Source organism: Kryptolebias marmoratus, linkage group LG1, assembly GCF_001649575.2.
Source record: "Kryptolebias marmoratus isolate JLee-2015 linkage group LG1, ASM164957v2, whole genome shotgun sequence".
Classification (NCBI taxonomy): Eukaryota; Metazoa; Chordata; class Actinopteri; order Cyprinodontiformes; family Rivulidae; genus Kryptolebias; species Kryptolebias marmoratus.
The window spans coordinates 29,465,405-29,570,695 of record NC_051430.1 but is presented as its reverse complement, the minus strand read 5'-3'; the positions used below and the strand labels follow the sequence as shown (position 1 = coordinate 29,570,695).

Here is a 105,291-nt window from a genome sequence, read left to right as displayed (position 1 = left end):
ATCCATCCGTCCATCCATCCATCCATCCATCCAACTGTCCACCCATCCAACTGTCCACCCATCCATCCATCCATCCATCCATCCATCCATCCATCAACCCACTTATCCATCCGTCCGTCCGTCTGTCCATCTTCTACCTCTTACCCATGGTCGGGTCGTGGAGGCTGCAGGACCAGGAGGGAAACCCAGACCTCCTCCAGCTCCTCCTGGAGGATCCTGAGGCCTTCCCAGACCAGAGAGGATCCAGAATCCCTCCAAAGAGTTCTGGTTCTGCCCCGAGGTCTCTTCCCAGTAGGACATGCCTGAAAAACCTTTCAAGGGAGGTGTCCTGATCAGATGAACCACCTCAATGATGAGGAGCAGCGGCTCGACTCCGGCATGAAAAAAAAAGAATAAATAACAGAGATAAACATGGCGGTGGAGCACCACAAAGACACACCGCTGGGGGGGGCTCTGGGGGCCCGATGGGGGTCAATGTTTATCCTGGGGTGGAACAACAAACTCTAAATTTCAGGAGTTTTGTTAAGTTGCTGAAAAATACAGAAGTTAGGGAATCATCTTTGATTTCCATACGTCTACTTTAGTTTTTTTATTTTTTACACTAAGAGCAGCTCAGTCACTACTAGCTCTCCTAAATTTATATTTATAAGAATATATTCTGTATAAAACCTGAGACCCTGCATCTTACTGAGGACACTGGCTTTTCTGTTTGTTCAACTAGTTGTTTTATTTTCTTTATTTTTTGGTTTCAGTGATTTTTTCCCTTTTTTTAACTTGAAGCACCTGAAGCATCAAAAACCTAAATCCTTCGTCTTCGGCAGGATTACTCTCGTTTCTCTGCTTCTCTGTGGTTTTCATGTCGATGAGTGTATTTTATTTTAAACTAAGCCTGTGCAGGAATCTGAAACGATACCTGATGTGATTAAAGTTGCTCCTCCTCGCAGTCAGGATGTGTTTGGGATAAAGATCCAGTTTTGATTCCTGTTTTACCTGTAAACACATTCTGAAAATAACAGATGGTTAACACATGCACTTTGTTTCCCTCTCCCACCTGCTGCCACACATGCTTTTATTCTTAAAAAAGCCTTTTTTTTCACACCAGCCTGTATTTGCACCTGAATCTGGGCTGTGCTCAGCGACGCTCCTGCTAGGTATGAAATAATGATGGCACAATGTGTGTGTTGGAGCTCCACGGGGGGAATCTGTTGCAGAGCGAGCTCACCTGTCCGGCCAGGGGGGCGGCGGGTCGTCTGGAGCCCGTTAATGATGAGCCTCCGACATGAAGGCCGGATCCACGCAGGCAGTCCGGTCTCCGGCTGATGGACGACTCTCTGAGCCAATGGCGTGGTTCTGCTCGGGCCCGAGTCGACCCAGCGGGGGTGGGGGGGTGGTAGGCCTGGGTCGAGTCACCTTGCCAGCAGCAGTTTGAGTTTTGCTTTAATGAAGCCAGAAAGGAACATTGGCTGGAGGTGTTTGTCTGCAATCATGTCACATTTCCAGAGAGGCCTGAGCCGAGGAGGCAGCGGATCGCCTCTGACTTCTCCAGCAGATGTTTGGAAATGGTGCTAATGTGGAGGATCATGTCTGTGGGTGCACACGCTGAGAGGAGGCCTGATGCTAATGAGAGCTGAGCGAACGCGGCTAAAAACAGCCTTTTGACTTGCAACGCAAACAGAAATATGTTTCACAGGCCACGTTGCAGTAATTACATTATCGCCCCGTCAGACACTGAGTGACTTTAGAGAAACTGCTTCAGCTCGTAGAAATCTGAAGCTACAAGGCGTTTAACTCAACGAAATATGAAATAATCTGCGGTTGAAGATCAGGAAACAAGCTGAAAACAGTCAATTTAGTCAGGATAATAAGAATGATTTAAGTAAAATAAGAATCAACAAATCACTGCTTTCAGCTTGTCTTGTTGTGTCGAGCCTTTAGCTATTTTTAGGTTTTAGCTTCTATTTGTGACTTTTAGCTTCTGGTTAGCCTTTTACCACTTTCAGCTTAACTTTTAGATGACCATTTAGCTCCTGTTTTCCTCCTTTAGCTTCAGTGTTTTGCTTCTTTTAACTTTAACGGCTCAGTTTCAGCTTCTTCAGCGCTCAGAGTTTCACAGAAACTAAGATTTGAATCATTTAGTTGATGAAAGTTAAGAAGGCTTCACCTTCTGTTTGTTTTTATTCTGTCAAGCAGCTGAAACACTCCGCTGCTCTTCGAGGAGCATCAACGTGGATCTGGGGTCAGCAGCTGCAGCTCGCTCTTCCTGTCCGTGCTTCTGTCCGGTCCCTGATCTCCTCAGACAGCAGGACGAAGGGCAGATCTGAGTCGCTGTTTACAACCTCAGCTGCTGTGCTCGCCGGGCCCAATAAACACAGCCCTCCCACATGCCTGGTGCCACTTCTCTCCATGCCTGGCATCGTTTAACATTACGATATTTTGCCGGTGTTTGCCCACGGATGATGAGGCTCTCATTGCTATGCATGTGCCAGATGAATCATAAACCTATACCATATGCCGCCGCAATTTGCTGATGGGCCCAAGCTGTTTTGGTGGATATAAAATCTGTGGATTATGGAGGCTTGATCCTCTGTGAACGAGGGGAGACACGGACAGGGAGATGGAGACGATGGAGGGGGGAAAGGTGGAGGGTGATGCTCCCACTTCCTGCTCTTTGATTGGTCGGCAGGTCGGCTGCGGAGGGAAAGGTAGGAGGCAGGGCTGCTGGCTGATGCCTCCCAAACTGTCTGATCTACCCGAGGCTGGGAGGTATTAGCTCAACCTGGTGCTCTTTGAAAACAAACATTTTCATGTGCTCACAGACCACAACATGTTTGTCACCTCGTCCCCAGAGTCAGCCGGTGGGAAGAGACAAAGGGACGAAATCCTGCAGGGAATTCTGCTTGTTGTCGNCCCCCCCCCCCCCCCCCTCGGAGACACAGAACCCAATCAGCTTTGATTTTAGGTTGTTTATTGACAAAAGGTGAGCAGGAAGATGAATCTGATCGTTAACTAAAAGCAGGAATTAAAAGCTTAGGGTTGAATTAATGTGAGGAAATGTTTTTGTTTTCACACCTGGAGTGATGAGAAGCAGGCGCGTTCAGAAAAACCTTCATCATTTGTCTCTGTGGAACTTTAAAGCATCCTAAATATCTCTTTCTTCCGAGGGGTTGAACAATAAATCTGCAGCAGGCTTTTAATGTGGCGGAATCTCAAATCAAAACATCAATTCATGCATTTAAACAGGTGTTTTTTTTTAAATCTGTATTTAATTTCAAGATAAAACCGTCCTCTTGAGGGAAGTTCTCTCAGAGTTTCATCTCCTGAAGAAGCAGAATGTGTGACAGCTTTGTTCTTCAGACAACAGAGCTGCTAAAATCTCAGGAACAAGAGAAACATTACAATCATCACTTGATGTTCCACTGATGCTGTTTCTGAGTTTATTCTGAGATGATTTGTTTCCTTTGTGCATCTAAACGGTTAAACTTTCTCTGATGAACTGATGATTGCGTGTCCTGGGAGAATTACATGTTTGCCACATCGTACCTCCTCTCCACGCCTCAGCGGCTGACGTCTCAGGGACTGACTGAGGATTCGGAGCAGCTGGGTACCGAACGGTTCCCACTTTGCTCCCTCGCTGTTACGACAAAACCTTTCCGTCACACAGCGATAGAATCAATAAATTATCTACATTATTGTGCACAAAATGGCTCAGTCACAGAGAGTAAATTACAGAAACTGACCTCAGTGCAGCTGAAAGAACAACCAGCTCAAACATCTTAAATTATTTCATTTCTTAGCAGCTTAATGTTTTATTTGAATAGAAGTACATTTTAATGTTTCTTCAGATTTATTCTGAGGTTACAGCTCTGGAAGCCCAGGCCTAACCACACTAATAATAATAATAATAATCCTAGCATTCCTTGAAGGGATGCAGATCGCTTGTCTTCCATGCAGAAGTTTTAGTTTTGGATCATCTTGATTGGGTTGTAGCCATTTTGTCAAATTCTGAAAATATTGTTAATGCAAGTTTTTTTCAACATCTGTAAAACCGACAGACTTTTCCTGTTTGCTAAGTTCGATTAGCCGTGGCAGCAGCTGTCCTGAATTGGGTTGACTTCAGAATTTGTTCAGTTTTTTTTAATCCATCCTGTGATTCTTTAGATATTTTGCTAACAGACAAACACACAGACCCTGGTAAAAACATTCTTGCCCTCCTTTTTCCTTCCGGTTGTTGTCTAACAAACTGTTTGGGTACGAAGTGATCAAAGCTGCAAAGTTGAAACAGATCAGTGTTTTATTTGATTTTAACAACAAGAAAGTTTGAAAGTCTTGTTGCAGAACGCTCCTCAGTCAGGTTTTCACTCCGTTCTGAACATTTATTTAAGGTACTCAAAATAACATTAATCATTCGGGAATGGGAACAGTTTGCAGATTAATTCAGCTTTTCTGCAAATCTTTGGAAAATGTACTTTCATAATTGTATAGTTGTGTTTTCATTCCCTCCAGGATTTTGCAGGCATTTTTTGTGATTGTTGCGGCTAAAATGCCTGATTTCGAGGAGCATTTTCTGAAAAGTTGCAATTTTTTTTACTAAAATCAATAAACAACCATAACTTTTAATATATAAACCAAAAATACTTCCTAGTTTTGTAAGATAATTACCAACAAACATTGACATTCTCAAAAGGTGCTTTATTTGAGAACTTTGAGAGCTTCTAAACTGACATTCATGACCATTTCTGGATTGTCCCTCGTCTGCAGCTCTCCTCACATGTTTTGCAGACACAAAGTGTTTGTCGATGCGTTTATGTTCCATGATTACAATGCAGGACGTGCAAAACATTAGCGCACATTTTGGCTTCGGTCGCTGCTCCTGCACGCTCCCTGCATTCTGATGTTAACAGGAAGTGACGTCATGTGTCTTCTTCGTGAGTTATTTGGGGTTATTTTGTATTCCACACTACACAAACCCACAAAGAAGAGACTAGACCGCAGAAACGGTGGTGAAGCACTTTAGAAACAATAAATATTGGGTTAAAGTTGAGGGAAAATTGCGATTTTGTGGGGTTTGCTTGATTTTGCGTTAATAGTTGTGATCGCAACATCGCAAAATCCTGGAGGGTCCTTTTGTTTTTAGGGAGTTCCACGTTTGAACAGTTTATTGATGCAGATTACACATTTAAACCCATTTAAACCCAGATGAGGTCAGCGGACAACAAAAGGCCTGCTGGGTGTTTATCCTAATGAGAAATGTCAAACATCAAAACAGTAAACAAATAAAGGAGCTTATTGCATTTTCAGGTTTTGATTAATTTCAGTATTTATCCTCCAGAAGAGGACGGAGGAGCTTATGGATTATTTGAAACAGCAGCGTCCAACTTTCTGTTTGACCCGACCGCACTTTGAAAGGTCACCTGAACTCAAACCTGAGATCCTTTTAAAGGTTTAATATTTCATCTCTTAAGTAATTGCACAATAGAGCGAGGACTGAGGGACTCCGTTGAGCATCATAACTCAAACTAACAGCATGTGGGAACGATTACCTCGTACTTTTTAATTGAGTGGGTTCAGAGAAGCTCTAACTTGCGAGTTTTACGAGTCGGGGGGTCCTTTAACGGCCCGGCCACCATAATTTGATAACCATTTTCATTTGGTAGAATGCTGGCGATCAATCTGATGGATGAATTCATCAATCCTTCTAACTCTGCAGAGTCTGAGTGCAGGTCATGAATCGTCTCTTTATGAAACACATTCAGAGTAAAACTTGATGAGTGAGCCATTGCAGCAGGGAAATACGGCCGCACTTCATATTAATTAATACGAGGCGTCACTGCGAGCGTTACACGGTTTGTGGCCATAAATTTTCTCATTTGCATGAAAATGGGGTCTGAAATTTAAATAGTAAAAATAAAGTGCGGCTCGTTGTGGCAGAGTTTGGAATCAGGGAGTGAAATCAATTATTCATGAGGCTGGCAGGAAAAGTTCTGCCTCCAAGTTTGTTTTCCACTTTGAATTTTAACAAGTTCAGAGGGAAAAATGCAACATTTCTGCCTCCTTCAGGCTCCGTAAAACCAACAGGACAATTCTCAGCTCAGCATCAGCAGCAATGCAAAGTTTTAACTGTGTTTAAATAAAGCAGAGTGAACGCTGGCAGCTGAAAAAAGGAGCTAAAAGTAAGCTAAAAGCTAGAGAAGAAGCCGAGTCAGCATTCGCACAGTTAAACTTCTGATCCCAGTTTGAAACATCCTGAATTCTTTCCTCTAACTCTGCTCAGCTGCCTTCGTTTCGCTTCAATGAATGAATGAATGAATGAATGAATGATTAAGATGATCCCTCCGGTTCGTATAAAAACACAGCAACAAATCAGGGCTGAAGACTTTCAGCAGAACAGGCTCAGAAACGGGGAAATGAGGGATTTCTGAAGTTTGTATTTTTGTTTTGTTTTATTTAGGTTAAAAACAGAAATCCTAATTTTCTCATCATGAGATGATTTTAGTTCCCTTCAGGTCTTTAATGTGTTTTGGTTCAAGTTTAATACGTAGTTATTATATTTGCCTTCTGATTAGTAAAAATATATTTTTTAACTCTTCTCTGAACCTTTAACAAAAAGGGACAAATCATCACTTTGTTTCACATTAAATCCTGACTTCTAACCTGTTTCTTCTCAGGGAAGATTGTTGCTTTTAATTTGAACCTCCATCATTCGATGGCGTTCTCACGTCGCGCTCGTTTCTCAGATCTCTGAGAGACGAGGCTGAAAATCAGCCGAAGTGTTAATGAAGCAGAGTTTAACACGAAGCAGCTCCATTTGTCTTCCTCCTGTTGGGGCGGACGCCTCAGACGGCCTCGACCGCCTCGTTCTCCTGAACGGATCAAACAGAGTGATCCTAAGAGAAGGTGAGAGGGGCCCCCGGGGGCCAGCCTGTCTCTGTGAAGACATCCTCAGCTCCGGATTCCCCTGACATCCTCTCACCTGAGGAAGCCCCCGGGCGCAGGTTGACCTCATCCCTGAAACACCTCCCAGGTGCCTGATATGAAGCCTTCACCTGTCATGATCCGACACCAGCAGCATCGACGTGTCTCATCGACTCAGGGAGGAGACGTAACGACCTGACTGACAGCAGACTTTTTAAAACACAGCTCGTTGGAATCTGGGTTCATGTAGAAACGTCAAAAGCATCTCATTCAGTTTAAAACTTGGTTCAAATAATTAAAAAAAGGACCCTAAGGATCTAACCCGTTAGATGTCCTCTCAAACCGGACATGTACCTCGTCAGATGTCCTCTCAAACCGGACATGTACCTCGTCAGATGTCCTCTCCGACCCCTCCTCCATCGCCTCATGTGGTCAAGATGGCGCTCATTAATTCTACCCGTCACTGCGAGGCTCTTTAACGCGGCGCATCGTTAATAAGAGCAGCAGAGTGACGTGTGAAGGTCTCACTTTGGGACTAATTGAAAAGGCATCAATCATCTGGACCTGGACTCGGCGCAGCACCTGCTGCTGCGCCGAGTCCAGGTCCGACACGACTAAGTCTGGATTAATGAACCCCGCAGACCGTTAAAGGAGGGCTTCAGCTCCATATTCTCCTGATACTTCAGCGCTTCAGTCTAAAAGATCAACTCAATCCTTTTTCTTTCCTCTGATCGTTGAACATCTCCTCCTTTCTAACGCTGAGTCAGCGCCCACTGTTCCTCTCCTACTTCTGCAGACTTTGTGTCCCTTCAGCCGTACGTTCAGCTCACAATCAAGATGGCCGCTTTGACTTTATTGTCTGATTCTGAGGGCAACAAGAGTCACATTTAAAAAACTTACAAAGTTTTTAAAAATATGTTAAAACATTTTTATAAAGAGACAACAACGAACATTTCCCCCATAGAAAGACATGGAGGTTTGTTACCTTTAGTTTTTAGCTGGCTCTTTGAAAGTACCTAACATTTTGCTGTTTTTAGCAAGCCTTTTGTTGTCTATAGATTTTAACTAGCCTCTTGCTACATTTAGCATTTGGCTACTTTTAGCTCCTAGCTAGAACAGACGGTATGAGCTGAAGCCGGGATGCTAACCTGAGCAGCCGTCTGAAAACAGAACAAGAAGAAGCCGAGGAATCTTCTTTTCCTTCCTGTCCTCGTCACGTTCCTGTTTTCCCGCGTCCCTCCGGCTCCGGCCGGGTCGCCTCGGAGCAGCGTTCCTCTTCGGCAGATGTTGGGAATCACAGATGAGCTCGACTTACTCCTTGCATATGCTGCCCAATCAGAGAGGGCTCGCCCTGGTTTATTCATCACGGTGAATAATGTAAAGTCCCCGTTTTTAGCGAGCGGCTTCTGGTTTCTGGGTGTTCGGTTCGCGACAAACTGATGTTGGCGTCACGAGGAATATCCGTCATGTTAACTATGGATGTTTGCACAGATGGAGGCGTGACTCGAACTGAAAGAAATGACTTGAAACTTCTTCAAACGGGGACGAAATCAAAACTTTTTAAGGGCAAGCTTGAAATGAATTCATATCAAATTCAGCTTAAAATAATTTCACCCTAATTCTTCCTGGTTTAGGAAATCCAGGATGTTAGAAGTGATAGCAACAGGAAGTATCTGTCAAAAAAAGCCTGAACTCTGTAACTGAAGTGAGGCTGTTGTGGTAACTGCTGGTGGTTTCCTCTAAACCAGGGGTGTCAAATGCCCCTTTTACATGGGCTCTAATTCAGAAGTCCAGCTCTACTCCGCTCTACTCAAGTCAGATATCCAACATCATTTCTTGGCTGCAAGTTTATCAACAAGAGATTGATGTTCTCTGTTGCCCTTTGAAGAACAAAAATCCAAGATTGCTGAGAAATTAAAAATTCACAGGAAGATTTCTCTAAATAAGCTCAGTTTTTTAAGCAAAATGAGAAGCAATAAAGACTGGATCTGTCCCCAAACTGAAGGGCTAGATCTAATAAAATTTAAATGTTATCTTGGGGGACCAGATAAAATGTTACCAAGGGCCAGATCTGGCCCATGGGCCTTGAATTTGACACGTGTGCTCTAAACTAAATATCCTTCCTGCAATAATGACACAGGAAGTCCTGCAGAGTCTTCTATTTGTTCATAGTTGTTCACTAAGTGTGTGTTTGGGGGATAACTCTCAGATTTTAGATAAATATATGTAAAAAATGTCTTTTTTTTTGTGTTTTCTAAGGTCATTTATTTGTGACGGCCATCTTTAAATAAAAACTAATCAGTTGTTCTGAGAGCTTCGTTTGAATCCATCCTCTGTTTTATGAGATATTTTGCTGACAGACAGACACAGGTGATTACATGCTTCCCTTGCAGCCAGCAGGTGATACTGATCTGTACTCTTTAATATCCATTTAACTCAAAACAAACCATCACACTCTTCAGCTTTTCTTGTTAAAATTTCTTACTTTAGTGTTGTTTTATAAACATTTATAGCTGAACTTTGCTCCTGTTCCTTTGTTCTGTTTGGTTAGTATCACTTCCTGTTTTATTTTGAAGATCCTGCGCTTCCTGTTGAGTTGTGTTTCCTGCTGTTCTCTCACACCTGGTTTGTGTTGTGCTGATTACAGCTAACCTTATCACCCAGCGTTGGTTCCTTCTTTGTTTATTTTCAGGTTTTTTACTCCCTCTGGCTGCTGAATTCGTGTTTTCCGTCTGTTTAGTGAATCTTTTTTTTGTAAGTTTAAAGAACTCAGTTTGTTTCACTTTTACAGAACCTTTTAAGGAAGACATTCAGGAGGATAAATCTCGTGGCGTTTAGTGATTTCCCCTTCGTCTCTTCTCTGAGCTCTGTGGAATAAGACAGCAGCACTGAATGAGTTAATTATCTGCCTCCGTCCGGTGAAGAAGGTTGTGATGGTGAATTAGAAAACTAAAACGAGCGCTGTGATTGTGATGGCAGCTCTTTGTGAGAATCATTTCATCTGCTTACATTACTTCAGGAGACATGATTAATGAAGCGCAGCGTCCTTCACGTTTTTCTCCTGCTTTACTGATCCCCTGACATTTACTTTGGTTTGGGCTAATGTATTAATTCCAAAGATAATTATTCAATATACTTTTGTCACTGTTGATGTAGCTCAGTGTCACTGCTCGGGCTCAGCGCTGAGAGCTTCTATATGATTTCCACAGATGGGGAAATGAGCTCCTGAAAGAAAGCCATATGTGTGAAGCAGCATGAAGACAAAAGAAGCTGAGAAATCCCTGAATCTCTGGGCGTCGGAGGGAGGTCAAAGGTCAGTGAAGGCTGCAAAAAATAAGGCCTAAAGTCAAAATATTCAATCTAATTTAACATGCAGATATGGTCTCAACTCAGTCGTTTTAAGACTCATTCAAGACGAGGAACAAAACAAGACAAACACACAGGCAAAAACATTACTGCTTCACCGGCGGGCAATAATAAAAATAATAATACGTAAGTCAAAGATTTCAGACAGGATTTCCTGGTTGCGTGTCGGCCCCCAGCAGCCCGACGAGGGGCCACATGTCACTCACCCAGCCGGACCCACAGCCCACTGAGCCACATGACAACAACAACAGTAGAGTTGTGTGTCTGCGGCCATCTTGCAGATGTCTTTGTTGTGTCCTCTCTCTGCAGGCTGAGCTGGCCTCTGTGTTTGTGTGATAGATACCAGGAGACGTGGGGGGGGCAGCGGGGGGGCTGTGATATTACAGCAGCTGTTTCCTTTATGCAGCTGCACCGCTGCAGACAGGACACTTCACATCATGCTCATCGAGTGTGTGTGTGTGTGTGTGTCCAGTGGGATCTTGTGTCCAACATCCCAGTGAGACGCAGCAGAGAGGTGAGGGCTATCCTCCATCCATCACTGTGGATCGGATCAGCGCAGGAGAAACGGATCTCCTGCAGAGGACCAAGTTCAACTCGCATTCTTATAATTAAAGGGCTAACATTCCTGTGAGGAATGCATATCACCCGCCTCCTTTAATGCCAGAGTTTTAAACTGAAGTCAGGTTATTCTTATAAATGGTGTGCATTAAAATATAAATAATCTCAGCTGCTACCACCCCAGATCTTAGCTCAATACCTGCAACATTTACTGAGTTGTAGGCAAGTCTTTGTTGGCACAAAGTTGTAGACGTCCATCCAATGAGTTTTCATTTTAGTTCAAGAGATATTTTGCTAACAGCACAGACAGGCAAAAACGTCATCTCCCCTCCTTCGCCGGCCGATGATTTCAGCTTTCAGCTGTGTGAAGTGGAACCTTTTTGCATTTTAGAATCAAAAGCTGGGAACAATTTAACAGTTTTTACAGATTATTTTCCCCAGCAGCTCATAAAACACTGTTTGGATTAAAGTTTTGTTGTATTTTACTGTTGGGCAGATATTTGACAGTGACTGGATGCTGGATTTTAACATCAGTTATATTTGAAAATTAAAGTGATTTTCTTTGCGTGCGAACCGGTGATAAATCTGGTCGATAAAATGTTGTCAAACAGCCGCAACAAGCAGCAGAAGTATTTAATTCATGGCTCTCGGTCGAGTGTTTTAATTTCGTATTACGGCCTAAATGAATCGCCTGCGTGGAAGTGAAAAACAAGCAAAGTAAATGAGTGAAATCCTAAATCACTCGTGTCGGTGACGGCGCCGAGGAAAAGCATTCCAATCAAATGTCCACGAAGAGTTCTCCATCTATCATTTTCTCATTTATTTTTCATTTGAAGCTCAAAGCACTTCGGCACGCCCATGAAAAATGTAGATTTCACCCTTGTCCAATTGGGGGAAAAAGATCCAATGAGGCAGAAAGACACCGACGTGGAGGAGAGAAGGGGAAAATGCACACAGTGTGTCCTTTGAGCCGGTGTCACCCTGCTGGGTTGAGTTTGACATTCAGACCATGCGACAAGGCTCGACCCAGGGTGGGAGGGCCCCCCCCCTGCAATATTAACTCTCATTTGGAGAGCAGCTGTGGCTATGAGCATGAAACATTGAAGGAAACAGCTGCCATGGATCCAGTGCCATCGCACCACCTCTCTCTGTCTGTGAAAGCCTCCTCCCTACTGTTCCTCTGAGCCCAAACTGTCTGCTTTTCCTCCCCAAGTTTCCCTTCTGACTCCAGCCTTTGTGTGTCCGTCTGCGGGAGGATTCGGCCGAGATGTCACCGACATGCGGACGAGCGAGGAAAACTGATTTCAAGGCTGCTTTTGTCCCGAAGACTCAGCCGTTCGTTTATTTAAACCAACAAACTGCAGACAGGAGGATATTTGTGTTTTTACATTAAGAGAACAGACTTTTATTTTATCAAATGTCCTGAAAAGACAACTCAGCAGTAGTTTTATCTCACCAACAGATTTGGACGTGTTCGTAGCTGAATATACAATGTGTTTTTTTAAATAACAGTTTTCTCATGAAGGAAGCTCTTTGAACAAGTTTATTAAATGTTTTGTAAGAAGTAGAGCTCTTTCACCAAAAGACAATCAGATGTTAACGGCAAATTATATAAAAATAAAGCTAGTGTTTGGAAAAGTCTGCCTTGCATGTCAAAGTTTTGAAGATCTTATAAGAGCTGTTGGTGCTTTCAGCCTAATATCCGTTAAACAAACTGTGATGTGCTTATTTTTGTGTTTTAACCCTCCTGAAGCCCTGAAGACGGGAAGAGAAGCCATTTGACCTGAAGGTTAATAAAATCCGTCCGTTGGTTCACAAGTTATTTTGCAAAGAAATGCACCATGACAGCAGGTGATATTTATCATTTTCGTTGAAATTATCCTTGTTTTAAATCTGCTTCAGCAAACTTGCTCTGTTTTTGTCTTTTCTGTGTTGTTTTTAGCTGCAGCTTTTAGCCAGCGTTGTCACTCATTTACATTTTGCAAACATTAGTTTTATTTTTTTAATATGAAATTTTTGCTGTGATAAATCTAACGGCTTTGTCTCGATCTGTGACTGAGGCTCAGATACGTGAAAGGAAAGTCGAATAGACTGGTTAATCTTTGGAGGAATGTTTGACATTAAATCTGTCTTGTGTTCTGTGTGTTTGAAGGCTTTAATGTGTTTCTTGTTTACTTATTTTGGTGTTTTATGTTGGATGGATGTTCTGTGTCCTAATCGGGTTACTGGTTAAGTCTTACCTCCAGCTTGTGATCAGTGGTGGTTATTTTTGTTTGTGGTGCCTAAAGCTGCAAAGGTTGACCTGCAGCTTTATAATCATGTTTTATTTCTGGTGTTTCTGGTTTACCTTGCATCATGTTGTCAGTGTTTTGGTCACATTAGCTCTTTCTGTTTCAGTGTTTGGTCACGGCAGCGATCTCAGCTCCTGCTTTGTCGTCTTTTTGACATTTGAAGATGTTATTTGTTTCGATACTCCAGCAGCACTCTGGTTTCTTTGCTTCAGTGGTGAGTTTTCTAATAATCTTTGTAATCTCTGCCCTTTTATATCCTTACTATCCGCCTACATCAGTGGTGTCCAGTCCTGGTCCTGGAGGGCCTCTATCCTGCAGGTTTTAGTTGTTTCTCTGCTCTTCAGCAGGTCTTCAGGTTCTGCAGCAGCCTGTTAATCACTCAGTCATTCAAATCAGGTGAGTCAAAGAAGAGAAGCATCTAAGACCTGCAGGACGGTGGCCCTCCAGGACCAGGATTGTTCTGCATTTGGGTCCTACTTTTGGGAGAGGGGCAGAACCCTGCACAGAAAACCTCATGTTCATTTCTTTTTTTGACCCAACAGTCTGGTGCATCCAGTCCTGATATTTTACCCTGCACCATTTAAAGCTAGCATCCCTCCACCTGCTGCCTCCATGTTTCTTCCATGAATCACTCTGAACGCCGCGGCATCCTGCCGTATGTTCTTACAGCAAAACCTCTCCTTGTAACGGAGCTCCTTAGAGATGTATGTTAATTCACTTCAGCTCTGGGAGAGATGGACAGGGGTCAGAGCAATAAAGGTCGCCTCTGATTTTAAGTGACAGGCTGAAAGTAAGAGCACGGGCGTCTGAACCTGACTCTCCGCCGGGACCTGGACCCCCTGGTGCTCTCCTGGTTGCTCTACAAGCTCCTGTCATCCCTGCAGAGTGTCAGTGACTGAATGAAAAGCAAACGGTTGTGAATAATTGATCAGTCAGGTTGCTGTGGCTGCGGATCAGAACCGTGTGAACCTTTTAACAGAAGTGGGGAAAAAACAGAGGCTCGGGAAATACAAAATATTACACAAAGTAGAAAGAAACCAAATAAACCCTGGTGATGGAGCTTACGTTGCCATCATCAGTGTAAATGAGGCCCTGACTCTTCGCCAGAAATGTGCACAATTAAGCAGTTATTAATTATTCAAGAGTGGAAATAATGGATCAGCGAGGTTGAAGTGGCTGTGAATCGTAATGGCATGGGCAGTGCCACTTTCACTGGGGGCAATTAGCAACAGGAGTAATTACACTCGCAGCCAATTTGTAAAACCAGCGTCTCTTAATGCTGCGTGTGTCTGCAGGAAGTCGTTCTCCGGAGTCATTGGACTGAATTTAACACGGATTAGTGGTGCTTCCACTGAGCCTGTGTGCTGAAATCCACCAGGATTCACTTCAACACCTCCTGCAAAAATTAAAAAAGTGGAGTTTGATGTAAATTAAAGGCCTAGCATTCCTTGAAGGTATGTTTTAGACAAACTGATCTCTCGTTGAGAAATGACAGTTAGCTGTAGATGTTTTAGTTAAACCTTTTAAAACAACATAACATAGTGACTTTCAGCTACTTTCTCTTCAAATTTCAGCTCAGTTTCTGTAAAATTAACTGAGTTATATCTGTTTGTGTGTGTTGGGGCTGCTTGTTGAATAGGTTTGACTCTAAAAGGTATTTATTTGTTTTGAACAAACTGAAGTTTGCTGAGAGTTTTTCACTTGGCGTCCCAAACGAGACGTCCAAATAGGAGGTAGGATGTTTGTCCTACGTGGCTTCAGACAGCAACATTGTGCAATTTAGGAAATCTTGGATGAATTTGTTTTAGGAGTTTTGACATTTTTGAGTTTAAGTTGTTCGCTCTCATACGTCGTTCTGTTCTGTTGCAGGTAAATCAAGCCACCGGTTTAAATTAGAACCCCGTCAGAGGACAAACTTTTTGATTTTTGTAAAATTTAAACGTAGGATTGTACTAACCAGGCGCATCGTTTCTCTCCACTGCTTTGACCCGTCATTTATAAATCCGGACTGACCGGTCAGCTCCTCCAAATGTGTCAGAAATGACCAATCAGTTCCTCATTTCCATTTTGTTAGACTGAAAATATCAAATAATGGACTGAATCAAAGAAGGGAAAACATCTCATGCCGTCTCTGCTGAGAAGAAAACTTTAGACCTTATTTAAAAATCAGAAGATGATAAGAAAACTACCTTTTCCCACAGATCCTCACGACTAATACAAAGCCTATTTATCCTTTAAAAAACTTAATGACTTTAAAATGTGAAAATCCTGGTTAAACAGGATATAAAACACAGAAAGACATGCATGATACTTTATTAAAACGGCAGGAAACTGTTTTTATTTGTGCACAAATAAAAGGAAAATCCTGACAATTCTAAGGCTAGTAGCCCATGGCGGCCATCTTGAACTGAGTTGATGGCTCTATATAATATTCATTATGTTTCTTGATTCACAGAATTGGCAACAAAAGAAAAGCTCCTCTGTCCATCAGGAGCAGAGGGGCTTTCTGAGTAAAACCTCGGTGATTCTCGTGTTTGTTCGTGTTGTCGCCGCTCTGCCCGATCTTTCTCTTCAGCCCTCCGTCTCTGCTCTCTCATGATTCATTTCCAATGTGCCCTTTGCAATTAAACCCTGGGGTTCCTCACTTAAAGACAGACAGGCCGAGGGAGGTGGGTGTCAGCCGAGACCATCAGTCATGCATGGACGCTGCAGCGCGGCTCTGTGGCTGTGATAAAAACCAAAGAGCTGCCCTGCAAACAACTGCTGGCTGCCACACACACATCCAGTCAATTATCAGCCGAAAGGCACGGCGCTCGCTCTTCACTACAGTTTTCCTCTTGATTTCTTCTCTTTAACGTTACTTCCTCCCCCTTCTCTGTTTTCACTGTTCTTCCTCCTCCCCGTCTCCTTTGCTTCCTCTTCTCTCTCTCCATCCCTCGTCGCCGTTTTAGCACATTAATTGACTCATTATTCGGTTTCGGGGCGGGGGAAGGGCCTGTTGATTAACGAAGGCAGATGCCCAGGCTCTGCAGAGGAGCTGTTTGTCCCCTACGTTTACACGAGTTATCACAGCAGAAAGAGTCTGCAACATATAAAGACACTAAAGTTATTGTTAAGCTCCATTCCTCTGACTTAAGTTTTGTTGCAACAGTTTTTAAAACTTCTTTACTCAAAGCAGAAATTGGGATGAAGGCCAGCTCCTCTAAGGCCACAAAAAAGGTGGATTGCTGCGTCTGGGTTTGTCTCAAGAGGAGGAGTTGAAGTATTTGGGATTGTTGCTCCTGAGAGATGCAGTAATGAGGATGTTGCTCCGGTCTGAGCCAAGCAGAAAGGAGCTGGTCAATCGAGAGGAAGAGCCTGAAGTAGAGCTGCTGATTCTCCATCAAAACAAGTCGGCTGAGGTGGTTCAGGCATCATTCACGCCTCCGAAACGCCTCCTCCTGGAGGTTTTCCAGACACATCGGACTGATAGGAGACTTCAGGGCAGATCCAGAACCCAGCTCCTCCTGGGAGATCCCCAGAAGAGTGTCACTCGACGGGAGGAATCTGGGTTTTCTTCCTCCATAACTCAACAATGAATGGATAAAGAATTTTCAGGATCCTGAGCTGATATTGCTGCACTTGTTCATCAAAAACTGTATCTTTTTTAACCTAAAATGGGCTTTAATCATATTTTCTTATGCCAGAATCCCCACACTTGATTCTACTGTTCTTTTAACAATTACTTGGAAAGCAAATATTCATAGTTTTACACATTCAATTTGTTTACATTTGTGTCAACAGATGGTGCCAGTTCTAGGTTTGGCACAAATTTCAGATTAAGATTAGTCAAAAAATAATAATTCTTAATAAATATACCATTATCATGAAAATCCTGCTTTTATAAAACTAAATAACAAGGAAGAGACAATGCCTGCTCCAATACCAAAACATGTTTTATTTATTGTATGTTTTTGCCACTTTTACTAATTTTGTAGCTGCTGAACTTAAAGTTTCTGGTTCCTTTTTGGTTTCACTTGAATTTAAAGGGACAACACACATCTATCACCACATTATTGTACACAAAAGTGAGATATTTTCATCCTTTAGTCCATGGCAGGTAAACGCAAAATAAAAGTATAAATCGAAATCATTAAAAGCCAAGTTAAAGCAACATTGTTCTCTAACTCTGTTGAAAGATGGAAAAACTCCTCACATTTAAAGGTATTCATTGCAAACCATGAAATCAGACAGAACAACCTAAATGGTGCAGTTTGAAACAGTTTACTTCAGTAGTTCTCCAGATTTATTGGTAAGCAATTCTAAAGCGTGGGTACGCACTTAATGTAAACAAAGCACTTTTATTTGCGTGTTTTACTCAACAGATCTAAGCTTTAAATGTGTACCAATACCTCATCAGTTGGCAGCTGGTCGCAAATGTAGCTCGTAACTCAAATAAATTCAACAAATGAATCTGAGCTATTTTCTAAAAGCGCCACTAGGGGGCGGAAGGAGGTTGTTAAGTTTCCGGTGCGATGGCCGTGAAGAAGAACAAGGAGGGAAAAGAGGGAGAAATGATAAACCTGGTGCGCAGTTCCACTTTCTAACAAACACCGTCACAAAAGGTTTATTCATCTTTATTTTCTTATTTTGGTTTTATATTTTGTGGAAAACCTTGAAGAATCGCTTTTTGGACGAATGAGTTTTTATTTAGGCTGTGAATCTCCGGTGAGTTTGTAGCATGTTAAGGTAGCGATTAGCCCCGTGCTAATATGCTAATGCTAATATCGGATTACTGTTCTTTTACATAATTATTTTTGCTTTTGTGAATGTTTAAAACCAATCGGAGGTAATTGTTGAATGTTTGAAGATGATTCATTTTGGTTTATGAAGTTAGTACGTTAATATGCTCTGATGTTTAAACAGCATATTATGTTCACTGTTATTTGGTTTGTGACAAAAATAAAATAAAGTTTGAGCAAACTGGGTAAATTTAAAAATACCTTTTAGTTTGACACCAAGATCATCCTAATAGGACAAAAACTACAGGAGTTATGGACTTTAAAACTTTCAAAACAAGCACTTTTTTACATGTTAAAACAATACAAAACTGCTTTTACAGTTTTAAATTTCATATTCCAAAAGCATTCATAATGTATTAGTCTGTGGTCCAATTTATAATAAGGTATCAATGGAAAGCTCATAAAAGGTAGGAAAAGGCAGGGCTTTCATTTGATTATAAAATGTTTATTTAGACAAAAAAAATCTAATTAAATAGATAAGAAGTAATCAGCACTTAGATGTTGTCCAATGAATTTCTGGCATTATGCTGATTGAGTCCTATGTTTGCTCGCCCAGAAAACTATCTGCTAGTCTATAAAATCCCTTGTAGGTTACAGTGAATATAGACGAGATCATAAAGAACAACTTAATAAATGAAGAAATGAACTTTTTACTTCCCCTATACAAAAATGGCAGTGGGTTTTGGTGGAATTTATTGCTGAAAAATGTTGTTGATAAAGTTTGTTTGCTTCTAGACCGTGTAGAAAATTGATTCAAAATGGCGTATGCAGCTAGATTAGTGCTCTACATCACAATACGCAACTTTCGGGAGATTGGATGGAAATATCCACCGTCCACGATTTGCGAGAACACAGAAACTAGGTCAATCTGACTCTCACGTACCTGATTGTTGTTACAGACAGTTGTTGTAGCAGGATATCTTAAGGCAATGTGTCCAAATGATCAGAAAGAGTAAATTTATTAGAATGTGTGTGTAATGACCTGTTCAGCTGTTAAATAACAGAAGATTCAGTGTTATTAGTTGAATCAGTTCATTTACACATTGTGAAAAAAATGTGGTCTCTTTGTGATAAGAATGTTGTTCAATATTAAGAGATTTTCCCTGCAATGTGCAAGTTGTTTTTTAATTTTTTTTTATTGTAGTTGAGGCTGAGAGAGGAAATCCCATTGGTGGGGCAGAGTCTAGATCCATGTCCTCCATGAAACTACACCTGGAGCTGCAACAGTCATTATTCTAATAGGTAAGTTGAGGGATTGTAGCTTAATACGCTACGCGGGTATCAACCATATCACACACCCCCATATAACATTTGAACTTAAGTGCACTTAAAAGAAACTCTGAATTGACTTATGAAAGTAGACTTCATGTAGAATTGTTCTACTGTTTTGTTTGGGTTTAAATGTTGGGCATACATTAATAAATTAACATGCTGCAGATTTGCTGATAATTGCTGCTGAGACAAAACCTAGACCGAAGAGGCCCAAATGATTTATGTTTGCTGTAATCACACAGTAAGGTAAATAAGCAGTGTTGCAGGCGTACAGATGTTTAGGTTAAGGGCACATTAATCATCAATATTAGAAAACGTTTTGCGCAGATTTTGTTTCTGCTTCATTTAGACTGGTCTTCATGATGCTACATTGAGTACCTTTAATGCCTCCATGAACATAACGTACTCCAGACTCTGAATTTCAGCTCACAAAACAAAACTAGCACTCCTTAAAGGAATGCATATCACCTGCCGCCTTGCATTATAAAGTTCAAAACAAAGATCTTTTGTCATCTCTTAACGCTGTGTTTGGGATGACTCAGCTGCTACCATGCCAAATTCTACCCCAGTATATGTAAAATTGACTGTTACAGTCATTGTTTGTTTGCTAAGGTCGATTGGCTGTGGAGGCCATCTTGAATTAGTGTCACTCTGAAATATTACAGGTTTTATATGAGGTATAACTTAAAGAAAAATAAAAGAAGAGATTATTTCCCCCATCCCTCTAACCTCCACCCGTCATGCCTGGCATGATGCTGACATCAGATTTTAGGCCTCATCTTTAATCCCATTGTTTGGTGATGACAGCTCAACATTTAGCCTCCCTGACACGTCCAGTTAGCTACAAGCCCAAAGTTTACCTGACACAGGGTGGCCTAGTTATTGTTTCCCATCCCTCTCCGGCTTCTACCCCCCCACCCCCACCCATCAAATCCACCACCATCACCACCACTCAGTTTCTTCAGCCCGTCCTCCTCTTTCTACGTTCTGTCCTATTTGTGGGAATTAGGAGGGAATCAATCATTTGTCGGGGCCTACATGCTGTTACAGCCAGCCTCACTTCTCGGCCAGGGCGGCTCTTTTCTAACTCCAGGCGGGCAGGACGGGTGTTTGGGGAGGAGGGGGTTATCATGTGGAGAGGCCAGGAATTCAAAGTGACGCAGGTTGAAGCTCTGGTGGCCGTTAAGTTTCTCTGACAAACTGACTGCAACACCCTCGGGCACTCGGCCCCTCTCTCCTTTTACTCTCTATCTGTCTGACTTCTCTGACGTCCTCTCCACCTCCGACACACTCTTCTGTTGTTCAGAGCGAGGAGGGAAGCCGCCGCCGTCCCTGTAGGAGACTCCGGACTCACTCAGAAGTTACCTGGATCTGCTCCTGCTCTGGGCTTGGACATGTTTGAACACATGCTTTTGATAAATTATGTTTGGAAAGTAACTGGAGAAATAGCAGTTTATATAAAAATGCTGAAAATTGCTGAAGAAGCTGATGCTAAAAAAGCAAAATGCTAGCTAAAAGCTAGAAGACAAAAAGTAGCATTAAAAATAGACAAAATAGAGCAAGTCTGCTGAAGCTGATTTCTAAGAGAATGTTTTAAAGGAACGGAAGAGGTCTGTGTAGATCTATGAGGAAAATATTTATTTAAAAAGTATATAAATTACAAAAACTTGAAGTCAAACCATCCATCTGCTGAATGATAGATGAATGTCTAAAACAGCACAAAGAAGATAAAATGCAAATAAATGTACAGGAAAACCAACAAAGGGTAACATTAGTGTCACAACTCCAGTTATGTAGGTTTTAGCTCATTATAGCTTTATGTTCTACTAGTTTAATACTTTTAATAATTCATTCTTTAGCAAATTTCAGCAGTTATTCTGCACTCAGCGTTACTGCATTTTTGCAGAAGATGCTATTTTTCTAGTTATTTCAAACTTTTTCTACGAGAAGCCAGATGTTCCTGCAGTTTTTGAACAGGATCTTAATCAGTGGTTCTTTAAGGTTTTCTTTACACTCTTGTCTAGTTTTGTCCCATAACAGTGTGAGCTTTAAAACCCGATGAAGTAGAGGCCAAATGAAGCGTCAGACCAAAAATAAAGGAAACACCACTGGTTTTAGAGCTTGTGCAGCACGTTTCATCAAAGGATGGAGCACAGACAGCGGATATGATGTACTGCGAAGCTGTATAAACATGAAGTCGCTCAAAGATAAAAAGGACATAATGTGGTCACGTTATGGAGATGAAATATCACACAGCACAAATAAAGTCATGAATTGAAGGAAAAATGTTGCACCAGAGGGAGTTGAAAGTCCCTGTTAATCTGTGTTTATAATGACGTAGCGCTCAGCTGTTTAAATAGTTGATTAAAGCCCGTGCAGCTTGCACATCGACCCCTGACACCCACAACATCTGCTTTGTTTGTGTGGGCTGAAAACCAGTCGCTCTCACACTGTGCAATATGTGTCTATATAGCAAGGTGACATTAGCTCTAAGAACTGTGAGCTGCACACTGGAGGCACCGGAGAGGTCCAACAGGAGTTTTTCTGCTGTTTTAAACGCTGCCTGCTGCAGCACGCAGTTTGTCTGAGTTCATGCATTCTGAATTTAATCAAGAATGGTTTTTATATTAAATCCAACTCTTTTAAACACTAACTGAGTGGAATATTTTCTGTTTTTTATTATTTTTGGTCACTTGAACTTGCAGTGTAACATTTTATTATTGAAGCTGTTAGATATATATGGTATTGTCTCATTTTACTGGGGCTGTGAGCAGTCAGTATCTTACCTGCAACAGAAATCAGAGGTATCTCAATTTGGAGAACTCCATGGGGATCAGGTCACGTTCAAGAGTAGTTTCATGCAATTAAAAAAGCAAAAATTAAAATGATATTTTTTGCACCTTTATAGCTTTGATATTAGAAAATTGTATCACTTAAAACTGTTTTCTCCACGGAACAGCCATGATGTCCACATGATTGTATAAATTTTAACTACATTATCTCCCCTCTGATTAGCTGAGACTTGATATTCCAAGGCTAGATGCATAAAACATCTACAAAATGGGGAAAAAAACTTAGTTATTCCAAAATAAAAATGACTTTTTTTCTTCTGTGGAGATGAGATGTATGGATTTAGCTGATCAGCTACAAACTCTGTTCCTTAAAGGCCGATCTCTTGCATATTTTAGATGTTCCTGCTTTAAAACACCTGCTTTAAATGAATGACTTGTGGACGTGCTTCTGGAAAACCTGATAATTTGGTGATTAGGTAAACCATGTGAATCAGGTGTGTTGGAGCAGAAAAACCTAAAACCCCTGAGCTACAGGATGTATTGTGTGTTTTGTGAGTAGCTGGTAATTCACCCCTGAGAATTTCTGCCTGATTCTCTGAACTGAGATTTTTGCCTATCTCAGGTAAGATACTGACTTCTCATAAACACTCCTAAATCATGAACTTTTTGTTTTCACCCGGGACCAATTTTTCAATAATGAGGACGATCATTAAGACTTTAGTTCAGTGGTTCTCAAACCTTTTCTGATGTGTACCTCAGAGAAGACTTGGCTCTCTCTAAATTTTTGCGTTTAAGTTAATAACCTTGGTTAGAAATGTTTTTTTACTGAACAGGAGCAGAGTATTTGGTGATCATTCAGCACCTTGTTGATGAGTTAATCCATGCAGCAAATCTGTATTAGTTTATAGCTTTGTATGAAAGTGAAGCACTCAGCATATGTTAGTTTTGTACGCTAACCAGCTAGCATTAGAATGCTCTGTTTGTTTTCGAGCCTAATCTTCCCGAGTGCCCTCCCCTGTTGCTTCATCGCCATATGCAGATGGTGACCCACTCTAATAATAGTCACCTAAATAGGACATGACTTTGTGACGTGCACATATGTTAGCTCCTGCTCTGTCTTCGTGTTTGGCCCGTTGGTTTCGTGTCTCACTTCGAGTGTTGCACGGCTCGGCTGCTCCAGGATCTTTTCCCCTTGTCGTCTGCTCTGATGGATGGTGCGTTCATGCGGAGCAGCCGCGGTGCTGATGCAGGGCAGGAAATGAAACGTTCTCTATCAGCCGGGCTTGTCANGGGGGGGGGGCAGAAGGAGAGATCAGCATGGCAAACTAGCCACGAGCCTGGTCAGAAAAATCTCTTGGGAATGCATTTGCACACATATGTGCATGCATGCGTTCATGTGCATGTAAACACAGCAACACATGCACACTTGTGCTGCTGCCTGATGTCGCGCCCGCTGACATCAGAGGCTCTCTGAGCGTCCGCCATGTGAACGCTAATGTAATGGCATCCCTAACCTCCCAGTTCTGAGCAAACAGATTAGTTACATTAAAACAGTTTCCTCTGAAAGCTGGAGCAGTGCTTCTAAACACGTTAATACAGTTTTTTTTTTAATTTATTGTATGTTTTTTACTTCTGCATACTTTGATATTTTAGCCGTTCATATATCAAAACGTTCAGCTCATTAAGCAGATGGCTGCTGTGACTTTTATTTCTAACCTTTATGCTTTTCAAAATAACTTTAATTACAATACATTTTCTTCACAGAAATACATTTATATCTCCCTAACTTCAGACATATTCTCTTTGGTATCTGCTTCAGCAGACTGGCTCTATTTTTGTTTTCTGATGCTACTTCTAGCTCGTATTTTATTCCTTTATTTTCTGCTTCTTTTAGCTTTAAAACCCCAGCTTCAGCTTCTTGAGCAAATTTCAGCAGTTATTCAGCTTTCAGGATTAACGTTGTATTCAGCAGAAAAAAAAAAACATTTTTTAGTTACCAGCTGTGATCAGAAATTAAAAAAAACATTCTTTTACTTGCGTTTTTGGAAATATTAATGCAGTCTGTAGTTTTTTTTTAAACATAGATTAATAAAACGTGATAATATCAGCGAAACCATGCTATTAGCTCATTTGTCTATTTAGAAAAGAATAAATTAACAGTAAAAGGTTTAAAAAAGATAAAATAACTTTTTAATTCACTTCAGTACACTGACTTTTTTTTAATCCTTCCAACAGAAGTGTAAAAACATGACATGAATGAATTGTTTTCTGCAAAAAGGAAAAATAAAAATGTAACATTTGTATTTCAGAGCTTATAAACAGAACTCGTGTTTATAATAGAACTGGGAGGATGTTTTCCTCAGTCATTAAAGGACCTTTTCTCCATTCTGCTGATGAGACCGGACCATGATGGTGTACAGTGATGATGTACTCCTGGTTCTGCCCAGAAGAGGGCTCCCTCAACCTCTGATGGCCTGGCGGGGGTTATAGAGCGGAGTGTATGAGGAAGTTATTTAGGTCTAAGAGGGGTTATCTGCTGGAAGATTTGAGTAGATAATCAAATGTACCCAACACTGAAAGACAGGAGACATTTTAGGGGAAGAAACTAAAGATTGAATGTTGGTATGAGCTCTGTTTCAGTTTCTTCTGAGCACACAACATAACAGCTTCTCAGTAACTCACTATAAAACTGTGTCCCAGGTGTGATGTGTGCAGACATGCAGGGAAGAGCTTTTCTGGATAGATTTAGTTGGGCAAAATTGATGTTTCTGCGTGCTGCCATATTGTAGGAGTTTACACCTCAGCAGCAACAAAAACGCTCTGCAAAATACATAAAAATCAACGAACTAAAGCAGTTATTTGTATTAAAATGGGCAGTCACTGGAGACAATCATGGAGGTCAGTGGTTTCCACAGTCGGAGCAGTCTTTGTGCTTTAACTGCTCCACTGTGGGCGACACCGATCCGACACACCTCACATCCCTGTCTGTTGGAATAATGTGGGGGTGGTGTGACAGAACATGTTTCCCCTGCTGATGTCTTGTTCCCCCGCCGGTGCCATCCGACAGTGAGAGTTTCTGCTCCGAGGAGAGCACGGCTTTATAATTGTAACCACATCCAATTAAGTTTCCAATTCAGGACCCCATTAATCAGGCCAGTGATCAGAGAGGCAGAGGCTCCGGAGCATTTCCTGCAGGGACCTGAGAGTCGCAACCTAAAGATCATTTCTGAGGAGAATTTCTGAGTTTTCTGATGCTTTGGTTTTAGAAATTCAACCATATTAAAAGCTTTTATATGGGCTAAATGTACAGATGTGAATACATTTGTTGGTATCCTTTTATTAAAGAAAAAAACCCCCACAAAGGTCACTGAAATGACCCAAGTATTAAAACCAAAATTACTAAAATTCAACTAATGAAAATCAATCACTGCTTCTGAACTTTGGCTCGACAGAATTATTGTAATAAAAACAAACAGATGAAATTAACTTTGACAAAAAGGATGTTACCCCTAGAAAAGATTAAAAATTTGTCCACAGAGACATGTTAAAGTGTGTCCTGTAATCAGCATCACAGGTGTCCTCAGTCCTGGAATCAGTCAGTCTGTCTGTTTAAAGGGTGGCAGGTAGTCACAGGGCTGTTTGGTATCATGGTGTGTACCACACTGAACATGGAGGACAGGAATCTGAGGACAGAGTTGTCTCAGGAGCTCAGAAAGACAATGATTGAGCAGCAGGTTGAAGGTAAAGACTAGAAGACCGTCTCCAAGCAGCTGGATGTCCCTGAGACTACAGAAGATCCACAGGACTGAGGACAACCTCCCTGGATGTGTCCATAAGAGGACAACTGAAGACAAACTGAAGAGACGGATCATACAAATGGTAACCAAAGAGCCCAGAACAACTTCCAGAGAGATTAAAGGTCAAGGGTCATCAGTGTCAGATCGCACCATCGGTCTGTTTGATCCAAAGTGGACTCATTGGAAGATGACTGAGGAGGACACCAAATCATAAAAAGCTAGACTAGAATTGACCAAAATTCATATTGAGAAGACACAAAACTTCTGCGAGAATGTCCTTTGGACAGATGAGACAAAACTGGAGCTTTTTGCCAACAAGTCCCATCAGCTCTGTGTCCACAGACCCAAACATGAACCAAAGACCAGAACCCTGAACCTACAGGGGGACATGAAGGAGGCTCGGTTCTGTTCTGGGTCTGAATCTGTTCAGGGTCCAATGAAACCTCAAGACTAGCAAGACCTTCTGGAGCCAGATGTGCTGCTCAGAGTCAGAAAGCTCGGTCTCAGTCTCAGCTCATGGGTCCAACAGGATAATGATCCAAAACACCAAGAACGGGTCAGAACCAAACATTGGACCGTTCTGAAGAGGCCTTCTGAGTCCTGATCTAAATCCTGCTGAACATCTGTGGAAGGAGCTGAAACATCTGGAGAAGGAACCCATCAGACCTGATACAGCTGGAGGAGTGGACCAAGACACCTGAGGACACCTGTGGACAGGTGCAGATGTCTCTGAGGGACAGAAATCACTTGGTTGACTCAAAAAGATGAGCAACAAAATGTTAAGGTACAGTCCTTTTTATCAAGACCAGTTTCATGAGCTTTTCTTTAACCAAAAATCTAATGCAGTGACTGATTTTCATTAGTTGATTTTTAGTCCATTTCAGGTTATTTCAGTGACCTTTGTGGAGTTTTCTCTCTCAAATAAGGTACAAACATGTTTGACAGTGTCTAAGTCTGAGCAAACCTAAAACTTAAAAAACAACAACTAACTGCAGTAATCAAGTAGCCAAATTGTCTTGGTTTTCCTCAGAATCCATCCATCCATCCTACAGTTAATGTGAAATGTCAATTTCTTGAGCTATACATCTCATTACCTCATGATGATTTTTGACCTTTGCTTAATTGCTTTTTTTTCCCTGTGTGTTTGTATATATCTGCCCTGGATGCAAAATAAGATCAGTAATTAAAGGAGAAGTTCAGCATTTTTTTCTTGTTTTGTTTTAAATGCTGCTGTTGGGATTTATGGGAGAAATGCATAAACCACTGACCGAACTGAAGCAGCTCAGGCCAAGATTCAGACTTTTTGGCTTTAACGTCTTCCTGCATTTCATGAGTTGATATCTTAAAGTTCTGAGGTGACGTGTCAGGTGGGTTTTATTTGTATTCCTCGCTGCCATAATCATGTAATTGTCTGTTATCAAAATATCTCATAAAGCACTGGTCGTTGTGTTGCGTCATGTCCGCCGGCGTGTGCTCATTACTTGAATTGTGCTTCCATATGTAATTCCCAGTATTGGGGTGCGACGACTGAAATGTATTGGGATTAATCCTAATCCATCTAATGGATGTGGCAGATCTAATCCACACACAGTTACGGTACAGTTAAGCCTGTCAAACAATAACAGAAATTAAAGTCGTGGTGCTGATCTACCTTTTGGTTGTAATCCACGAGTCAAAGTGAAGCGTTTTGTTGTTGGACGGAGTGAATTAAATAACACGAGGAGAGGGAGGGAGGGAGGCGCCATGCATCACTTCTCTGAGACAGATTTTCACTGTCTGCTGTTAAAGGTAGCCCTCTTTTATCAATGATTTCTGGTTGGTTATAAATATGTTGCCTATTGATACTATGAGACACAAATATAAGTTTGTCTTTTGTTTTATTATTTAATTTTTCAACTGCTTAGGGTCGCTTAACCTGCAGCTCCTGATTGTCAGACAAAGGTCAGACAATCAGATGTGCCTAAAACTAAATGAAACCTGAATGGAAAATTTTAAATTTCTATCTGAAGACGGTTTCTTAAAAGTTTAAATTTCATAATATAAGTCTTTGGTTAAAAGGTTGAAAGGGGGAGAAATTATATTCAGTTACATCTCAGTAAATTAAAATATCAAAAAGTCAATTCATTTCACTAATTCAATACAAAAAGTCAAACTCAGAGATTCATTCCACACAGTGATTTATTCATATCAACTTTTTATTTTTTTTAATTTAGTTGATTACGGCTTACAGCTGATGAAAAGCCGAATATAGAAAATATACAAAAGTCCAATTAAATAAAGAACTTTTGTTCCAGAAACTTTGGCCTACTGAAAAGTGTCCATGTAAATAAAAAAAAAAGATAGTTTAGAAACCTTCTTCCAAACTACTAAAGAAGGGAAAGAAAATGAACTGATCACAGATTTTCTACAACAATAATAATGCCTCATGTTTCTCCTGGAACAATATTCATAATTTCTTATTTAATTAATCTGTTTGACTAATAATTCTCAGAACACAAACAGAACTAAGTTTGTTCTGAGTAGAAATTGAAATGTTGTGAATACTGGACCCACCATGGATGTTCGGCTCCATCCATGTTTGTTTTGTCATTAAAGCCCACCTCAGGGTTGCACCATGCACGTGTGCATTTATGTGTTGGTGGGAGGTGAACACTCCAGAAAGTTTGGGCTTAGTAACGCCGCAGCAGTTCGGGTGAAATGTGGCGGCAGCACGGTCAGAGGGCAAACCGGGCTGACTCATAAGTCCAGCGAAACATGCTTAAGCCTCCTGTTTGAACAATGGCTCAGGCCCCCTGTAAAGGCATCTGACAAGCTTTAGAGCAGATTAACGTGTAAAATATAGGTTATCCTCTGATTTAGGTGACAAATGCACTTTGTAGAAATGCGAACGATCGTACAGATTTGCATAACGGTCATTGTTCCGGGGAAATATCATCATCTAATGTTTGTTTTCCTGGTGAACAATGTGCAAATATGTTCCATAAATTTGGGGCAGGTTGTGTGCAAGAATCACAAAATGAATCCTTCAATAATAAATTTACTTTGATCAGACCTATTCCTCATGACTATTAAACTACTAAAACCAAAATTGAAGGAAAGATAAAATTAGATAAAATGCCTCATCTTAAAGGAACAGATTGGACTAAAGAAGACCCAGTGAATAAATTTATGTAAAATAAAGCAACGTATCATAAAATGCATCTAAACCTTTAATGGATCCATAACTCAGCTACTGTAAATATAATTTAAACTAAGCGCTCTATGGTTTTTAGTACTGTTGCTTTAAATTCCCACATTTGCATTTGTGATAGGGGTAATTAGGATCTATTTATTATTCACACAATCCCTCATAAAAGCCTAATGAGCATTTGTTTTGCCGACAGTAAAAATGCAGGAGAAAACAATTTATATTTGTTAGCTCTCACAGGTCATTATGCTGTAGCCATTCATCAGGGGCGTAGCATCCCCCTGCTTGATCTTACTCAGACTCACTCATTTATTCCTCAGGATGGACGGGTCTGCCTTACAATCCGTCCTTCCACCCAACGTCCATCTGTAATCCTGGGATCCCAACAGTTTATCTGTTCAACACTCGCTAAAACGGGTTGTTAGAGTGAGTTTGACTTGAACCATCTACCTTATCGTTTGCATCAGCTATTTTTCCTTCAACAAGTAAGAGACATTACAGAAAATTCAGCATAAAAATATTCAAATTCATCTCGTAAATATTAAATTTTCCCTTGAATAGCCAGCTCGCAGTATTCATATTTCTCATGTAGGGCTAATTGATATTTAGCACAAGTGTCAGCATACCAAACGTTTCAAAAGCATCTTAACGAGCGCTAATCTCAGCTGCTGCTTTATGTTTTAGAATTGTTCCTGTTTCGTGTTTTTACTGAAAATTGACCGTCCACCCCGTTGAAGTAAAAGTTGCTTTACTTGGCCAAAGTCCTGCAGCACGGAAAATAAGTCACTTATTCTGTCAGTAAAGCGGAGCTCACCCACAACCATAGTTTCCACTTAATAACCCTTTCAAAATAAACTGCAATGGCAGAAAGATGCTGGGGCACTCAGTTGTTTTCTTTTTGGGGGGGAAGGGATGGGCAGTAAGCTTTATGTCAAAAAAAACAACAACAACCAAGCACCCCAACTGTGATTGCGCCAAATGACGGCCATGATAGTCATGACAGTCTTCAAAATCATCCATTTTAACGACTTCAGACATTAGAAAATCACCGCCTGTCCCTACTCCTTGCCCCATCTCTCCTGGTAATACATCACTGGGCCTCGATGGTTGGTGACTACACACAACATTCATGGAGGAGTCTCTAAATAACCTTGATTTTCCTAAAACTGACTGGTTAAAACAGGGCCTCACGTCTGGCTAGTTGCTTCACTTCTGCTAAAAATGAACTTATTTCCTCACAGTTTGTAGTCGCATCTCTGTTGGATGCTACCTTCAGGTCGAGTCCAGTCACTCTGCAGAGGAAGCTCTTTTCGTCTTGTGTTTTTCAGACATTACTCCCACCTCATGACCACAGATCAGGGTTGGAATGTTGATCAGTTTGTAAACGGACAGCTTTTCATTTTCAGCTCAGCTGCCTCTTCGCCCTGACGGCGCTGCATCACAGCAGCTGCTGTCCGTCTCCGTTCCACAAGACCCAGAGATACTTGAACTCCTTCCAAACAGTTCCCAATAAGAATAGTTTATCTCTGGACTTTTTAAATCAAAATGTGCTTAGAGAAAGAAAGTAGTTTTTGTGAAACTTCAGTGATTGATCAAAGGTTGAGGAAAGTTTGATTAGACTTCTCAGAATTCGGTTGATCTTCAGTTCTTGGTTGAAGGCATCAGTTGTGAATCATTTCCTGTTTGACACGCGACCTCCCACCTCTGTTCTGAGTCGTTCTCAATATGTTAAGCGCCTTGCACCTGTGCAGGATGATGAAGGGAAATCTCAAAGCGTTGATGCAGAGTCGGGACACGAACAGCTCAAAGGTGAGAGGCTTGTTGAACTCTCGTGTCTTGACTCTCCCAGGGCCTGCTGGCCTTCACCTGTTCCCCGTCCTCTTCTTCTCCACCGAGTTTCTCTGCCTGCCCCTCAACAGACGTCTTATCAAACGTGACTGATTGCTGTGATCTGGACTCTAGGCAGCCATTAAGCAAATTACCTGAATCATTGTGAGGATTATACTCATTAACACATGATTAGCATCAAATTAAAATAATGAGTGTTTAACTTGTGATGTCTTCCAGTTGTTGGAACAGCTTGATAAGCCACGCCAGGCTGACATGGGGGCGACGAAGCGGCTTGTCAGAAATCCCGAAGAGGTGCAGGATGGACATCCTCTGGAATATTGAGAGTCGAGGGGTCTGAGGTGAGTCGCATAAAAAATGTGACATTTTCTGGAGCTCTGATGGAATAAGAGGGGTCAAGGTTTAGATGCAGATCCCAAGTTTTATTTATAATTGAAGAATCACATAAATGTGGGGGCAGCTGCCATGGCATGATGTGGATTTCTTGAATTTATCCTGCTGTCTATCCTTTTTTAATCACACTGGTCCAAAATTTGTAGCAGAAAACAGAAGTCAGCACCTAACTTAAATCATTTTATAGTCTCCATTTTACAGTACTAAAGATTAGAGGTGTTCGATGTCCGTTTTTAACCTTATTTATCTGAACTAACTGGTTGGGTTTTTTTTGGGAACTAACTGTTTTAATAAAATCCCAAACTTTGCAGGTTTTGCGTAACATTTGTCAAACAATAATTAATCAGGGCTCGCAGATGTTGCTTTTCTTCAACCTGTTGACATTTCCCTAAAATCCTTTTGCATCAGGCAGCAGCGGATTGTCCAAGCACACAGTAAAACGTTGCATTATTATCTTTGTTTCTCAAAAGTATTGATGAGTGAACAGTCTGAAGCAGCCAGGGAGCGTTAGTGCACCTTCTGCTTCCATGTCTTACACAAAATTTATTTTAATGTCACAAATGCATGTTTGGGAATCACTAAGTGTAGTTAAAAACCTTTAACGCTAACCTGCTGCTTGGAGATTATGGGTCCTGAATGACATTATGTTTTTATTAGAGTGGTGGGGGGTGTATGGATGTCAAGCCATTGCTCTAAAGTACAATTTAATATCGTCGAGTACAATTCCTTTTTGTACTAATGAAAACAATAGCAGCACTAAACACTCCGGCCCACATGTAATTTAATCTTTGAGGGATTATCTTCTGCTGCTAATGTCAGCTTGTTGGAAGCCCCATGAATATTAAATACGTTTCCTGTGCAGATGCTCTGGCAGTACCAGCAGGGTAATGGCAACAGATTTTTTTCTGAGTTTCTTCATATGGGTGGAATTACTTTGTAAAACATTCGTAGGGAAGTGTTCGCCTTTGCCGAGTTCTCCATTAAGCCTGAATGTCATTACACCAGTGGGAGGGGTTCGAGGATAACATTTGTGTTAATGGCCTTGTGTTCCTTTGGCTTTGGATGAATTAAAGGGCTTAGCAAATCCATCTTAACTGTGACTGTACAACAAAGAGGTGAGGGGAGGAAAACATCTTTGTGCAGACCGTAATAATGGAGAATCACCTCTCAGAAGGTCTGATTCACTGCAGGATGAATGGAGGAAACTCAGACATTTGTTTACAACCCCATTTCCTAAAAATATGCAATGATTTGAAAATCTCATAAACCCATATTTTGTAACAATGGAACATGGTAAACATATCAAATGCTTCAACTAAGAAGTTGCACCATTTTTAGGAAAAACAATTAAGGTAATTTTTAATTTGGTGGCATCAACACGTCTCTTTAAAGTAGTTCCAGATATTTCCCTCTGTGCAGCATCTCCTCTTCTTCTACCATCAGTCTGTAAACATCTGGACCTGAGGAGAGCAGCTGCTGGAGGTTTTGGAGGGAATGTTGTCCCATTCTGTCTGTAGAGGATTATAGCTGTTCAACAGTCCTGGGTTGTCTTTGCTGAATTTTTTGCCAGATGGGAGCAGATGTTCTGAAACCTGTATTTGCATTGATGGAGCCTTTCCAGATGTGTAAATCTGCCCAAGCCAGAGGCACTAATGCACCCCATACCATCAGAGAGGCAGGCTTTGATAACAGGCTGGATGGTTTGGACCCGTCTGACCTCAGAACAGTTCTCCTCTTTGGTTTAGAGAAGATGGCAGAGTTTCTGGATGGTGTTCACATCTGGCTGCTTCTTTGCCTGATAGAGCTTTAACACTTTTCCACCATGATGGATCTCATGCAGTATTTCAAGATCTTGAGAGAGGTTTTGTGAAGGACTGTCAGCTACTACCACACCGATCTTTAGTTCAGTATCTGTGAAACTGACTCATGATTACAATGATTACTTTCTGAGCGTCTGATTAAAATCTGTCCAGTAGTTCTAACAGACAAATACACATGCACACAGACGGGCAAAAACATTATATGCCAACATTTGATCACTTATCTTTTGATTTCTTTGGACAATTATGAAAATATTGTCGCCATTACAATGTTTAAATGCTGTTTGCAAACGTTATTTAGTAATAATACCATAAAATTTAGATTTGTTCTTATATAAAGTAAGGTGTTTAACCTCTAGGAGTTTTCTCTTTGCATAATCCAAGGATGATTATAAACTATTGTGTAGTGATGATCTCCAGTCATCCACAGGCAGCATCCCTGCTAGTCGTCGCTGAGTTTTATCAGCCAGCTGGAGTTATAAAGTGCATTTGTTATTGGCTGAAGTCACTTATAAAGCAGGGAAACTTAACAGCCTCATCCAAAACACACTGGCGTTTGGTTTGAGGCTGACAGTTATCTCCCCACATTGTTGCTAGTTAATGTCAGTCTGAGCCCATCTGTGATCTGGGGAGCTCGCTGGGAGTGCTGCAGCTTTCCACTGCAAGGGAAAGAAAAGTCATCCTAAGGACATGGCAGCGCTGCTTAATTGCAGTTGATTAATAAAATATTAGCGCATGCAGCAGTTGGCAACATCATTATTGTGTTTCTCAAACAGATTAATCGCGCTGAACAATATGAGTCTGCCACCGGTGATAGCAGGACTTTGGATACAAAAGGAGTCATCAGGACCGAGGCTGGCTCGCATCAGTCATTTTAAATAGCTCACTCAGTGATAACTTTCTGTCTGAGGTAAAGAGACAACAGATGCTCAAAACGGGAAAGAAATAATGTCGTTTTCCTGTTTAAATTCAAAATAAAAGCCTAGCGTTCATTGAAAGAATGTGTGTCACCCACCACCTTTTAAACTAAGATCATCTAATGTTAAGAAATGACAGAGTAGCAGCTGTTTTGCTCAAACCTTGAGACAAATATTATGGGCTGTCTCCTGAATTATTTATCATGATCTAACAGCAGTTAAAGTATGTGTTGTGGATGACTCTCAGCTATCACCGTGCCAAATCTTAGCTCAATATCTGTAATATTCAGCAGGGTATATCCATTTATGTGTTCGCTGAGGTTGATTGGCTGTGGTGGCCATCTTGTATTGGGTCAACTCCAAAAGCTGACCAGTTGTAGATGTGTACTGAAGGATTCATTTCCAGGAGTTTCATTCAAATCCATCCAGTGGTTCAAGTGATGTTTTGCTAACAGACAAGCGGGGTTGACTCAAACAGTTCATGCCAAGCTTTTAAGCGAAGATGTTGCGCTCAGAGTACATGTTTGGGACAATGCTCAGCTACTACCACACCAAATTTTAGCTCAACGTCTGTAAAACTGACTGAGATGTAGCCGTCTTTGTGCTTTCTAAAGCCAGTTAGCTGTGGCAGCCATCTTGGATTGGGTTGAGTCCAAAGTTTAATCAGTTGTAGGTGTCTGTCCGATTATTACTTTGAGAGTGTCATTAAAATCCAGCTAGTGCTTCATGAGATATTTTGCTAACAGACAAACCGGCTTGATTCCATCTCTTATTGGCCTAAGTTTAAAAAACAGATCAGTTGGTGTTTAGAATATATGTTGGGGATAAGTATCAGCTGCTACCACATCACATTTTAACCATCTGTCACTAGCTATAGCTAGTTTTTGTGGTTTTTTTAGGTTTGCTTAGCTGTGGCGGCCATCTTAAAGCAGGCTGACTCCTGAGGTGTTTGTCTGGTGATAACTTTCTGAAAGATTCGTTTAAATCTTCAGTGGTTCGTTGGAACAAACAATCACACAGACAGACAGGCAAAGACATTATCACTCCTCCTTCGCCTTCGGGCGGTAATCCGTTCTGCTGCTGTGAGAGGAAGAAAATGGTGTGGGCCTAATTTCGTACGTTGACAGTGAATGCGCCGCTCAGGTTTGTAGTTTGGAGCCTCAGACTCTATTAATGAAGAGAAGCTGAGGGAGAAGAGGGGTCTCTTCCTCTCGACAGCAAATAGCCAAGGGCAATAGCCGATAACTAATGTGTGGAATATTGCAATTAGCATGGCAAAGTACTTACAGGGATCAAATTAAAAAATTCATTAACGCGCACACTTAATTAAGAAACACTTTTGGGTTTACATGATAAATTATGACACCTATTAAATCTTCCACTGCAGGCTGTAATGGCCTCCTTTGCTCCTGGGTACAGACACCGTTTCCTCTCAGGTTCAAGGAACTCTCCAAGGACCTAAAGTATTTATTAAAGACTTTTATTAGGAATAATGTTTCCCTGGGAGGGATACAGACGCAGTCGTTTCAGCGAGAGTCTTTCCTCGTTTTGCTGCCGCTGCACTTCAGCATCCTGTCCGAACATGTCACCCTTAATTAAAACAAGATTGGAAAGAGCCTTGACATGAATGTATTGTAAAGGGGTTTAAAATAATGAATTAAGAAGCGTGATATGAAAATGACAACAGTCTCGTCATGGATGAGGTTATGATCTGAGCCCTAAAGCATTTTGTTCTGGATGTTTTCTGATGGCCTTCTGATTTATCGCCGCCGTTTTTGATCCAGACGTTTGCGGTTAGAGAAATGCAGCTTGTTCACAACTTTGATGTTTTTGTTTAAACTTATTATATTTATTGCCCATAGGCAGAGTGATGATGATCTGTACCTCTCACGAACAAGTGAACAAATTCAATGAAACTTTCAGAAAGCAGCAGCTGGATGAATATCTTCAACTGGTAAGCCTCTGGAGTCAACCTGATTCAAGATGGCTGCCACAGCAAAACCGTCTGAGCAAACCAAGGCAGTTGGTTTTACAGATACTGAGTGGAAATTTAGTGTGGTAGTCGCTGACAGTCTGAGTGCTGTGTGTTTCCTCTGGTTCTGATTTAATTTAGTCCTTAAAAACAACCTTATGTTCTCCACAATAAAGTAAATAAACACTTAAAACTCCATATCTGGTTGGAAACGCTCCATTCTCTATCAGTCTCTGTGCACATTAACCATCATTAACATTGTTTCCTTATTTCTTTGACCAGTCTTCAGTGACTTCCTTTAAATCCAATAAAAAAACAGAACCATTTGAGACTTGAAAGCTCATACTGTGTATTTTTCTCCTCCTACAAAAGTGCGTCATTTAGGACTGTGTTAAGATTTATACATGATGGAAAAGTTGCTGAAAGTTCACATTTTAGGCTTTAAATACTGAATATAGTCTTGACATAACGAGGAAGCCTTTTTAAACCATTTTATTTATAAAACATGTCTGTTACTGAGAACGTGTGCCGTTGCTGGTTAGGGTTCAGCCTTCTTTTCCTCCTCTTTGCATATTTGCATTGCAGATAAATTGCTAACGCTCCCACATGTGAATCTTGCTGAGTGAACTGCAGTTCACATAATACATAATAAAGAAATTTCTTAGTCGTAGGTTTTGGCTGCAGGCTGTAGTTTTCTCCACCTGGATGACTGCTTCTTTATTGAGATGCCAGATGTGATATTGGTGTAATGTTTTCTGATGATGGAAGCTCTGCTGCCTCCTCAGGAGGGTGTTTAACTCCCTGAGTGGGGAAGCCCTCAGCTCCTAATCATCTCATTTATACACCAAAGATGATTCCTCACGCCAGCTAAATTAAACTGATCATTTCATTCAAGCAAAGAAATAAATCAGATTTGTAGAACGGTGCTCCACAGATGTGTTTGTACACATTATAATAAGAAGAAATGCTATCAGCGCAGGCGCCCGGGGGGCTCTTTCTAACGGTGGAGGAGCTCTTGACTGGAGGCCTCTTGAACTCTGATTGGCTCGAGGAGCCATCATGGACGCCTCTTCGTTTTCTTCATTTTTGTCTTCTGGTCACACAAAACGGCCTCTGAATTTATTCACAACAAAAACTACGGGCAAAAATATTTATTTAAATAAACCTCAAAAGGTTTGCTACTTCTGCATCGTTTGTGCTATTTTAGTAATTTATTAATTAAAAAATACAGCTCATTCAGGAGTTGGGTGCTCTGACTTTTTGATTATGTGACTTTTATACTTTTCACAATATATAACTTAAATATTTTCCCATAAAAACACATTGAGATCTCTTCAGTTCCTTCAAAATCATTTGTCTCTTTGCTTCAGCAAACTGGCTCTGATTTTGTTTTCTTCTACTTTTAGTTTTCAGCTAGTCTTTTCCTACTTTAGCCTTTAGCCAACCTATTGCTATTTTTGGTTTTTAGGTAACGTTTTGCTTCGATTAGCAGTTTCAGCTTCTTCAGCAGCGTTCAGTAAAGTCCTCCGGAGCTCAGCGTTCACGCTGCTTTTTCACAGAAAATGTTATTTTATTTATAATTACTTCATGGACTTAATTACATTCAAACCTTTGATTCAGAGTCAGTCTTAAACTTCTCTTCTGCTTCTCTTAAATCAAAGTTTTAAGTTAATAACTGCGACAAAATGGCCGACGGTCGCTTCATGAACGAACAAATCTGCAGTTAATTTGAATCCTTGACTCGGGCTTTGGCTCACTTCTGTTGGATTATTTAAAACAAGTGTCCAGAACCATGTGCCATGACTAAGTTATTAGCTGTGTATTTCATAATGTTACTGACAATATGCTAACGTGTTTTTCCTCCTCCCCCCGTCGTGAACAGATGGGTCCTTTTACTTTATTTTCCACATCAAGTATGATTATTTCTTTGTGCCAAAGGCCACCTGCCGTTCCTCGGTCTCTCCTCTAATTATTTATGTTGGTAACACACAGCAGGACTTGTTATCAGTTGGATGGTGTCTTAATAAAGGAAGGCACATCAACATATTGACATCATGTTCAAGGGGAAATTCATCATCGCACAAAAGCGAGCAAAAGGGGGTTAGTGGAGCGGATCAGGCCAGGTGCCAACACCTCCGAGTCTGACCTCCTTTTGTTCTCCGACTCTCGGGCTCTCATCTGAGGATCTGAGAGATGATAATTAGGTGAAAGCCCATTAAAAAGTCAAATCAGAAAGAATAGATTATCATTGAGGAAACGAGACCTGATGATTTTCAGTTGTTGACACAGAAGGACGCAGAATTCAACCGGTGCCTATCAAACAGAAATATATTTGTTGGATTGTGGCACGTAAAGGATGGAATCACACATAGTTTTCCTAGACAATCCTTTTAAATTTTGGAGGTCAAAAACAAAGAAATTCAAGTCTCTATAGTTTTTTTACAATATCAACTTCAGAGCGTGTTGGTTTGACGTATTTTCTATGTTGTTTACTTTTCAATCAAATCACAACATGCTTTAAAAAGGAAAAAAAAAGCAGATTTAAGCAGGTGAGTTTATGGTGCTTTTTAAAAAAATGACTAAATAGTGAAGGAAAGGAGGAAAAAGAAAAATCCTTATTACAAAAGTCTCCTTTAGGACACAAGAGAGACATGATGTCAACAATTCCCCGCAGAGCTGCAGCATACAGACTGAAAATAAAATATTGAAAATAAAAGTAGCAATTAAGTTAAGTATCCGTGGCGTTTCAAAGCATCCCGTCGTGGGGAGAGGGCGCACTTAATCAGGGCTCCGCTGTTGTAAAATGTAGAACACTTACAATCTAACATACTAGATGGTTTAATCCCTGGAAGCTAAAAAAATGAATACACCATAATTACATTTTCACATGTACAGCTTTGTTCTTTTCTAAAGTGACTGGAAAAGGGTTCAGAAATATGTCATTGATGACCGCTGATGCATTATAATTACAGAAGTTTCTATCCTTTCTAATCCATCCCTGACCAAATACAAAAGCAGACGTATTACCCCAAGAGAGCTGTAAGCCACTGTAGCACTCCCATTACGAAGCCAGATTTAAAAGGTTACAAAACCTTTATCTACCCATTTAAGAACATATACGGGCTCACGATATCCAGAAGACTGAAGAGGGGAAAAGCCATTGTTCAGCTCAGACAATGCACTGACCATAAATCTATAATAGCCTTTAGGATTAAAGAATATGCTCTCTGAGTTTAATTACATATTGCTTCTGAGAGCTTTACCCCGCTGGGATGGAGAGGCCCACTGTTGCTTCTGGCGATGAGATGAGGGACAGACGGCCAGAAAATTAACAGAAGGATTTATTTAATCTCAACTAGGGAAAGTTTTCTACTTTGATGTGTCCGCGGGAAAGGCCATGTGGAAATCTAAATCAGCAGCTGCTGAGTTATAAAGAGAATACACTCCTTCTGCATGCACACACAGAAGAAGAAAGGGCTCCAGTTTACCTGAAACAAACTGTTAAAGCAGAAATTCAGGTTTTCATGCGAAAATTTGCAAAATTATAGTTAAAAGTTAATCATGCACAATTTAGAGTTTAGGTTAAAACATGTTGTTTGGTGGTTCTTGTTGCAGTCGTTGATTTAGTAATCTCAAGCAAACTATTAAATTACACTTTTTTTTTTAAAGTCCTCAGGAAGAAAAGAAGTATCAGCTTCCTGAAAGTCACCAAATCACTTAATTTGCACAATATGTGACTTTTAATTACATTGTGGGAGAAGCAAAGTGAATAAAAACACCTTAAATATGTTTAGAACTACATTTAAATTTTCTTCTTTTGATTCTTTTCTCTTTTTTTTGTATTGTCCCAATTCAAACCCTCTTTAATTCAGGCGTGGGATGAGCAGAAGTGACTGAAGAGACGGTTGGAGTTGTTTTAGTACAGCATCCTGCCGTCTGTTGTGATGAAAGAGGAGTTGAAAGACATGAAAGAAATCCCAGATAAAATGGCTGAAATGAGCTTTATCCATCAGCTGTTAAGGTCTTTTGTGGGGAGCTCGGAGTCCACATCGAAAGGAGTCAGTTGAGGAGGTTCAAGTATCTGAACCTGGACGCCTCGTTGTCCCACTGGGAGGAGACCTCAGATCTCTGGAAACACCTTGGGATCTCCAAGGAGGAGCTGTGGAGACGGAGGTCTGGGTTTCCCTCCCTAACCTCGTCTCGTTTTGGAGGCAACAAGTTGTGCTCATTCTGCTCTAAGGAGATCAAGCTGTGTCGAGTAGTTTAGAGTCTGTAAATAAATGTAATACATGACTGAAATTCTTCAAACTGCCAGCAAGCAGCCAGTCTTTGAGTTTGCAAATGATTTGTTTAAACAAATTACTTAATCTCTCTTTTTTATGGTTCTGAACACTGTTGAGTCTTTAAATTAGAGCAGACTACCTCCAATGTCACAGGGAGGGATTCATTAAAATGCTGTCACTAACCTGATTTATTGCAGTTCTTGGATCGCCTCCTTTAAATTGTAAAGTCTTGCAATTAACAGATTGAAAGGACATTAAACCCGGAGTCTGGGTGTGCAGAGAATACAATAAATAGGAGTTGAGGTTTTGGAACGAGAAAGTTTAAAACAAAGAGAAAAGCTTTATCAGCTGAAGCTCCCAACAGTCAGCGCCATAATTCAAGAAGTTATGGAGCCGACTTTACTGAGTACACTTCTTTGAAGAATATAAGGAAGATTATTACGCTGCTTTAATTAGTATGCAAATGTATTTCTTTATGATCACTTTCCCTCTTTTTTCATTATATTTCATATCTCTGTTTAACCTTTAAAAAGGGATATTTAGTTCACTTTGTCTTGTGTTAGCGCACCAATTTATTGCTCTGTAATTAATTTCAAAGGCATTACCCAATAATCAGACACATCTGTGCAGTTATGTGCTCAGAATTTCATTTTCACTGACAGAACTTACCTGCTTATTCTGCAGTCTCACCACTTACCACGAAAGACTTTTTAATTTATTGAGTAATAGGAGGTCAAACAAGTATTTTAACCGATACTTTGGTTTCTGAGGCGTTTCTTAACTTTTTTATTGTACTTAAAGACGAACACCTATCCCTGTGAGCTCTTCTGTCGACTGTCTGATCTGTTTTACAGACTCTGCCTTTTTTAAATGTTGTGTTCAGCACTTCAACTTTGAATGAAGACAGAATAAAAGTAACATTCCTAGAAGAAATGCATATCGCCCACCACCATGCATGCCTAAGTTTTAAACAAAGGCTTCATTCAGTCTGTTAGCACTCAGATTATGTGATGGAGACAACTATTAGCTACTACCACACCAACATTTTAGCTCAGTATCTGTAAAAATAATAGAGTTAAAGTGTTCAAGGTTGGTTAGCTGTGCTCCAAAGGTTATTCAGTTGTACGTCCATGATGAGTTTCATTAAAACTATCCAGTGGTTCTTGAGATAGTTTGCTAAAAGACAATCGAATGAACACACACGGGAAGTACATGATTACCCACCTTTCATGGCAGTGAGCTTTATTAATGCAGGCTTTATCTTTAATTTCTGAAATCTCATCTCTTAAGAACTTATTCTTACTTTCTACTTGAAGCACCATGACATGCCTCGTCTGTATCGTTTTGCACTTCTCTACCTGTTTTATTTTATTTTTTTATATAAATTTGACTCTTGATGAATATACCAGGGTTTCCTCATCTGCTGAAGCTTGAGTGTATTTCTTGGATAGATTTTGTTATTTTTTACTTTTAAATAAGTGTTTATTTTAACTTGGCAAACAGGATCAAACAGTTTAAATCTCTGGAAAATATAATCGTTCTTGCACACTTTAATCCAGTTAAGTTGTGAACTGGGAGAAGGTATGGAAGTGTTTCTCTTTATTTATTTTTTATCAATAAAACTTAGATTTAGAGGGCTTATATGTCAATTAGAAATATATATAAACTACAGCTGGGAGTAAAACTTGAACTTTGCTTTGTAACTTGCTAGAATGCTTTCAGACACTTGCAAAAGTAATGTTTGAGTATTAAATAGTGCATGAAGGTTGCAGTTTGATTACTTGGCTGTAGCCTTTCTGTGTGGAGTTTACATGTTCTCCTCGTGGTCTCCTCCCAATAAATTAAAACATTCATGTCAAGTAAATCATCAGGTGTGAGTGAGAGGGTGAATGCTTGTCTTGTTTGTGTTTGTCCCTGCAGTGGACTGATAATGTACACTTCACGTAAAAGCAATTTGTCTAAAAATAAAAAAACGTTCCTTTTTATTAAGAATGTAAAACATAGAACACACACATTCATACAAACATGTTCTTGGATTCATATTAGCACACAATCAATAAAAACCTATTCATTAGCTTTTACAAAAATGAAAGTTTTTAGCTATTTCCTGTTAAAATCTTTACAGTGGGGGCTTCCTTATCCAAAAACAGTCAGCAGCTAAACTTGATTTTAAGAAGGAACGAGGTTAAAGCAGAGTTTAATCATTACAAACAGCTATAAAAACCTGAGCAGAATGTTCACCAGAAGACCTCACAAATAACAGAAGAATCAGTCAGACTTTAGTCTTTAATCCACGCTTCATTTTCTGTTCATCTCTTTTCTTTCTGAGGTGTTTAATTCCTGTAATCCATGTACACGGTTATCATCAGAACTAATGTAAGCCAACAGATTTCACAGCTAAATAAAACGAGATTCTATTGTTGTCGAAACACATGTGCAAAGCATATTGCACGAAGGAGAGGGGTTACTGATTAAATCGCCCACATCCTGTGCTTTGCTGACTAAAAAGAGCCTACAGAGGCTCCGGGTCTGCAGAGAACCACCTCACATTGTAGCTGCACCCGCCCTCTGCAGGGTTACAAGGCCCATGATGCCCTGTGACTGCTTCAATCAAAGCAACAGATTTAAATGTCCACAAGACCTGTAACAGTAACGGCCTCAGTGGGAGATTTATACCCTCATTGAGAAAATTACATTCACTCCCTGTCCTCACAGTTTGGTATCCATTACAGTTCATTATTATCTCCTGAAGCCGCACAGCTCTGTAATAAAAGATTAAAAAAAGGAAAACAGAAGTTTTGCCTAGATTAAAGCATAAATTGTTCCGTCCCCGCTGTTGCAAAACATTGGACTGCATCTAATTATTTTCATTCTTGTCTTTGGTTTGTCTTTTAAGTCCAGGTAGGCTTTTTCTCCAAAAATATGCCACTTCCTTGTTTTGTTTTGTTTTTTTTTTTGCATTAGAAATGCAACATTTTTGGTCCTTTAGTTTGATAACTGCAGGTTGATGCTGTGATTAAGACATAAGGCACAACTTTTAACACCAAATTACACGATGGAGGAGCATATTAAAAACCAGATAGTGACTTTTTTTTCTCTTTCACTTAGTGAGAAGGATAAAAAGCTTCATTTTGCCAATTACCAGTCTTTTACTTATGTGAAAAAAGCCATCCAATAAACTGTAATGGATATACAGGGCCGATTTAACACCTACCTGCCAACTCTGCTCTGTGACTCCATATAAGTTGCATTATTTAACATTACCGTTTATTTTTAAAAAATAAAAAAGTTCAAAGTTTGCTTTATTTTATAAAGCAAAAGGGTTAAACTTTGACAAATGTATTGAAACCAAACTTGGCCTTAAACAGAGTCATTATCTGCTGACTCGCTGCGTCTTTGACTGGTTTTTACAAAACCATACAGCTTTTTTTTTGTTTTGTTTTTTTCAAAAAGCAGGAAGCCTTTTCTGCAATTTAAAGATGTTTATTGATGTAGGTCTCGTTTTTGTGGTAAAAGTTGAAAAATCTCAACACATTGCATTCTGCTTAAATGAAATAAATTGTCACTGTCATGCTTCTGCTGATCGTAGTTAAACACAGTGTCAGGACTGATAAATCACTTTGTCATTTAATATATAATTACAGTTAAAGAATGCATTGAGCCTGTATATATGTGACCATAGGATATAATTGATAGTGTATTTTTATGTTAATTGTGCACATTATATTCAGTCCTCATTGGTTTTAAACTGAAAGTGCAGAATTGTATGAGATCATTTTGTCTTGATGTAACTGACTCACCCCCTCCCCTCTTACCTCACCCCTCTCATCACCATTTGCTTAATCCTCAAACTGTCTTCATGACGTAACTGGAAAACCTTGGTGTAGATGGATACCAAAACAAATGTTTGGCGATGTAGCAGCCAGGCTAACAGCTGGGACAGCTATGGGAGCAGGTGATCTGAAGGCTCACACACACTCACTCACACACATACACACACCACCTCTAACGGTCTCATTGAGGAGTCTTCATAAATAATCTTCCAGCAATCTGCCTCTCCCTCCACTCTCTTATTAATTACTTTTACGGCCAAAATCAAACATCTGTCATGCTAGAATATACAAATTAATTATGCAGCTTCTCCCCATCAAGATCCATATAACATTGTTCCTCCGAGTCCTGCTGCCCTCCGAGGCACATATAGCCGAGGGGGAGGAAATAACTGCCTTGTCTCTGCAGGTTACTTGTCCAGAAAGCTCTTAGATCCATCTCAACCAAATTAAAACACAACGTTCTGGGAATTAGCTCATGGTTTTTATTTTAGCTGTAGAAATGAGCTGAATAAGGACAACTCTGTGTGGTTATTTCAGCTTGTTTGATTCAGGGAAAGTCAGCAGAGATTTGGAATGAACCTGCAGCTCTTGATTTACATTTAATGATCAAATTGAAATCCACCATCATTTAAAGGTTACCATTGCAAGAAATTGTTTTCAAAAACCCTAAGGCATAAAGTTGATCACAATTTTTCTTTATGTCTGTTGTTAATAGATTAAATTATTGAAGGAATGCTTATCACATGACAGTTTTAATTTAAGATGGCCGCCTCAGACACATAATGCTTGAAGAATGTGTTGAGGAGACTTTCGGTTACTTCCACATAGGCTTTACTGAGTTTTGTTTAAATCTATTCACTGGCTCATGAGATATTTTGCTAACTGTACAAACAAACCAACACATAGGGCCAAAAACATTATTGCTTTAATTTTTAGCTACAATCGAAATGACACAAATATAGTTCAGCCCTGATGTTCGTTCTTCAGACTGGCACTAAATGACCATGTGAGCAAACACAATGATCTTCAAAGTCCACAGGCCCACTGACAGAAGACAGCTGTCTGCCCGTCCTCCAGTTCAGCTATGAGGTGTCCTGGGACTCTGCCTGTTCGCAGGTCAGGACCCCAGAGGGGAGGCACCATTTGGTACCAGTTACTGAGCGGCAGGGGGCCCCCGGTGCCATTTCTCCTCCCCTCAGTCAAGGTAACGCCGGCCAGGCAAAACCTGGCAGTTTGTGTCTGGCACAGGCAGGATCTGCGGTGAAGTGGTGAAGGACCTGGTGACCTTGAGACGGACTGGGCCCCTCCCTCCCTGCTGCAGGCTGCCCATTAGATGGAAGGAGGAAGATTTAAACACATGGCTGCTGGACAAAACGGTCTGCACGAGGAGAAACCTTTAAAAGGTTTAAGCAACGCCTGTGTTTAACCTTGACTGTTGCACCAGGAAGTATGTGAAGGTTCGCACCTTTTAAACACAACAAGAAAACAAAAGAAAACCAAAGATAATACAGTTTTTGTGAATTATCCTATTTTGCACCTTGTGCTACAATTTTCTTTGCAGTTTTTTCCAGCAGTTCTGAGAACAGTTGGTTCAGTTTTGATTGGTTTTGGTACAACTCAAGATCCTCCTGGAAAGCAAATTTCCCTCCCCATCACAGATTATTTGAACAATCTTCCTGCAAACTTTGAATGAGCTCAGCTGCTTCAAGAAGTACTCTCTTTGTCGTCTCTGGTAAAGAGCCTTAGTGATGCTTTTCCTGTCTGATCTCTGGTCCCGTTTCTCCAATCCTCCTCCTCTCAGGATGAAAATCATCTTCAGCTTTTACATATTCCTTCAAATATTTACCCACACCACACCAAATCAGTAATAACTCTGCACGGTTCACTGGCAGGACTTTCCATCGATCAGACCCACCTGGTTTCTACCTTTGCTGCACGGCTCCAGTAATCCCACCATGCAAGCCTTTCGTCTTTGTCATCAAACAAGAAAACAAGTCACCAATCCAAACAATTTATGATTGTTAAGCATGGCAGCAGAAATTATGACAAACAACACATGCTCCATTATGCCAGCTGGTGTAATGATGTGGTAATGCTGGACTCATTAACTCCTGCACACAGTTTATGGTGGCCTTTTACGACAGAATTAATTGATTCACACATGCATTAAAACAAAAATAACTGGAGTGAAAATGCAGTTGGATGCGAGCCCTAATCTGTCATAAACATTTCTGGTGGTAAAACAGGATGACATTATTCATGTAAATGACTGGTCATATACAGAATAAACAACCTCAAAACGGCTTTGATCTGCAGAGCTAGCTTGCACCTTTTTTGTTACCAGTCAATTTTATAAATATTGCACTAAAATATGGTGCGGCAGTAGCTGAGAGTCGTCTCCATAACAGTTTGAGTGCTAACAGATCACATGAGAGCTTTGTTTAATGCATGCAGTGTGGCGGGTGATATGCATTCCTTCAAAGAACTTCTTTAAATTAAATCAATTTTTAGGATTAGAACAATATTTAGTCTTTTTCTTTCTACTTTAAGACAATTTCAGCTTTTTCTTTTGACTGCTCTCTTGGCTTATTCTTGGCAACTTTCTTTAAAAAGCTCTATGAAATTATTATTAATTTTATTAGTTTTCATGTCTATCATTGTGACCTGGGCACTGCAGACTCTCTTTCTTAGAAGGTCTGGTAAGAAACCTCTGAGGAAAAGGAGGATTTTCTTCCAGCATATGCGACAGTGAAAGTCTGACATTTTAATCAAAGAACGAGCTCGCATTAAAGAACGAGAGCGAGTTCAGGCTCCTGCCCCAGAAGACTCGCTTTGCCGCCATCAGCAACACTTTGAGCCATATGCTGAAGAAATCCCCTTCAGTATTAAGGATGAAATGAAGAAAGGATTTAGCCGGGAGATGATTTTCTCTGCCCACACTGTGGTAGGGGTCACATCACCGCATATTGAGGAAATGATTTTTATCTTTTGAGCCAGACTCAAAGATAATTGTTTACAAGCTGTGCTCTGTTCCAAAACCAGAATGAATTCTTTAATCCAAATCTCATTGTTATGAACGGTGCAATTACTTACCCTGTATAAATAATCCATCTTTTAAAGCAGGGCAGATACTGGTTTTCAGCCAGGATACTCAGCCAGTGAATTTTGTGCAAATGATTTCACAGATGTTTTATTTTCACAGCTAAAGTTTGTAATTTTTCAATTAATATAAAGTAACAGTAATTGCTGACTGTAAATGAGTCTCTCCAGGCTTTCATGGGGCTTAAAAACTGTATTAAGCAGAATAACTTTAATTTGTGGATGGAAGTTTTTTCCTGCAAAAAGGTGGGGAAACCAGCTAATCAACAACATAAAATTTATTTTTAAATCAAAGTTGCATTTTTTCCAAATTGCAATGTGAATCCTGAGAGCTGAGATTTTATGAAGAAGCTGAAACTGAGTTAAAACTAAAAAAAGCAGAACATGAGCTAAAAGCTAAGGGTAGCAAAATGCTAACTAAAACACAAAATGCAACCTAAAAATATAAAAAAGACAAGCTAAAACAAAAGAAAATAGTAGAGGGGGTTAGCTTAGAGTATCAAATAGCTAGCTAAAAGTAGCTAAATGATAGCTAAAAGCTAAAAGTAGTAAAGAAGGCAAAAGTCAAGGCAGATTTCAAAGAGAACAATGTTTTTGGAATGATTTAAAAAGTTCTCTGTTTCTCTATCTGTGGGAGAAAATATTTATAAATAAAGTTAAATATTTTTAACTATAAAAGTTATAAAAACCAAAAGTCACTGCACCCATCTCCTGAATAAGCTGAATGTTTTGATATATGAATGGCTAATCTAGCCCAAAGTATGCAGAAATAGTTAGTTTGGGGAAAATAACAGCAGTGTGAATGGTGAATCAGCATTCACACTGAAATTCGCACCGTCTTGTTGCATTGTAGCTGTACATCAGCACAAGGAGACATTTTGTCTTTCTGAGGATGCAGGGAGCCTCGGCCGCCGTGGCCTAAAAGCTGCTCAAGATTTTCTGCCTGGAACAATCTTTGTCGCAGCTTGTGTCACCTCACCGACAGATGTCTGCAGAATCAGCGACAGCCGATCACGCTGATCCCCCCTGTCATCATGTGCTATGATCCTGCCGTGACACGGAGCTGTGGGAAATATGTCCGTCAATACCATTGCTGCAGGCAGATGCACCAGCATCCCCTGCCCATGCCTACCACCTGCCCCCTCCCCCCAATCCCTTCCTTCCTCCTTTCCTTCTTCCTCTGTGAGCTTGAACTCTTCATTAACCCTCTTCCCTCCTTGCTGCTGAATGTTCGTGTGTGACCCTTTGACCCACATATTTCTGCTCGAGTTTTATTTCTAGTGAAAAGCATGAATGACTGCAGGGAGTTTACGGACAGATGAATTTGTTTGTACCTTTTTAGTTGAAGAAAGAAAAACAGACAAAAGTCACTGAAATAAATTAAAACTGACAAAGTAATAAAAAAATAAATACTGAAATTTAACAAATTCATATCAAACTTTGGTTTTGAGTTTTGGATGCAACAGATTTTTTTTTTTCCTAAATGAAAGTGTCCTCAACAGAAAGGATGGCACCCTTAATTTTTGAACAACCTTTTGAGGCAACTTTCATTTCTGCAACTCTGACACGTCTGCACCTGTCCTCAGGTGTCCTCAGGTGTTCTGGTCCACTCCTCTGATCAATTTGCTCCAGCTGTCTCAGGTCTGAAGGGTTCCTTCTTCAGATGTTCAGCAGGATTTAGATCAGGGCTCAGAAGGCCACTTCAAAACGGCCCAATGTTTGGTTCCGACCCGTTCTTGGTGTTTTGGGTCATTATCCTGTTGGACCCATGAGCTGAGACTGAGACCGAGCTTTCTGACTCTGACTAGCACATCTGGCTCCAGAGAGCCTTGATAGTCTTGAGGTTTCATTGGACCCTGAACAGATTCAGGACCCCCTGGGTCAGATGGAGCAAAGCATCTGACATCCCTGTAGGTTCAGGGTTCTGGTCTTTGGTTTATGTTTGGGTCTGTGGACACAGAACTGATGGGACTTGTCAAAAAGCTCCAGTTTTCTCTCACCTGTCCAAAGGATGTTCTCCCAGAAGCTTTGTGTCTTCTCAGTATGCATTTTGGCTAATTTCAGTCTAGTCTTCTTCCAACGAGTCCACTTTGGCTCAAACAGGCCGATGGTGCGATCTGACACTGATGACCCTTGACCTTGGAGTTCACCCCTAATGTCTTTGGAAGTTGTTCTGGGGTCCTTGGTTACCATTTGTATTATCTGTCTCTTCAGTTAGTCATTTGTTTTCCTCATATAGAATAGTATAGTATTATGTTATATATAATAATGTTGTTTCAGTGGCCTTTGTGAGTTTTTCTCTCTTTACCAGAATGGTGCAAACCAATTTATCTGTGTCGTATAAGACACAGATGAGGGCTGCATCCTGGTTGGTTTGTGTCTACCTTGTGTTTTTGACCAGGTCATGCGTGGCGTGATGCTCACAGAGATGCACAGCTGCTGTCCCTGACCAGCCCTTCCTCCCCATGGCCAAAGTTGCAGCTCTGAGAGAAAGGCCACCACACAAACACAGCCTCTGCGAAACACAAAGTGGCATATGCTCAACTATGGAAGCCGCATCAAACATTCTTGCAGAGCTCAGCTCTACGTGGCTCCTCTCTGTGATGGCCCCGCGAGGCAAAATGTTTCCAAACAATTTCACGTTGAAACCCTGCACAAAGAAAGAGGAGAGCTTTGCATATTTCACATACGCCGTGGGCTAGCACATTTCTGCCATTAGCCTCTGCAAAACCTCGACAAAGGTCAGAGCCCGTCTGTCTGATTTTTGCTTTTAGGAGTGCTTTAACAAAAAATAAATTAAACAAAGAAAAATCACTGCTGATCACTCTGCCTGGAAGCTAGCTTCATCATCTGTGGCCATTCAAACATATGCTCAGAAGATAATAAAAAAAAGTAGCATTAAACATGGCAGCAGATTGAATTTAGTTCCAGGCTACATATAGCAGCTCAATCCTTCCCTCTGGAAACCTATTTAATAAAAGGTAGTTAATGCCACTGGTCATGATGATGTTTCTTGCATAATATAATTTATAGTGGGTAGGGGTCCATAAATGCGAGGCCTTATAAAATATTTCCATTATGTGGAGAATGTCAGTGGGTAATAAAGGCTTTACTCTACTTTTTATGACTCTCAATCTGTTGTTGTTCCCGGCAATTTTTAAATATGTTAAAATTCTCTAAATACCTTTAATGTGAGTCTTAAAAAGCAGCAAATATCAGACAAAGTGACTCCTGGGATGTGACTTTTTGACTGTGCATAAAAAAAGACCAAGTTCAGTGAATCGGCCAGACTCCCCTTTTTTATTACCTCGCCTCGCTTTTTTTAATTTTTTTTTTTATTCAGAAATTATACATCTTTCCTTAACAGTGCTGTAAAGGTTACACAGTCATTTAAGCAGCAGTTCAGACAGATTGATGTTTATGTCATTACAGCAGCAAATGAAATGTGCCTCTTTCCCCTCTTACTCCAACATAAAGTAGAAATGAGCTTCACCCATTGATGACATTGGAGATACATCAGAGTCAGGGAGGCAGCAGTTATTACCTGATAGGCTACAGTTTACCTGCTGCTGTTTTAATACCATGACAAAGCACCCTCTTCAGTCACTTTGACTGCTGCTGTTCAGACTCATTTCCCATCATAGTAATCTGAGAAAGTTTACATTTTCTCGTGTTTTATTTTTTTTTGTTTAGAATCTTTGATTTATTCTGGCTACTAAAACTACAACCATCGTCCCATTTCTGCTTCTGGTCCTCTTCTACCGTCAGTGTCCTGTTCCTGATGCTCTGCAGTCCAGTTTTTAAAAACAAAAAAAAAAAACGGACCCGTTGATTTATTGTCACCAATTAAACCCAATGTGAAAAATCCCTCTGCCGTCATTATTCAACCATTTACTGACAGGAATGTTTCCACATGAATAAAACTAAATTGTATGGTTGGACTGATGTTCAAGACGGGACCAAAAGTCAAAAAAACCTTTTGATATACACCACAGTAAGCGTTGTAGTTTTGTAAAGGGAGACAATGTTTAAAATGGATATGTTTTACCACTGTAACAAAATAACTGCCCCCGGGGGGTGTTTAATACTGTGAAATGGAAATTAGCTTGTTATGTCTTTTCAGGGTGCATATTTCCTAGTTGACTTTGGCGATAAAAGTGCATTTTGATTTGTCTTTTCTGCTTGCAGTCATGCTTTTATTCGTTTACATCAAGCAGCACCAGAATCAGATTTGCATGATTTCAGACCCACTACTCCAATAACTGAGACCATCAGTTTTCACATTTTATCCCAACAGTGAAGACAAAATCTTTATTTTAAATGCTTAGTTTGAAATAATATGCAATCTTAAACATACTCATTGTAATATCATAAAGACCAGTCATGTCAAAATTTAAAACTTCTCATCAAAATTTGTGACTGACTACCAGTTATCACGTTGTTTTTTTTTTTAGCTACACAAACAGCCAAAGTGACTGAAAATAGATCCACAATGGCGTGATTGCTGCATACAACCATCTGTTAAAGAAGTTTTTTCCGTTTTAATAATTGTAGAGATTGTGGATATAAAGTGTTGTTTAAATTATAGAACTCTGACAATGTTTTTATTAAGATTCACAAAATTACAGTACCTAAGAAAATCAGCTACCTTTGTATGAAAAAGTTTTTATTGTGTGATTTAGGCTGTATTAACAGATAACACAACTAAATACAAAATCCACACATATATTGTAACTGTTAAGTCAAATCAGCCAGAACATCCCTTACTGCCGTCTTCACCACGTGTGCTGCACAATTTATAATCTTCATCTTCTCTATTTATGTACCAAGAGTTTATTCTTCTCCCTTTATTAATATATACATAAACTTGTATAACTGAAACCCTGATTTTAGCATAAGCAGCTTTCTGCTGAAAGCCGGAGGCCCACACACACACACTCACACACACACACACACACACACACACACACCTCCTTTGGCATTCCCTGACCCCTACCCCATTACCCTCACTGACATGTGTTTGTTTATTTGTATGTCACAATATCATCTGCCCACAAACGTCTGTCCATCCCTCCCCAAGAAAGAATAATCCACAAGATAAAAATGTTTCAATATGTCGCAGGATGAGCTTAGCCTATAAGGCGCAGCGGCTCAACCTCAATAAATTTATTCGCATCACCCTGCTGATCCTCTCCATCACTAAAAATACTCCCTGATAAATGTATGGTATGAATTAAGCATTGCCTGAATTTTGGGGATTTAAGGATTTGTAACTCGTTTCTTTCAAAATGTGCCAATATGTTCTATTTTCTTTGGTGTTAATAAATATGAAATCAAACGAGAAGGGTGGCCACAAGGTGTTATCTTGTTTTACACCAGTTACCCTACGGGGCTGTTTACATAAACCTGGTTTTCAGTGAAACTGGAACATTTCTGTTGGAGTTCGGCTGTTCGTTTACACGACAACAGCGGTCGGATTCTCTGTCACTGAAACCTTTCAAACCCAGGTCTCAGAGTGAAACTTTTTGGACACTCCCATTTGCATTTTGAAGAAAGCTGCAATGTGTGAAGTCAAACATGCACACCACAGACGACAGCAGCCAGTAGCTGTTCTGCACATGCACAAGTAGATCAACAACAGTAATGATGGCTGATAACAGAGAGTTGTTTGTTGTTACCCTTTTTAACATGTAGCAGCAACCCCTGTTAGCACTCAGAGTATGTGTTATGAAAGACTGTCAGATACTACCACACTAAGATTTAGCTCAATATTAAAAAAGTTGGCTGAGTTATAGCCATACTTTGTTTTATCTAAGGCTGATTATTTGTTGCAGTCATCTTAAATTGGACTGAGTCCCAAAGATAATTAGTTGTAAATGTACATTACATCCAATGATTCTTTTTAAAGGATGTTTATTAAAATCCATTCAGTTATTTAGGAGGTATTTGTCTTGAGGTACAGACAAGTGACACACGTGCACACGCAGAGAAATCGATATGGCTTCGACAAATAGATGAGTTGCAAAGCCCAGTATGAAGTTTCTTTAACCCAGACTCGTTGGTGCATTGGATTAATTCATCCCTGCAGGACGAGCAGAACAAAGACCTGGACCCTGAGGTGAAACAGAGTGATCAAACTGCCGGAACAGCCGAACTGTCAACATTAATAAAGAGAAAATCGAGATGTTTCTCAGTATTTTGGGATTTCCTTCTTGTTAAATGTCTGTTTTGTTGCCTCTCCCCCTTCTTTGCCCCCACCTGCTCAGCATGGAGTCCTGTTAAAATGATCCTCTCTATTGTCTGCTGACGCTTAAACCCAACAAAGCAGGTTTCACTTACCGCGAGATGAAAAGATTATCAGCTCAAGCCTCACTTTACTTATGGGTCAGTAGCTTAGTGTTTTAATCTGTTGGCCCAAAAACTGCATCATCATCATCACCATCACCCTCATGACAGGGATCAGCAGAACTTTGGCACAGATGTCTTTAGATAATCTTTACTGTGCTGATAAACTTGCAGAAACTGCGTTCTGTGCAGGGATAGAGGTGTAAGAGCTTTCACTGACTGCCATCCTCTCACTGAGTCATGTGGAAGTCAACACAAAGTGTGAGTGTAAAACGAACATGAGCTTTTATCCACGAATGGAATCGCTGTCGTGCCATCCTTTGTTGTCACTTGCTGTCCTGGAACCCATCTGCTGCCAGTCGGCTGGAAGCTTTCCACAATAAGAAGGGAGACTATAACTATTTAAAAGTTGAAATTAGTGGAAAAAAACTATATAAACAGCAAAAATAAGTTGGAGCAGAACGAAACTGTCAAACACGTTAAGGAGTAATCATTTCATGACTGCTGAAATTTGCTAAAGCTAATAAAGTTGTTAAAGCTAAAAAAGAACACTTGTTAAAAGTAGCAAAAGGCTAGCAAAAATGTAGCTAAAAGTAGAAAAGGGTTAGCTAAATGCTAAAAGTAGCAAAAGTCTAGCTAAGAGCTAACATTAGCTAAAAAGCTAAAAATAGATTAGGAACACAAAAACGAATCAAGTTTGCTGAACAGTTTTAGAAGAACATTTTAGAAGGACTTGAGTAGATCTGAAGGTATTTCTACGGGTAAAATATTTGTAAATAAAGTTAAATATTATATGAAAGTTACAAAAACCAAACTTTGCAGCACCCATCTCCTGAAGGAGCACAACATTTTGGTAAATGAACAGTTAAAATAGGAGAAATTGTGCAGAAGTAGCAAACGTGGATGATTAAACTGCAAGTGGTCAGCGGATGTTTGTGAAACTGACAATATATTAGGACATCTGAACCATATCTGTTATTTGGACATTAGCATGGGTTAGAGCTATTTTAATAGCATTTTTGAGTTATCTCTGAAAAAGCTTAATTATGTATCTCTGTGTCAGAGCAAAGACAGAAGATTTTAACCCTAAAACTCCATGATGCACTGCCAACCATCAGCACTTCTTCACTGTGAACGTAACATCTGTTGTGTTTAATTAGGTGATTCATGCCACATAACGCTGCTCAGACTGTTGCCCTGGGGTTGACACAGCACTTCATGCTTACAGGGACCACAGCGGGTCCAAAAACAATTAGAACAAACATCAAACTAAAGAGAAACTCGCTCATACAGTGTCCTGTAGAAGAACCAGGTGTGAATAGCCTCTGTTTTTTACTCCCTTTGGTAATGAAATAATGTGGTCTTTGTGTTTAAATAAACTTCCACCACAGAAGTAGCTGAACCCTCCAAACAAAAATGATTGAATTCAGGGTGAACCAGATAATCCAATCTAAAGAGCACATTGAGTAGATATTTTATGGAACAGGTTTAAGACCTTTTGAAATGACAAGCTTCCACAAGGGTAAAAAGGTTAAAAGTCAAAGTAGATCATGTTCTAATATTGAATTTAGAGGAAAAAGAGTACACGCTATAATCTGTGAAAGTAAGACAGAAATCTAAATAGCTTTTAGAAAGGCATAATAACTACTAAAAAGCAAAAGGACTAAAAATGGATATAGTATTAGTCACAACCAAAAAGAATATTTTAACATTGTTGTGAGAAGATGACCTGTGTCTGTCTTATTTTCTTTTCTTTATTCTCAAAAGAATTAAGGGTATTATTGGATTATTACAGAGGAATAATTCTTAATTTTTTTTTAAAATCCAACGATCTTTCTACCAGGAAAAAAAGAGATGCTGCGCAGGAAAGGCTGTCTTTTTGTCAAACAGGGTGGAGCAAAGAGGTGTTGGTTTTAACAGTTAAACACCCAGATGTTCTGACTGAACAGCTGCCCACTGAGTGGTCAGTGTCATAAAGACCTGCATATTATTCTGTTGTTATTCTGTTGGATGTTGCAGGTTCTTGGATGAACTATAGTCCCCCTTTAGTGTCTGTATATATGTGTGTGAAGGTGAATATAAAACTGTTGTTCATGATGGAAAGCACATTGGGTTGCTATGTGCATAAAATGTGCTTTATAAATAGTTTGATTTGATTGAAGGAGGAAGAGTTTAAGTAGCTGGTGAAGAAGAGGGAGCAGGAAGGGATGGAGTGGATGGATTCGAGTGTCGGGAGGATTTGTGACAGTAGAGACCTGCTATGACTTTAGGTTTAGAGATGACGGCACCAGCAGATGATCTCGTGTGGCGACCTCTGTGGAGGAGGATGCAGAGAGGTTGCGAAGTCTACCAAATATGGAAGAAGAAAGGGTAAACTGGAGCTATGTTCGTGTGTAAAGAGTGTTTGGTTGTTATTACCAAGAACTTTCCAGAACAGTGGATTTGTGATAGGAGATTGTTGATAATCACAAGACAATTCCTGGAAAACAGTGTGCTCGTTCTGGGTTGAGTCTGGGTGAAACTGACCCATCTGTTCTGGCTGGTTTCCTGTAAGTGTCGTAGGAGTTATGTAGTTGGTCAGAAATGTGCAATACACACCAATGTATTTTGTCTGTATAAATATGCCCGTTTCAAAGATACTCTGGGATTTTGGGGTAATGCTGAAGATGATCAGTTGTGTCAATAAATCCCCCGTATTTGACTGAAATGTGATACAAGTCCCTGTCCATCATTCTGGTGTGAGAAATACCTTTTTTCACCTACACCTCCAAAGAGAGCAGCCAGAAGATCTAAATGTAGGCTTCGCTGTGATATTCCACAATGTCCCAACCTTTTCTGTAAAGTAAATCAAGTTGCTTCTAAAGTGGAAACACAGAAAAAAAAAAGGGCTGATGCTCTTTTTATGTAGCATTTTTGTTATTCCCAAATTTTCTGATGCAAACTTAGTTGTAAATGTTTTTACAGCAGATGAAATATCAGGTTTAAAGTTGAGGACAAAGGTTACCCGCTGTAAAAGAATCCCTGTTAAGTTTATAGCTTACAAGGAATTTATAAATACGTATGAATATATGGTATAAAAGTAGACACTATAAAATCTATTTTGTAAAACTTAAGTGTCACGTTCTGCAGTCAGAACATCTGCTTTGGTCCGTGTCAGTCTACCTGCCAAAAAAAAAAAACAACTTGACCCCTAATATCTTCAGCAACACAGAGATCAAAAGTTAGAAAATTAAAAACGCCCCGCTGTGATTGATGGAGGACAGGAGTGAAGGTCCGGACCTCCGAGTATCTTTGACTGTGTCATCGGTGAGGAGAGAGTGATTCTTTGCGGCACGATTAAAGTTTGAAGTATAAGGCCACGTCACCTTTTCTCCCCGTGATTTATCACCCCGTTCCCTTGACTGTGTCTGCGAGCCTCAGACACATGGGGGTGATTTATCACTTCTCATTCGTTTAGCTTCTTGAATAAACATTGTGGGAATTTTCATTAATACCCTCAAAGGTTAAATAAAAATACCTGAGCTGAAGGGGAGTTCTGCAAGACTTTGTGTGGAAATGTTTCAGGTGGGTCAAGAAGGAACCGCACAGACGGGGAGGGGCATGAGGGCTCTCTTGATTGCTTTAAAATGTTTTATGTATTTATAAAAGAAAATGAATTCATATCGCTTGTTACCTTTCATGCCAGAGTTTTACTCTAAAAATCATCTTAATCTAACACATGGAGTTGCAGCTGTTGGATAAAAAGACTAGGATATCGCCAGACATCGTGAGTTGTGAATGACTCTCAGCTACTACCACATCAAATTTTACTTTAATGTCTGTAAAATTGACAAAGTTGTAGCATTTTTGATGTTTGTTATTGTTGATTAGCTGTGGCGGCCATCTTGAGTTGAATTGACTCCAAAAGTTAATGAGTTCATCCAGTGGGTTATGAAATATTTTCCTAACAAAGTAGGTTGAGTCAAACAGTAAATGGCAATGTTTTAAACAAATATCTCACAGAATCTGTTAGTGCTCAGAGTCGATTTTGGGTTCAGTGTCAACAACCAGCACATTAAATATCTATAAAACCGATAATGTTATAGCCATTTATTTAAGGTCATTTGGGTGTAGCGGCCATCTTGTTTTGGGTTGGCTCCAAATGTTGTAGAAGTACATCCAGTGATTTTTCTGAAAGTTTGATTCAAGTCCATCTTGGTTTATGAGAGATTTTGCTAACAGATTCTGACATCGTCCACCTTTTCCTTTTTAGCAGCAGGCAATAATAACTGATTTATAATTAATTAAAGTTACATCTTTCTGTTCAGTTCTGCTCATATTGTATCAGACTGCTAGTAGGCATAAAACATTAAACTTTTATTGGAATAGTTGTTTATGTTGGCACTTTTTGAGTGTCCTCTGCGAGTCAGAGGCTTAAATCTGCAGCGGGATGATGGCCTCCAACCTGACCAGGTTTCGTCTCCTCCAGCCATCCACTTGACAAAAGATGTTTACGTTCAGTTTGTTGAAAACGACTCGGCAGTGACTTTGGTTGAAACAATACATCAGATTTTAATTAACGCTCAGGACAAACGGCGTTTTCTGCAGCTCAGTGTGACAGAGCAGATAGAAGAAATGAAGTCTGTGTCCATATGAAGCAGCTCATCTCAGGCTGTAGTTCAGCTCGGGGATGGCTGCCGGTCGGGATCAGCGTGGAAAACACCAGCCGTCGATTCCGTCATTAACGTGCACTGCGAGCACAGAGGGCGTCTTTAATTAAATCAGCTACAGCAGTCGCCACGGAGCGTTTATTTGTCTACATATTGCAGCCCGCAGGAGCAAAGTCACGAGGCTGGGGGGCGAAATTTCACATTAGGCTCAAGGAAAGAGCAGCTCCTCTACATCACTGTGAATCTTCGCATGGCTGCGAGGTTTCTGCTGGATTCTGTGTGAAGAGACAACAACATCGGCATGTTTTACATCGCCTGCTGCTAAAGCATGAGTGGCAAATCATTCCTTTGATATCTGATTTTTAACAGTGAAACTGTTGAAACAGCAGATTTAGTTCAGGCAGCAAGTAAGACAGTAGATTCACATAAAATAAAACTCATAAACGTCAACAGAAACAGCTATCACTGGGTGAAAAAACAGGAAAATAAGGAAGTTTACTTAAAAAAACACATGCATTTGTATGTTATTTTTTGTTTGATTTATAATGTTTAAATAGTCATCAAATATGTGATGATCAAATGAAGCTGTTTTGACCTTTTACACAAAAAGATCATTTTAGTGCTGCAAGAGATTTCCTAACAGAAAACTATTATTGCATCTTGACTAAAATTTTTAGTAACCATTTGTCTTTTTTCTTTGGTTTAATTGTGTAAATGCCGGACCCAGATTTATTCTGAGGCACGTGTCCCAGTAAAAAGGTCCAGGACCTCCCCCTCCCCAGCAACACTCCAGCTGCTCCTGGGGGATCCCAAAGTGATCCCAGAGAGGATATAACATCCCTCTGCCCCGGTGGTCTCCTCCCAGTCCCCGGAAAACCTCCAGAGGGAGGCGCCCAGGAGGCATCCTAATCAGACGCCTGAACCACCTCAGCTGGTTCCTTTCAGTGAGTCAGCTGAGGCGCTGATGGGATGACAGAGCTCCTCATCCTGATCTCTAAGGCTCGGCCCAGAGGAAGCTCAGTTCAGCCGCTTGGATTTCCTGTCATGATCCATATATCATGATCATGGTGAGAGTTGGAGCGTAAACGAATGAGTAAATCTGGAAGTTTGCATTTTGGCTCGGCTCTTTCTTCACAACAGTTTCAAAAACAGAAAGAGACAAATGGTAACAGTCGAGGAGCTTGACTCAGATCATCAAATAGGGACAAAAAAAATATTAAATATGCTTTAAGAGGAATCTTCTTTCTGCCTTTTCTTTACGTGTATCGCCACTTTTCACCTCCTACATCAAACACTCATGTCTGTATATAGAAAGCCTGTTTGAACCCACGTACTGGATACACACCTGCCTTTACATATGTGTTTATAATATGTTCGTGCACGCTCAGGCCGAGTGGCAGGAGCACGAGAAGATTTCCCAGGCGTCCCAGGTGCCGGAATGTGTGTGCAGCGAAGGGTGAGGACCATCTGCCGGGGTTGGGTGAGATCACTGCAACATGCAGGTGCCGAGGTATTTACCACGGCACGCAAGGTAACCAAACAAAGCAGGAGGGGGGTCACAACCCACGGGGAGTGGGGTGTTCGGCCTGGAACAGAAAGACCTCATGGTCAACTACAGCATGTTTAATTTAGAGGATTGTCACTTTTTATCTGTCAGTCCATATGTGTAAAAAGCAGCCTTCAGCTCGTGCTTCTGTCGGTGATTCACTAAATACCTGCAGGATAAATTAAAAACCCAGGCTTCCTTAAAAGAATGCTTATCACCCAACACTGTTCACTGAGTTTTGCATTAAGAAGATCTTATGTTGAGTAATGGCATTGCAGCCATTTTGGTCAAACCTTGTAAATATTATCCACCATCTCCTGCCAAACTGCGATATCTCCCAGGATTCGTTTGCACTTATGTATGTGTTGTGAGTGACTCTCAGCTACTACCACATCCAACTGTAGCTCAGTATCTGTAAAGTTCATTGAGTTACAGCCATTTCTGTGTTTGCTAAGGCGGCCATCTTGACTTGGGGTGACTCATAAAGTTGGTCAGATGTGGATCCAGTAATTTGAATTTTATTTAAATTTATTTATTGGTTCTTGAAATATTTTGCTCACAGACACGCTCCCGGCTGCCTTTACATGATTGCCCACCTTATTTGATAACCGGGGATAAGATTTTTCTTTTATGTATTATAGATTGGTATAAAATAAACCTTAAGACAGTAAAGTTAAACATTAAGAGTACATTTTTTGCAAACTATTTCTGGAGACTTAATGCAGTTTTAGACATTCATCCGTCAAAATCAGGAAATATATTTTTATATAGAAAATGTCCTTTCAAAACATTTTCTTTGAAATCTGCTTTAGCATGCTGGTTCGTTTTTTTCTTCTTGTGCTGCTTTTAGCTTTTAGCTACCATTTTAATGCTTTTAGCTAGTCCATTACCACCTTTAGCTTTTAGTTTGCATTTTGCTACTTTCAGCTTTTAGTTAGGCTTTTATTACTTTCAGCTAGGATTCTGTTACTTCTAGTTATCCTACTGATACGTTTGGCTAATGTTTTGGTGCTTTTAGCTTTTAGCCAGAGTCATTCAGCGCTCAGGATTCATCTGCTTTCATTTCTTTTGTTCTGTTTAACCGATGGTCTGTCTGAGTCGTTTTGGACACAAGGTTTCTGTAAGACACTGTTTGAAACCTTTCATTCTGTAATTAATCTGAATTGTGGTGCAGATGTTCCTGTTTTATCTGCAGCACAAAACAAAACCAAACCTTTCACTGTAATCCTGCACGCAGGGAGGGCGGGCAGATAAAATTAAACAGATATGCTTATCTAAACTATTTATTAAAGCAGCATATCCAAGATATAATCCTAATATGTTATCAAGAGCTGAGGGGATTTCAGTACATTGCAGAAATCCAGGTGTACTGGGTCGTAAGTCCTGGGGATTAGCAGGAAGGTTATTGTAATTTTTTAAATAACACAAAAGCAGATTTCATTATTAAAAGGCTGAAGGACCATCTGGGAGGAGGGGAAGTACTTTGGTTTCATCAAATGCAATGTGCTGCCCCGTACCGCCACAAACCAATTACTGTTGTTGGTTTTCATCGGCGCAGACCACCGGCTCGGTTCGAACAAAAAGCCCTTTCCGAAGAATATTTGACTTGTAGTACGAGGACACCAGAACAGATTTAACCAGCTGTACTAGTCTGAGTAATATCAGTCATGTTATTATTTAGCATGTATCAGGGCTTTACAGCAGAGAGATTAACCTGCACAGACGGACACAAACATCAGGATGTTAACCAGTGTGTGTGTTGGCCATAAAAATCACAAACACACAGTTGGGTGTGGAGATGTGGACGCTTCTTATCGCCCGCTGCCGAAGGCGGAGCTATAATGTCTTTACTTTTTTGTCATTACAAAATATGTCATGATCTGCTGAACAGATTTTAATTAAAGTTTCAAAAACGTAATCCCTGGATGTACATCTACAAGTCATGAACATTTGGAGTCAGTCCGATTCAAGATGGCTGCCATTAGCCTACACAAAAATGGCTACAACTGAGTCCGTTTTGCAGATGTTGAGCTCAGATGTGATAAGGTAGAAGCTGAGAGTCATTATCAACGCATACTCTAAGCTTCAGGGCCGACAATCACTTCTTAACGACAAACTGTGACCCAAACTGGGGAAAATATTCGACTTTTTACATGTATTGAATAAAAAGATGGTGCAGTTTGAGCCTAAGATGATGAACCGGCACCAGAGAGTAAAATATTCCCTTTTTATGCTCAATTAGCTGCATTTTAATTAAAAAGAGAACTCTTTGTTTCAGTAACTTTGGCCTTTTTAAGTGTTTTCTCACACAAACATGAAAACTACTGACAAGTAATTAAAAAAAAAGACTCAATATGTGGTTTTAGCTGAGGACCCACCCACTGAATACATAACGATGTCTTCAAATAATCTTTCAGTCCTTTATTCAAGCATTAATCATAAAACGGACATTTTTTTGTCTGGGTAAAGGCCCACGACCCAACAGTTGAGAATCACTGTTTAAAGCCCTTACAGCTAATGTGGAATACAACATAAATGCTGTTTTCCATCTATGACCAAAATGTCTACAAATCCATTGTTTCTCATCCTAATATGACATGAGAGGGGGTGAGCGATATGCTAGGTCTTTATTTAAACATTAAACCTTCATTTTAAGTGTTAAATTTAAGATGGGTTTTTTTCTTATTTGAGGAGCTCCCTTTAAGGTGGTGGTTTAATTAAAAATGATCAGTCAGAACCTTTTACTTTTAACTCTGGAACAGTTTTAAGGCTGAAAGGAAACTAAAATCTGTTATTTTTGATAAACCTCAGTCCCGTGCAGCTTTGTTGTGGAAAACTAAAAATGCACACACTACAATATAAACAAAGAGGATAATAAAAAGTGCTGATGGAGTCATATTTGGCAGCCTCGGTGACACCAGCCGCCTCGTTTCTGATCTGCGCCTGCAGCTTTCCGTGACAGGTACGCCAGCCAGCATCAGCGTATCCCACCTCCCGACCCGCAGGTTCATCCGTTCTGACGGAGGTTTTCTGTTTGTTGCCCGAGGGATTAGAGGCCCGATGAGACAAAGGCACAAACAGAATGTTTTGTGTTGGAGCTGCTCCTGTCTGTTGTCTGCTGCAGAGACGATGCAGAGAAAGATATATGTCTGCCATCTGTTTCTGCTGCGTTGTTTTCCTCGAGATCTTAAACAGGATGTTTCTCCTGTGGGTTGAATTATTTCTACCTGTGGGTTTGTGTATATTTACATGCTTGTGGACGCAATTAGTATCCATCCATCTGCTTAATGTTTGCAGTTTTACCTCAGTCTTTGTGTACAGCGGTTTGTTTTGGAAAGGTAATCCTTCCACTTTGTATTAAATGCAAAGCAAATAACGGAGCAGAAGATTTTCTTTGTTTTTCCTTAAAGGAATGCATATCACACCATCCTCCATGTCGCAGTTGTTATTTTAAGAAATGCTAGTTATAGTCTCATTGGTCAAACATTAGGCGCCTGATCTGTTGGCGCTTAGTGTGTAGGCTAATGTCAACCAGCTATGGCAGCCATCTTTATTTGGATTCAGTTGACTCCGATATTTAATGCCAAGGGTGTTGAGCAATGTGTGCTCAAATGATGTGTTTGGGACCATGCACCAAATTTTAGTTTGATATCTGTAAAACTAACTGAGTTATAGCCATTTTTTGTTTCTTCTAAGATTGCTTTGCTGCAGCAGCCATCTTGAATCAAGTTTACTCCAAAATGTAATTAGTTGTAAATGTCCAACCGATAATTACCTTCCCAAAGTATCATTAAAATTTGTTCAGTGTTCCATAAGATAAAGAACTGTACAGACACACTAACACAGACCGGCAACAACATTAACAACTCTCACGTTTGGTGGCAGGTGATAATAAAGGCACAGTTTGAGTTGAACAAGGATGTCACAAAATCAGTGTTTGTGCTCCAAATGTTGTTTTAAGAAAAGCAGGTTTTGGTACCTTCATAGACGAGCAAATCGTGCACACAGTCTTGTTAGGTCCGCATTAGGGGGTCAGAGTTATGCTCAAGGACACCTGGTCAGGACTCATTTCCTGCCGAGCCAATCAGAGAGGTTGACCTTCTGCTTGCAGGACACAAACCTGCCACCTCTCAACACGCTCGCATCTCCCAGACTGCTCGTTCGGCAGCAGCACAGACTGCTGGTGTTTACAGCTGATGAGCGCGCTCAGTGGGGGCCAGTACGCTGATGTATGTGGAGAGTCACAGTCATGCTTTAGGAGGAGTAAATTCACAGTCGGGGGGGGGGCTCATAGCCTCAGAGTTGTTTAGAGGAAGAAAAAGCTTGTTGTAGAAGGTCAGCAGCAACACAATTAGAGGACATACTGTGGCGTGACCGACTGCAAATCAGAAGGTTTTCAGCAAATAAAGGAAATATTAAGAAAAAATACAGAAAATATGTTGATGCACTATCAAGGAATTCAAGGATTCTTTCCTGTCATTTTGCATAGTCTCCTTAAAAACCAGCACGACAATTTTAAAAGCACAACTAACTTTAAAATGCACAACCAGCCCTAAATACACAAACTGCTGACACGCTGGAGCTGTGCAAATCAAGCAGGAATAATAACAAGAATGTAAGAAAGTGAAGTGCAGTACAAAACCCAGTTTTAAAGTCTTGTGGTGCGTACCTTTACATATCTGCGCTGTTTTCCAGAAGGAAGTGGTTCAGAGATCCTGTCAGCTGGGTGACTGGGATCTGGCCCTCCTCTGGACCCCCTCAGCACCTGTACTAAGGCCAGATCTGAGAGAGGACATCCCACAATCCCCTGTGCTGTTCTCACCACCTGGGCCAAGTCATTTGTGTCCTCTGCTACCATCACACACTGTGGCACTGAGGCTCTCTGTTGTGGCGATCAGCTGAGAGGAGTTCAATCTCCTTCAACTTCCTGAGGAAGAAGAGCTTTTGTTGGGCTTTCTTCACCAGGTGGGATGTATTCAGAGACCAAGTCAGGTCATGTGTCGGCCCAGGAACTTGATCTAATCCACACGCTCTACTTCCTCCCCTTGCATGAGGAGAGGAAGTAGAGCGTTCTGTCTTCTTGGACCCCCTGTAGTCCACAATGATCTCCTTGGTCCTGCCGGTGTTCAGGATGAGGTTGTAGGCTGAGCGGCACTGAGTCAGGTGATGGGTCTCCTCTCTGTAGGTCTCATCATTGTCCGATATGAGACCCGCCTCAGTGTACTTCACAACCATGTTTGTAGAGTGGATGGCAGAACGGTCATGGGTGAACAATAATACAGGATGTTACTCTCAGTTTGTGTTGTGAATGACTCTCAGCTGTTACCACATCCAGCTTTAGCTCTGTATCTGTAAAACTGACTTATAGTCATTAAAGTTGACCCCAAAGGTTAATAAAATGTTTCCTGAATTTACAGATCCTCCACAAAGCAGCATTTTCACACCCTTTAAAGCAGTGATCTCCAATCCTGGTCCTGGAGGGCCACCATCCTGCATGTTTTCCTTGTTTCTCTGCTCCAACACACCTGATTTGAATCAATGGGTGATTAACAGGCTTCTGCAGGACATGAAGAGGTGATTTAACCACTGAATCAGGTGTGTTGGAGCAGAGAAACAAGGAAAACCTGCAGGATAGTGGCCCTCGAGGACCAGGATTGGAGACCCCTGCTTTAAAGGAACTGTATTCAGAAATGAGCTGAGTGTCAAACTGGTGTTTCTTTTAAAGCAGAGAGCTCTGGATGAGAATGTCTGGATAATAAATTTAACTTTTCTCAGACAGAAAGTTTGAACGTCAGGCGTTGGACGACTTCTCCTCTGTGAGCTGAAGAGTTTTCACTTTAAGAGCCTTAAAGTGAGAATTTAGACTAAATGAAATCCGAGAGTGAGAGGGACAGATCTTTTATGTCTGTGGGAAAACAGAATAAATTATCACCATAACAAATGTCTGCTGTCTTCAGCTGTGGGTGTATGTGTTTATAAGAGTGTTCATGTTCTTCTACGTCTGTCCAAAACAGTTTGAGTTTCAGAAAAATTGGCGAGAGGAAACTTTCACAAAGTGGATTATTTAGAATCCTCCACGTGTCTTCATGACTGAGAGGAAAAACTTTATTAGGATGTCATTGTCTGTCTTTAGGATTAACTTTAGTTAGTGTTGGTTTATTCTTTTTACAGATAAAAAAAGCCTGCTGTGTGTAGTTCATCTCTTAGCTCAGTAGAATAAGCAAACCTTTTACATTTATTCCACTAAACGTCCATTTAAATTACCTTATTATGCTGTTTATGACTCAAACATTATGAATAATCTTGTTCTTGTTCCTTTGTCATAAAAATATCTTTAACCTGTTCAAAACCAAACTCATAACCATCCTTACAGCTTCGCTGTGTTGGCAGTATTTTTCTCCTCTGAGATTATGGTCTGAATAATTTGCATTTGGAAGCATTTCATTGTAAAAAAAATGCCTTAAGAGATCTATAGATGCTCATGCAGAGATTCTGTAAAAATTGTATGATTAGTTTTAACCAACATCTTTACATTAGTAGGACTTATTGCAACTTGCTGAGCTGAACAGCCTTAAAAGCTGATCAGAACAACGTTGTCTGAGGCGTTATCATATTCATATTGGCTGTTAGCGGGCCTTTTTTTGGTACCTCTTAGCATTATACCACATTGATGTTTTTACTTCTATCAATTAAATTAACTTAGCATTTTTATGTTGGCTGTTTTAGCGGGCCTTGGCACTGTTAGCTAGATTCTTTGTTCCTTAGTTTAGTAATATCATGTTTTAGTAGTTTAGTTATCCTGTACCTTAGTTAGCATTGTCATGTTTTAGTTTAGTTATCTTGTACCTGCATTATCATGTTCTGTAACTGTATTGTTGTTTAGTTTAGTTTTCTCTCTTGTATTTTGTCTGTAACTTTGTCTGTAATTTTGTTCTTGTGTTGTAAAGCACTTTGAGTCGCCTTGTGCTGAAAAGTGCTATGTAAATAAATGTACCTTACCTTACCTAAAGCTCTTATTTCAAATCAAACTGCGCTCTTTTATCGTCCTGCAATAATGCTGTCCGTGTTTGTGTGCTTGCGTTGTAAACAAGTGGCAAAAAGGTTAGTTAAAAGTAAAAAGCTGCATAAAAAGACCAAAATAGAGCCAGTTTGCTGAAGTGGATTTAAAAGAGAACAGTGTTTTTGAAGGACTTTGTAAAAAAAAAAGTTAAATATTGTGTATAGTGTAAAAGTTACAAAAACCAGAAGTCAAGCACCCATCTCAATGAGCTGAACATTTTGATATATAAACAGCTAAAATAGCAGAAAGTGCTGATTTAGATCACAAAAAATGAAAACAATGCCTAATCAGCATTCACACTTATCGAATTGTTTTTGTTTTTTACAACTCTGACTAATGTAAATTTTGAGCGATTCCCTCTCTGGCGTCTCCGTCTTGCTCTTCACAGATCACTAGCGGTCCTGCAGCCTCAGCCTTGATGATGTAATTATTTCCCAGTGGCACCTGGGAGCCGCAGTTGCCATTTGGAGGCATCGCTCACAGCCAAATATGCAGATGTTTCTAATTGCTTTCCATTACCAAGAATAACAGCTGTTTATATCTATCAGCAAATAATTCACAAGAGTTCCAGACTGTTAGGATAACATATCCCACCTGGTCACCATCACCAGTTGTCAGCAGCGGAGCGCGGAGCCTGCCAGGCCTCTAGCTCACAAATCCCTCGATGATCTCGGGCTCGGAGTCACCTTCAGCCATCTTGCTTTGCGCGTCAAGCATTTCCTGCCTTACGGTTCTTTATTGAAGGTACGCTAGTGATAAAAGCAATAACTACAAAAATACTGACAGCTGTTCCATCTCCAGCTTATTTTTCTGTTTTAATTAGAAATATTTTGTCTATAAACTCCATAAATTTGGCATTTTTACTAATGATTGCACAGTTTTAGTTGCAGATAAGTTCAGGTTTTGGTTAAATGTTTTAACTGCTTTCCAGCCACAGGCAGGACTGGTTCCCTGTTGAGTTTATTGGTGTATTTAAGTTAAAAATGAATCAAGTTTGAAGTTTTGTTTAATGTAGTCTTTAAATTTTTCTCCTCTCTGACTCCACCATCAGTCCGGTTCCACCTCCACAATCTGACTGACCTCGTTGGTTGATCACTTTTTTTTATACAGTTGTCACCCGTTACCCCCCAGTCTGCCATCAGAGACTCATAAAGCATCCTGAACATCAACCAACAGATGCTTGAAGAGTTTCGTCTCAGAAAACAGACGGCTTCAGTCTTGCATGTAGAAGGAATCAAATGATTCACTTGATTGTTGTGAGCCTTAAAAATCAATCCCAGCTGTGTTTCGGTTTTACTCCACGTTTGTCCTTTAACTCCATTTCATGAGTAGCATTATTAATTTGTAAGAAGTAGAACTTAACCAGACTGATGAACAAAAAAAGGGAAAAATTAAAGGCCTATCGTTGAAGGAAGCATCGTTTCATTCCAGAGTTTTGGATTCAAATCAATTTATGTTGAGAAATGACTCAAAAAATGACTTTTTTGACAGAAAAACCAAAGTTGGGTCTAAAATTGGCTCCAGACAAGGTCGCTTGTCTGTGGCAGCCATCTTGAATTGGGTTGAGTTGAATTGTAATCAGTTGTAGAGGATCTCTGTTTGATTTCTTTCTGTGAGTTTCATTTAAAATCTATTCAGCGGTTCATGAGATATTTTACTGAAGGTCCTGTCAAACAAACACACAGTTTAAAACGTGATTTCTCTGCCTTCGACGGAGGGAGATAGAGAGAGAATATGGAGACCCAAGGCTATTGTTTGGTAGAAATGACCTCCTGCTCCGTGTTGCACAGAAACTGAGGAAGTTAAAGGAAGCTGCGTGCATCTGCAGTGAGTCTGAATGTCGAGTAAAGAGGTGTTGAAGTCCGAACTTTTCCCCTGCAGCCATGTTTTCTCCATCTTGCTGCTGTTTTCAGTTCTCTTTCTCATTTAATTTGTCAGGAAACTCTCCTCCATCACTCCTCCTCCATTCTTTGTTTCGGACCTGCCCAAAATCTGCAGCATCGCTTCAACTCGTGGGTAATTTTAAAGCTTGTGGCGTTTTTCCAGTTTTGTAAAACTTTATTAACTGCTCCTGCAGCTCTTAGTACTCAAATACAACAAATGTTTAAAGCCTTGAAGACCAGACAAGAACATTTCATAAAGCAACAAAATCCACACTGTTAAGAAGCAATAATATTTTCTGTAACATTTCAGTTCTAGAATGTGTGTATGTGATCCTTTTGTTTGTGAAATGTTTGTTACCTTTTGGGTGTGTCCTTGTAGCGGCCATCTTGGAACCTACCAAAGAGGAGGCCCGCCTCAAACCCAGCTCTTTTATAGAAAGGCCCATGTTTGCCGGACTTTGATTGGCTGGGCAGTTAATTGAGAAGGTGGGGACAACAGTATATAAGAGGACTGCTGGCTGAGCCAAGGGAGAGAGGAGAAAGCTTGAGATGTCATTTTGTCTTGTCTGTGAACCATGCTGTGCTGAAGGAGGCCTAATAAACCACCTTTGTTTATGCTACAGCCAACTTTGAGGAGTTTTTCTTTCACACCACACCTCTCAGTGTAACACACACAATAGTTTCCTCGTATTATTGTTTTACGTGACCTTAAATTACAAATCTTTAAGTAAAATTTGTGACCGGATGCCAACTGCCAAAACAGAAACAACCAAAGTGACTGAAAATAGGGCAAACTTCCTGTCTGTCATTGTTTACTGATTGGATCCAGCCCGATGCAGGTCAGTCACGTTACTCAAGCTTCCACAAAGTTTTCAGCTTTGTTTACGTTGACTGTGGACCCGCAGTCAGAATTGCATTCAACATATCTGGAAAAGTACTGGAGTAAACTTTCTAACTGTACTATTTGAAGTAGTATCAGGATGACCTTTTTCCGTGTTTGCTTTCATACTTTGCAGTGAGTACCTTTTTGAAGAAGTAAAGGTACTTCTTTAAATACCTTTTACTTAAGTGATTTCACATCTGCTGTGCTGCATCCAGATCAGTTTCAATAACGAGAGGAAACTTAACGATGATGCAAATTAAAGCAACAAGTTGCGTCTGTTGTTGTGCTGTTGAATAAAATGACTAAAACGGAAACCTTTTCTATCACAAAGTGTAAATTGGAAATTGGGTTCCTGAACCGGAGCTGTACCTACTACTGATGCCAGCACTTTATAAAAATGAACAACCATACATAGCTGAGTATAAACGGAGTCATTAAAAACATGATCTCACCTTAAAGAACCTTCAGAGGTGAATGTAAAGACGAGTGGACATCTGGTCCCACAACTTCATCTGTTTTTTTATTCTTGAGTTTATCACCCGTCAGAGTGAACTGTGACCACGGGGCTGTTTTATCTCTAAAGTGATGATTTAGTCGCATGGTGCTTTAAATATTATTGGCTTTCCCTCTCCTCTTAGATCTCTTTTCATGGGGCATCAAGCTTAATTTAGTCCATCAGTGAAATCAAAGAAGCTCATCTCACCTCTTCTTTGTAGTTAGAGAGCTTGAAATTCACCACAGATGAAGCATTTTGATTTTGATCATGTTATTTCTCACACTTATCCTCCAGGTTTTAGTACTTTGTTTTCAGTCTAGTTTGTATTTTGTTTAGGATTATTTATTTAATTTGTACCTGCTGCCAAAACATCTAAGGTGACATTTTTTTAAGAGTAAAAATGCAGCATTTTCTACCTTAGGAGCCTTCGATGATGCTGTTTTAATGTTAAAGGCTGGAGTTGCATCAATAAATCTGTAATTGATGATGATGTAGAAATATTTTATCTGATTAATTCACACATTTTCTCAACTTTAACCTCAACCTGTCATATGCATACCTTTTTATACCAGCAGAAACAAACATATTTACCATTTTTCAAATTTAACATAATGCAAAACCACCTAATATTGACTTTTTAGGTGCTGTGGTCAGGATTAGAGATGGGACTTTATTAAAGTGTTTCTGTATATTTATGTAATCAGTATCATTAGCATGTTTGTATTTTTATAAAGCAGAGGACTGAGAGGGTTGGAAGGAGTTTTGCTGCAAACATTAACAAATGTTTGTTAATAAATAAACGTGGCGTGGAAGCTGCAACTTCCTGTGAGGCAAAGGCTAAACCCCTGATGGTGTTGTGCCTTCATTAGTGGACGTTAACATTTTTTATTTGGGAGTGAACGGCAGCTGTAATAAAAGAATTAGGACCAATTTTAGCCTGTTTCTTAATAAAAAAACAAGCAATTTTCCCCTGAAGGGGAGGTTGTTTCTGCTGTTTGATCCTCCTGTTTTCTGTTATTGATAAAATGTAAACTTTCCCCCTCATATTGCTGTAAAATCTTGAGGCTCATGTCTTAACCATCAAAGCTTGAAGCTTTTAATGCCAGAATCTCATCCTATGTTTCAGCCACAGTCTGTTCAGATGTTTGAGGCAGAAAGGAATGAGTCTTTCCTACAACTTTATATGCTTTTTATAATTAGTGTTGAAGTACTTTCAGACAGCAGGCTTCAGTTGTGAAGTAGTTTGCGGTCCTTACTTAACCACATTTATTGAGTCTTTATTAGTTTTTGCTTCAGAATAGGTGCTTTCTTAGCTCAGTGGAGACCTGAATGATGTAAGTGGATGGGATTGGTCCATACATAAAGGTGCTTCGTCTGAATGTTGTTCCAGATCCTGCACTAATAAAACTTTATTTATATTTCTAAAGTAGAAGCTACTTCACTATTGGTGTTGTCTGCTATGTGGTGATTTCCTTTTTAATGTTTAACACAAATCTGACTGATCTGTCGTTTGACAATTGGCTGCGTGGACATTCAGCTGAGTGTTGAACAATCGCAATCGTTCCCTAGGCAATGCGAAAGCAAACATGTAGGTCAGTGATGGCCAGTGCTGATCCCGGAGGGAGGCTATCCTGCATGTTTTAATCATTTCCCTGCTCCTCAGCAGCTCTTCATGTTCTGCAGAAGCCTGATAATCACTCATCCAGTCAAACCAGGTGTGTCACAGCAGAGAAACACCTGAAACATGCAGGACTGTGCTTATATAAAAAAGTGAATTTATTCAAATAGATAAACTCCCAAGTGTTTTGTGACCTTGATTAAAACCTTATTTCATTATTATTTTTAGACTTATTTAGCTTTGTTGCAAGAACACAATAATATGTAAGAGAGCAGCCTTTTTGGAAATTTGTTTGTACAGATATTGTCTAGTTTTTATGCTAATTGATCGATTTATCTAATATTTAACTTTCTTTTGAAGACTTTTATTCATAACAAACTAGTTCATTTTGGCATCATGAAACCAGCCTAAAAGCTGAAACACACAGATGAGCGGCTCAGTTAAACGTGTTTATATCAGAACGTCAGAGATGATTACATTAAAAGGAACATCCTGACTGGACCGAACGCTGCAGCTTCCCCGTAAATGAAGTGTGCCGCCGGAGCCCCCTTCCTGTTGTGCGGCTCTTTGTAGCGTCGAGGCCCGGCCCGGCGTTGTGTGTATGCACTCAGTCTGACATGCTGGCTGTTGGGAGTGAGCCATCTGACGGGGAGTGGCTGCCAACAAGAGCAGAATGTCATTATGAGTGGAGGCTGCTGCGGGCCTGCCACCATCATAGGGAATTCATCACCACAAGTGATGATAATAATGGACTTTGCTGCAAATGGCTTTGGATGAGCAGTGTTTCTGGCAAGCGGCGCGGCGGCTGACTGGAAATTCTTTACCTCGGAAGCAGAAAAGAGGGGATTTTGGAATTCCAGCTGGGATTTGGGATGTCCTGCAGCTGAGGGGTTGACATTGTGAAAATGCTTTGTGTTTCTGCTGGTTTGGACTGCTGCGACGGTTTTATTAGCGAATAAGTCAGAGAGCTGCTTCAGCTCTAAACTGAATAAATAAAATGTTATTGTCTGAATGCTGATTCAGCGTTCACACTGTTGTTTTCTTTTATTTTTCTGTAGGCTTTATTTATTTTAGGCAATCTGCTTTTGCAGACTTGGTGCTATTTTAGCCAATCATACATCAGAACCATTCAGCTCATTCAAGAGCTTTTATTTACAAAATATTTTCCTCATAGAAACAGATCTCTTCAGTTTTTTTTCTTTGAAATCTGCAAACATGCTCTTATTTGTTGACCTATACTACTTTTATTTTGTAGTTACAGTTCTGCTACTTTTAGCTAGCCTTATTGCTACTTTTGGCTAGTGTTTTACTGCTAGTTTTTAGCTAGCCTTTTGATTATCTTAACTAGCTTTTTGTTAGCCTTTTCTATTTTTAGCTAGCGTTCTGCTTCTTTAGTTTTATCAACTCAGTTTCAGCTTCTTCGGCAGATTTCAGCAGCGCTCCAACTGTGTGGACAGACATTTTGGTTAATCTATTTACATTTATGTTGATTGCAAACCATTTTCATGACCTTAACCACACGAATCATTAATGCATAAAAGTTTCTGTTCGACCTAATGACATTTCCAACATCACTGATTTTTATTTATTTTTAGCATTTTAACAAATCTCATTCCATAATTGGCCATTTCCAATAAATTTAACATCCTTAGTGTCCAGGGATTTAAAAATAATTGTACATTTTGGCGAGTTCTTAAAGCCAAACTAATCAAGTGGTGAATAATCCGCCTCAACAGGAGAACAAACTGTAACGACTCCATTATGATCTGCAGGAAAAGGAAATCTTAACAAGGCCGCAGCTCATTATAAACAGTGACAAACAGTTAGTTGTGGAGGTTTTTCCTCGTTCTTCTTTGACAAAACCTCTTTCAGTGAGTCTGAAATGGCTCATTAAAGTGCGACACTTGAAAGCTTCCCCAATCCGACGTGAGGTCGACCTGCAGGTTGTCGTCATGAGAGGCAGCAGCAGATTAAAGAGCAGGTAAAACGGCTCGGTGCTAGACTGTTGACCAGATAATTAGCAGTCTCAACCTCCTTGTTTTCCTAAATACAACACTTCGTCATGCATATTCAAATATTTGCCCCTGCTCTGCCACTTTAATTAAAGACTTTCACTGACAACAGAGAGGAGAGGGCGGCGGGTGTTTTCAGCCACGTTTTGGACTCGCCTGAAGGAGCCCGGAGTCTGTCTGTGATGCAAAACACCTTTCGGGGTTTGTTTACGAGGCATGCAGTGAAGTGAGTATTTTCTGGCTGCTAATGTGACAGTTGCACTCTGGCTTTCAGTTCAGTGGACATGTTGTTCTGGAGAGAAAGCAGGAGGATGGTACCCAACTTATCTGATTACCCATGATGTACATCACACATGCCCCTATACAGACTTTACAGCCAGCCAGCCAAGCGAGAATGAAAGGATGTTGGATTTCTGTAAACAAGGCTTGACTGACGTTGGGTCGGATGATTTTTGAGGCTCAGCTGAAGAACAGATCGCAGTAAAAGCAGACGCACAGCGAGAAAATCCAGAGCTAAAATAATCACTTTCACAACTATCAGTTCAGGATAGCAGGAAATGTAATCTAGGGTTTGTGAAAAGTAATTTATAAAGCTGTTTTTACATAAGAAAGGTCAGTTTCTGAAAATCAATGCAAACATGACGTTTGAGAGTTATTTGACAAAATAAACCTAATTGTTTCATCAAATCAGCAGCTCTGGACTTTCAGGTTGCCTGTTTTAGCTTTTAATTTTATAAAGCAGTCTTCAATAAGCTAAAAAACTAGCAGCACCTTTACGTAATAATGTGAAACATGTTATTGTAATTACAAAAAACACACAAATAACAGTTTGAGATTCAACTCTTAGTCTTTGCCTAAAAGTCCTGGAGAAACCATCCAAGAAGACAGGAGCTTTGTCCTCTCAGGACATGTAGACACGTTGGAGTCTCGTGTTGCCACGTCCTCAATAAGGAAAGAAGCTATTGGCTGTCCTGAAAGTAGCTAAATGATATTAACTGATGTGAGGAAATGCCCAGATAAGAATAATAATGTGGGAAAGATAAAAAAAAGGGTTTTTTTTGGTCACAATTCCAACCTTTTCCTTTGTCCAGGTTTAAGACTCTGAAAAGTGACCCAGAAGAGTTGGTTATGTGTTCCCAGTTGGTTAGCGGTGTGGACGCAGAGGGGGGAACAGCTCCTGCTCCGACTGCTTTGGGACGGGGAAGGGATTCACGGCAGCACCGGCTGCTCGTTGAAGAGAGTAAGAACAATACGGGCTCGGGCATCAGAATCTCCAATGACACCAGGAAAAGTCAGCAGTTTCCTTTTTCTTTAAAGACTACCTACAGGGGTTTGAATAGTTGCTAAATGTAGCGACCAAGTGGCTTGTGGTGCTTTGCTCTGGGATGTTGGAAGCAGGTTCGTTGGACTCCATGGGTTACAGTTTAAACTCCATAGATTAGGTTTGTCTTGGTTTTGAACATTGGTTAAATATATTTGGAGTTCAACTTGTACTATTTGTCGCTGGTATACCACATTTATATTCGAAGGTTTTAATGTTGTGGCAGTTCTGTTTTTTTTTTTTTTGTTTTTGTTTGTTTTTCTTTGCTTGGGATTGGTAAAACCACAAATAGAAGCATTTCCCTTTTACAGAGTAAAACTGTTTTGGATTAGTTTTTTATTTCTTGTGGTGAAGCTGTTTGGTGCAGAAAAAAAAATGTGCATGGTTGAAGAAATGATGCCTGGAAAAAACGATTAAACCACAGTTTAGAAGCTCCGCTGGTTTTTGCTTTTATCGCAAATAAATTTCCACATCCTTAAATATTTTTGTCATTTCTTTACATCTCTCATTTGAATTTTAAATCTTTCAGCATGTTTTTTCTGGCACAGGGACTGGGCTAACTGTAACCAGCTATAATATCAATTTGCAATGCATATGTTCCAATAAAATAAAATTTAAAAAAAAGGCCCCAGATTTTGTACACAGCCTCCACCCCCATGAGCGATGAGGCAGCGGTGGCTGTAGATGAGGGGCATTAATATGCATAGCTTTGCAAAAAGCTCCAAAGTGACCTACATGACAAGGTTCAGTATACACTCCAACCGTGTGCTGCACTTGTGGGACTTAGCTGACCGTGTTACCTTAATTAGTGCCTTCTTGCCGCTGATGGCTTTTTTCTGGAGGTGCTGTTAAACTTACCCGCACACTTGTACACCAGGATCACCGCTGGTCGCTCGGGTCACTCTGAATACCTGGTCCTTGACAACTTGGGCACCTCTCCACAGCCAACCAAATGGTAGCCATTAGCCTGTGGAGGAAGGTTGCTAATAGCCCCATTAGCTGCACTTTAAACTCTTGCAGTGTGTCCCAGCTACCCGATGATGACACTCCAGCTCTCCCAGGTAATCCCAGAGGCCCTTCACTGACAGGATGTATCAATTAACAGATTTGTTTGCTTTCCTCTCCTCTGACCTCATTTGCATAGCAGCCTGCTAACGCGCTGCCCGAGTTCAAGAGCAGTTTTGACTCCCGTGTTTTTGTTCTTTTCGTCATTCTGCGGCAGACATCAGATGGCACAGAAAATACCAAACATGCTACAACTGCTTTGTTATTTGAGAAGTATACAACCGAAGTGGTTTGGAGCACGGAAAGTTACAAGATGTTAGCAACCACTCCAGGCAGAGTGTTGTTGACACTCATTCCTGTTCGGTCTTTGTCAGAGGGGAGCTCTGCGTTTCCAATGCTAAAGGACAGCTGTTGCTGGCAGGCTCTCTCGCTCGCCGTTCGGGGCAGAAATCTGTCAGGGTGGTATCATAGCCAGTGTGCTCTACCCCTCGGCGGGGGCAGAAAATGTGCCTCGGAGCTCTGTGCATAGCAATGAGGCCAGACAGATGTAAAAATCCACTGTGGGTTTGCAGCCTCACTGCTCTCTGTGCCGGGATCCTTTGAGCACATTGATTCCCATGATGCAACACTGTAGCAGGGAAACATTTCTGCTGTTTGAGCAGCCTTCAGGACCATTCAGACTCTTATTTTTGTGCCGTTTTCAAATATATTAACCAACAGCTTAATGTCATAATCAAACAATAAAACAAAAGCACTTTTGAGATACTTTATTATGGTTAATAGTCAGAATTTTCTAATATTTCAGGTACATATTTAAATAAAATCTCAACCAATACAAATTATGAAAAGAACTCAAGTCAAATAAGAAGAAATTCTACAAATTTTAGTATAAATCCCTTTAATCCACACCCTTCCATGTTGGCTAGAATTTCCCAAGTTAAAAAAAAAGACAATTTATCTTTTGAAAGCTTTGTTCTTTAATAATTTTCCACCAAAATGTTGTTTCACATTAATTACAGTTTTACGTCCAAAATGTGAGTTCAAGATTCCGATAAGTTTGTTTCCAGGTTTAAACGTCGATCTTTCTTTTTATTATCAGCTGACAAACTTTTATTTCTCAAACAAAACAAAATTATTCAGCAGCGTTATTCTCTCAACTGCACGATATCCTTAATTTCTCCAAGAGTTAGTAGATGTTTGTCTCTCATCTTTGGCTGTTTTTATTTAAAACCTTCACATTGCAATGACGAGTTTAATGTCAATAAGTCCTGTTAGATTGTTAGGGTATTGAATTGTTTTAGAAAGGAAAACTAGAGAAATTGTATTTTCTGCAAAAATGAGGTGTAAATGCTAAATGACTGCAGTTTGAGTTGTTTAAGCTAAAAGAAGCAGAACACTAGCTAAATGCTAAAAAGAGTAAAATGCTAGCTAAAAGCAAAAAGTACCATAAGACAAAAATAAGATATATACTGAAAGAAATTAAAAAAAAAACAATAGTTTTGAAAAAATAAATAGACCTTAACGTATTTAATGGAGAAACTATTTGTAAATAAAGTTAAATATTTTGAAAAGTACGAAGGTTACAAAAATAAAAATGTGTTTTAATATCTGAATGGGTAAAATAGAATTACCTGGATTACAAAAAAGTAAAAAAAAAAAAAGTCAGGAACAACGGTGTGAACGCTGAATCAGCTAGAAGCTAAAATGGGAAAAATTAAAACCCGGAGCTGCTGATTTGAAAAAAATCGTTTCTTTTTTCTTGTTCAATGATCCTCAATCAGCTCAAACATGAGGTTTGTCAGAAACGGACCCTTTTTGTGTAAATGTGTCGATTTTTGTGTTTTTTAATATAAATAATTCTTCGTAAACACCAGTAAATTGCATTCCCTCCTGTTCTGATCTGATAATTGTAGACGTGATTATTTTGGTCATTTAAAAGCACAGCCGTCTGGGATGATTAGTGTGAGTTCTGCTGTTACACTCGTTTGCAACAACAACACACACACACACACACACACACACACACCCTCACAGACAATCCCCATCATAATTACCTGAACCACTTGCATGCTGTTTTCATGATTAGGTGCCAGAGTTCAGAGCCGATAACGATCACCACACATCATGAAGTTTGTGGGATTCGGTTCCTTCAGACTCTACAGATTTGAAAATGTCAGTCGAGATGACGGGGGAAGGAAACAGGCAGTAAATGTAAACACAGCCAGGCAGTATTTTGAACTCCACACATGTGGCTGAGATGATGCAAATCAGTCAGGAAATGACGGCGTAAATATGGAGTCTTAATTTAGTTAAATATGCTAAGGTCTTCTTAATTATAACTGCAGCAATTTCCATTACTGCTGTTGCTGATTTAATTGTTGCATCCTGCAAATCTCTAAATTGCACAACTTTTCTTACAAGCCTGCAACTATACTGATGTCTGTAATTAACATCTATCTGCTTTTCTAATCAAAGCAAATTTCTTGGCCAAGAAACAGAAGGCCTGGAGCTGCTTTAGCAAAACGATGGAAAACCAGAAATTATCCATCTTATACAAGTGAAAGTTTATTTATCCTGTTTTTTATTTGTGTCTTACTGTAGCGTTTCACTATTCACTGTAATACATACTTTAAAAAGAGAATATTTGAAGTTGTAGATAACTAAAAACTTCCTCTTTTTTTTTTTTTTTTTTTTTTTAACAAATCCATTTTAACTCAAAGGTTATCTTCAGGACCTTCCTTCTACTCATGAGCTTAGATTTTCTCACAAAGATCAGGAAATAACCCAACTATCTGAGTCTCAGTCTGTTTTAACCAGTAGACATTTAGTTTTACTGCACATTTCATGTTGTCCTGCACATCGAAGTTTTAAACTTGTGTGATCTGTTATCCCTCAGACTGTGTGTTGAAGATGATGTTCAGCATCTGTAGAAAGGATTGATTTATGGCCAGTTTTGTTTGCTAAGGCTGATTGAATCAGGTTGGCACCATTTGAGTCATTCAGTTGTAGATAAACGTCCAAACAGCTTAAACTGCATCATTTTTCAGTCTTAAACGCAGCGGGCGATATGCATTCCTTCAGGCAATGCTGGGCTCTTACCTTCATTACTGAAAAATTTTTGTTTCCAGAGTAAACATTTTGTTCTGGTTTATATTTTAATGCAGTGTTGATTAAGTAGGACAAACTGTTACCTGCTGTACCAAACAGAGCAGTTTGTTTTTTTCTGTCATAAATAGCTGGATCATTTGTGATTGGGTTAGTTTATTGGAGATAATTCAATTAATAAAATACCATAAGTCATTAATATATATATTGAGAGGTTTTATTGCGATTGCATTTAATCAAACTTAATGTAATTCAACTGAAACCAGGAGACTCTCGGTATAAAATAGGCATCAAGAAGTGACAATATGAACCGTCGGGGGCGACATAAAGCAGCCTCTCAGCCAAATGCTAAGAAGTAATTTGGCTCACAATGAACCTATCTTCAGATTCCTTCTCCTCCCATGTGGTCCCATCAGTAATAACTGTTTCTAAAACTTCAGATTGTTGAACAGAAATCAAAGAAAACCTGTAAAACCATTGGGGGTTCTGTGGGTCCTTATTTAAAGAACTTAAAGGTGCATTTTTGTTTCTTCGTCTTGGCTGAATCCCCGGTGAACTCCTAGTTTTCATGGTGTAAGTCACACGTAGTGTGTTTTCAAGCCTCTTATCAACACTTCAGCTTAGCAGGCCTGCACTTCACACATTTCGGTTCTTGGCCTGTTAGGATGCTCAGAAACATGGTCCTTTGGACATGGTCACACTGCCAACAGATGGTGGAAGCATCTTTATGTTTAGCGGATGAAAAATGACAGCAGATAGCTGAGTGCTTTACTTAAATAGATGCTTCTCCGCCAATAAAAACTCTCCAACATGATAAAAACGAAATGTATGTTTCTCTGAAGTCTGCTGTTTAAACTTTTGTGACCAATAATGGAAGCTTCCATCAATAACTGAAGTCAGAATAAGGCCATAGCTGGTACTGGTATTTAGTTTAAAGATGATGATAATGAAAAGGAAAAGGTGCTTTGATGCCAACAGTTATGGATGCAGATATAAGCAAAGATCTCATACAGTGACTCTGAGCTTCTTCAACTCCATATTCTGGCACAATGTCTGTAAAATTGACTTAATTATCTTGTGTTCAGGTAGGTCTTGGATTGGGTTGCTCCAAAGGATAATCAGTTGTTGATGTAAATCCAATGATTACTTCTCGAGATCTTTATTAAAAACCATCCCATCAGTTCAGGAAAAAGATGCTCAGCCACACAGAGGCAATGACTTCATCGCCCACCTTTAATTGCAACAAGCAATAAATATTCTTTTGCTCTATAAGTGGATTATTTAGCTTCTGCAGTGAGGATGTATGGATGTATTTATGTGTTTACTCATTGTCTGAATTTACATAAATGTGCAATTTCTTCAAAACTTTTGTTTTTATGGCAGAAACAGAAATTATTGCTTGGTGATATTTTCAGTTTGCTTGTTTATCCGTCAAGCCTCATTGTGGAGGCACTTTTATTTGTTTTTGTCCCGGACCGCTAGATTTTTTCCACAGTTTCCAAAAAAACATCACAACCAGATGATACAGTTAGCATTTTTTTTTTTTTGGCTTTAGCTTAATATTTAACAAGCAGCTCCACAAGACGTGATCCTAATGGAGTCTTAGCTCTTTAGGCGTTATGGGGGCGTGGTTTTGTTTGACACTTTACAGGAAGTGTTGGTGCATAAGAGAATAAGCTTTTTTTTTTTGCACATCTGTAAAGAGAAAAAACTGTAATTGACAATAGCAGCAGACAATAGGATGCAATTAGTTCCTGTTTTGGTTGAGCAGCACGTTGTCCCCCCTTCAAGTTGAGGTCCTGATTGTAAACACTCTGAGCGGTCCTCGTGTTCGAGGTAAGCAGGATGAAAATGAGCCTCTTTTCTTCATAGCGACTCAATATGTCTAATGAGGCATCAGGATGAAGTAGTTTGTTGTCTCTTGTAACCAGATGGATGTAGGCCTTGATTAAAACCAATTAGCCCTCCCCCCCCAGATCTAAATAACTTTTCTGTCATTAATGCACATATTTTACACCTCATTAGAGGCACAGTGATTGGAGGTAAAAAAGGAGGAAAAAAAGAGGAAGTGATTTGCATTTTAAATTCACAATATGCTCAGGATGGGAAACAGAAGATGCATGCAGGGAGAGCTGCATCTGTGCGCTGACACGACTGCTCCTAATTATCACCCGCCGGCAAAGGAGGGGTGATAGTGTTTCTGTCTGTGTTCGTTTCGTCTGTACTGTTAGCAGAATATCTCATGACTCACTGAACGGATTTTAATGAAACGCTCAGAACGCAATCAATAGATGAGCGTCTACAACTGGTTAGCTTTTGGAGTCAACTCATTTCAAGATAGCCGCCATAGCTCATCAACCATAGGAAATTTTAAACTATCAATTATACAGCTGTGGAGTTAAAATTTGGTGAGACTGATTACTGCGCGACAACTTTGCTTAAAACTTTGACCAAAATGACGACAACTCCCATCATTCCCAAGAAGACTTAGTCTAAAACTCTGGCGGGCAATATGCATTTCTTCAAGGAATGCCAGGCCTTCAAGCAACTGGAATGTTTTTTTTTTTTTGGGGGGGGGTTGTTGCAATCAGTCCATCCACCGTCTAACAACCTCCCCCTTCCTTCGCGCGCTGAAATGTGCATCGTGGGGTGAAATGGGCAAGATGTTGCTTAATTTTATTTTTAATCTTCCCTTTCGCCGCTGAGCGTGTCGTTCGGGCGCCGTGTCTTCTGAAAATTCCTCGCCTCTTTCATGGAAACATATTGGGGCAGAATTCGCCAGCTGTCGGCCTCCTCTCCCTTCTGCTGCCATTATCCTCAGGCCCCACCCCGCCTTATGGACCGCCAGGCTGCCAGGAGCCGGGGCCCGCTCCAAATCAAAAGGTGGCTCTCCTCAATTCAGGCCATCATCATACCCCCCCTCCAACACCACCGCCACCCTCCTTTACCCTTACCCTTCCACCACAACCTAGATGCTCCATGTTTGTTGCCATGAAATGTCCGCCCCCCCCACACACACACGGCAGCTCATGATCGTGCCTCTCATGTGACCATATGCCAACCTCTCCATCCCCCTTTATCATCCCACAACATGTCTGTCTGCGCGCGATACACACCCTGCAGCTCACCACTCAAACCTCTGACCAGGACGGGCTCGGCGTTAAAGGCCTAGCATTCCTTGGGGGAATGCATATCGCCCGCCACCTTTTCATGCCAGAGCTTTAACTGAAGACATGCTGAGAAATGCGGAAATGTGTCCAATTAAAAACAAAACCATCGTGCCAGAGGTAAAGCAATGTTTGTGTTGGCAGCCATCTTGAATTGGGGTAACTCTAAAAACTAATCAGTTGCAGATGAAAAGCTAGTTATTACTTTGAGTACTTTGCCAACAGTACAGATAAATGAGCACAGACAGTCCAAACATTATTGGTAGCAGGGGATAATAGATTAATGTATGTCTCGTACATTTTCTCTTTAACTGCTGATTTCCTGCTCATCCCTGATTTGATTGGTCTCAATGTTCCTTCATTAATGTCTTTATTATTGAGCATCAGACACTTGTTTTAATATTTTCCTCCTGGGGAAGCCTGTGCCCTGGATTATGTAAGGCTGAGTTACTCCTCTGCCCTCAGGCCCCGTGTCGTATGCTGCTTTAAGACCTGGGGACCCCAGGGGGCCCGTCTTCGTCGTCTTCTAATGGAATCCAATTTCCACAGAGACCTTTGAGATGTCTGCACGCGGAGCCACGTCTCGTCACAAAACCAGAAGGACTTGTCAGAACCATCTAAAGGGAGAGCAATTTGTCTGTGACGGATCGCAGATGTCAGAACTGTGAGTCTGAGACGTGCAGAGGAACCTGAGGTGGACTCCTGAGGGGTCTGGAAAAACGGAGGAGGACCACTTAAGTGGGCCACCTATGAGATTAGTTTGAAGTCATGGTTGAACTTACTGTAAAAGCTTCTGTTGGGCTTCAGATCCTTCAGAGTACCGTTTGTTTTATTTATCTTTATGCCAGATGGTGAAAGACGAGGGATGTTTTTGTGTGTGGGTGTGCAGGCCGCCGTGGCCAGTCAACCTTAGCAAACAAAAATGGCTACAACTCAATCAGTTCTATAGATATTGAGGCAAAATTTGGTGGGGTAGTAGCTGAGAGGCAACCCCAACTCATACTTCAGAGCCGTAGACCGTTCAAACTGGTTGCATTTAAATTATAACAAGAATAACCCCCAAAAATAAAAAAAACAATCTGATGTGAACAGAGCCACAGTCTAAACAATGACATGAAATGTGGCGAGCAATATGCATTCCTTCAAGGAAATGCAGCATTATTCTTTAGCAATGTATATTTGGAGAAATTGTTGGATTCTTAAGTGCAAATATGTTTTCTAAACCCAGCAGTTTTATCGATGTCTTTGTGAACATAATGCCATCCTTGCACAGAAATCTTTTGCTAAACGAGTAGATCCTGTATTTAAGTGTTAAAATCATCTGTGGTGAACCTGCCTGGGTTTCAGGTGCTTCAGGCTGAGCTCCTCTCTCTCCTCTCTCTCTCTCTGGAGGCCAGATACGTGGCGTGTTTGGACCGAGGGATCATGGCTGACGTTTCCTCATTAGGATGTTCGTTAGCCTCATTTTGGTGCTGTCACAGCCAATTTCTGTTACATCCCTGCGCCCAGACCGCCGTCGTTTCAGAGCGCGAGGAGCACCGAGGGTAGGAGAATCCATCTGAATATCTCAATAAATAATCTCATCCTTTCAGGAGCTCGGGGCTCATTAGACGGCTGAGGAGTTTGTAAAGTGAGGCGCAGGTGGTTTTATCCACGAGATGACCAGGAAACAATGATGTTATCTGCAAATTTGAGCCTTTTAGTCCAGTTGTAAAGACTAAAATACTGGTTGTCGCCCACAACTGAAAGGCAAAGATGGACAATGGTTTTGCTTGTGTGTTCGTAAGCCTGTCTGTTAGCAAAATCTCTCATAAACCACTGGATAAATTTAAATGAAACTTTCAGAAAGAAATCATTGTATGTAGATCTACAACTGAGCAGCTAAATGAAGTCGACTCTATTCAAAATGGTCAGCACAAAAATGGATTATAGCCAAGACAAACATGGCTGTAGTTCAATCAGTTTAAGAGATATTGAGCTAAAAGTTGATGTGGTAGTAGCTGAGAGTCTTTCACAAGTCTAGTGATGTTGTTTAAGATCACACAGAAGATTATTTCCAATTTTTTGACCAAAATGAGTAAAAACTCTGGCATAAAAGGTGCCAGCTGATGTGCATTTGTGTTTTTGCTGGACAAAATCAGTTTTCTACCGTGTAAATAATAGCATGTAGATAGATTTATGCCTAAAATCTGGGTACTTCGTTGTTCGTCTTCCATTTCTTGGCTTAAATTGTTGAAATGTTATGTAAGTTTTGACAAATCTAACATATTTAGTGAGTAATGTTTTAAGGCCTCTGTCTGGGTCATTAAGCCACCCAGTGAAGTATGTTCAACATTTGTTTGTGTGTCACAAAACAAATGTTGCAGTCAGACTTTATTTTTTTTATTGTTTTCCTTGTGCACTTGGCGTTAATTCGGTCTAACGAAAGCGCTCATTAGTTCTAATAAATCGTGTGACTTCTTCTCGTTCCACTAGAGCCTGACCTTTCTCCGTGCACTGCCCGTAAAAATCTCCTGCTAGGATTTTCACTGTTTGATGCCTCCGTTAATTGGGAATGATTTGAGCTTCTTCTTCTGCTTTTGTCGCCGCTCGAATTCAGCATGGAGCTAATGGCAAATGTCACCGTGAATTGGCTGCCGCATTATTTGGGAGAGCGTGTAATTTGTTTTTCTTTTCCTCCCAGACGATGTAAAACAGACCTTCGGAAGGCTCATTAACGTATGGGGATGGGGGGGGGGTTCCTTGAAAGCGAGCAACGCAATAATCGTGGAAGCGTCGGAAACAACGGGATTATTTCAACCTCGCCAGCTCTCGTCGTTAGCTTTCGTCCTGATCGTCTCAAACGCTGCTAATGAACAACACAAAAGATCGACCTGCTAAAGATTAGAAAGGCAACGGGGCCAATCGGATCTAATTACACGTGTGCACCTCAAACCGCACGGCATTTGGCTGAAAGGTCAGGAGAAATCCCCAGCCTTAATCTACAGAACCTGTGGCCTTCTGGACCTTTTGGACTCGAGCTAACAGCAGCCGCAGAGGAAGACTGAAGTAAAAGTTTTGCTCTGAGCGTTTTTTTACAGAAGCCGCAGCTTTTGTGTCTCTGTGACAAATGCAGTTTGATGTTTTTAGCTGATTAATTAAAAGGTCACCGTTGTGTTGAAAGCTCCTTAGTTTTTATTAACTTGTCAGTGTTTATGATGATGTGTTAAATCGTGTTGTAACACTTTCAGCATCGGTGGACGGCGACATATTTGGGACACAAAAAACCAAAGAGGACGTTATATTTTCTTTTGTTTTAGAGTATTGAGATTAAAGCCGAAATGTTGAGAAAAAAAGTATTTCTAGAATTGAGTTAAATTTGTAGCTTTTAGCTAGCCTTGATGCTTTTGTTTTTAGCGAGTCTGCTTCTTTTAGCTGTAACAACTCAGTTTCATCACTCTGTATTTTTGCAGAATGGCTAACATTTACAAACTGTTGTTTTGTTCTGAGGGACACTGATACTTTGTCGTTTCAGTGTAAGATTTAATGGTCTGAAACAAAAAACATCTGATAGCGACACCGTTTCCACTCATTTGATTAAATTCTCGTCCTCATACTTCAGACTGTCTGCTCAACCAAATAACGTCCTCATGTCCTTATCTGTCCTCTCAGCTCTGATCTCAAATTATATTTTGCTAACAAACATGAAAAACAGCCATCATCACTCCTAAGCTGTTGGTTTACAGAAACACCCTTGATTCTGTCCTTTCTGCTAATGTTGCCTCCCATGTCAGCGGATAAAACCGTCATAAAACTGATTATAGTTTTTTTTTTTTTTTGCAACTAATGTGCATTGTGCTAGAAAAAAAGATGTCAGCTAGAAAGATGAAGGGTAGGAGGAGGGAATGATAGGAAGAACCTTGATTAAAGTAAGATGCACGCGCCTCCGTGAATCAGAAAATATAAATCAAGAGTCAGCGTGGCAGAGAGGATCTCTGTAAACAACCAATCACTGAGCATCGTCTCGCTCTACAGCCGTCCTTTTTATCGCCCGCCGCCGAAGGTGTGGCGGAGCGATAATGTTTTTACCCGATTCTGTGTCTGCGTACATCACCGAACAGACTTTATTTAACTTAGCCAGTTTCACAGATATTGAGCTAAAATGTGACGTGGTAGTAGCTGAGCTTTGTCCCCAACACATACTGTGAGCGCAACGCTTTGTTCGATTTCTCTGCTTAAAATCTTGGCGTTAAATGCTGGAGTCATGAAACACTTGGCACTCAAAGTAATCATTGCAGGTACATTTACAACTGATCAACTTTTGGATTTAGCTTAATTCAATATGGCTGCCACAGCAAATCAGCCTTAGCCAAAACGAAAATGGCTATACCTCAGTAAACCTTACAGATACAGAGCTAAAATTTGGTGCGGTAGTAGGTTAAAAAGTCAGCATAAGATGGTCTAAAACTTGTTGGGTAATATGCATTGTGTTTGTCTCTTTGGTTTTTGTTAACACGATTCCCCGGAGCCGTAACTCGGCACTCAGGCTCTGGTTTCTGCTTTTTCTTTGAGTCATCCTTGTGCAGGGACTTTCCTCTGCACGTCGGGCAGCAGAGGTCCGTTTCAGCCACAGCAGCAGCTGGACACGAGCAGATGTGGGTCTCGGAGAGGGGAGGCGAGCGTAAGGCATGTGGCAGGAAATATGGGGGGGAATGGGGCGAGAGTGCAGCATCAGGCTGCTTGTCTTGTCTGGTGGAGCGTGTGAGTCGCCCTCTGCTTCTTACAGGCAGCAGCTGAGCCAGTCACAGTGGGGTCTGTACACTCCTCACTCCACTCAGCCTGGCGTCCGCCGGCTCGGGGCTGACATTTCCAGAGGTGCTAAGTCACTCAGCATCTCGTTACTCCCTCTGACAAGTCGAGCTGGATCATAGCGAGCGCCGGCAGACTTGAGCCGAGGCCAGGCGGGGGGAGGCCTCTTTCAACACAAGCCACTGATCTTCCCCGCTGGAGGTGCCGAGATCTCAAGGTGTTTACAGGAGATCGGGCGAGGTGTCAATCTCGGATTCGGCCCGGCACGCCACCCCCATCCCCCCTTCCTGGTGTCAGTCAGGTGTGAGGAGTGGTGCGAGGTCGAGCCGGGGGATTGGTTGACGGAAAGGAAGGGCATCGCAGCGACAGCTCTGCGGTGTCAGCGGTCAGATTGCCCAAAACCAAACTTCACGGCTGATTTTCTTGGGCACCACAGTCGAGAGTGACACAAGTTTCCCCGCCTGGAGGTAAAAATAGAGGCTTGATTCACTTGTCATTTTGCACAGAGTTCAGTCGCAACACACCATGAAGGAGTCCGGGATCATCTGCTCGTTCAGCCTGTCAGCTGGAGACTTATTGGAGGGTTTAGAGAAAAGGTCACTCCACTGCTGAACTGACTGTTCGCTGTTCCAGTGAAGGAGAAACGTGCAGAGGAGTCACAGTGATTACCGCTCAGGGATCTGGCACCAAGCCGCTCACACCATGTTTCTGCTTTTCTCTATCACTGGATGGTACCTTTGCCTTCATGTAAAGATTTTCTTTTTTTTAATATGAATTACTTGGTTCATGTTCCCTTCTGATGGTCGCCCATCACCATGAAAAGATCATGTAATTGTGTCTGTTAGCAAAACATCTGAATAACCAGTTGGATTTTAATGAACCTTTCGTTTTGCAAATGTTATTTTAATCTAACTGCTTCTGCAGACTTTGAGCTATTTAAGCTGTTGATACACCAGAGTGCTGTGACTTTCCATTATTGTAACTTTTGTACTTTTCAAATTATTTAACTTCATTTTAAATAAAATTCTCTACAGGAAATACACTGAGATCTCTTCAGTTCCTTTGAAAACATTCTTTTAAAATTCTGCTTAAACATACTTTTTGTTATATGCTATATTTAGCTTTTAGCTAGTCAATTCCTACGTTTAGCTTTAGCTAGCCTTTCACTACTTTTGACTAGCCTTTCTCTAGTTTTAACTAATTTAGCCTTTTTGGTGCTTTAAACTAACCCTTTGCTATTTTAACTTTTAGCTAGAAGTAGCAAAAGGTAAGAAGAAAATGGCTAAATTAAAGTGGTAAAAGGCTAGCTAAAGGTTGCTGCTTTTAGCTTTAAGGACTCTGTATAAACTTCTTTAGCAAACTTCAGCTTTCACACGTCATTTTCACAGAAAATGCAATTTATCTAATTTTAATTTATATCCCCCTCAAAACTGCTTTCAGTAAGTTTTATTTCAACGACCTTCAGACATTATGTAGCCGCTTTAGTTAAATATTAAACTCTAGTTTAGTAAAAAGCTGGATTTTAGATTGACAGGCCTTAGAGAGACTTTATGTGCATCCTGTCTCGTTACAGAAACCACATCAGTTTCTTTTCACTGTAATGTTTTTTCATGTTTCAGCTTTTTGTAGTCGTTTCTGAACTTGTTGTCTGTTTAACAGCAGTTCAGGAGGAACGATTTCCTCTCCTTTGCTGAAAGAACCGATGGAACAAAGCAAGGGAACAGATATAATCTGATGGCTCCGTCTTTAATCCCTTTGAAGAGGGGAGGCAGAGGACCACCGTTCTATTATGCATGTGTTGCCATTTCCCTGTGACGAGTCTGGTCTGACAACGTGGCGTATCCCATCATGAATTAATCAATCCACACGTTTCATCAGCAGTGACTTTGAAACTTAAAACATTGTCAGTTTCAAATCACTCAGAAAGTCGCTTTTTTATTTTTGTCTGTGGAGGAGAGATTGAATTTATTTAACCTTTAGATTTAGGCTGTTTTCACCCTAAATGCTTGTCTCTGTCTCAGGAATTACAAGATTTATGATGTGAATTTGAAACATTATCGTGTTAAAACCAGCATTCCTTGAAGACGTGCATATTGCCCGCTGACTTCTAGTTGTTTTATGGCTCAGGAGTTGCAGTAATTTCGTTGGGTTTGCTTCTGTTTGGACTCCGGGGACACGTGGTTGGGTTTATTCAAGCCAAGGTGACAAATATACGTTAAGCATTCGGTGTCCTCTCCTGGTTGGCTTCCTGTCTCCTTGTCCGGACACCTCCCCTTCCGTTCCTCCTGCCCTTCCCTCGTTTCCTCCGTGTCTCTGAGTCTCTGGGAGAGGTTCGGTTTGGGGAGAGGATGTGGGGAACAGCTGGGCCCCATCACTTCTCATTGCGGGCCTGGGAGAGACGTAGCTGACAGAGTGATGCACAGAGCCTGTCCTTGCTAATGACTGCGCCATTCTCCATCATTATCACCATCATTAGAAAATTAGGGGGACAGAAGGTATTTACTGTAAACCTGCCACCTCCCAAGGAGAGATAAATAGAAACTGATAAATGCGATCGTGTGACGCTGCGTGTCTATTAACCTTCCCATTTTCCAGCTCCAGCATATGCGCATTTAACAATCATTAATACTCTCTAATTGGGCCAGTTTCTACTGAGGAAAATATTCCTGATAAATAACACGGAACAACAAAGTGATCCTGCGTCAAACTGTGCAATGTTATACCTTATTTTATTCAAATTCGTCCCAACATTTCACTGTTTTGACGTCGTCTGCTGTGCTTTCAAAACCCCAAATTTAAGATCTACAATACTTATATTATTTTTTACATTTAACAAACGAGTTGGTGTTCTGCTAGCAGGCAGATCTCGCTGCATTTGTTCCAGATTTGTTTTTTTTCCCTCAAAGATGCCAAGCTTTTGTGTTACATTTGACCAACTCAGCTGCTAGGAGACGGACTACAGAGCAAATTACATCCTGCTAACAGCTTGGCAGCGCCGCAGTGGCTGATTGCTCATCGTTTGACCGCGTTACAGCTGGACAACGGCGCATCAGGACCGATGTCAAGGGCACAGATGCAAACACACCCACAAAAATCACACGCGCGGTCCGAGGGCAGTTCAGCTCGCTCAGCAGATCTCTGCAGTACGTATGTTCTGTGAATGTGCCAACGCACAGACACAAAGACGCAGACCGAGCTGGGGGCAAGGAGACTGGAGATTCTGGGATGAAGCAGGTTTTCACAACTGGTTAGCTTCGGTGTTTCTGGAGCGATGTGTGATCGTTTTACCGTCTGGACAGCAGAGGGTTTAGCTGCTTTTATCAGCACCACTTGGCCTCACCTTAACTGCAATTCTGCTGATTTCATTCATTTCTTTTAAACTCTGCTTCTGCTTCTTTCTTTTTTTCAGCCTCTTATTTTTCTAGTTCTATTTTATCTCAATACACATATATTTTAAGATCTACATCTATTTATTTAAAACTGTATATTTATTTATTTTTAATTGTTGCAGTAGTTTTTAATGTGTGTATCCTGTCAGCTTCTATCACTTTGCTGAAAAAAAAAAATAGTAGTTTTCAGGTCTAATCTGTCATTTTTTTTAGCAGTGGATAACAACCTTCTTAATGACCTGTTTTCAATGGTTTAAATATTTTAAAAACACGCTGACATCTGACTATTTTACATGAAAATACAACATAAGAATATCATCATTTAGATTTGAACTTTACATTTTTGGGATTTTTCCCAACTTCCTGCCCAGCAAAATGATGAAATAAGGACAAGCTAGATCAAATATTGCCAACAAAACTTGCAAAACAACAAACAATTATTATTATTTTTTTGCAAATAGATGGCATTTGTCATTTCTGTATTATATAGTTAAACATTTTTAACTTTTTCTTTTTGATTAAGGTATTTTGGTTGTGACATTGCTTTTGAATTATTGTATATCGATGTTAAATTAATCAAATGTTTAAAATGTCGTTACTCTGAAGTATTAGCATCGATAGTTTTGTCAGCATTTATAAACCAGGGTCCAGTGTGTCCGGGGCCCCTCCCTCACCTGCCACCTGCCTCAGACGGCACCAAACCTTGACTCCCCTTCCTGCAGGAGGTGGGCTTGTGGAGGTGACTGGTTTGACTTTTTTCATTCAAGGGTTGACCACCAGGTGCTTTCTTACAAGCTTTCCTTATGCCCAGAAGGGCTCCTGTTTTCTGTGATCCTCTTTCTGTGGGTCTTTGAATCACTTTTAGTCTGAACCCCCTCCCCTGAGACCAGGTTGCCCTGGAAGACCCTACCAGGGGCTGACTCCTACAGACATGGAGGTACTTAAACCACCAGATTAAGGCGACAGTTCTGCAGAAGGACTAAACTCTAGTCCAGGGGTGGGCAATCCTGGTCCTGGAGGGCCACTATCCTGCAGGTTTTCCTTGTTTCCCTGCTCCAACACACCTGATTCAGTGGTTAAATCTCCTCTTCAGGTTCTGCGGAAGCCTGTTAATCACTCATTCAATCAAATCAGGAGTCAAAGCAGAAAAACCAGCTCAGACTTGGAGTGTGAGGAGCTCCCTTGTCTGTGGGGAGCTTGGAGTAGAGCCGCTGCTCCTCCTCATCCAAAGGAGTCAGATGAGGTGGTTTGGAAGCTATCCAGGAACGTACAGCTGAAAGCGGACCCCCAGAGAAGACCCAGAACACGTAGAGGGGTTATATATCCTCTCTGGGCTGGGAACACCTTGGGATCCTCCAGGAGGAGCTGGAAGGTGTCTCTGAGGAGAGCGAGGTCTGGGTTTCCATCCTGGACCTGTTGCTTCCACGACCATGGAGAAGAGGAAAAAAAAATCTAATGCATGAAGATGAGCACAACAAGCAGCTTGATTCTACCTGAATGTTTGGACTTTATCTCCTTCTGATGAAGTACTTGTAAGCTATAGATGTGATGTTAACGCAAAAAAAAAATTAACATGGCATATGATCGTTTTCTTTTTTTTTATCTTCAACACCAACGCCATGAATGTAGATCAGGACACTTAATTTTTGAATGGGGTTGAACAGAATCACATTAATGAATTCAGACCGCAGACTGGATTTTATTAGGCATTAAACGGGCTTAGCTACCATTCCTGCTGGTTCATAAGTCACTGCAATGAGAGCGTTTTCCGTTTGTGGTTTGTTTGAATTAGAACTACATCGTCTTTATGATTCGCACCAAAAAGAAAACTGAGATTCCACCCTTCAGACATGAATCTCGTGTTTATAACAGATCTTAAGAAGAAAGAAAACACAAAGCCCTCCTCCAATCAGACGCTGATAATGCAGCTGATGAAATTAGATAATGCAAGTGTAATTTTATAATGGAAAAACAAAAGCGCTGATGTGCATTTAATGTAGCAATTACAGGAGAAGGAGGAGGGTTTCTAATGATGATAATTTGAGTTTTAATTCTGAACCCACTAGTGACTGGCAGAGTCTATCAATTACAGCATTAAAACAGGCCCCAGCTGCAGCGGCCGCGGCAGACGCCTCCCAAATTGTCGTCTAAACTGCTGTCGTTTCTTCTCCCATCGCTCGCTGGTGTAATTGCAGTTTAACCAGTTCATCATAATCACACAACAGTTTCCTTTCCCAGCAGAGAGGGGTGGGATTTCACATCCAGAGTGTCTGGAAAAAAAAATAAATGTGTGTTTTTCAGGCTGTTACAGGATCTACTGCAGTCTGTTGTTAGTCTTAGATCATTTCTTCTATAATGTTTACCGACATCATTACAGACCATTTTAGTGTTTTATCATTTATCAAGAACTGTACTTTCATTTAAAACTTTAACAGACACAAGTAAAAAATAATGTTTTTATTGCAGAATTTATTGTCATCAAAATGAAATTTAAAAATGAATGTTTTCTAAGTTTTCTTACACTGTCTAACATAAATACAGAACAGAAACTGTATTGAATTTTTAGGGGATTTCAGGTGAGAAATTACCTCATTCTCACCCAGTATTCTTCCATTTCTGTCATAATTTTCAGTTCTTCCAAAACATCGTCCGATGTAGATGAAATTTACAAAAAACAAAAAAAGAAAAGAATAATTGCAGAATATTTTTCCATTGATGACAATGTTTTGTTTTAATTGGAAACAGCCCTCTTTGGAACGGGTCACAGAAAAGTGGACTTTAAACATCTGAACAGGCATTTTAATATATTTAACAGTTTTTATACAATCACAGTTTAGGTCTTTTTTAGTGTAAGAATATCTCACTAACCTTTGAGCCATCTTTGTAAGTTTCCAAAATATTTAACAACCACACTTTTTTAATTTCCACAAACTTTATAGTTCTTATACAGTTTATATATTAAGATGGAGACATTTTTTGTCTGCGTTTATCTCGTGTCTCTTACTGCTTTTCGAGCTCACACCAAACCTCCCATAGACTCTCATCGTATCGAAGCTCTGACTTTTTCCCGCCAAGCTACTTCTGCAGACTTTAATATATTAAAACATGCATCTCATACAGGAGATGTCTGCTGTGGCTTTTGTTTTGAGTAACTTTTATACTTTTGAAAGATATTTTATTTTCTTTTAAATGTTTTCTCCATAGAAATCCATTAGGAGCTCTTCAGTTTTTTCAAAATCATTGTTGTCTTTGAAATCTGCTATACTTCCTCTGTCTTATTCTTAAATCGCTTTTAGCTTTAGCTGTTGTTTTATTGCTTTTATCTAGACTTCTGCTCCTTTCAGCTTCGACAGCTCAGTTTCAGTTCTCACTGTTTGTCTTTCTGTCTCATCATGGGAGTGACAGACACAGGTGTGCGGTTACCGTGGCGATCCTAATGAGCCAATGGCAGCAGCTTTAACATTTATTTTAACCTTGGTTCTCTTTACAGTTTAAACACCAAAACATCAGCTGAGATTATTTCAAACGTAAATTCATTTTTGCAGCTTGATGTTTTTCTACTAAACCAGGTGTTTCTGTCGTTTAATTAGAATTATAGAAACGTTTTAGATGCAAAAAACAAATTAGCATGTTCTCCAATAGAAATATTGGCATGTAGACATATTGCCTCTGCAGCGAGTCTCATCAGGAAAGTCAGTTTCTGTTTGTTGTTTGATAGAGTAAAACCAAATCTGAAGGTGGAACAACTCTAGTGTGTTCCACTAATCATGATCAGCGTTTCTGTTTCCAGCTGCAGACGGGAAGACAAACAGGGTGAGAGTGAAATAAGTGTGCGCTCTTTGTGTTTAATGGCTGCTTCGTGGCGTTGGTGATGTGTGAGACGAAGCTCGCTCTGCTGTTCCGGGTTCTGGATGTGAGCATCGGATTAATGCTTCAAAAGCTTCTGTTCAGCTGAACCTGGAAATAAGGATGAAATGTGTTTCCTGTTCACACACAGCAATGACAGTTTGTTTGGGCTGAGAAAAAAAATGATGCTGCGCAAAAGCTACTTAATTTCTTTGGCTTTTTGTAGGAAATTATAAAATATTTTAAAAGGACCCTAAGCTATAATTTCCCTGTTTCGGTTCGAACATTGGCTTATTTCAAGTTTGCTCCAGAACGTTTAGCCTGCTGTGCAGCATCTAGGCTTTAAAAAAAACTTAAAATTATACATTTTGAAGATGAAGGAAGGAGTGTCGGGTCCGATGAACAGAATCTGAAAGACTTTGAGAAAGTCCAGCAAAGACCTGAACCAGGAGCTGAGAGACGAGTCATCCTTCAGCTAATCATCACTTTGTTGATGCTTAAATACTACTTTGTAATATTTATGGTACCTTTTGGGATTTATTGTTGTCTGAAAATGAAAATTGAGTCTTTCTTTGTAATAGGCTGGTCATAAAAACATTACTAAATATATAATTCATGCCTCCTGTTTGTAAAAACAATAGATCATTAAGTTTAGATTCCATTTGAAGCTCAGATTAATCATAGGTCGGTGTTAACAAACAGACAAAAAGAGCTGAAAATAATCAGGTACTGGACTGAAGGCCACTTTAAAGAATACAAAAAAGCCTGACTACTTTGAAAATTCAATAAAATGATCATTTCTTGAAGGAATGCATGTCGCCCGCCGCCTTGCATACCAAAGGTTTAGCACTCAGTATAATTTGGGAATAACTGTCAGCTACTACCCCATCTAATTTTAGCTCATTCTTTAAAATATTGACTGAATTATAACCACTTTTGTGTTGGCTAACTAGCTGTGGCAGCCATCTTGAATCAGGTTGACTCCAAGTTAAACAGCAGTAGGTGTTCACTTAATGATAACTTAGTTTCATTCAAATCTGTTCATTGGTTCATGAGATATTTTGCTAACAAGCAGCCAGTTGTTTTAACATTAATTTCATTAAATTTTATCCAGTGGCTCATGAGATATTTTGCTAACAGACTCAGTCAATTACATGGTTGCCCGCCACCATACAGGGCAGGCGATAATGGCAGACGTTAGCAGAATACTGAACCGTTTTCAGCTACTGTTAGTGATAAAAACCAACAATCTTCCATTTCTTTCAGCACAAACATGTAGATTATCCAAACCCAGTAGCCTGTAATAATACATGATCGCTCGTTCCAACAGCACAGCGAACAGCCGACCTCCTCGTCCAGCGCCGTCCAGCAGACCCGTGAAGCTCAGCCGGAGACGTTCTTCTTGCGTCCAAAAGTTTCCAGAAGAACAGATGAAGAAAGAAGTCGGGAGGCTGGATCAGCTGGCCTGTGATCTCCTGCGCGAGCCAAGCTGTCTGATTGGCTGCAGGGCTGGAGGGCCATCTTGCCTCCCTGGCAGGCAAGTGGCTCAAGCAGTTTGGTTGGGGAGGTGTGTGAATGTGTGTGTGTGTGTGCGTTTGGGTGTGTGTATGTGGGGCAAGAAGGAGGTAGGAGCTTGGAAAAGTGTAGGGTGAGGATGTGTGGATGTTGGAAGAGGAGGATTTCATGGCGGGGAACTGTGAAGATGAGGATGGGGGAGGTTCTGTGCGTCTGTGTGGGCTGTGTAGCATATGTGTGTCGATGCACTGACAGGTTCCTCGAGATCTAAAAATGGCTCAGGTGTGTGAAGCTGCTCAGAGCTGCCATCTTAATGCTAGATTTATAATGGCACGCAACCACGAAATGCAGGCAATCATGCAGTTACCTGTGTGTTTGCCTTTTTGCAAAATATCTCTTAAACCAGTTGACAGATTTGAATTAAACTCTCTAAAATGTACAAGTATCAAAGTGATTCAAGATGGATGCCACAGCTAATCACCATTGGAAAACACAAATTCCTACAACTCGGTTGGTTTTACAGATATTGAGCTGAAACTTGGTGTGGTGGTAGTTAATGCCCCTTTTTCTACATTTTACTCAACGACTGCTTTATTAGGTTCAGCTGATCAGGCGATCATGTGGCAGCAAATCAGTGCATTTAGTATCTAGCTGTGGTGAAGTGCTGAAGTTCAGAATGTGGAAGAAATAAGGCTTTAAGTGACTTTGAGCGTGCTGTGGTTGATGTCAGAGGAGAATGGGCAGACCGGTTGAGATGATAGAAAAGCAACAGTAGCTCAAATAACCACCGTCTCAACCGAGGTCTGCAGAAACCATCTCTGAACACGTCCAGCCTTGAAGCAGACGGGCTCCAGCAGCAGCAGACTACACTGGGTGCCACTTCCTGTCAGTTGAGAACAGGAAACTGAGGCTACAGTACAATAAGGACAATAAGAGGCTTGAAATACATAATCCGGTCTGATGACGGTCAATTCAGACTCACCTAAATCCTCTTTCTTCCACATTCTGATGCTCGGTTCGACCTTCATCATGTCTGGATGCCTGAAGCCACCGAGTTGCTGTCATATGATTGGCTGATTAGCTCCATGTGTTAACAAGCAATTGAATGTATTAATTCCTTTAGGGAATGCTGGTTTCATATTTGTCTTGAAATAGTGACGTATTGTGATAACTTGTTGAGATGTAGTGACTCATGGGCTGTTATTAATTAGAAAAAAATAAAAACACCAACTACAAAGTGTCGTAAATGTAGCTGCAATAAACTACAGTAATGGAAAATAAATTTCTGCAAGATCTAATCAAAGAAAGTTAATTGAGATGAGTCTTTATATAAACAGCTCCGATCTTGAATAGATTCCACCATGTTTGTTAAGATGCTAATCACTAAATAACATTTCTGCTCAGTGTTTTACCTGCAGTTAATTTAGACACTGATACTCTGAAATATTAAATCCCAACCAGCCCGTCGTTTTCTTTGGTTTAATCTCTCTGTTGATGCACAGTTTGGTTTTTTGACTCCTGAAAAGAGAGACCGGCTCGGATCATAAACTTAAGGGCTCATCGTTCCCAACAAAACCTTTTTATTAAAGTGGAGACAGCTTACAGTTGATGCATGCATTATGGCATCATCCAGTGTGTTGCTGTGACACCCCTGGCCTTCTGAAGCTCAGACACCCCCTGTGGAGACCAAACAGACATGTCACCTTGATCAGTGTGTCCCAGTGAGACTGCAACCACAACACACACACCATCTCTCTTTAAAATGTACATTACTCTGCTTTCAGGACATCTTCTCACACCCAAATACACCCCAAGTTCAGCTGATTTTTAGGTCCTTTTGTTTGAGCGTCTTCCTCACTTTCTGTCCAAACACAAGCAGATAAAAATGTGTCACACTGCGCACTCACTGCAAAGATTTATCTTATATTTATACTTCTTTGCTACTAATATTTGACAAAATTTAGAAGTAGGAAATGCCTAAATGTTCTGCTGTTTACTCCTCTAATAACAGGCACTCAACTAAAAATGTAAAGAGAAAACAGACCCATAGTTCCTACATGTTTATCTCTACCCAAAAGCAGCCAGAGAGGAGGAAACTGAACAAATCCCTGCAGGATGTAGACCCTGTTACACGTTTATCTGCTCTCACCACTTCATCACAGGTAAACAATGGCTGTTATTTACTGTTATGAGGAAATGTAGTGTCCCTTATGAATTTAAGAACTGCTGAATATTGTAATGACTGCTCAGGAAAAGATGTTTGAAGTTCAAACCTACTGTATGTTCAAAACTGCTGTTTAGATTGGGATTTTATCAGCTGATCTGTTTTATCCTCTGAGCATCTTAAAGCCAATAAGGCTGAGTTTTTCCAGGCTGCACTTTTACTAAGTTTTTAGTTTTATTAAATTTGTTGTCAATCTACTTTTATATATGTCTAAATATTTAAACATAAATAAATCCAAGCTGGTGCTTTAGTTCTGTAGTGATAAATGTTTTAGTACTCCACTTCTGGTCACTCATTGGTTGGATTTCCCTTGCTATTGATGGCGGCCTCTCAGTACATTTTTAAGCCATAAAACACCAACTTCTGCACAAACCTGGACTTATCCTCTGAAGGAAGATGGTCCAAGTGATCAGATATATAATTTATTGACAGATTGCTGATGTGTTGTTTTCCAATCGTGTTTTTGAGTTAAAATGGCCTCTATGTAGCTGGAGGTGGCGATCTGTAGGCAGATCTATGGATGAATATATGAAACGGCAGCTTCTGGCTTTATGTGATCACAATAATGTCACAGGCCTCAAATCAATTAGGAGCAAAAGGGACGATGAGGACGATGGCTGGTCAGCGGCTGCAGCCCACCCTCTGGGGAAATCTTTGTCTTCTCGCTTCGAGCGCAACTTCCAAGGACGGGTTTGGTGTTTGACGAGCTGAGGGCTGGAAGGTGGAGGTGGAGGGGAGCCTGCGCTACTCTTCAGAGCAGCCGCTTTCTCTCTTGTGACAGGTGATAAAGTTTGAAATGCCAACCTGGTGCACTCCAGGCGCAGGTGTGGAGAATATGTCCAGGAATAGCCGAACCCTCTGTTCACAAGTCTGTTGACGCCACGGCAACAAATATCACCTCCCGCTGATCCACCGTCGGACCGGAGACGATGGCGTGTGTCACCTTAGCTCCCCTTTTTTTTTTTTTATCTGCTTGCCTTTTTTTTTGGTTGGACTTCCTGCTGCAGTGTTTGTGAAATTATTTTTCACCTACCTGTGGAGAACTGGAGGATGATAGCTGCACAAAAGGACAGACGCTCAACTGTTGCTCACATGTTGCCATCTAGTGTCACCATCAACACGCTCAGACACAAAATGGACGCAGCTACTATTACTTTATTTTTGTCTTCTTAAGCTACTTTTAGTTTTCAGCTAGATTTTTGCTTTTGTTACTTACCTTTTGCTGCTTTTACCCAGAATTTTGCCATTTTTCAACCACTTTTAGCTAGCTTTTTAGCTAGTTTTTGCTCTATTTTGCTGCTTTTAGTTTAGAAGTACCATTTTGGTACTTCTGGTTTTTAACTAGATTTTTGCTACTTTTAGACAGCTTTTTTCTACTTCTAGCTGTTAGCTAACCTTTCCTACTTTTTGCTTGTTTTGTTATTTTTAGCTTTTAGCTAGCCTTTTGCTACTCTTGACTATTAGCTGGTTTTTTGCTGCTTGAAGCTAGCATTTTGCTACTTTTAACCTTTACCCAGCATTTTTGCTTCTTTTAGCTTGTAGCTAGCATATTGCTTTTTAAACTTTTTTATCTGATGCTTTGATTCTTTTAGCTTTAAGAACAGTTTCAGCTTCATTCAGTGTTTTTGCAGAAAGTGAGATTTCTTTTGTTTGGGTTGATTTTCTGTTCTGTTTTATTTTGGTCTTTTGTCGTCGTCTTCGTGCTCCGGAGCTTTTTTGAATGTTAGCGGCGAACGCCAACACACTTTCGGATACACAGCCCCCACTCTTCTTCGTACTTGTTTTACTGGGATGTTGCACTCTTCTCACATTAGCCTCCTGACCACAGTCTCTGTGTGGCAACGGGGGCTCAAGATGTTTTCAAATCTCTGCTGCTAATGTCTTGCTGGGGGTGGCCATCTGTTTTTGCAACTCCCAGCGAAGCTGTGCCGGAGACGGACTCCTGGCTCCTGCCTCCGCTCGGCTTCTGTTGGGGGTAATAATGTGTGCTGGTTCTGGGAGCCCAACTGGTGTCCATGAGTTTGTCCTTTACCGCCACTCATCCTTGTCCCAGTCACGCCACGGCGAGGGCAGAGAGCCACGGCGTGATGGAGTGGACTTCAGGGGGCTGCTTTTTATCGCGAAAGAGAGGATTCTGGGATGCCAAAGTGGAGTCTTTCTCTTCAGACTGCAGTTATTTCTCCTCAGATTATAGATGTAGAGCTCATGTTATGAATTCACTTTTTAGGCTCTTTTCTTCTTTCAGATTGTGTCTGCAGAGAAGCTTTAAAGACATGAAAGGTTTTGTTAGCTTCAGTTATGTTTTCTGTCAGTAAAAATGGACCGATCTGTTATTTTCCTGTTGGAGCTTTACCCTTCCCATATCTGTTATTGTTATTGCCTGCCACTGAAGGGCGAAGGCAATTATGCTTGGATTTGTATGTGTGTGTGCATATCTTGGCCTGTTAGCAAAATACCTCATGAACCACTGAATGGATTTTATTAAAACTTTTAGAAAATATCAGCTACAGCTGATTAACTTCCTGTGCCAATACAATGTAAGATGGATGCCACAACAGAACCAACTGAGCTTAGAAAACACAAAAAGGCTTTCAGCTCTGTCGGTTTTACAGATATTGAGCTCAAATCTGTGGTGGTAGTAGCTGAGAGCCATTCTCAACACATACTCTGATGCCAATACATCTATCTAATCTAATATCGCATGAAAAAAGGTTTGACCAAAGGGCTGCAACGCCATCATTTCTCAACATGAAATGACCTTGGTTTAAAACCCTGGCATGAAAGTTGATGGGTGCTATGCATTCCTTCAAGGAAAGCTCTGCTGTTTAACAAATTTTACCAAATGCACAAAGTAGTTTCCCTTTTCCAGTGCTTCATTTTGGCAAAAAACAGCCCAATATGTCACTTTTTCCCCCACAAATTGAGTTTTTTGTAAGGAGATTGTGAACTCCGTTTATTTGTTTTGTTTCCAATCTAGTCAAACGGCACGAAAGTAGCTCTCAGATCAATCAAACCATCAGACTCTCTCCCAGGCTTCTGTAAATGTGCTGATTTTGACATGGAGCCCTTGGAGAGGGGGGGCGACCGCAGCCATAGATCAGGGTAATTGTGGCATTAGGCAGCAAATTGGAGCTAAAATAACCAGATGCGGGGGCAGATAGCCACGTCCCAGTCCAGCGACGTTCCTCCCAAGTTCAAGGAGAGTTCAAGCATAGAGGAGCTACTGTAACCCCAGCGGGTCCAAACACCCGGACTCCTCTGGAAATTAACTTTACAAATATATGATTTCCGAGGGGTGTAATTGTCTTCACGCTTATGGTCATTCGTGCCTCATTTAATTTTCCATAAGTCTATATTTTTCTTGGCCTATTACAAGGGTATGTTACACCTAAGGCAGGAAAATCAGATCACCTTCTCTTTTTTTTTTTTGAATCTATCTTCTGCACCTTTTTCTAAAAGCTTTTCTCTGAAACGTCCCGTCAGTGTGAATTGTAAGAGATGGAGGTCATGTAAACGTTTACGACGGCAATAAAACGCAGCCGCAGCACCCACCGGAAACCTCCGCCCACCATCCATCCATCGTCCACCTTCCATTTATTCCCTCATCAACAGCAGCCAAGAACTAACGAAGAGAAACACCGGATCCAACGCCGCCTATTAGGCGACAATTGACCGGTTATTTGCACCTGTTGCATCAATCTTTGCTATTAGCTGTTACTGAAATGTGCATTTAAGCACGAAACTGCCATGATGATGTTTTTTTAAGGTATCATAGAAGAACTTTCTTTGATTAGGCTCAGATTTTAAATAAATTTAAGGTCGAGCATTTCTTAAAGCAGGGGTGGGCAATCCAGGTCCTGGAGGGCCACCATCCTGCATGTTTTCCTTGTTTCTCTGCTCCAACACACCTGATTTATCCACTGAATCAGGCCCTACTCCAAAGCAGGGATCAAAAAAGCAGGGCCGGCCTCAAAAATATGCAGATGTAAACACCCGCAAAGCGAGCCGAGTAGAGTGGAGCCGGGACCTTTAGAGTCCGTGTGAAAGGGGCATATGGTACTGATGTACTTGGTTGTAGAGGCCATCTTGAATGAAGGTGACTCCAAAAGCTAATCAGTTGTAGATTTCCATCCACCGATTACTTTCTGAGAGTTTTATTGAAATCTGCCCAGGAAACTAAATATCATGTCATTAATCAACTATATCCTCTCTAACCAATGATGGAACCATGGACGGTTAAGGAAAATCTAAACTTGAACAATTCTAATATAATCAAGTGTTTAAATAAACCAATATTCTGGGTTTTCATCAAAATGATGAACATCTGTTTTCATTTTCTGCTCCACTGCGCCTTGTGTAAATGCACATTTTTATCTTTTAAATGCTGTGCAATGATTGTTTTTCACCTAAGCTGTCCACAAGCTGTTGAATCATTGTTAAGACAACAGCAAAGACTCGTCCTTTCAGTCGCATCACTTCATTAGCTCCTACAATGGGAGTCCAATTACCCAGAATCCCCGTCTCCGACTGTCTGCAGGGGCTGGCAGTGTGCCAGGGTGCATTCAGCGCGCCCCGATTTGCCGTAATTATCTAAAATGTTCATTATTTAGCAATTAATTCAGAAGGTGCGACAGCATTTAAGATTTGCCCGGTTTTCTCAGATTCAGACGAAGCCGGAGGCTGAGCGGCTGCGTCGGCGGATCTAAAGAGCCGAATGTACAAACGCTGCTGCAGCTGAAGGTGATTTTGTGAGGATAAAAAGAAAATTTGATGGTTTTTATGGTGATGAAAATTAAAAAGGTTTGAATAGAACAGGATTAAACTGGAGGAATTGAGTTTTCTGTGCAAATAAAGTGAGAATGCTGGATGAAGAAGCTGAAACTGAGTGAAAGCTAAAAGGAGCAAAGCGTTAGCTAAAAGCAGCAACAGGCTGACTAAGCTAAAAGTGTGATATTGTGTTATCTTGTCTCGGAGTATGTGTTGTGAATGACTGTCAGCTACTACCACACCAAACTTTAGGTCGGTATCTGTATGACCACCTTTCATTAGCTTTGAGGCGGCCATCTTGAATTTGCTTGACCCCAGAAGTTAATCAGCTGTAGACGTAGAGCCAACTATGACTTTCTGAGAATCTATTAATTAAAGATATTTTGCTAACAGACAGGGTTTACTGCCAGAGTTTTTAAGCAGATGTGCTCTAAACATGTTTGGGACTATGCTCAGTGACTACCAAACCACGTTTTAGGTCTGTCTGGGTACAAATTGACTGATTTACAACCATTTCTGTGATTTCTAAAGTCTGTTAGCTGTGGCGGCCATCTTGAATTGTGTTGACTCTAAAAGTTAATCAGTTGATGACGTACAGCCGATGATTAGTTTCTGAGAAATCGGTCCACTGGTTCACGAGATCTTTTACTGATGGTACAGAAATAAGAATACACAGAGGGACAAAAACATTATCACTCCGCCTTTCGTGGCGGGTGATAAACGGGGACGCACGGCCCTCCAAACATTAAAATAACCGTTTTGTCATCAGGGAAGCTTGACGATGAAGAGGAGAGGGTCGAAGGGGTCGAAGTCAGGCCGGTGAGGAGGGGGAGGGCAGGTGGACTCGTGGCTTTAGGCATCGACTAAAACACAATCAACCTTCTCCCCATCTCCTTATGCTGCCGTATCCTCCCCCCACCCCCCCCCCTCTGCTAATTAAAGTGATACAACATCTCACAGGCCGGCGCGCACATCTAATGGTCTGTGTGAGCCCCTCCTGCCTCATATACCCTCACTCTATACGACCACACACAGACACGCTGCAAGGATCAGAAGCACCAATCAGAGCCTCTTATTCCTGACCTCAACATCGAACCGGACCTGACCCAGGACTAAGGTCAGGCAGATAACCGGCGTAGTCAGAGTGCTTCATTCCTCAGAGATAAAGATGGGATGACAAGGCTGCAGTCAGTGTTTTGATTGTCCTGTGACAGCTGCACCTGATTATTAAGCTCAGTGTTCAGGGTTTCTATCGATGCTTCAATGCACAACCGTTGAATCATTGGAGAAAACATAAAACAGAATTTCCCTGTAGACAACAACAGGATTTTTGCAAAACAGGTGAGCAAACCCAGCCCTGTTTGGAGCTGTTTCACTGTATAAAGACACATAAGGTTTAAACGGGTCACAGAAAGTTGGATCTGTCTGAACGGACTTATTAAAACTCGTTACAGTTTTTACACAACTGCAGTTTAAGATTCTGATTTCTGGACATTCTGCAAAGGAACATTCAGCTTCGAATGATGTACTTTACATTCTTAGTACCAACTCTTCTTATTTACACAAACTTTACACTACTTATACGGTTTATATATCAAAACATCAACATCTTGTCTTCCTTCACCTTCTCTCCAATAAACCCAAAGTGTGCTCACCCAAACTTTAGCTTTAATAACTCAAATTTCAAGCATCATTCAGTGCCCAGCATCTTCTGTGAAAATGCAGTTTCTTTAGTTTTTTTGGTAATTTTTAACATCCAATATTTCTACAACCATGGAAACTTTCTTTGGCTGTTAAAATGCAGAATGAACCTTGTTTTAATTTCAATAAAACACTGACGACTGTAGTGCAGCCGGGATTTTACAGCGTGAGAAGAAGTTTGTGAAAAGAACCTAAAACTAAAACTTCACATTGATTAAAAACACAAGAAGCAAAGCAGAAACAAAAAGTTATCCAGAATATTGTTTTTAAAGACAAAGCAGAGACTGGGAGGTAATTTAGTCCAAAAAAAAAAGACAATTATTGGATGGACTTGAGCAGAAAAGCCTGAAGAACAGATCGAGAGGATATTATGAAGTAACAGGAAGACAGACACGGTAAAGAGAGAGAAAACCCCTCAACAAACAGATTAAAGAAAGTAAAACACAGCGCCAACAGAGTAACACAAAGAAAGAAAGGGCACAGGAATACTTCTTAAAGAAAGGAAAGAATTAGAGCCAAGAAAGACAGAAATGCAAACATCCACACGGAGGAAAGAAAGGAAATGAAAGACAAACAGTTACAGTGAAAGAAAACAAAGAGGCGAAGCAAACAGCTTGTGTTTGGTCATTTGGAAACTCCTCGTCTTCTTGGATGATGTTCCCTTGAACTCAGTGTGTGTGGAGCGCACACCCACACACACACACACACACACACTCTGCCACGCCTCGAGTTTCTCCTGCCAGGATCAAAAATGAAGTGGTCAGTGGACAGCTTGGCTTGTCACAGGAAGCAGTGGGCAGCCGTGCCACATGTAGCTCAGAGGACAGGCCAAGGAGGGGCGGGGGGGGTA

The 105,291-nt window shown here is 40.5% G+C and overlaps 2 long non-coding RNA genes across 2 annotated transcripts; both read left to right on the top strand.

Annotated features, from left to right (window-relative positions):
- Positions 1 to 9,557: 9,557 nt before the first annotated feature.
- Positions 9,558 to 12,378, top strand: LOC119616721. Its single transcript, XR_005232715.1, has 3 exons — positions 9,558 to 9,666; positions 10,122 to 10,225; positions 12,050 to 12,378. It is a non-coding gene; the product is annotated as an uncharacterized LOC119616721 (long non-coding RNA).
- A 5,293-nt stretch (positions 12,379 to 17,671) lies between these two features.
- LOC119617512 lies at positions 17,672 to 95,850 on the top strand. Its single transcript, XR_005233833.1, has 4 exons — positions 17,672 to 17,834; positions 19,053 to 19,150; positions 31,024 to 31,145; positions 95,565 to 95,850. It is a non-coding gene; the product is annotated as an uncharacterized LOC119617512 (long non-coding RNA).
- The last annotated feature ends 9,441 nt before the right edge of the window (positions 95,851 to 105,291 follow it).